General features: G+C 43.8%; 1 protein-coding gene across 1 annotated transcript; it reads left to right on the top strand.

Moving 5' to 3' along the window:
- The first annotated feature begins 24,273 nt into the window (after positions 1–24,273).
- CHRNA7 (cholinergic receptor nicotinic alpha 7 subunit) lies at positions 24,274–121,871 on the top strand. Its single transcript, XM_014599894.3, has 10 exons — positions 24,274–24,519; positions 25,376–25,515; positions 76,335–76,379; positions 90,715–90,824; positions 108,303–108,382; positions 110,007–110,174; positions 110,770–110,964; positions 112,731–112,817; positions 114,626–114,735; positions 118,428–121,871. Exons 1-10 carry the CDS (start codon positions 24,465–24,467, stop codon positions 118,944–118,946), a joined length of 1,509 nt encoding a protein of 502 aa, XP_014455380.1. The 5' UTR covers positions 24,274–24,464; the 3' UTR covers positions 118,947–121,871.
- The last annotated feature ends 22,308 nt before the right edge of the window (positions 121,872–144,179 follow it).

Below are 144,179 nucleotides of genomic sequence, written 5' to 3'. Positions count from 1 at the left end.
ATCCTTCACTGTGGGATCTTTCAGAGGACATTACGTTTGAAGCAGAATCTGAAAGAGGAGAGACTTTGGAAATACTATAAAATGCTCTTGATGAATCAAAATGGCCACTAGAGGTCATTGTTGCTCTAACCAAATTAAGGAAGACTGTGACTTTACATGGTCTGACATAGCTGATGCTATGACATGATTGCTGCATGGAGAGAATGCCATCCTCTTCCCCTATGCTGCTACATGTGTCAGGGTTTTTTAAGCCTTCCTAAAAGGGGTTGGGTATTGGCTGCAGCCAAGGCTAGGGATTTTGACTGGAGTGTGCCAGTGCTCCTGCTAGGACTTAAAACTAGGGGCTCCTGGCTAGAGAGAAGGTCTTGCCTCTCTGCTCAGGGTCACACTGCTCACCATATTTGGGGTCAGGAAGGAATTTTACCCCATAAACTTGATACAGGCTGTGGAGGTTTTTGGCTTCATTTAGAGCCAGGGACATATCTCTCTTCCTGGGATCTCTTCCCTGTGTATTAACAAGCTTTACAGCAGAAGGATGTTGACTGCCATGGTTCCCATGCTTTATCTGTGGTAACTATGGGTGTGTGACAGGCTCACTACCACTGCGTCAATCAGTGGACATGTCTCACTGCCTGAGCTGTGTCATGTTGGGGCTGTGTCACGTTGCAGTGTTATGGGGTCACTGCTGCCTGACTTACCAGCTGCAGCAATTCAACCGGAGTCAAACGCAGTATGCAGGTCCACCTGGGGGGACCTAGGATTCACTCCCTATTCTGGGATTTTGGACCCAGGAAGAGTTACTGGTCAAGGAATCCACCTCCAGGACTAGGGACAGAAGTTACTCATAAACCAGTTTAAGTGATCAGAAACTGGTTTAAACCTGTAACAGAACAGAAGTTTAGTGCACATAAACCAGTCCCAAAATGGTTGAGACTGGTTTAATATAAACCTGGTTGAATGTAGTATCAGACTTAACTGATTTAGGTCAAACTGGTTTATGAAACTTTTGTCCCAGACCCCTTCCTGCTTCAAGTTAAATCACAGTCCCCCAGCATACTTTTCAGCCCTGGATTGGGTTGGGCTGTGCTGTTTGCTCCAGAGAGCAGGGCTGACCCTGCCCCTCTGCTCCCTAGCTGAAGCAGTGAAGGCTGGCTCACTGTCTGGCTCACGGCCCCCCAGGAAAACCCATCTTGGGGTCTGGGCCAGGGAGGAGGGTTATACTCACTTTTCCATCCAATACAGAGCTGCCCTGCTAAAACTTAGTGCCAGCTGTGAATGGGGACTACAAATCCCAGAAGCACTTGGAAGCAGGAAGAAGAAGTGAGGGGCAACCCTGCAGAATCCTGCTCTTGTGGCTGTGGACTGCAAATCCCAGAGACCTTAGGGGCCACAGGAAGAGTAAGTGAACATACAGTCCAGGCTGCATTTTAGTTTATAGTTTTTTAGAGAGAGAAATATTTTTGTTCAAGCTTTTATTCATTCAATGCCACTGCCTTCCACCCCACCCAGGCAGAGCATTGGCTGGGGCCTCATCATGCCCACTTTTTTTGAGGAGGGAGGAGGGGAAAAGCCTTGGAGCTTCAGTTCCTTTCCTTTGGCAGCAGCTGGCAGGCTGGGAGGTGTGTTCTAGGGCCCCCTACCCTGCCCTGGCTTCTGGTCTGAGCCACTGCAGACATGTGGCTGCATTTCCTGAATCAAAAGTGAATGTGTGTTTATTTTCTTATCAGTTCAGTCCCTGCAGTTTAGACTAACCTGCAAAGACTGAATCAATTCAGCCATGGGCTTTTTGACTGTCTGTACTTAGCCCAGGTTCTCTCTTGGCACTCTGTCAGTGCCTTTAGCACGTACCATTCCTCTCGGCTTGCTGGACCAGGCCAGCCACACTGGGCCACTTCTGGCTATGGCTCCATCGCCGGTGTTTCTCCCTCTCTCTACACTTCTGCCCAGAGCCTTTTAGCATTGGACTAACCAGTGGTGCCTCTTCTGGCCACATGGTGCCAGCTGGTTCACCACCAGCCTGGCCACGAGGATGTCCGCACAGCAGTAGGTGAGTCAGGGGCCTGTCAGAGGTGTTATGTCTTGTGTTGTGTCAGGGTTGACTATGTAGTTTTGCTAAGAAGTTAGACTGGATTTGTATTGGATCATTTGGATAGGGATGATCCTGCCTCGGGTAGGGGATTGGACTAAATTATTGGTTCTCACCCTTTTTTGTACTGGGACCCATTTGCCAAGATCTATGGCTTGTCCCAACCTACACGCCCTGGTCTGGCCAGTGCCTGACCCACAGTCCCCTGTCCCCCTGGGCCCTGCTGGCACCCCTCACCCCCAAGCCACTGCCCCCTGGTCTTGCTGGTGCCCCTCACCCCAAGGCACTGCCCCCTGGTCTTGCTGGTGCCCCTCACCCCAAGGCACTGCCCCTGGTCTTGCTGGTGCCCCTCACCCCCAAGCCACTGCCCCCTGGTCTTGCTGGCACCTCTCACCCCCAACCCTCAGTCCCTGGCCCACCCCCAGCCCTGCTGGAAGAGGCCCCCAGCTGCCCCCATCCTGCTTGGAGCAGAGTGTGAGCAGTGAGTGCAGGCCCTCATGTTTATGGGCTCCAGCTCTGGCTCCATGCTGCCAACTCCTCTGTGAAGGACTGCCCCCGCCTCCTTCCCCTGCTGAAGGGCCAGGTGCCTTCTCCCCTCCTGCCCTGCTGTAGCCCTGCTCCCGGCATCCAGCAGCTGGGGCTGCTCCCAACACCCGACCTCAGTCTATGCTGTCCATGTGTGTCTGTGTGCACAGATGCACGTGCACCCACTGCCTCCAGTCATCCCAAGCAGCTGCTTGCAAGCTGGAACACTGACAGCCTGAAAGGGAAAACCTGTGCTTTCATGGGTTTTTCTGGGGACCTGCTGGCAACCCTTTCAAATATTCTTGCAACCCACTTTCGGGTTGTGACCCACCAGTTGAGAAACACTTGACGAGATGACCTGTGGAGGTCCCTTCCAGCCCTACTGCTCTGATTCTGTGACAATATTGATATGATTCTGGAAGAGATTTAGGCAGGAGCACTGACTTTGGCAAATTATACAAACCAACTCAAATAATTGTGTTCTAGAGACCCCCAGTTGTTACATAATCATAATCTTGATCAAACTTTGAGTTCCTTAGCTAGGTAGAATTCTCTCTGTAGCTTGAATAAGGACCAGTACTTTGGCCTGATCCTGCCTGACCTCTCTACATGGAACAGCTGTTGAAATTAACAGGAATGCCAAATATGGATACTTGCTGAACTGGGACCGGTGCTGCCTTTCCCTCCCCTCCAGGAGTAATGAGCCTAACTCAAACCAAAATAAAAAATAGGAAAAACAGGAAGAACCCCCCTCCCCTCCAAATTAAATAAAGCAGCCTCCTAGAAGGCAGGATATAAAAAGAAATGCTGGTAAAAGAGTAACACACAATTCACTGTTGTTTCTAACAGCATCCAGGAGCTGCTGCTAATGTACCAAATCTTCCCCACCCTTCCTCTGCTACCAATATAGGCTGCCATTTGAAAGTCATGGTATGATCCAGAATGGTTTCTTTCTGACATGATGCTATTTATGGTACTGCAAGAAAAAGCTGTTCTGAGTACATGTATGTGCAGATGAAGCAATACAGAGAAATGGCATAAAAGCACTAAAATGTGAAATGAAAGATTAAAGCCTCAATTAACTTCAAGGGAGCTCTGCTGATTTACAGCAGGTAAGTTGTAGTATTTTCTTTCTGAGATAAATGGAGAAGGTAGTTCTCTATAATTAAAACACAAGAGGAACATCCAGGGAAGAATTGCAAAGGCTGCAGTATACTTTTTTCATATATATTTGTGAATCCTGGATGACAAAGAAAAGGATATGAATTGCAAACTCTGATATCAAGAATGGTGCAGAAATATTGGATGTATTTTGGTCATACCAAAAAAATGCTGAAGATCCAAGGAAGGGTGTGATTAGGCTGTGTGAGCCAGGTTAGACAATGATCCACTGAGACTGACTGGACACACATGAAAATGGAAGCTCACTAGGAAAAAAATAAAGTGGTGCTAAAACACATACAGAGCTCTTTAATTCTTTGGCCTATGCCTAAGGATGGCCAAAGAATGAGGCTACACTGACCTTTGTTTTTATTAGCTTTGAAAATGAGATATAGAAAGAATAATTGGAATACTGAAAAAGCAACCCAACACACTGCCAAGCTTTAACTGCTTGACACAATCCAGAGAGAAAGTCCTCTCCTGGCTAAGCACACATGTGGGAATTCATGGCAGAATCTAAATCAAGAACTGGAGATTAGAGTCATCTATATTACATTAAGGTAATAAACATAAACATCTATACAAATCTGCCAGGAATGATGGAATATCAGGATGTTAAAGATGGAACTGCAGTATTTTCCTCAAAGAATGTATAAAGAGAAAGAAATACAAGTGCATTATAGTGCTCACTTGGCTGACTATTGGATATAATCAAATGATATCACTGTCTGGTGCTGTGGAGACCCCATGGAATTACTGCCAAGGGCTTGAGTTTCAGAAGTCTTCTGAAGCTGTGATCTTCAGTGATTGGGTTAAGGAGAACCAGGCCCTCTGGGACACCAAGGCTCTGGGCTAATTGCTTAGTTGGCTACACCTGCCTGAGATTATGGCTGGCTGGCAGCACTGCCCCAGCTAATGATTCAGTTGGCTATGATTTGGGCCTCCTGATTGGCTGACGGGGAGAGTACCCTCTCTATTTATTTCCATCTGTGCAAACTGCCTGCAGGCTAGCTAATAAGCTCCTCTGCAGGATTGTTCTGGTAAGCTTCTCTACTCCTGTGCTTTCTGGTTTCCTGACCCTGCTTGCTCTGTTCCTGAACTCTGGCTTCTGGATTTTTTCCCCTGGATCTGGTGACTTCATATCTGACTCCTGGTCTTTAACATAGCTAGTTGTTTTGGGCTCTGGCCCTCTGGTGGCCTAACTGCTAGGTCAGACCACGTGCAAGTTGTTCCTTGTACCCTACAATATTGGTTGGGTGGGTTCAGGAGCTGGGTATTGCTCTGCCTGGAGTGTGGAGGGGGTCAGGCCAGCCACACCCCTAAGCCAGAACCTAACTGCAAGAAGCTGTTGGGGACAAGAGCCATGAGCCTGCTGTTAGTAGGCCTGCACCCAAGAGCCTGAGTTACTGGGTGGGCTCTTTGTGGTACTTTTTATAGCCTGGGGAGGTGGGGAAAGTCAGGGGGAGGAAAGGGCAGGAATAATCCATAGTTTGCTTGTCTTGTCCTTCCCCTTGCCCAGACTGAGTCTGGAATCCAGGACTCTGCATTTGGAAGCTCAGCAAGGCCTGTACAGCACTGCTCCATAGGGCCTATCGCAGGGAGGAGTCTGTTCCATGGAACTCCATGAACAGTGATGCACAAAATAGACAGAGGAAAATCAATTTAACAAAACTGTAACATAGCCAAGGGCTCTTGTGATGCCTTTCCCACTAGCACACTTCATTGGGCTGGCAGTTCCCCCAAAAAGTAGGTTAGGGCCTGTCCCTGAGATGCCAGACCCCCTGTAGGCTTGCTTTCCTTTCTTGCGATACAAGGACTACAACCTCAGTAATTGAGGTGAGGGCTTAGATGTGGGGGCCTTGGTCCTGGCCCCTTTTATTCTCACCTCTTATTGGAGCATATTGTGATTGCTGTATAGCATGGTTCTACTCAAGCTAGCCTTTAACTAGCTAATTTGGATTCTGGTAGCAGTCTAGCTGTGGCAGTATGGAGCTCAGTGGAAGCTACTATACTTGTGGAAGTACTTAGTACCATGCTGTCATGACTGAACTGCTTCCAGTACCAAGCTAACATGTTTAAATCCTCCCTAATATGGCTCAGCAATATTGAAGTAACAGAAGTATGTATACCCATGGTGATGAAACACATGGGCTTTTATAGGCTACAGCCCACTTCATCAGCTGCTCTGGAGTCAGATGCGTCATAGCCTTTGAAATGGGCTATAATGAAAGCTCATGCCTCTCTGACTAAGTCTATAAGATGCTGCCGTGCTGTGCCGAAGTACAGATTAACATGGCTAACTACCTCTCTTTACCTGGGGTAATAGATAACCTTGAAACTTTTGTATGTTTTCTTATGCTTGGCTGTTCAGAAAGGGAAGGCTGTTCACAAGTTCCTCTGTAATGACCCAACTTGGGAAACTACAGCTCTTGCTACTGAGAGAGGAAAAAACAGAGGCAAATTGCACTTGGGCAGTCAAGAGGAGGGCTAGCTATAAAGAGATAAGCAGCCAGAGCTCTCTTAATGAGAAGTGCCTATTGCTGTGCTAGACAAAGTTCTTTGGGTAAATATGATATCTTTTATTAGACCAACTCAAATAGTTGGAAAAATTATTAGCAAGCTTTTAGACACAAACAGCCTTTGTCAGGCTGAGGAAGCGTCTGCACAGATGGTCTGTGCTCTTCATGGGTGGAGTAGTAAAGCAGCCAAGAGGCCAGTACATGTGCAAGAAAGCCAGACAGTTAAAATGTAAATTAAGGTGGTCAGTAGATGAGACAGGTGTGGATGGGTGGGGGGAATGAATGTAGCTGTAGTCAAAGGATGAGAGATGGAAGGTGGGGTGGGGAGAAGAGAATGAGAATAGCTGGTTAAAAGAGGAGGGTTTAGCTGGCGAGTTGATGTTAGGCAGGTCCCAATGCATCATAAATCCAATGTCTATATTTAGTCCATGACTTTTTTTTTTTTTTTTTTTGTATACAGTAGATTATATCATTGCTTCACTCTATCAATAGGAGAGTAACCTGGGTTAGTAGTAAGGGAATTTACTGCAGTGCCTAGTTCTGATGCTATAGACCATCCTGAAGGTTGGTAAGCAAAGCAGTTTAGAGGGCACCTGAAGACTGCCCAGGGAGTCACATGACTGGAAGGGGGCAGGACTCCGGGGCATATAAGCCTAGGCCAGAGCCGGAAAAAACAGTCTGGCCCTGGAAGCTGAAGAGGAAAGCTCTGTAGCAAGAGCCCTGCTGGTGAGAGACTGAGTGAGAACCTGCTATGACTATTAAGCTGCAAGTAGGGAGCTAGGGGCTGGTAGAAGATTTGAACCAGTATGGGTGATAATTGTATTAGAGTTTTAATAGGCTTAGAGAACTAAGTTACAGTCAGTGCACTTATGTTTGTGGTTTGAGTTTAACTAGTGGTAAAGGATGAGAGGAGGTCTCAGTGGTGCCCAAGGGGCATGCGACTATCTTGAACCCTGCCAGGAGGCAGGGGGTTGATTGTAGCAAGGGAGAGAAAAGCAAAACTATACAGAGCTAGTCAGCCCATAGCCCCAGAAGTGCAGAGAAAGGGCCAATGAGCCTTTGGCTCTAGAGGGGCAGAGTTGGGGCCAGGAGCCCATAACTCAAGAGAGGCAAGAACCAGGGCCAGGAACCCATAGTCCAAGAGGGGGGAAAAATAGCACTAGAGAGCCTACAGCCCAGAGAAGGTTAGAAGTTGGGGCCAGGGGGGGCAGAGATATAAGCCCAAGAGGTGAGATGAGGGCTGGAGCCTAAGGAGCCAGACCCAGTATAGTGGGTCTACATCAGAAGGACCAAGCAGAGCAGTGGGGTGGAAGCTGGGAAGGCTGAGGCCCCAAAAAGGAAATAGAGGCCTAAATGTGGCCTGGTGGCATTAAGCAAGGTGCCCACTGAAGTGGTCACCAGCAATGCCTGCAAGGTATGAACATGGCTGTAGGGGAGGTTCAGGGGCTGTGATTTACCTATAAGGTAATGGGTGGCCTTGGGGCATGTGGGCCAAGACGGCCCATCTAGTGGGAAAGAGTGATTGGAAACAGTGGGGTCTGAGGGGGATCTGTGGGTAAAGATGACAAGTTACAGCATGCTCTAAGACAGTTGGGCAGCCTCCCTTTCTAAATTTTGTTAATAAAATCAAGGTGTGGCAGGTGAGAGCAAAAGGAAGGTACCTTAGAGGAGTTGAGTTGCCACCAGGGACATGATGTCCACCTCTGGGGCACCAGTTCTATTACAAATGGGCTTTGCTTTTGTGGGAACAGAGAGACCCTGGGAAAATATACATGAAGGATTTTTAGGAATGGGTTCTCGATTACATTGTTAGCTAATGTCATATATTCTAGAATGCTTTGCAATCATGCTGTGTTCTACTATGGTTATCTACCAGTAGCTAAGCTATCATGGTTTCTGCACTGGACTTGTTGAGGTCCGTTCTGTCACAACCCAAAGTTGTGATTTGTTGTTTGTGTGCGCTTCGGCAACGCTAAATTATGTTCCCATTAAAATTGCAGTTTCCTTGCACGGTAGAGTTCTCTGCTGCGGGAGAGAACTCTGGTGCAACGGGGGATTTTCCGCCAATTTGCAGCTTCTTTGCATGGTGCATTTCTTTTGCATCTCAGAGATGCACGGTGCAAAGGAGTTCCCGCCATTTGTATTTAGATTTGCGCCACATTATTGGCTGGGTCTAAATGTAGGCATACGTGGCGGCTAGCTATTGGCTTGCTAGCCGTACAAAAGGCTTGGGTAGCTTCCGCCCAAGCTGGAGAGAGAGGAAAACTGGAGAGATACAGAACTCGCCAGGAGGAGGAGACTTCGCACTGTGTGAAGATCTCCAACCCTTGCGGACCCAACGCGCCTTTCTTAAGCAGGCAACAGAGGTCTAAACAGCCTCTAGCTTCTCCCCATCGCCGAACGCAATCCTAGACTTATCCCTATCCTATATGCCCAATTTTCGAACCCACGGAGTCTTAACAGCTCCGGGGGACCTGGGAACCGAACAAAACCTACGGAGATTCAGCCACTCCGTGAGGAAAGAATTGCCGAACCCGTGGAGCCTAAACCACTCCGGGGCCAAAGAACCGAGTTTGTCAGAGTCCTCCAACGAGGATTTAAGCAGAGCTGCACCTAGAAAACTGTCCAGCCTACACCGCGACCATCTTGGGTGTAAGTAAATAATCTTTTCAATCAACCACTACGCCTCCGTAACCAATTCTAGCTCGTGCGTACCTTACCGCCCCGCGGTTTTCTCCGGCCCCACGTGCCCGGGCTGCTGGCCGCAGTCCGCGTGCGCAAATATGGGCCCAGCTCGCCCCCAGCCCACACACATTCAAGATAGGAAAAGAGAAAAATAGATTGAATTGCATTTAATGCAATGGGATGTTCTATATGCTGTAAACAAACAGAGGCAGATATGAACTCACCATATGGAACAGATAGAGGATGTAATAGCTGTGAGACTATTTTCCAGGTTGGTACAGTATGGTGACAGTATTTTCTGTATTGTGCTGATTTTTCTTTAATAAACAGATTGAGCCTAAGATGGCTTATTCCAATCGCTTCAACAAACTCTGATATTTACAATGTTCAGGACCGTAAGTGCTTTCTGCATGGAGTGTTTTCCACACACAGTTGTTATTGTGACATGTAAATAAGTCAAAACTGAGAACTTCTGTATGTTTTAGCTATAGAAAATAAAATAGTAATTGGAATTCTACTACACTAACACTCTCAGCTTTCTTGTTAAATATATTATGTATCTATTTAAAATACAAAAAATAGGGCACAGAAACCTTGTGCGTCTTTCCAAGGTCATAAAATCAGCCTGTGAAAGAGCCAGCAGCAGAATGCTTCTCTTCATGACCAGCATGGCTTTTTAACTCTTAAGCTTCTTTGGGTATCTTGGATCTAAATTGCATCATGTCAGCCAAAAATCCTATTTAAAGAACTCATATGAAACACATTAGCAGAAATGACTGTGTGCAAATAGTTGTAGAAAAGTATATTGATAGTTAATATTTAAATAGTTGCTCTTTCAGGTTTCTTTGCTTCTATTAGCAAAGAATTTCAAAGCTCAAAATCCAGCGATTCACTTCAAGGTTTTCTATAAAAGTCATGCATTTTTCATTTTAAAAAATTTTGTTAAGGAAATCTTCTAGCTCCCAAAGGACAGGGTTGTCTTTGAAGAAAGTAATTTTTTCTACCAGCAGAAATCAATGAATTCTTTGGTCTCTCTGTTAATAAACAGAAACTGATTCGGGAAGGGAAATGTTACTGTCCCAGTTTCCTAAACCTTATGGAAGTCTCTCATAAATATCAGTGAAATGACCTAATGTGCATCAATCTGCAGATTGAAACAATGTAGAAATAGTATCAAATTTAAAGAAATGAACTTGTTCTCCCTTGCTTTTTAGAGAGAGGCCCAGCCTTACAGTTTTATTCTAGATAAGAATTTGAATCCTCCCAAAAGGTTGAAGCTTGGTTGATCCTGGCTTTTGTTCTGATTCAGCATAGAGCAGCAAGCCCAGATCTTTAGCTGATATAAACCAGTTCCTGAGAATCTGGCCCAAGAGCATGAAAATCAGATCAGTCCCTGGCTTGAATTTGGAATCCCTTGCAAAATTGTTCCAGAGTGCTTAAAAATCCATTTCTAGCTTGTGTATGGGAAGAAAGAGCAGGGCTTCCCTTACGGCAAGGAGAGGTGCTTGAAACTATATTCCAAAATATCATTTACAGATGTATTCATAAAGCCATTATGGTCCCAGTCCTACAAAATAGGTGGTAGGTGTGTGTCTTTAAGCAAAAGAATTATCCCAGTGACTTCCAGTGAAAGTCATTATTTAAGTACTTAAACTTAATCTTCTGTGTTGGGGTAGCTTGTTACATTTAGCTTTAGTTGCACCTGCTTGAGTGGTGAATTATAGTATTATTTTAACTTTTCTTTTGTACTCAGCTTTATTTAACCATCGCTCACATTTTTGTATAGCCTCATTATTATTTGAATTTTTCTCTTTCATTTTGTATCGGCACTATCAACTAATAGCCTTCAGCTCACTATTACAGGCAGCTTGTGTTCTAACATTATCAACATAGGTGTGTATAGTGTGAGCCTTGTTACTAGTTCAAATTAACTGGACTTGGGACTAACCGATTGAATGAGAGGGATGACATGATTGGATATGTTAATGGAGGGTGGTAAGAGGGGACCAACTGGACAGTACTTGACTGCAGAGGCCTTGGAACTTCTGGAGTTGATGGACAGACCAAATTGGGAGCCTGGGGCATGCCCATATTAAAACACTGGTAAAGACCAAATTAAGATGTGTGCATGTAATGGGTTTGTTGGAATAAAGGAATAGGCTGACAGGAAAAAAACATGAACAGAGTGATGATCATGGGGAAACCAATCAAGAGTACCCAGAAAAAAAAAGACTAATCAGAGGAGTAAAGTTAAAGAAAAAGCATAAAAGAGCAGCAACAAGGAAGTTGTATTTGTGTAGTCTTCCAACAATATCTGGACTGAAAAACAGCCATTACCCACAGATGACCACCCTCTACTTTCAGGAACTGATTAGCCACCTTTTCTATTAAGTGGAATAACATCTGGGATTGGGTGGAACCATTGAACTAAGTGTATTTTTTCTCTCCTTCTATGTAGAAACTATTAATACATTTAATATGTTAATAAAGGTAGATTTTTAGTTAAGTTGGATGGTGTGAGGTGTATTCTGGGTTTACTCTAGGTTCATTATGTTCTAGTGATCCTCTACTACCATGGGTACATAATGCATATGTTTTGTTTTCAGGATCAGGACTTAATTTAGCTCAACTCTCACTGACAAAAATGGGAGTCATCCATTGGAGTTCTACTCCATAAGCCTTCAGAATGTAGATTGACTCCTTGCTATTTTTATAAGAAATTGAAGATTTAGAGCTGATTCTTAAAAGGATGTAAGCAACTGATGAAAGACTAAGGTGGAATTTAGGGACCTAAATCCAGAATTGCAACTCTGAAAATGCCTGTTCAGCCTCTGCCAACCTGTGGTGGCAACTAAGTGCTGAAGTGATGTCAGCTTGATGTTATTGTTCCCCAGTTCCAAAATTCTACTTCTTTACATATCAGAAATGCCTTAGTTTATGACCAGAAAACATCTACCATGTACAGGGGTGGTGGGTGCCTTCTGAGTCTTGGGGGGCCACAATTTGTGGGTGGGTCTGGGGGTGGGCCAGAAGACCCATATTTACTCCTATACTTCTATGCTGAGGTTTAGTACTGCTGCTGGCCTACATGGCAAAAAACCTGCCCTGAGTGGTGCAGAGTTGTGGGCCAATCTCAAGGGGGGCACATGCCCTGCCTCGTGCCCCTTCTACCAGTCACCTGTGACCATGTACCTCTTATACTAGACTCCACGCAAAGTGCAGTGATACCTGCTGCTTTCTTTTGACTCGCACCAGGCAATGTTGCTGCCACATTCCTCACTTGTTACAGTATCCCAGGGACTGGAGTAGTTGCACGGAACACAAAAGATTAAAAATTCAGCTTTTTCATTTCCCATCTCTTAGTGAAGTATTCTAACTCCCATCCTATCTGCAAGCATGGCTGGGGCACCCTCTACTCTTGTTGGAGCTATGCCCTTCTTTAGAAAAGAATTCAAGATTCACTGAGTCAGAGGAAGATGGAACATGACACTATGAGCTGATTGTTAAAGCACACATGGGACAATAATGTTCTGCATTGTAATTCATGTCTCAAGGACTACTTTTTGTAAGTTATGTGATACTAGCTTAATGTAAAATGCATAAATGATCCTTAGAGGAGGAAATGGATTCTCCTCCCTGCTGCCTTTCTCACTCCTGACCCATTCATCTTCCCAAAGTACAGGACTTCCTTGAAAATTCTGTAGTGCAAGGTTACTTTTGGAAAGATGGAGGTAGTCTTGCAGTCTAGGAGACAGAAGATTCCAGGATAGTAACCTGGCTGGATCACTGGGTCCAGTGGGTAGTGATCAATGGCTTGATGTTTAGTTGGCAGCTGGTGTCAAGCGGAGTGCTCGAGAGGTTGATCCTGGGACCAGTCTTGTTCAATATCTTCATTAATGATCTGGAAGATGGGATGGAGTGCACCCTCAGCAAGTTTGTGGATGACACCAAGCTGAGAGGAGTAGTTGATGCACTGGAGGGTAGGACTAGGATTCAGACTGACCTAGACAAATTGAAGGACTGGGCCAAAATAATTCTCATGTGGTTCAACAAGGACAAGTGCAAAGTTCTGCACTTAAGATGAAAGAATCTCATGCACTGCTACAGGCTTGGGACCAACTGGCTAAACAGCAGGGCTTCAGAAAAGGACCTGAAGGTTACAGTGGACAATAAGCTGTATATGAGTCAAGAGCATACCCTTGTTACCAAGAAGGCGAACAGCATATTGGGCTGCATTAGTAGGAACATTGCCAGCAGATCAAGGGAAATAATTATTCCACTCTATTCTGCATTGGTGAGGCCTCACCTGGAATATTGTGCCCAGTTTTGGGCCCCCCACTCCAGAAAGGATATGGACAAGTTGGAGAAAGTCCAGTGGAGGACAACAAAATGGTTAGGGGACTGGGGTGCATGACTTTTAAGAAGTGGCTGAGGGAACTGGGCTTATTTAGTCTAGAGAAGCGAAGACTGAGGGGGGGGGGGGTGGAATTTAAATAGCAGCCTTCAACTACCTGAAGGGAGGTTCAATAGAGGATGGAGCTGGACTGTTCTCACTTGTGGCAGATGACAGAACAAAGAGCAATGGTCTTAAATTGCAGCAAGGTAAGTTTAGGTTGGATATTAGGAAAAACTTTCTTACTCGGATGATGGTGAAGTGCTGGAACGGGTTACCTAGAGAGATGGTGGAATCTCCACCCCTGGAGGTTTTTAAAGCCTGGCTTGAAAAAGCCCTGGCTGGAATGATCTAGTTGTGGATCATTCTGCTTTGAGAAGGGGCTTGGCCTAGGTGACCACCTGAGGTCCCTTCCAACCCTAATTTTCTATGATTGAGAACACACAAGAGAGTCAGAATGTTTCACTAGAGTGGCCCAACTTGAAACCAAGTTGACAGTGATTTAACTGTGTTACTGCCCAGCTGCTGTTCAGTGAACTATTTGAATTGTGATCATGTTGACAAGCTAGCTGTCGGTTCCATATCACAAAACACCCTACAGCAATTGGCACTAATTTAACACCCTTCTCAGCTGTCTTAATAGTGGACATATATTTGATAGATCTCCATATTAGTGTAGCCCAGGAACACCCAGGGGTCTGCCTTGTCCACAAGTGGACGGGATGAGGTGGTCAGGCAAGAGTGCTGTGAGAGATGCCTGCCACTGGGGAGCAATACCTTCTTTTCTCTATAGAGCCAGGCCAGGACAAAGCACTTAACTGTATACAAATTTATTGCTATACAAAATATAAATAAGAGACATTAAATATTTACAGTAGAATTGGTATGTGACACAATAACCTGCAATCAACACATTGTACCACTTCGAGGGACTGCAAAACATAGAACAGGTAACTGGGAACTCAGTACAGGTGATCCACAGCTCAAGCAATAATTAACCCCCCTGCACAGATGAACATTAACACCCTGGAACAGGTAAGTCAAGGCATCAACACAGTAAACACATATAAGCATCAACTTGGATAAATCCAGGTAAGTCGAGGTAGCAATGCAACAGACATACACAGGCAACAATACGGGTAAGTTTTGATAATAGGCAATAAACATATGTAGGTAATAAAAACAGGTAAACCAATATAGACCCCCTTAATGAGTACCCATAACTATATTAACATGAACAATGTAAAGCAAACATCAGTCACAAAATATGAGGTGCACTCAGCAACCTATGGAGTGTTCCCTGGAGCCCCTTCTTTTTAGGGCCCCAGGATGTGGACACCACCCCCCTGCTCAATGGAGGAGGCTGCAGACCCTCCTCTTCCAAGCCCACCTCTCCTGTGGGCCCACTTCCCCAGCATCTCACACTCCTAGTCTGAAGCAGATAAGGCTCATTCCCTGGTGGCCAGTCCTGCAAGGGCCTCTCTCCAGCAGTGCCTCTGGCTTCTCTCAATGGCCTGGTGCCCTGCTCTGGACCTGCTCAGCCTCCCACTGTGGGTCTTTCCTCTCCCCGGGCCCTGCTCTGGGGCTCTTTTAGTTTAATGCTGAGCCATACTGCAGGGATCCAGTTACTTGGCCTAGAGCCAGGGCTAACTTGAGCAGCCTCAAGCTGCTCTTGAGGTCAACTCTCCATGTGCTGACCTGAGCACTATGTGGGGCCTGAGCAACCTCAAACCACTCCCAGGGCTGGCTTTCCATGCACTGATCCACACACCGCCCCAACCAGTCATTTACTGGTTTTGCTGACTCAAGCTGCCTTGAGCAGCTCCCAGAGTCTGAGCACTGTGCACTGATTTGCACATTGTCGAGGCTCAGGCGGGGTCCCGATGACAGTCTTCTCCGGAGCTCCTCTCTCCTCACCATCCCTTGCCGCTTCTGCCCCCTGTGTGCCGAGCACATTTTCCTTTTATACGCTTCAGGGGCTCTGCCCCTGAAGTCCAGCGGACCTGCCATGCTTCAGTCTACAATCTGGTCAGGGAGTTCCTTTCACCCTCCCTTCAGGAAGGGGGTGGTGCCCACTTTCCCTAACTTGTTCCTGATTGGTGGATTGGCTCCACCAATCGGAATTGAGGATTCTCGAGCCCCTGGACGTGTTGGAGCTTGATCAGGTAAGTCTGTCACATTAGGAGGCACATCAGAAAAGTAATGTTGGGGAACTTGTGCTATTGTTGCTTCTGATGGATTTACTGTGTGGTTTGGGACTTCAGATTCCAGGGATAAATTGCACACTTTTTGCAGTACTAAGTTAATTTTAAACACAAGGTTTAGGGTAACATTTTCCATAGGACCAAATGACTTAGGAGGCTAAATGCTATTTTCAGAAGTAACTTGGACAGGGGAGATTTTGAAAGGCACCAACTGCACTTAATGCATGTCTTTGCATCTTTAGAGTAACCTAGGAGGGATGCTCCCACTCACATGAACCAAATCTACAAATATGGAACAGAGCTGGTCTGAGGGCACCCATCTATAGCCACTCTCAGAACTTTGGTGTCTGGTAGTCTTGACAGTCTGGCCTATGTGGTACCCCAGATGTTGCATTTCTGGGTTTGGTGCTTGCAAGTAGGAGAACGTGGGTGCTTTCTGCTTGTATGCGTCCCTCCCAAGACTCGATGAAAATGCAGAATAGCCATATCCTTAAAAGCTGAACATGTACTGGAAGTAAATGTGAATTAGCTGCCTTTCAGCTGTGTCTTTGAAAACTTGGCTTTAGGCACCTAAATCCATTAGTTTTCATTAAGACTTAGGCTCCTAGGGCATTTATACACATGCTCTGGGAGGTGGTGGTGGTGGTGGGGTGCGGTTCTTGAGTGGCTCTGAGAGCCGCTCTAATATGCCTGGAGTGTCACGTGTATCAGCATCCCTGTGCTGAAAAATGGCGGTTGGGGCATTTTAACTAAAGACCATCAAATGAGCTTCAGTTAAAGTGCTCCTGCTGCCATTTCTCAGTGTGGGGATGCTGATACATGTGATGCTTGAGTCGGCTGGGGCGCAGTAGTTACCACATTCCAATTAATTGGGTCTGCTCTGACACACTGTAATTACAGCACATTGGACCAGCCTCAGTGTACATGTATAGGCACCCCTAAGACACCTAAACACCTTTCCAAATTTGGCCCTAAGTCCTATTGCAATGGCAGTTTTGGGGCCTAAATAGGTTTTAGGGTGGTACACAAATGTCTTCTTGGATCTGTCCCAATGTCACTTCTGAAAATGTGATTTAGGCTCTTCAGTTCCTTGGGCATTTTGGAAATTTTTGACTGATCAGCAGCAGGTAAATCAATTAAAATCCTGTAGGTAATAGTTGCTAGTATTCAAGGAACACCCAGCAAAATTAATTGGCTAATTTATTGCTTAAAATATTGAAGCCTCCTGAACTATTTGCACAGTATCATTCCATTCTGACATTATGGATGCTGTTGTTACCATTGACCTGCCACATTATATTATCTTCTTAATTAAAGGAGAATTCAGAATAGCATTTCTGACCATGATAAAAGGATAGCTTAGCATTAAAAAGGATAGTGTCATTTTTTTATGCCACCCAAAGGATTCATTAGGAACAATAACTTCAATTACAAAGAAAGATTTCATATATGTGAATCAGTAAATGCAGAAACATTATTTTAATAGGGTGACAGATTCTATGTATACAAAAATGAGGATGTGATCAGAAACCTCAGTTACATTGCTATATCCAAACACTTGTTATAACAGGGACCCTACCCCTTTACTGAAAGGGAAGGTTAGAGAGGGGCGCAGTACCTTTAAAAGGACCCTGCTATGAATAAGGCAAGGCATCAGAAGATGGAGAGGCCACTGTTAGGCTCAGAGGCTGTCAGACCCTAGAGTGCTGTGAGAGGTGCTGCCCAAATCTTACTACCAAGGGTGACACCTGGCAGCAGAACTAAAAGAGCTGCCATTTCCAGAGCATAAATAGTGGGTTGCAGGAGCTAAGCCATAGACAATTAACGGAGGGAGGCAGGACTGCAGCAGAGTATAGTAGGAGGCCTGCTAACTGGACTAGAAGAAACTACTGCTCCTTGTCAAGGGAACCCAGGGCCAGGTGACTGGAAAGGGGAGAAGCAGGAGTAAATATAAAACATGCCCAGGGGCTAGCATAGGGGTAGGCAATTATATTGGCTGGAGGGCCACTTAAAGAGTTTTGGTAAGATCTTGAGGACTGGAGGGTGGGCAGATGGGCAGGGTGGAAAGATGGGCAGAGTGCACTGGGCCTGGCGGATGGGGTAGGCAGAGAGCAGTGTTTGGAAGGAGGATGGGCGAGCAGTGCCAGAATCATGGGGCAGTGGCAGCATGGAGCTGGGACCTGGGATAGAGCTGTGTCTTCTGTTTTTAGAGCTGTTCCCTGTTCTTCTGTTCTCTGTTTAGAGCTGTAAGCCTTCAGACCCCTTCTGTTCTCAGTGGTGGCAGATGGCAGAACAAGAAGCAATGGTTTCAAGTTGCAGCAAGGGAAGTTTAGGTTAGATATTAGGAAAAACTTTCTCACTGGGTGGGTAGTAAAACACTGGAATAGGTTACCCAGAAAGGCTGTGAAATTAGGGGTTCCAACTCTGAGTGAAGCTATTCTGGGAGATTTTTTTTTTCCAACATGACATTAATATTAGCTAAAAAGACTGTTGAAAGCTATCTCCTGGATTGCTTTCAATAGTTACCAGGATATCAATGCTGATTCTGGTAGACTCCTGGCTAATCCAGGAGGGTTGGCAACCCTATGTGGAATCTCTATCCTCGGAGGTTTTTAAAACCCAGCTAGACAAAGCCTTGGCTGGGATGATATAGTTAGGAATGGTCCTGCTTTGGGTAGGGGTTTGGATTAGAGACCTCCTGAGGTCCCTTCCAACCTCAATTTTCTATGATTCTATGTTTCTTGGATTCTATGAAGAGAAAAGCTTGTGTTTCAGTAACTGCCATTCTTAAATCAAAGCTATGTGTATTTATGAGCAACCTTTCACCAGCGTGTAGAGGTTTAGCTTCATTGTTACCCAACATTTTGCCCATAAAACTGCTTACTCAGCCTCTCATGTTGGAGTTGTCATTATTCTTAAGTGACATTTTGCTGTTTGTAGAGCCAAGGCATTTACACCCGGGTTCTTCAACTTCGGGGTCACCGAGCTGCAAATCATGGAGACCACTAACTGAGGAGGCCCTCTCAGTTCTGGTATGTGTTCTTTTAAGTTTGGACTGTGATTCCTGTTTGTGTTGATTAGCACTTTACTCCAATAGTAACTTCACTGATTGCTGTGGGGCTGTATGTAAGATCCTAACTCAGCACAACCCTTAGGCTTTAGTTAACTGTGGCTGTGTCTACATGAGCAGCGGACTGTGCAGTTGTTACTGTGCAGTCATTTGGTACTTGCATAAGCACATACTAAATGATTGTGCAGTAACTGGTGCTACTGTGCAGTATTGTTGCTGTGTGGCTTTTTTCAGATGGTACTGCACCGTAGCTTGTTACTGCTGCACAATATTATCACCCCACAGTTAGTGCCCGCCAATGCTACTGTGTGGTAGCAATGAGCTACTGTGCAGTAGCATCTCATGTACATGTGCCCTGTAAGTCCTATTAAATTTAATGAGATTTATCTAAAATTAAGCACCTATTTTTATGCTTTGCTGGAAAGGGACAGTTTGCTGAATTGTCACTTTGGGTACTAGTCATGGTGAGGAGGAGGGTCGAATTTTTCATTGTATGGAAAGTAGGTTGTGGATATAAACAGGGGTAACAATTGTATCAATATTGGAGGTTAATAATACAAGCTGTTTATGAGGCATCTGTTGTGCAGCATCTTTAATTATACTTCATCCCAGATCGAAGTTAGGGTGATTTAGCTCACTTCCATTGCAGCAAGATCACATGAACGTAATAGTTAAATCATAAAGTTGCTGCATATTCCCAAGCAGTGGCAGTCCTCCCCTGCCCTTCCCCTTTATAGCTGTTAAAAGGTATGTTTGCCCTTACCCAGTTTTCTGGGAAAGTGAGACTTGGTGGAATACTGAGAAGTTTACTATTAACTGTGCTATGAATATATCCTCTCTTTCTCTCCTGGATTTTAAATTGTGGGTAGGAGAGGTAAGTAGGAAACAAGGCCTAATTTGGGATATGTCTGAGGTTTCTGAAACAGTTCATCCAGTTTAACTTACGTAAGGTATGTTGTATTGAAATGTACAAACCTCTTGCTAGCTCAGAAAGCATTGCCTCTTGGTATTTATATCTAACTTATTCAGAATGCATATAGTGTTATATACAGTTATTTCGCAAGAATCAATACACCTCAGAGCTTATTCTGATTTAGTTTTTTCCCCATGAATTCTAATAAATAATAATATTATGACTCAGTGGCAATGAGTCAGAGCCTCAGCAGTACTAACTGTAAAAGTAATCACAGTTCTTTCCCTAAGGGAAAGAAATGACAAACTAAAACATGAATCATCATCCTGAGAGTGGAGGCACAGTGCTTTGTGTTAAGGGTTAAATGTTAATTTATAATAGTTAGAGTGTACACCAACTCTTCTGTTTTATGCAACCAACATATGCCACAGCCAGATCCAGATACTGGTTGCACAGTCAAGGTAAAAAATAGAAGTGTTTCTCTTCTTTTTTTTGCTTTGTACTGAGGAGGATGGAGAGAGAGAAACATTCCCTTCAATTCACTCAAACACCAATAGTAAACTCAGAGTCAGAGATCTAGATTTCCAACCACACTAAGAAAAGCTGATAATTTCTGAAAGGTGCTGAGAGAGTGGGATATTCCTATACTTACATCTTGACTTTGATGTTAAAAAAAACCAAAACAACAAAAAATTATGTAGAACAATCTATCCATGCCAAACGTAATAACTCAAGCAGCCAAAATTTACTCAAATCTGACTACCCAGCCCAGAATTTGCCATGGTATATAGAATAGTTGTTTTAATTTATTATAAAGTTAACTAATTCAATGTAAAAATAGTCAAAAAAGTTTGGAAAAATTTCAAATGGGGGTGGGGAGGAAAGAAGAAGACCGGGTGAAAAAAAACTGTATAAAGCAAGGGAGGCTTTAGTTTAACAAGGAGCATCTGCAAATGTAGACAGGTATGCTGCTGGCTATGAAAATATCCTCTTTGTTTAGGGGCTGGAATAAAACTGTTTAAAGCCTAATTGTGCAAAGACCCTTTGGATACATATCTAAAAATTTCAAGTACTGAACAAATTATAAATACCACAGGCCTGTGAAGCTTTGCATGAACACATTACATGTTAGTGCTATTGTAACTTAAAGCTAGCCATGTCCATTATCAGCAGTGAATTGGCTATAGTAGATTCATTCTCTGTGTTTAATCGTATTGCATGTTAATGACTACCAGATCTGTAGCATAGCTTGGGTTTAGTTTTGCAGGGCCAAAACTGGTTGTGCTTAACAACTATGTCACATTTTATCAGTATAGTGACTGTGTGTGTGTTTCAGCTCAATAGTTTAATTTTGGCCCATAGGTACTGCGCTAAATCTTAGATTTTTTTTTTTTTTTTTAATGGAATTTTGGAGGTTACTGGACCTGGTTCAGGTTTTATAGACGTGGATCAGTGTTAACATTTGCCTTCATTGGAAATAGAATGAGGCCCATTATTGTCCCATTTTGTAACGTGTATGTAAACAATACACAACGTGTACAAGCGCCCTATGCTGACACTTGGTAAAAACCAAGGATATGGCCTATCCCCCTAACGTCAGACAAAATTTGTTTTAAAATGTGATTCATTTTTTGGAGTACCTTGAATAGTCAATGAATTGGAAGTGCCTGGAAATTAGTTACTAAACACTGAACTATATTCAATGAATATGAATCTATCCTGGAAAACACTTTTAACAACGTTAACTTTAAGATGTCTTTTACATTTTATGTTTGGAAATTGCTCAGGTGAGAGGAGAAAACATCCTAGTAGTAATAAAATATTCCAGACAGCTAACTGACATGTTAAATTGTGTTTGTAGCATAAATGTTCCAAAAGAGACTAACTGAAATGCCTATTTTTGTAGCAAAAGCGTTTATAATGTTATAAGTATTAGAAATTTCAATTACTTTTGACGTGGAACAGGCTGGAATGTTCTCCTAGCTGCTTTCATAGCTGGAAGTTACAATTCTAGCTACTTTGAGAGATCCTTTGAAAAACAGCATGTCACATTAAAGATTTCCCATCTCTGAAAGACCCATGACCTATGAGCATTTTGTATTCCTGAAGTTACTCATTTTGGTACTTTGTTCTGTGACTACCGAAAGTTGGCAAAGCATTCCTTAAAGTTGTCTCCACATATGTGGAGATAGTAAGCAGGAAAGCAGCTTTTTCATTCAGACATGACTGGCAGCTGGTCTGAGAGGAACAGTGATGAATTCCTTTCCTGGCTATATTGAAACACCTGGCACTTGGTCCTGCTTGTAGGATCTTGGTGAGATCAGTGCGAGGTTCTGGTCTTAAGAAGATAATTATACACAGAGGGAAACATTTCATTTTAAAAGCAGCAAATGATACACTGTATTTGAGTTGGAGCCAAATGCTTCAGAAATCCATCACTGCTGTTAATAATTAAAAATATCACACACAAGACTTGCTTGACTTTTTCTTTCCTTGCTTGATGGATGGAATTTGGCAGCATTACTGATAATGTAAGAGATTGGAATAGAGAAGTTGTGCAGTATAACAAAAGTACTGAACATGCCTGCAAATGTATATATCTAGAGAACTTAATCCTGGCCATAAAAATTCCATGTGTACTATATGCTCCCTAAGAGGTGGAGAAGAGCAAATCCAGGGTGCTTTTTGCAAGATCTCATCAATCAAAGCTTGGCTCTGCAAAATTGGGATCTGGATCCTACTTCATCTGAAGCTCCAAAGTCTGAATGGATTGAAACAAAAGTTTCATCTTTATTACGGTTTGCTAGAAAACAAGTCAAGTTGTAAATAATTTAAGTTTCTTATTCACAGGTCTAAGAACTGGCTTGTATGCACAAAACCGATAACTTTTGGCAGAGTACAGATTAGCATTTTAAAATATAGCAGATGGTAACTATTTCACCAGGGGAAAACTAGCATCATTTTGCTGTAGGACAAAATAAAAATAAGTTTTTTCCCCCCATGCTTATAGACTGGGGACCTGGTAGAGCTGCAGGCCTAAAAGGCAGATTTCATGTCAAACTGAATTGTCTTCCAAGTTACGGAAATTCATGTGCATTTAGAATTAACTTTTTGTGAAAAAAAGTTGCGTGTGTGTTTTTTTTGTTTCCAACTTTCTGGTGTTTGTGTTGATGCAGTTGGGTGGCAAAATGATTATGGTGTTGTAACTGCAGTGTTGGTGAGAAGTGACCGCAGTGCCCTGTCACTACAAATTGACCCATTTGGACCTAACGGAGGCTGAAATGACAGCAACAAGAACCAGCAAGAATCCGAATGAAAATCTAGGACAGCACTTGATAGGGGAAACCTTTGTGGGGAGCTCACTGGGAAGTCTCAGACTTACTTTGCTGATGCTGAGCAACTGGGATGTAGCTTTCAGAAGTAAGGGCACCAACTTTTAGTTTCGTCTTCCATTATCAAGGGTAAAGAACTTCACCTCTAACACAGTTTTAGTAGTTCAGGCTCCAGTATTGCCTGGGGAATCTATATAGAGGTGTATAAATAAAGGCCAACAGCCCAAGCGTTGTAGGATACTGGGGTGGGAGAAGTGACTGCGTGGCACCATTGCTAATTTTACTTTTGGGGAAAAACTCTCCTTCCCAGTAGACAAATGCTGTTTGGAAATGCAGCAGTGGTGTTGATGTTGCAGTCTCCTGTAGGTAGCTAGACCTTGATGTCTGCCTAATTCCAGGGGTGGGCACTTATTTCGGGAGAAGGGCCGCTTACTGAATTTTGGCAAGCCATCGAGGGCCGCATGACAGGCAGCCAGGGGAAGATTAATATTAATTTTCTAAATGTTTTAGGGGCCCCGTGGGCTGGCAGGACACATCTGGCCTTTTGCCCAGCCCTGGCCTAATCCCTCTGGCTAGAGGTGGGGGGGAATTGCTTTTGGGAACTGGTTTTTGGCTTCGGAGCTGTGAATGAGGGAAGACTGGCATTGCCTTTGCTTCAGCACCTCTGGTCAAGGGCTGGCAGCACAGTGCAAATGTGAGCACATTCTTGTTCTGTTTTCCCACTTCGTGCTTCAACAGGAACTGCATTTGCTTCGCTCCCAACATTTGTATCACCTGGGCAAAGGAGCAGCAAAAGCCCTGCCCCAGCAGAGGGGGGAAAGAGTGGGGTTGCAAGTCCTGGTGCCAGCCTGCCGGCGGCGACACCACGAGCCGGGGAGCAGCACGCACAGGCCCCCGCGCGGCCCGGCCCGGCCCGGCCCGGCCCGGAGCACCACGTGCCGCCGGCAGAGGGCAGCGTCGCCGCGCGCATCTCCTGCGCGCCGCTTCGGCCTGGCGGGAGCCGGGGGGGGGGCGGCTCGCTGCCCTGGGGCCCAGCCCGGGCCCCTGCTCCCTGCTGGAGGTGGCGGCCGCGGTGGAGCGGGGCGTCCGGCCCGGCCCCGAGGCCGGTCCCGCCCGAGCGCGGGGGCCGAGGCGAGCCCCGAGGGCAGAGGCCGGGCACCGCGGGGGCTGCGGGCAGAGCGCGCGTGGGGCAGGGGCGGGGCGGCCGTGCCCGTGGGGGGCGTCCTGCCCGCGGGGCGGTGGCGCTGCGCTGCGCTGGCCCGTGGCGCCGGCCCACGCGTGCGGGCTCCGGCAGTGCCCGGCGGGCAAGGCGGCCGCTTGGCCAGGGACCCCCGAGCCGGGCGCTGAGCCGAGCCGTCCCCGCGGGCGCCCCGGCGGCTCCCGGTCCGGAGCGCGGCGGCGGGGCGGGGCGGAGCCGCGAGGGGCCGCCTCCGCCGGCGCTGGCGCCCTAGCCCTATAAAGCCGGCCGGCTCCGCCGCATGGGCTGCGCTTCCCCCCGCTGCGGCGAGCGGCCCGGCCCGGCCCCGGCACGTGGAGAGGACGTGGGGCCGAGCCGCGTGCCCTGCCCCGCCGCGGGATGGCAGCGCCGGAGCTGGCGGCCTGGCTGCTCGTGGCCGTGGGGCTCGTGCAGGGTGAGTGGACGCGCCGGGCGAGCCCCGCTCCCCGGGGTCCGCCGCGCCCCGGGGCAGGGCAGGGCAGGGCACGGCAGGGCAGGGCAGGGGCTGCCGCTTCCCGGCTCGGGCTGGCTGTGGGGGGCGAGGGGAGCGACTCCCGCTCCTGCCCCCGCTCCGCCTCGCGCTGGCCGCGCCCGCCCGCACAGGGGCTCCCCCCCCCCCCCGCACCCCCGGGGAGACGCTCGGTGCGGAGCTGCCTGTGGAAATGTGCAGAAGGATTAAACAGATCCTCCCTCGGTACAGCTCGCGGCGCTGGGGTGCCCTGGTCTTGTCGGTGGCAGTGTGAGCAGAGAGAGCAAAGGGAGCTTCTGCCCCAGGCGGCTACAGTCTAACGTGATACCTGAGCTTTCATTGCCCTCGTAGCCTTCGTTCCTTCTTCCGCTCGCATCCCGCCTGTCCGCACATTGCGCGATCCTGGCTATAGCTAATTTAGACCAAGTAGCAAGTTATGAACAGCGTGATCTTCTCCATTGCGCCGTACTCCTACTGGCCCCCGGGCCAAAGAGGGCAAATGCTGAGGCGAGCGTCCTTCTTCAGAAAAGCTTACCCCTGGCAGGAGAACTGATTAGAAAAGCAGTTTCTGCCTGGTGAGGTTCACCACTGAAGAAGGGAACACCGGTAGCTTTGGGATGAGGCTTTGGTATAGTAACAAATGGAATGAATGGGTATATGGTAGTATTTCTCGAGGAAGAGTGTAAAATAGTAGGTGATGCAGTGCCTGGTTTGGCTTGTAGGAGGAGAGCGATCGGTTTAGCTCTTGTGTGATGGAGGTCGGTGGTGACTCCTAAGAACTTACATTTACTTCTGTGTTCAGTGTCCCTGCAAGGAGAATTCCAGAGAAAGCTCTACAAGGAGCTCCTGAAGAATTACAACCCTCTGGAGAGACCCGTGGCCAACGATTCCCAGCCACTTACTGTCTACTTCACGCTCAGCCTTACGCAGATCATGGATGTGGTGAGTCTTTAACTTGAAGGAAACTACTGCTTCAGGGGGTAGTTTTTTCCACCTCAACTTCCAGTTGCCTAGCAATAGAAATGAGACCTTGCGATGTGACTACCACACACTGCTACCTCTCTGGGAAGCATATGTAGCTCAGGAGATAGTGAAAAGGAAAGTTATGACAGACTGGCTTTTACATTTTTTTTTCCTCTCTTTTTTTTTTTTTTTTTTTTACTACAAAAAAAAATTGAGTATAGTTTGCCTTTTTCTGAGAGATGCCCACTCTCCACGTCAGAGCCCTACCAAATCTTGGTAGTAGATTGCCATCAAAGTAAGAATCAAGAATCCCTTTTTGCTAAGATTTAATTTTATTTACAACAGTTAGAAGGATGGTCCCATTTATAAGATGAGAGAAAGCAAAGATCTTAATTTTTAGTGACCAATAAAGATCTCTTGACATTTTCTGCAAGAACTAGTATTTCCTGGCTAAATTATTTTGTTTGTTTAGCTCTTCTTCATACCCTATCTCACTTTTTTTAACCACTTACTAGCTCTTGGATTATATGCCAGAACTCATTGCCTATTGAATGTAAAGGAAGTAGTTCCTGTGTAGTTTGTAAAGGGCTTGGGGATCTTTTGAATTTAAAAAATAATAGAAACGTGAGTGACTTCAAGCCTGTGTAACATATATGCTTGAGGCAATCGGTACATGATATCGCAGTTGTTATACTTTACAGTTCATGACACTCTTCATTTTATTGTACTTATCTAGTCAGCGTTCTTACTAAAGAGGTCAGTTATTTAAAAATTAATAGTTAAGCTCTGAATGCCATAATGTTTCCAACAGATGTTCAAAGTAAGACAATGATGGCTTTATTTATGATGGGTGAATTACTCTTTGCTCCCTTAAAAGCTGCTAGTTGGCAAAACCTGGTCATTTTTCATTTCCTACCCAAAGGCCAGTACACAGAGCATTATGCATGTTGAAATATCCGTAGCTTCTGATGTCGCTTTTTAGGATGCAAGTCTTAGATTTTAGGATACCTGGAATGGAAAGCGTGCTAGATATTTTTAGTTAAGGCTTATCATTCACCAAAGTGAGCATAGCTTGCACAAGAAGCTGTTTAGTGTCTCAGCTATTATAGCCAATCGGCAAACCTATCAGTTATATCCTGTCAGTAGCTGATGGCATTGTAATCATTTCAGTACCCAAGATGTGGGATAGCAGAATAGAACTGGCAGGCACCTCTTGCGGATGCTAGGGAAGGAAAGCTGTGTGTGTTCGTTTAGAGCAGAACAGAAAATTTAAAGAACCAGCAGGTTAAATGTACTGCTGCATAATTTAAGATTGTGGCTGGGCCCTTGTGAGTACATAAGAGTGGAAGTGTGTACACAGCTGTGCAGAGGCCAGTTCTAGTGTGAGTCAAAAGTACAGGTGTAGCAGCAGGCTAGTGTTGTAGATAAGAGTTTCCTAGTTGGACTTGGCCTGGGGAAGTTGGCATTAATTCTGTTCGTGAAGGTGGTTTCATAAGGACTGAGCAAGAATTGGGCCCTCTTGTGCTAGAGACTCTGTAAATGGTCCCTGTCCTTGCAGAGCTTAAATAGACAAATCAGGGAAGGGGTGGGGAAAGGGGCATAATAGAATCAAAGGGGACTGTGGTGGCTGGAAATGACATGTTAAACTCAGCCAGTAAAAAAAGGGAATTAAGTAGGGAGGTGATGAAGCAACTGGAAAGGAAAATGAAGTGAAATGTAGGAGGTGACTTGAAGATGGTAGGAGTGGCAGGCCTGGAGTGAAGCTCAGAGGAAGGCTGTGAGGGAGGCTGGTCTCTGGTGCAGTCGGCCCCAAAGGAGAACTTGATACACTTTAGACTACACTTCTTGAATATCTGAGGTCTCTGTTTGGCTGCTAGAATAGTTGTTCCTATCAGTTCTGGCTGGCTCCTTTCTGCAGTTTTTCTCCCTGTACTGGAGTTTATTCAGCTGCACTAATTTTGCTTGTAGAGGCACCCATATGGTAATAGAGCTCCTGCTGCAGCGTGTGCTTTGGCAGAGCCCCTGGAGGAATTCTGGCTGTTGCCCCAGAGAGACATGGCCCTCTCCATGGTGTTTCACAGGGCTGTTCATTCTGTCCAAAACAGCCTTTTGTAAAGTCCAGACTGATCCATGTATTTCATTCTTTTATCACCAAAACCAGGTAATTTTGATTTAAAACCCCCCCCCCCCCCCCCCCCCCCCAAACCAGTGTTCTTTTGCAAGGAGCTACATATTGCAGCATCAAACTGTGGTCCAGATGAATGGCATGGGGCAGTCTGCAGGCTGGATTGGGCTTGCAGACCACCTCCAAGTGATGGGTTGAGTGTGCGGCCCAGCATGGGCTTTACACGTGAGGCTAATCCAGTGCACACCATGTGATATGTGGGTCGCTTCAGACCCACATGGAGCACCATGGGCTGGATTTGGCCCGTGGACTGTATCTTTGACACCTCTGTCTTAATACACTAGAACCTAAATGTGAAACTGGCGGGACAGATGATGAGGAAACCCATTATCTTGCACTCAGTTTTTTAACTCAAATAATGAAAGTAAACAAGCCATGTAAGAAGAGAGACTTAGCCTTATACTATTTCACTTTTAATAATTTAATGTACTACTTATAATGTAGTTGATAGTATTTCAAGATCTAGGGGCAGATATGGTGTAGCCCTACTGATCTCTGTAGGGAGAAGTAATTAGCCGTGTTAGGCAGAAGAAAGAGCAAGGTAGCAACTTTTATTAAGTAACCTGTTTAGAGAGGTATGAGCATTCATAAGCTACAGGCTTTGTCAGGGAAACCCTGCAAGATTAATGTGTTTGAACCAAGTTTATCTGTCCCTTTTGAAGGTCTTGTTTATACTAGAAGGGCTTGAGGTATAGCTACATAGGCAAAAGTAATTTAATTATAAATTAATTCGTGGTAGATGGGTCGGTCTCGACCTGGAAGGGTGTGGGCAGTGGGGTCCCGCAGGGTTCGGTCCTTGGACCGATACTCTTTAATGTCTTCATCAGCGACTTGGACGTGGGAGTGAAATGTACTCTGTCCAAGTTTGCAGATGACACAAAGCTATGGGGAGAAGTGGACACGCCGGAGGGCAGGGAACAGCTGCAGGCAGACCTGGATAGGCTGGACAAGTGGGCAGAAAACAACAGGATGCAGTTCAACAAGGAGAAATGCAAAGTGCTGCACCCAGGGAGGAAAAATGTCCAGCACACCTACAGCCTAGGGAATGACCTGCTGGGTGGCACAGAGGTGGAAAGGGATCTTGGAGTCCTAGTGGACTCCAAGTTGAACATGAGCCGGCAGCGTGACGAAGCCATCAGAAAAGCCAATGGCACTTTATCGTGCATCAGCAGATGCATGACAAATAGGTCCAGGGAGGTGATACTTCCCCTCTATAGGGCGTTGGTCAGACCGCAGTTGGAGTACTGCGTGCAATTCTGGGCACCACACTTCAAGAAGGATGCGGATAACCTGGAGAGGGTACAGCGAAGGGCAACTCGTATGGTCAAGGGCCTGCAGACCAAGCCCTACGAGGAGAGACTAGAGAAACTGGACCTTTTCAGCCTCTGCAAGAGAAGGTTGAGAGGCGACCTTGTGGCTGCCTATAAGTTCATCACGGGGGCACAGAAGGGAATTGGTGAGTATTTATTCACCAAGGCGCCCCCGGGGGTTACAAGAAACAATGGCCACAAGCTAGCAGAGAGCAGATTTAGACTGGACATTAGGAAGAACTTCTTCACAGTTCGAGTGGCCAAGGTCTGGAATGGGCTCCCAAGGGAGGTGGTGCTCTCCCCTACCCTGGGGGTCTTCAAGAGGAGGTTAGACGAGTATCTAGCTGGGGTCATTTAGACCCAGCACTCTTTCCTGCTTATGCAGGGGGTTGGACTTGATGATCTATTGAGGTCCCTTCCGACCCTAACATCTATGAATCTATATAACTTATATCAGTTGCCTGAATTAAATAGGATTCTAGCATATGCTATGTATTTACTAACAGGTTTTGCTGACTTTGGTATGCCTGTTGGGAGTGTGATTATTTTTCTTTGTCCTTTCCTACAGTCCGTGCTGGCAAAGCCTTTACATGTAGATCAGGCTCAAATGATCCGTGGTACTGTACAAACAGTTGGCTATTTGATACTCAAGTGACTAAAGGCCAAGAGCTAGTCAACTTTAGAGTTATATTCTTCTGGAGTTGTCAAGTGTAATAGAAAATGATAAAAGTGAAGGGCAAATATCCGTTGATCACTAGCCAATCTGGATATAATTCAGCTGGCAGACCTGGTTAATCTGAATTGAATGGAAAGCTCTCCTTTCTATATGAATTAAAAAAAATCTGATTAACAGTTACAAGCCAGTGGTACTTTAACTACTTACTGTGAAATTGATTATGTCTTTCTTGGAGGGGGTGGAATTGAGGTTGACAGGCACACAGAGACACCAAGCTTGACAAATTGGGCTTCATTGCCTAGAACAGATGTTTTCTACATTTTCAGCAAGAAGCAGGTATTGATCAGGATGATTAATTGCTGGAGCAAATACATGCTTAACAAGCTAGTAACCAAACACACAAACAGTTCATACTTCCCACTAAGTTCTGTTTCCTTTACTTAGTGGTGCCCTGAACTCAAAACACCAGCTTTGCCTGAGGTCCCTGAAGAATGGTTTGCACAAACCCATAGTACACCTGGGGCTGTCTTCATCATTTCCTGCCTCCTCTCCCCCCCACCTCCGCTGGGGCATGGGAAAGGGCCGTAATGTATTTCCAAATCCTCCCAGACCAGTCAGTACTCCTCCTTACTCCTGAAGTTTTACATACGTTCTGTGTTCTAGTCACTGTTCCCTTGCTCAGGTTACTGAGTGTACCCTTTTTAAACCACTGCTGTCTATTAGCAGTAGGAGGTGAGAGAACTATGCTCAGTAGAGCTCTTTGGTAGCAGGGTGCATTTGATTTAAATCAAATCTTTTTTAAATTGCTGGTTGGGAAGCCTTGATTTAATCACTGTTTTCTACAAAAAGTGAATTCCTGTTTGATATAACTTTAATACATATTATTCAAAACTGAGAGAGTTAGATTTCCTTTTTAGAAGGTACATACTATACATTTTAAAGCAGCGATTTAGTTTGATATTTTTTCAGACTAATTTTGCAACTACATCAGAAAATTAAATTATGATTTGGTTATTTTATTTACCAAAGCTTATTGAAGCAGATATGTGTGAAGTCATTGGGAGGTGAACTGTCTCCAATTCACTAGATTAATCATGGATATTTGGGGGATATTTTTTTGCATGCTGTATTAGGAGGACAACAGTAACAGTTACCAAAAACAGACTTTTTTTTGTAATTGCTTTATTTAACTAAAACAACAATGCTCATGTATTTTGGATATTTTTCTTCAATAAAAAAACATGTATAATTATTTTAACAAAACATATATTTTTGAATTTTTAACTATTTTAGTTATAAATGTGAAATGTGTTTTTTAACAAAAAATTTAAATAGATTATTTCAGCCAGATTAACACGAGAAACTTTAAAATACTGGTTATGCAGCAAATTTGGTCTTCAGCTTCCTCTTCCCAATTCATTGACTGGAAAAGAAAGACAAGCTTTCCTGCTTTTTCAGTTTCCAAGTAATTTCATGATTTAGAATGAATTAGTTCAAAGGAAGAAAATTTTCTTTCTACACCTGCAGAAGAAACTACTGCTGTTTAAAAGCTGGGTTATCACCAGGAATCCTGGTTTTCTCTGATTAAAAATTGCGAATTCTCACATTTTTTTTAAAAACCCAAAATCCGTGATAAAAATTAAAGGCCCCCACAGCACTGCTGGTGCCCCACACTCCCTCCCCCCACAGTCTCAACAGCCCTCCCGATGCCCCTTGCAACAGCCCCCCAGACCTGCAGGCACAGACACTGACACCCACCCCAGCAGGTAAGTGTGTGTGGGGGGGAAGGGGCAGGGCAGGGCAGGAGAAAGGGAAGGTCCTGGGGGAGTAGATCAAGAAGGGGAGGGGAGTGTGTCCCTGTGCCCACTCCCAGGAGCAGAGCCAGGGGTGCCGCTCCGTGGGCCACACACGTGCCGGCTGGCCTGACAGGAGGTTTGCACATGGAGGCTGCCACCACAACTCTGCCACTGCACCCTGCGCTACCATCCCACGGCCACCTGCACAGCTTTGTGAGCAAGTGGCACAGGACACGGCAGTAGCAGTGTGGTGGCAATCACTGTGTGCGGTGTCACACATTTGCCGCCCGGCCGGGGGGTGAAACGGGGCTTGCATGCAGTAGCATGCCCTGCAGCCAGCAGCATGGCTCTGCAGTGGTGCAGGGTGGTGGCAGCTGCATGCAGGCTGGGGGGGGGCTTTCTGGGCAAGCACTGCCACCATGGAGCCATGCCCTTTGCCCCTGGGGTAAGTGGGGCTTGGGGGCTGTGGAACAGGGCTGGGGAAGATGGTTGGGGGCTGAGGGAGTGGGGGGTGCTGCTGGCCCCAGGCAGCATACCACAGCTGGGAGCAGGGCCAGGGGGTGAGGGCAGGGGTGCCCCTCTGTGGGGGGGGCTTTGTGAGCAAGCAATGTGGGGCGCAGTGTGGCGGTGCCTGCCACGCGCAGGCTGCACACATGCTGCTCAGCCACCTGCACAGGTCCGTGGCCGGCTCTGCAGCCGTGGCGAGGGATTGGGGGAGGGGGGCTTGCATGCGGCGGCTGCTGCCGCTTACTTGTAGGGCCATGAGAGCGGTGACGGCTGCTGCCTACAAAACCTGCTGCTGCTGCTGCGGAGGTGGGCCCAGAGCTGTGCAGCCAGGTGGCGGCGGCAGCATGGCGGTGGCCGAGTGGCACACAGCCATTCCCATGCCACGCTGCTGCCACCGGCCGCACAGCTCCGAACACGGCTCCGCGGCGGCAGTGGGAGGTTTTATAGGCAGTGGCAGTCACTGCTGGCAAGGGCAGCTGCTGCCACTTTACCTGGAGGGCTGCCCATGCCAGCGGTGATGGCCACTGCCTACAAAGCCTCCCACTGCTGCTGTGAAGCTGTGCTTGGAGCTGTGTGGCTGGCGGCAGCGGCGCAGCATGGGGTGATGGTGGCCAGGTGGCACACAGCCATTGCCATCCCTACCTCCACCCCGTGTTGTGCCGCTCCCGCCGGTGCACAGCTCCCGGGCATGGCTCTGCTGCGGTAGTGGGAGGCTCTGTAAGCAGCAGCCATCACTACTGGCATGGGCCGTCCTCCAGGTAAGCGGCAGCAGCTGCCCATGTCAGTGGTGACGGCTGCTGCCTACAAAACCTGCTGCTGCCACGGAGCCGTCCTTGGAGCTGTGCAGCCGGTGGCAGCAGCGTGGGGTGGGGGTGGGGATGGCTGTGTGCCGTCTAGCCACCCCCATGCTGTTGCTGCTGCCCAGCGGCTGGCTGCACAGCTCCGGGCACAGCTCTGTAGTGGCAGCAGGAGGTTTTGTAGGCGGCGGCCGTGACTATTGTCACGGCCCTACAGGTAAGCAACAACAGCTGCCGCATGCGAGCCCCCATCCCTCACCGCAGCTGCAGAGCCAGCCGTGGAGCTGTGCTCCGGCCACATGCCAGCCACCCTCTTCCCCTCCCCTGGGCAGGCAGCTGGGCGGCATGCGTGCAGCCTGCACATGGCGGGCACTACCACACCGTGCCCCGCATTGCTTGCCTGCAAAGGCCCCCACAGAAGGGCACCCCTGCCCTCACCCTCTGGCCCTGCTCCCAGCTGCGGTGTGCCACCTGGGGCCGGCAGCACCCCCCATTCCCCCAGCCCTGCCCCACAGCCCCAGTTACCTCCATGCTCCAGGGGCAAAGGGCAAGTCTGATCCTGAGCCCAGCCTTCGCTGCTTCAGAGGCTCAGGACCCGCCCTTCCCTCTCTCCCTCCCCCTCTGGCCAGGGCTGGGGATTTCCCACCCTTTCTGCAATCTGCTCTTGCAGGCTGGAGCTGTGCCAGCCTGCAAGAGCTGTTTGCAAAAGCGGAGAATCTGCGGATTTCTCTGCTAAAAAGGGAAATCCGCGTTTTCTCCAATTTTTAAAAACAGGGAATCTGTGGTTTTCTCCTTTTTTCTATGGGAAACGGAAAACCCGCATCCCTGGTTATCACTTCAATAATCTCTAGTGGATCTGTGTGCGTAAGTGACTTCCACCAGTCCACTTTCTTTAAAACCTCATCAGCGAACATATATTTCTTGAATTCTTCACCCTTTGGCCCTGAAATGTTATTATAGTGGGTATTATAGAGGGATGATTGCTGGATGCCCATGTCATAGCCAACTCCTCTTCTTCAGCATTTAAGGATTGACCCTGGTACTGAATATAGAGAATATTGGCAAGAAAATGAGCTGGAGATAGTGCTTAATCCATTTTTTTTTTTTTTTTAAATGACTGTAATTTAATTCTGTCATTGCTTATTTCTCTTTCAAGGTCTCACTCAGTTCCTTCCAAATTTCAACAGCATCAGCAATAAAAAGCGACTTTGTTCAAGGCTACAGAAATAGGCTTCAGGATAGTCAGCATATGTTCTACATTTCTCTTTAACCCAGTGTTGAGAACTTTTGGCTATGACAGTTCTGTCTGTTTTGTCATGGTTTTGTTCACAAATTGTCACCAGATTAGGCCAGTTCTCAATATATTGCTCAAAGCAGTCCACAACTGAGTTCCAGTGCACATCTTTTGGGAGAGTTAGTTTGGTTCCTTCTGCTTTCTTCAGAGCAGCTGCTGCAAAGTGGTTGCTATAGAAGCTTTTTGCAATTTCAACGTTAGCCTTTATTTCTAGAGCGTGGAAGTCTTTGGCTAAGAGATGCAGCAAAGTGAACACTGCAGTCATATGTTATTAGCAGGGGTTCTGGTTTTCCCTGATTTAAAAAAAAAAAAAAAAAAAAATTATAAATTCTCTTATTAAAAATCCCCAAATCCATGATTAAAATGAAAGGCCCCTCACAGAATTCCCCCCCCTGCTGCTGGTGCTCCTCACTCCCTTTCCACAACACCCCCAGCCCTGCTGGTACCCCTTGCCTCCCACCCACAGCTCCTGCTCCCCCAGCCCTGGGCTCCCAGTTTCCAGGCTATGGGGCAAGGACTTAGGTCTGCAGCTCCCTGCCCCTGCAGGAGGCTGCAGCGGAGTGGAGCCTGGATCTCCCCCTTCCCCCTCCCCTGCTGCCTGCTCTCTGCAGACACAGGTGGAGTCGGGGTGGTGGGGGCTGTTCCCTGCTGCAGCGCGCGCTCCTAGGGGGCAGGGGGACCTATGACCCCACATCTGTGCAGAAGCTGGGGGCTATGCACTGCCTGCTGTGGGCTCCTACCCTGCTGCCCTGCCCCAGTGCCTCCGCAGCCCAGTGTGTGTGACCCTGTGCCATAAAGAGCAGGAAGCTACCTGCTACAATGAGTTGTGCTCTGCTCTGGTGAAGCATACCCTGCCTGTGTGGCTGCAGCGGGGCAGCAGTGTGGGGTTGCATGTGTGCAGGAGATGCAGGCAGCATGGAGCTTGCAGCAGCAGGCAGCTTTGTGTGCAGCTCTGTTGTTCCTTGCCACTCTGACTTGCACATGCTGGGCTGTGGAGGCCCTGGGGGAGGGCAGTGTGTGGGCCGGGAGCGGTCTGAGGCCCTCGGGGGCGCGTGGCAGGCTGTGGCCAGCAGCCCTGGCACGTGGGTCGGGGAATGCAGGCCGGCGGACTAGAATTAGGCATGGACGCATAGCGGTTGATTAAAGATTATTTTACTTACATTGTAGATGGTCACGGTTCAGGCAGGAAAAACTTGCTTGCGTTGCAGTTACAGACAGACATGTGGAATTTGCTAGACTCCACAACACAAACTCAAACAAGACCCGCAGAAAACTCGAGCCTCTTGAAATAACTCGGACAGAGCTCTGGATACACACACACACACACACACACACGAAGCTTGCTAGGCTCCGTGGAACAAGCGCGCAGGGAAAGGGTTCGTCGAGGGATTGCGCTCGGTGACGGGGAGAGGCCAGAGGTTGATCAGACCCCTATAGCCTTCTTAAGGCGCATGCTGGGTCTGTTAGGCTCCACAGCGCTTAGAGTTCTTCACGAGATGTGAAGTCCTCCTCCACGAGATGGTTGTGGAGTCCTCCAACTTGGGCGGACACCGCTCAAGCCTCTTATACGGCTAGCAAGCCAATCGCTAGCCGCCACGTGGGAATAATTTAGAACTGGCCAATAGTGGGACACAAATTTGCATGCGGGTGGTGGGAACTCCTTTGCACTGGGGTTTTCTCTTTGCAACTGAGAAATGCACCCTGCAAAGAAAGCTCCTCGTGGCGGGAAATAATTTAGCAGTGCCGAAGCGCGCGCACACAAAATCACACCCTTGGGTTGTGACAGGCAGCAGGGGAGGGAGCACAAGCCTGAAGCGGTCAGCACACGGTCCGCACCCTGCACACACATCTGAGGGGCACAGGTTCCCCCCCCCCCCCCCCCCCCCAGGAGTGTGTAGAGCGGTGGGGAGCAGCCTGCCCTGCGCACAGATCTGGGGGGGGTGGGTCTCTCCTGGGTGTGCATGTAGCTGTGGGGAGCTGGCCCTGCTTCCCTTGCCCCCGGAGGAGCTGCCTGTGGCCCTGTCCTGTTCCCAGGCCCCAAGCCCCAGGCACTGCCCGGCTGGGCAGCATCTCCCACCTTCCCTGTGGGAGCCTCAAATCCCTCCCCCAACTTACCTGGAGGAGCTGCTCTCCAGGCTGCCTGGGGCCCCCTGCCCTGACGGCCCCCTTCCCATCCCTTTGCAGGATGGAATGGTGCTAGCCTGCAGAGGGCTCGTTGCAAAACTGCAAACTCTGTGGGTTTCTCTGGTAAAATGAGAAATTGCAGCATCCTTATAGGCTTGGCAGTGCAATGTTGGCTAGCACTATGGAAGAAAGAGACTTGGGGGTCAGCATTGACCACAAGATGAACATGAGCCTGCAGTGTGATGCTGCGGCTAGTAAAGCGACCAAAACACTGGCTTGCATCCATAGATGCTTCTCAAGCAAATCCTGGGACATCATTCTCCCCTTGTACTTGACCTTAGTGAGGCTGCAGCTGGAGTACTACGTCCAGTTTTGGGCTCCACAATTCAAAAAGGATGTGGAGAAGCTTGAGAGAGTCCAGAGAAGAGCCATGCGCATGATCAGAGGTCAGGGAAGCAGACCTTACGATGACAGGCTGAGAGCCCTGGGGCTCTTTAGCCTGGAAAAGCGCAGGCTCAGGGGTGATCTGATGGCCACCTATAAGTTTATCAGGGGTGACCACCAGTATCTGGGGGAACGTTTGTTCACCAAAGCGCCCCAAGGGATGACGACTAGATCGAATGGTCATAAACTACTACAAGACCGTTTCAGGCTGAACATAAGGAAGAATTTCTTTACTGTCCAAGCCCCCAAGGTCTGGAACAGCCTGCCACCGGAGGTGGTTCAAGCGCCTACATTGAACACCTTCAAGAGCAAACTGGATGCTTATCTTGCTGGGATCCTATGACCCCAGCTGACTTCCTGCCCTTTGGGCAGGGGGCTGGACTTGATGATCTTCCGAGGTCCCTTCCAGCCCTAATGTCTATGAAATCTTTCTATAGGTTTATTTTTTTTTAAAAGCATCTTGACAAAAAAAAAATCAAATTATATGATTTAAATAAAAAACTGCTTTAAATTAAACTGATCTGATTTATTTTTTTATTTTTATTTTTTAATCCACCCTGTTTAGTAGTGGACTGAGAGCTGGAGTTAACACTTCCTTTGTAAGGTCCAGTGCTACCCAAGAAGTTGTATACAGCATATTTTAGGGAAGAAGATGGAAACCTGGTGAACCAGAAGCAAGGTCAAGAGATGGGGAAAGGCAGGGGCTGTAAGAAGAGGGGAAGCTAGGAGTGCCTGGGACTAAGGAAAGGGGACTAGGGGAGGTAGGGTGGGATTTGGAGCATGACTGGATTTGGGATGGAAAGATTGTGTTGGAGACTACACCAAAAAGAATTAGTCCACAGTCTGAGGGGAGTGGGTTTGGAACGTGTTTGTTTTTTTTGTTTTTTGTGACAACTTAAGGAGCACCTTCATGTGGAAGCATTGTAAATAGGTTTGGTCTGTATCCCTATGCATGCCAATAAAACATAATACATGCACATGCTTACAGTCTTGCCCTGTGCATCACAGCCTGAATTTTTAACATGAGGGGATGATGGGCAACTTAACAGAACTTTTCTTAAAGACACTGAGTGCATCCACATGAGATGTTTAGGGTGGAGCTGACTAATTAGCTCTGCGGTAAACCTCTCAGCATTGATATGTATGCCCCGATTGGGGCATAGGAAACTAAAACTTCGCAGCAGGGTAGTACTTGTAAATAAAAGTACTACCCTGCTGTGGAGTTCTTGCATGTGTAGATGCTGAGCCAGTTTGCTGAAGCACTTTTGTGCCCTAGCCATCCTCTCCGCAGCACATCGAGCTGGTTGGAGCAGCCCTGGGTTGGCAGGCTGATCCCTGGGGCCCCATGCCAGCCAGGGCTGCTCTGACCAGGCTCCACATGCTGTGCATGAATAAACTCCAGAGCTGATTACTCCAGAGTTAGTTGCTCCCAGACACATGTTCAAATGCAATAAACTCCAGTTTATTAATGTGCACTAATTGCACATACAGATGTACCCATTGTGTCCTATAATGCAACGTATTGATTAAAATTTAAATGAAGATTAACAGTTTGTTTTTCCTCAGTCTTTATTTCCCTCTCTCTTCCCCCTGCCTCCCCCTCTCGAAATGAGAGCTGCCAAGCCCTGTGATAAAGGGAGTGGACAATAGTCTGCTTGGACTGTGCCTTCATTTTCTGAAATCTTGTTTTCAGAACTCCTTGTAACAGCATTTTAGGATGGGCAAACAAGCTGATATTTGGATTCAGAGGGCTTGTTCATTAGGAAACACTTGGAAATATTTGGATAAGGAAAACAGATTGGAAATAAAAGAACATTATGTATGACTTAAGGGGAATATGAGCAGGAGAAACATCTCAAGATCAGAGAGGACAATTAACTCTCTCTTCAATAACTAAAGATATGTAGCTATGTAAGGGAATGTCTATAATAAGAATTTCTGGGTGGATAGGGCATAGATGCATTAGCAGCAAACATGCCTAAAAGGCACAGAGCATGGCTTTTTCTTTAGGAAAAAAAAACCAGTCCTCTATTCAGGTTAAATTTTCACATGTACCCTCTTCCCCCACTTCCTAGTTAAGATACACTGCTACCATAGTCCAAGCCCATTTGTGTCTCTACTGTCTAATACAGTAGAAGGCTGAAGCAGCTAGCTTTGAGCATCAAGGACAATAAAAAGTCCTTTTTCAGATATGTGGGGAGCCGGAGGAAAAGCAGGGGCAACGTTGGACCCCTGCTGAACCAGATGGGGCAACTGACAACTGACGCCCAGGAAAAAGCCAACCTATTAAATAGGTACTTTGCATCGGTCTTTCATCAGCCCCATGGGACGCCCGTGCCTGCTACAGGGCCGGGAAGTCCGGGTGAGGGTGATCCCCTGCCCTCCATTAATGCTGACTTCGTGAAGGAACATCTTGAGAAGCTGGATACCTTCAAGTCAGCTGGCCCTGACAATCTTCACCCCAGGGTACTCAAGGAGCTGGCGAGCATCATAGCCCAGCCTCTAGCGCGGATCTTTGAAAACTCTTGGCGCTCTGGTGTAGTGCCCGAAGACTGGAAGAAGGCCAACGTGGTGCCTATCTTCAAGAAAGGGAGGAAAGTGGATCCGGCTAACTATAGGCCCATCAGCCTGACTTCTATCCCGGGGAAGATCTTAGAAAAGTTTATTAAGGAGGCCATCCTTAATGGACTGGCCGATGCCAACATCTTAAGGGATAGCCAGCACGGGTTTGTTGCGGGTAGGTCTTGCTTGACCAATCTCATTTCCTTCTACGACCAGGTGACCTATCACCTGGACAAGGGAGATGAGATTGATGTCATATATCTTGACTTCAAAAAAGCCTTCGATCTGGTGTCCCATGATCGTCTCTTGGAGAAACTGGCCAATTGTCGCCTTGGGTCCCCCACGATCCACTGGCTGGAAAATTGGCTCCGGGGTCGGACCCAGAGGGTAGTAATTGATGGAAGTCACTCATCGTGGTGTCCTGTGACCAGTGGGGTCCCCCAGGGCTCTGTCCTTGGACCCATACTGTTCAACATCTTCATTAACGATGTGGACACTGGAGTCAGAAGCAGACTGGCCAAGTTCGCCGATGACACCAAACTTTGGGGCAAAGCATCCACGCCAGAAGACAGGCGGGTGATCCAGGCTGACCTGGACAGGCTCAGCAAGTGGGCGGATGAGAATCTGATGGTGTTCAACGCCGATAAATGCAAGGTTCTCCACCTTGGGAAGAAAAACCCGCAGCATCCTTATAGGCTCGGCAGTGCTATGTTGGTTAGCACTATGGAAGAAAGAGACTTGGGGGTCATCATTGACCACAAGATGAACATGAGCCTGCAATGCGATGCTGCGGCTAGTAAAGCGATCAAAACGCTGGCTTGCATCCATAGATGCTTCTCAAGCAAATCCCGGGACGTCATTCTCCCCCTGTACTCGGCCTTAGTGAGGCCGCAGCTGGAGTACTGCGTCCAGTTTTGGGCTCCACAATTCAAAAAGGATGTGGAGAAGCTTGAGAGAGTCCAGAGAAGAGCCACGCGCATGATCAGGGGTCAGGGAAGCAGACCCTACGATGACAGGCTGAGAGCCCTGGGGCTCTTTAGCCTGGAAAAGCGCAGGCTCAGGGGTGATCTGATGGCCACCTACAAGTTTATCAGGGGTGATCACCAGTATCTAGGGGAACGTTTGTTCACCAGAGCGCCCCAAGGGATGACGAGGACGAATGGTCACAAACTACTAGAAGATCGTTTCAGGCTGGACATAAGGAAGAATTTCTTTACTGTCCGAGCCCCCAAGGTCTGGAACAGCCTGCCGCCGGAGGTTGTTCAAGCGCCTTCATTGAACACCTTCAAGATGAAACTGGATGCTTATCTTGCTGGGATCCTATGACCCCAGCTGACGTCCTGCCCTTTGGGCGGGGGGCTGGACTCGATGATCTTCTGAGGTCCCTTCCAGCCCTAATGTCTATGAAATCTATGAACAATCCACATGTCCAATCAACAGTAAGTTGCTCTACCTCATTTCTGCAGTGGAGTTGCTTTCCTTCTCAACTCTTAACAGTTTTTGATCAGGAAATCTCTTGCTATGTATGAGAACTTGAAAAAAAACACATTGTTTCTAAATTCTTTTATGTTAATAAAGTACCCTTAAAAGGCAAATTGTGGCTATGGGGTGAAGTACCTTTTTAAATTGCTTCAGTTAGGGAGAACTGCCTCTCGGCAGGGTGCATCCAGTCTTATACAGCAACTGTTAGCACCATGCTATAATGATACGAATGAGTTTAAGTTGCTGTAAACTTAATACTGAATGAAACAAGGTAAAGGTTGTAATGGCCTTGCTAAGTTTGCACTGGTGTAAGCTTACAGATAAAATGGGGCACCTGTATATGTGCAGTAAGGCTGCTCCGATGAACTGTAATGACAGCACATTGGAGCAGACTTTATCAAGTCTGCTGGGGCATGGTATATACCATGGTCCAGCGGACTCCAGCATCTCGTGTGTCAGTGTCCCTGTGATGAAAAATAGCAATGGGGATGCTTTAGCATGTTTGAGCTTTAGTTAAAGTATCCCCACCACCATTTTTTTTTCAGTGCAGGGACTCTGATACATGAGATGCTTAGGTGTGGGGGACTTTAGAGCAGCTCCAAGAGCAAGTATATAACTGTCTATTCTGATCAACTACATCTTCATACAGGAGTCAGTCCCAAACAAGTGTGGCCATTTGGCATTCTTATGTACTGTAACTTCTGCTCTGAGTATGAGCCCAACTTATGCTATCTAATATGAAAAACTGCCAGCACCTGCAGTTTTATGCAGTGTATTTATGAAATCTACTGAAAATACTTGTTTCTTTTATCTACCCGATTAAAAAAAAAAAAAATCATCTTTAAAAAAAAAAAATCTTAATTTGTATCATTTCTGCCTTCCCTTTCTCTTACTCTTAACACTGTTATAACTCACAGCCTGGCATATGAAAACATAGGCATGTGATATGCAATTCCATCCTGGAGCAGTTGAAAAGAGTAGACAGCATGGCAGCATGGTTGCATTTGTCCAAATACCATTCTAAAAGGAAAAATACAGATTGAACAACATATGGCGGTAACAAAAAGAGTTAATTTTATTTCTGTTACATTTAACAATGGATTTGTTCATGTTTAGAGAGATATAGGGAACCTGTCAGTCTGATGCGTTAGTCTGTTAATCAAGATCATAGAAGCCAGGATAGATTTGCACCTTAGATTAACCAAGGGGTGTGTGCTAATGATTGCACGTGTGTACTTAATTATATATAATATAGCACAAGCTTTCATGGGCTGAAGCTCACTTCAGCTGTTGTGAAAGGAAGTACACAAAGTTCCAGGAGTCACATGACCAAAAGAAGTTTTTTGTGTTGTCCCAGTCCCGTTTCCGTTGCCGCCTCCCCCCCCCCCCCGAATAAGCTTTTGGTATTTCTGTTACAAAATATAAAAATGAAACCTTACACTGAGTGAAAAAAAATAATATAAGCCTCCATTAACAATTTTTGTCTTGGGAGATAAGGAATTGAAGTGTTTTGGGATCTTGTTCTGTTTAAAGTACTTTTTTTGGTGTGCTATTCAGAAGGATTGCAGAGGCTACATTTACAGGTCTCCTCAAAACTGTGTCCCTCTCTCTTATCCATCAGAATGGTATATTAAAGCGAAGAATGCTTTGAATGGTGTTGTGGTTGTGTTGGAGTAATGTTTGTAGTTGTGACTGTCCAGGAATTATGCATGAGACAAATATTGTTCTGGGTGATTATCTTTTTTTGGATGAATGGCATGGTTGGGATAGATTAAAATGAGCTTTGAAAAGCAGTACAAGGTGACCTGATGAATGCATTGCATTTGAAAGCTTGTCTAAGACTCTCCCAACCGTGCCGCTGGTTCAATAAAAGATATCGCCCACAAGAATCCTTGCCTTGCACTGAATGATGTTGAGCAGATTGACTATTTGCTTTAAAACATTTCTTTAAAACTTCTTCTGTACGAAGAGTAGTCACCAATAATTCACTGTGGAAGCAGGAGAAGAGGAGAGCCAGCGTCATTCCTCAGGGATATGTCTTTTAGTTCACCATTGTTTAATACCTTCATTTATGACTTGGAGGACAGAATTGAGTATATACTCAATATATTTGTACCAAGCTGGGAGGAATAGCTTTAGGGAGAATAGTTAGGATTCAGAATCGCACTGATGGAAGTCAAGGATGACAAGTGCTAAGTACTTGAATTTGGGCATTTGATTGCTCCTTTCTAAGATGAACTAGAGAGCAACCATCTACATGCTTCAAAAGAGATTCAGCAGTTTATAATGTGCAGGTATTTGTGATTATTTTTATTTTGAACTTTTGCATTTAAACCCTATAAATCTCTTTACTTCTGAAGAAACTGCATTCACACAGTTCGTACAGGTTCCAGATTTAATCAGTCATATACATGTAATTTCGAAGCAAAACCAAATTGGACCAGATAGTCTCAAAACAGAGTCAGGTTTGTGAGTCTTGGAAAGTGCCTGGACAAGGATGGTTGTTTATTTTCAAGGTCATGGCAAAGCTTGCAGCAGGGTGCAGCTAGACACTTGGTCTAGCTTTTTCCATGATGTTTTCGTACAACTTCAAACCTAGTTAACTTGAAAAAATGTTTCAAAATATTGATAAATCATATGTCATATTTAAATAAACCGTTTTCCCAAAAAAGTTTTAGATGAACTCTCCCTTTCCTCTGATAATTTCCCATCTTTTTACACTTTCTCCTTCTGTTCTGAGTTTCTGTTTGGGACTTAAAGTGCTGAAACATTTGTTCATGTGCAGTGGATGCCATCAGAACTTCAGGAGGAAATCTTTTCTTGTTTCAGTCCAGTTTTCCAGAATAGGAAAACCTTATTAAATGCCCTGAACTGCACGGCAGTCTGCTTATCCTTTTGCTTCTGGTGACTTGACTAATCAAGTCTAAGGTTCTGGTCATGCAAGATATCATGCACCTGTTTAGTTTAACATACTGTTGTAAAGATCACTTCCATATGAATATCTAGTTTTGGCTTAAGCCTGTGATTGCTGGATCAGGACCCAAGTGATGACTCACTGAAAAAATATTTGTAGGAAATATTTTGAAATTTTAAAAAGAAAATCTTATCCTTCAGAGAAGAACAGTTTCCGTAAAACTAGCAGAGCATTAAACACACGAGAAAAAGGAAAATAAATCTAAATCAGAATATATGAACAAAACGGACCCAAATCAACAGGCATATGGAAAACACGTGCAAAGAGTGCATGAGCTGCTTATCAAGCCTCAGCAGCCTCTTGCAAACAATAGCTGCAGGAGAAGCTCATCAAATTGTATTATTCATTTAATTGTTAGCATTCATTTGCAGACTTAAAAAAAAAAAAAAAAGTCTCCAAGTTTTTTCTTCTCTTCTACAGAGAAATGTGCCACCTTTTTGGGTGGTTGAATCCATTCCCCCTATCTCCCTTGCTTCCTCATTTTTGAAGTTTAGAAAATCTGAGCCATACTAGAATTTCTCTCTTAAGAAAGAAAGAAAGAAAAAAAAAAAAAAAAGGAAAAATAAATCAGCGCTCATGAGTATTAGCGGTTGAACAGAATTAGGAACCAAACTGTGCTGCCCCAGCGTGGCCCTGAACCAGCCTCTGTGTGGCAGGATCAGGTTCTGGCACCCTGTGTTGCTCCTGCCTGCCACGATCAAGCCTGGCACTGCCCCCTCCTGGCCCTGTGTGCCAGGAACAGGACTGTGCCATCTCTTGCCTGGCCCTGCAGTTGGGATGGGGTACCATATCTAGTGCCCAGGGCTTTCTACAGATCTGGAAACCTGGTAGCAGGAGAGTGACGCCACTGCATTCATGTTTCCAGATTTTTGGACTTATGGTATGTAAAACTGGCTCTTTGAAATCTTTCCAAGTGGCTGAATCCAAAACAGTACTTCTTGAAATAAAGTAGTATTTTGGAATGCTGCACTTTGTTACATTTTGATCGGGATGGCGGGAGAGTGGGAGGACAGCCTACCACGGGAGTCTGACACTTCACCTCCGTTCCTGGCAGGGGTTGGGGAACCCCTGCTCCTCCCCACAACACATTTCCCATCTCCCTTGGAGGGGGGAGAGAGGGGAAGCAAGCTGCAGGTCACTACAGCCTACCCTAGTGCTCTCTGGATGGTGCTAGAGGAGGCTACAGTGTTCTGTAACATTCCAGTTGGCAAAGGAACACGTGTCCCTGGCTGAATGTTTCCTTTATGAGAGGCTTCCAAGGGTGTTGAAAATGTTTCCATGGATACCTCTGTCTGCACCTAAAGCCAGTATAACTAGGTTCTCTTAAAAGAGCTCGGTCATGGAGGATGGGTCTGTTGAGAGCTGTTTAAATAAAACGGTTAGGAATGTATCCTCTGCTATTCATAAACCAGTAAAGGTTGAGGCAGGAAAAGTATAGTAAGAGATGGTTTACATTAAGCATGCCCTAGACGTGAACTCCCTTGCTAAAGCATCTACTACTTACCTATTTCAGATATTGGGCTAGGTGGACTTGGTCTGACACAATATGGCCTGCCTTCAATTTGACTCATTCAATGTAAGCCAACAGGAAATGCAGCTTCCCCCTCTTTCCCTCCCCCCCCAGTGGATAATGATGTGCCAAACAGTTTGGGAGATCCTCAGTTACTTGAGATGGCCTGTGTTGATGGTAGTTTTCCTTTGGTTTGGGGTTGTTTGGCTGGCTTTGGCTTTTTTTTTTTTTTTTTATATTAGCAAGAAAAGTCAGGTAAGTCCACAAAATGTTGGTTTTTTGTTTTTCTTTAAGCAAGGATGCTCAGTTCTCCCTATTGTAACCTTTGTATATATAAAATTGGTTCACATTTTTTGAATATAAAGATATTGAAGTTTCATTTTATGTAGCCCCCTGCATGATGTCCCACCCATTGTGTGGCTCTCCATTAACAAAACTTTGGAAACATCTTCATTGGTATTTGTAGTAAGAACAGGGTGCTGCTAACTTGTGCAAAGCCTTTGTCCTTTATTGAGAGGCCAGGAGCTAGCACTACAAAAGCTGCTTCTTGACAACTGAGGTATTTTTAGTGCCTGAACTTAAAATTTGTTAACTATATGAAAGAAGGTATACCCTGACATTAGGGCTGTGCGAGGCTTTGGACGCTACGGTGTCTGAAACAGCATGTCTGGATCAAAGTGGTGGCTTCATTAGGCTTTCCGAAGCAGTTCAGAAAAGCTTCGGAGCTGCTTTGGAGATCCAGCCATAGGGTATAATGTCACCCATGTCACGAGTTTTGCTTGTCTGCAGCTTGAGGTGCAGTTCCCCCCAAACCCCTGCACTTATCTCCTTGAAACTTGGCAGGCTTTGTGGTCTCAGCAGGGGCCACCAGTCCTGCAGTTTTAAGCCCGCTGCACCTTTAACACATGCAGGGTCATCCATGTCATGAGTTTTGTCTGTCAGCAGCTTGAGGTGCAGTTCCCCTCAAACCCCTGCACCGATCTCCTTGAAACTTGGCAGGCTTTGTGGCCTCACCAGGGGCTACCACCGCTGCAGTTTTCACCCCACTGTGGTGTAACACATAGACATGACATGAGTTTTGCTTTCAAGAATTTGGGGTGCAGTTCCCCCAAACCCCTGCATCTTCTTGCAACTTGGCAGGCGTCATGCTCTCTAAGCGGGAACCCAGTCTGGAGCTCCGGATCGGATCCCTGGCATCCAGTGCAGCCAGATCCGAAGCCAGATTGAATAGCTGCCTACTTGCACAAGCCTACCTGACATGAATACTGCCACAATGTGGTAGAAATGATATGTATTTCCCTGTGCCAGAAGCCATTGGTGAAATGTTTTCTTAATGTGGGCAAACAATCAGGTGCTTGTTTTTACTATAAATGGTGTAAGTTAAGTTCATAATATAAATAGAGACTGAACAACTGCAAACTCTGCAGTTTATTTTTCACTGTGATGTTGATGGCTCCTGATAGGGAGGGGGGATCAAATAAGGTTCCATGTATTATTAAAACCACATGAAATGTATCTAATGGTATAGAGACTTAACAGTAGTATCAATATCAAGAGATACCAATATAAGCTGTTATGATACAATAGATGTCTGAATGTTTCTGTCAGGATAGTGTAGCAAAACTGCTGTTATTTTAACCCTGCTTCATTCAGGTGCAAAGTTAGGACAATTTAGCTTGCTTATAACTACTGGAGCATGTAGATGTAACAGATTATGACAGGTGATGCATGCTTCCAACCAGCAGCAGCAGGGCTATTCCTCTTCTTAAAGCAGCTAAAACATAAGTTTGTCCATCCTGTAAGATAGGGCTGTCAAACTTCTAAGCTCCCAGGAGCTATCTGCCCCTGTGGACTTCACCACTAGGGTCTGGATGCCACATGAGTGGCATCAGGTGAGGCATGAGCCACTGGGCTAGGCAGGCACTTCCCCTCCTCGCCACTGTGTGCCCATGAGGGCTTTCCCTGCACTGGGCACCCTGCCCCCCTGGTGTAGGTGTGATTTCCATCCCCCCCCCCCCCCACATGGCCCTGGATTTCCCCTCTGATTCCTGCATTGGGTGTTGCACTGCCCCACCCTCTGGGCCAGAGGCAGGAATTGGCTGCTGGAGGAAGGAGCAAGGAACCTGGAGACTGGCTGCTATTGCAGCTGGAGCAATGCAGGGAGCAGCAGCAAGGCAGGAGCCTAGGGCCACAACTTTAACTCTTCCTGGGCTGCCAGTTGGACAGTCCTGCTCTAAGGTAAAAGGCCTAGCATAGGAGCTTCCTGTTTTTATTTAATTGCTCTCTTTGGATACATGTAATCAGGAGAAATAAAGGCTTTAGTGAAGATTACTGAGGAGGAAAAAATATTAAACTTCTTTGACACAAGTGAGCCCAGTGAGTGAAAACAAAACTGCAGACCAAGTTATCAAAAGTAAAAAATCAAAATTCAATAGTCCATTCCTTAACATATGTGGATTCATTTCCTTCTCTGAATTTCAGTACTTGGTGAGGGTAAGGTAAAGAATTCATATAGGGTTTTTAGTTGTGCCTCTGCAGTAGTTAAAATGTGATGTCTTGAGCTAAGCTTTTCACGGTTTAATAAGACCACTAATCTCCCAGAACTTCAGGGAGTGCAGTGTTTGCCCTGTGTAGTCAGTGTTGGTAGGGAAGTGACATGTTGCTTTTGGGACCCAATTTTCAGTACATATAAAGTCACTACTTTCTGAAAACTGGATCCCTTTTTTAGACGTTTGTAATTGGCCCTCAAAATTACTTGTTACTTCTGAAAATATAGGCCATGGTAAGTAGATACTGTAACACATTGATGTTACATTGCTGTCACACTGCATTTGCCCTGGCTTTCCTTTCCTTTGAGATTTCAGCTTCCCTGGCTAGGTAAGATTTATCCATAATCCATTTATTAGCTACATTCAGGGTGTAGCGGAGGGCAGAATCTGTTTCATTGCTTTCAGAGAAAGGGTCTTCTTTTGAGAATCAAAGGTAGGCAAGTCGAGAGGAAAAAAATCTCCTAAATCCCATACCTTCTGACAAGTTTTAAATTCGGGGTGTCATTTTGAGTTGTCATTAGATTTGACAAAGTTGTGCTTTTTATTCTTTGGGTTTTTTTGTTTTTTTTTTTTTAGTTTGACTCTGGAGTACAGGTTGAGATGATGAACAGATTTCAGTGATTTCTTTTCTTCTTGTTTCTTAGGTACCAATGCTCCATTACCTCCAAAAGTATAGCAGTTAACACATCTTTGTAAGTGGACACTTAATAATATGCCATTTGTGATTAAGGAGGTTTGGCATTTACTGCGAAAGTGATTAAGGTCCTGTAAAATAGATTCTGTTATGATGGATTGCTGTAGAGTACAGGGACCAGAACATAAAGCTTTCACATTTTACATAGGACTGCTCACTAAAACAACAGACTCAGCAAATTCACATGTCATATAGTAATGATTAATAGTTGCCATTAAGCAGCTAATAAAATAAAAGCAATAGACATGAATTTTTGTGCATTGAGATTGGCTGGTTAGCTCATGAACTCTATCTTTTTCCATTGCTTTCCATTCAAGAAAGTTTTTGAGGATGAAATAAAGACTGCAGTTTCCATAGTAGAAATACGTTCAGAGTTGTTCTACTGCTCTGTTTAAAAAATAAGTCTGACCTGCTATTTTCATATTCCTCTCATGATGCAGACACAGGTTAGTATCATTAGATAATACTCAGCATTCAGAAAAAGAAATTGTTCCTGTCTGTTCCTCTCCCCCTTCCCAATTCTACACAACTTTATCTGCATGAAAGCTAATGGCATATATATATATAATATCAAAGAGCTGAACTTGACTGTTTAAGAATTTTAAAACAATATTTCTATAATTAGGTGGCGCAATTCCATTTAAGGCATTTGAGCTAGGTTGATATCGGTTGCGTATCTGGTCCCATGCTCCAGAAAATTTAAATATTAGGTACCTTAGTAGTCTAATTTATAAGTTGACCCTGCCTATAGGTAGCAATCACATTTTTAGGTTAAATTTGGAGAAAGAAACTTGTTCCTGAATACAGGTTGATAGCTAAAGCTGTTCAGAAAGGACAGACTGGGAGGAGGAGTTTGTCTATATGTAGACAGATAATGTGGAAAATGCTGAAGTACTCAATGCCCTTTATACCTCAGTCTTCACAGGCAAGATCAGTTCCCAGACTGCTGCACCTGGCAGCACAGTCTCGGGAGAAGGTGAACAGTCAAGACTGGCGAAAGAACAGGTTAGAGACTATTTAGAAAAGCTGGACACGTACAAGTCCATGGGGCTGGATGCAGTACACCAGTGGGTGCTGAGGGGGTTGACAGATAAGATTGCATAGCTGCTAGCCCTTACCTTTGAAAAATCGTGGTGGTTGGAGAGGTTCTGGATGACTGGAAAATGGCAAATATAGTGCCCATCTTTTAAGAAAGGGAAGGAGGAGGATCAGGGGAACTACAAACTGCTTAGCCTCACTTCAGTTCCTGGAAAAATCCTGGAGCAGGTCTTCAAAGAATCCATCTCTAAACACTTGGAGGAGAAGGTGAGTAGAAACGGTCAGCATAGATTCACCAAGGGCAAGTCGTGCCTGACCAACCTGATTGCTTTTATGATGCGATGACTGGCTTTGTGGATGCGGGGAGAATGGTGGATGTGAGACCTTGACTTCAGCAAGGCTTTGTTTTGAAAACTAATTACGTGCTGAGTGAAAACACAAGTATGTGCCTTCCATCTGAAAAACCATGAGGCCAACTACCACCTCAAAGTTACATGGTCCAGGATCCCGCTATCTCATTGTCCAAATCCAGTTTACCTTTGAGTCCCTCTCAATCGAATCCTCTCATACAAAGGTACATCATGAAGACAAGAGCAAAGGTGAGCACTTGTAACAACATCCTGTATAAGCTCACCAACTCTAAATGGGGAGCTAGTCCCTCAACCCGCCAAACCACTGCTCTGGATCTCAGTTTCTCTGTTGCATCTGGATCACCTGTATGGGAGAGATCTATATATTTAAGTGCCTTGAACCCCTTCTGAGTGATAGCTGCTAATGCATCACAGGTTGTCTGAAGCCTACCTGCCTAAACAGTGTGTACCTGCTGGCTGGCATGGCTGTGCCTGACATCAGACACTTGTGTGCTGTGGGACAGTTGTACAGCAAGTGTCTTGTATTTTCAGTTTGTCTTGATCATTCTATCCTGCTGGCCACTGCTCTTAAGTCATGCAGGGTCTTCCTCAGCAGCACCCAACCTCTCTAGGATGCACTTGAGGAGACACGACTACAGATCTGGAAAAACAGGCTGAAGAAAATACCTGATGGCAAAAAATGGATCTTCCAGTGGCCAAGGCCTTGCCACCAGGGGCTGATGAACCATTGCAAAGGTGATGATGTCTCAACTACCTAGATATCAGAGTCGGATGCTCCAAGGAATTAACAAAGAAGCGTAGCTATACCATTGGTTCAACTACCTGTGACTGTGGCACAGAGCCTCAGACTCTGCATCCCTTGTTGCAGTGCCTGCTGCTTGAAGGCACATGTACAGTGAAAGATCTCGCAAAGTACAATATAAGCACAAGCATGTGTAACAAAATAGTCAAATGTGGTGTAGAGACATGAGGAGAAGCTTGTGGTCAGTTGTATCAAAAACTGCAGAAAGGTCCAGTAGTAAGTGTCCATAGCCTTTACTGAAATCCTTCATCCTGGGTATGTCATCTTTTAACACTACAACTGTCATATATCTTGTTTTTATTTACATACAGGGTTTTACACGGGCTTGTTTCATTTATTGCTTAGTTTTGTTGGGTCTGCTTCTCTCCTAGATACACAAGGAAGGCCACTGGGGTACTTGACAACTTGTTTATCCCATCTAGTGGTACAGTTGATTAAATAAAAGATACCACTTACACACAAAAATCCTAGTACTAAAGCCATTTCTGTGCTGTGTCCTAGTTTATTGTGAGGCATCCAAAATGTTGGCTGATGTTATGCCTTTGGAGTGGGCTGTTGCTTTTTCAGTTGTTTTGCTCATGAATGGGAGGCTGGCAACCAACATAATTGGAGACCTCCTGAGGGATTGAGCAAACTATTATACTTTTCAAGGAGCTTGGTAGGTGTGCTGCTCTCAAAGAGGGATTGCTATTTCCATTCACAGTATAACTGTTCTCGGTCTTCGATCAAGAAGGGCAAATGTTTCACAGGTTGCGAGTTTAGTATTTTTCAGGACTTCTGCAGTTTTGACATAGGTGATGAGGTCAAGCTCAGTCAGGTGTGGTAGAGTAGATGAAATGATCTGGGCTGGGTGGAATGTTCCTGTGTGCTCCATGTACAGTAGTTTTAGGTCTGCTGTTATTTCACTCAATTAGATTCTATAACTGTATAAACAAAGTGGATAAAAAAGTGGGTTTTTTTCTATATTTATTTCTACAATATTATTCTTAATTAACTGGGTTCTAGTCTGATAGTTTAATGAACCTTTTTCCTGCCTGTTTTCAAAAGGAGTGCGTGTTCAGATCTGAACACTGATGTACTGAAAAGAAATAGCTGTTATTACAATTATGCATCTGTGATAGCTGGAGTTAATGATCATTATCATAAACAAAGCTCTTCTACTGGTCTCAGTGGCCTGTGTTTTTTATATAATTTTTCATAAATTTACTAGAAGGTTGACATACAGCTGAGGCCTTTACTCGAGCAAACTTCCATTGAAGTCCTTGATGACAGACAGTGAAACTTTGCCTGAGTATTTCTGGAGTAAAAACTGAGGCCTAGATGTTGCTCTGGAGTAAGCAACGCACATCTATATGTAGCTATCCTGTCCTTTTCTAAAGTGAGAAGAGACCCTCTCCTACCACAATTGATTCAACCCTTCTTCCATCATAGGTTAGAACAGGGATTTACAACTGGGGTGTGTGGTACATGAGTCATGAAATTAAAGCCAGAGATTTAAAATAGGAATCCACAGTGTGTAAGCCAGTGGTGTTCAACCTTTTGACTCCATGGGGCAATAGCAAAAGCAAATAATAGCAAATAATAGGAAAAGGGTTTTCAAGGCTCTTCAGTTTAAACCAGAGAGCATTGCAGAGCTTTGTAACTTGCAGTGGTGCAGGTCCTTCTGCAGATGGCTCTTTGTCCAAGATTTCATGGACTTTAGAAGGTCTATGTAGTTTATGGGAGAAGGTGGGGAAGGGTAGATATTACCCCTGTAATAAAGATGCAGAGACTAGTTTGTATTGGGGAGCCTTTCGGAGATGCAGATCCACACCTGGGCTAGGTACAGAAGTTACATATAAACCAGTGTAAGTGATCAGACACTGGGTTAAACCTGTAATAGAACAGATGTTCAGTGCACATAAATTAGTTTAAAAATGTCTGAAACTGGTTTGAGATAAATCTGGTTGAATGTAGTATCAGACTTAAATGACCAAGGTCAAGCTGGCTTATGCAATGTCTGTCCCAGACCCTTTCCGGGTTTAAGTTTTAAATCTGAGTACTCCAGCATCCCAGATGCTTTGCAAGCCTGGGCGGGGCTCTGCTCTCTGCTCCACACTAGCAGGGCTGCCACTCCCTGGCTGGAGCGCTGGCAGAGATTGCAGGTATAGTGGTACAATGGCATCTGCCTGGCTTCCCCATGCCCCCCCACTCCCTGCTCAAGCATGGATTCCCCCCTCCCCTCTGCCTTACATAGACACCTCTCAGGATTATCTAGCAGACCACATGCTGGCTACTGTCCCTGCTGTGGGAGACCGAACAAAGGAAGACAGGACAGTGTTGGCTTAGGGCTTTTTGGAGCTAATCAACAGGCAACTGGTAATGTTCCCCTGTTCCTTCATTGGAAAAAGTTGTTTAAGAAGAGCTTGAGCTAATGAGAGAGGCTGTGTTTGGTATGATGGTCTGATAAATGCTGTCAACTCCGTGTAACTCCCTTCTGTGTAACTAAATGCTCTGTTTTCAACAGCGAAGGTGGAACCCCTCCCTAATGAGAGCATCCTGTGGGGCCTGGCCATGGCCCCTTCAGCTCAGCACTGTAGAGGGGAAGGGAGGGCTGCCCCCTGGGTTCTAGCCTGAGCCACTGCAGGCATGCGCAGGCATTTCCTCAGTCCAGAGGGTGTCTTTACAGTTACAAACTGATTTAGCCTAGCCAGGTTAGACTAACCTACAAAGATTGAATCAATTCAGGCTCAGGCTTTTTGAATGTCTGTCCCTAGCCAAAGTGGTGTTTAAATATCATCCATATGTTACCAGTTGATCTCAGAATGGTGTCCATAAAAATGAATGAGCAGAACAGTCTGAAACTTCGACCCTTTATTCTAAAGTTCAGGCTAGATAAGGTTTAAGCTTTTAAACCTACCAAAAATACCATTTTTTTTGCGGGGTGGGGGTTGGTAAGATTTTTAAAATTTTATAGTGCAAAGCAGGTAAAACAGATAAGCCTCCAACCCTTTCCCTTCCTCTTCTGCACCTTACCCCACACTGTGAAAAATGCACAAATGCTGAGTGGGGGAAAATAAGGTGATTCCATAGCAACATAAAATTATGGAGTGTCTTCTCCATCAGATGCATGTGTGTTGTAATCATAGGTGGATCCAGTATTTTTAAATGTGCAGGAGCAGCAGCCAGTGTTGCAGGAGTGGCTCCTTACTCCCTCTGGGATGGGCAGACCATGCTGCAGAAGCAGCAGCTGAGGAATTAAAGTCCCTAAATCCTATCCTGCCATCCCTCAGCACCCTCTCTTTTCCCTTCTGTGTTCTGCAGCACCTCCTCTCCTTTCCCTCCCCTTCCATTCTCCTTCATCCCCCATCTACAGCCACCACTGTCCCCAGCTGACCAGGGCTACCAGGAGCTCCAGAACTGCTCCTGTCCCACTCCAGCCAGGTTGCACAGGAAGCCAAGCTCAGCTGGGAATAGTGGCAATGGGAGGGTTCCTGCCAGCCCTGGAGTAGGCTCTGAGGGGAGACACCCAGGTGGGACTAATCAGGGAGGGAAAACCTGCCCACAGCTGCAATTGCTGTTTTTCTTTGGTTGAACCAGAGCCTGGCTCCCCATGCAGCCTAGCTGGAGTGGGGCAAGAGCAGATCTGGAGGTCTCTTACCCCTGGATGACCTGAGGACAGCAGCAGGCAGGGAGGTGGGGGAATGGGAAGGGAGGGGAGGTGGTGCTGAGCATGTAGGGGAAGTTTAGAGGAGAATTTTTACCTGGTTTAGGGGTTTAAAGTCCCCGGCTGCTACTCCAGCAGCATGGTCCAAAAGCAGGGTTTGACTGCGCCACCGCATCCCCTCTAGATCTGCCTCTGGTTGGAATTGGTGATAGAGGCATGCTAGTAGTAGAACAGCTAGGTTCCAGAGCTTCAGTCCATGGTAATTATGTAGCATGTACACCAAAGCTATTTTGGTGTCCCAAAGGTAATTGGCAAATTAATTCTACAAACACAAATGGGTGTGGATTATTACTGTGAGTGGTCTGTTAGTGAGACTGGCAGGACCCAGCTCTTGGACAGCTGACTATGAGAAATCAAAAACTGATATTAATGGATTTCACAGTAATCAAAGACTGAAGCTTGGAATATGACCCATCTCAGGGGTTGCTCCTTCTTTTCTTTTCTTTTAAATCTATGGCAGTTTCTATGCTTTTTTGTTTTGGGGCACCACTTTGCATTGTATATACTTTGTTTTCTGGCTTGGATCTTGTCTTTCTCTCCCAATTAAGGTATGCAAACATCTGGAACTAATGTGAGCAGATGTGGCTCTGCTGCTGCATGATGAGCAATAGCTGCAGTGCAGAAGATTACACTTGTGAAAATATTTACAGTTGTGCAGAGTACTGTAATTGGCTGCAATAGCAGTTTTATAAAGCTGTCTGTATGCTATTGTTTTTGTTTGTACATAAGATAGATCTTCTTCTCCTGTGCATTATTTTCTTAATTACATGCATTTCGGGTCAGGAGAAGAATTTACAATGCAAATGAAAGTTTCCACCAACTCTCTTCCTGTCCTCTTCTCCCTAATGTAAATCTGTATCAATACAATGACAGCTATAACAATTAGTTGGATATCTCATTATCCAGGGCAACAGCACATTTTCCCAATAGGAGAAACATGGTTTTATAAACCAGAGCAAAAATGGGAGGGTTTTTTTCTTCCTCCATCTTTTTCTCAAAATTCTTAATGCTACGCAGCAGTCAGGGTAGTAAAAATGCTATGAACATGTAAATGGTATCAGGTTCCACCTAATACTGGACAGCTTGGATCTGCAATAGCAAATGTACATGGTACTGTGTATCAATGGCATTTGTACATCCTAGAACCCAGTTAATAATACATTGTGACAATTTTTTATATTGCCCTTCATGGTTGTGTTCATCTGTAGGACAGTGATTCAAGCAGTTGCTGCTTTTGAGATTTAAGATTTAAGGTTGTTGCATGATGAATTGGATTATGAATCGTCAGCATCTGGAGGCTTTAAAAATTAGTCTTTGATCCTGTAAACCTCTGTGTAGGTGAGTCCCATTTGCAATGCAGGTAGTTGACTGCTACTCATGTAGGCCACGGTTAGGAAGATCAGGTTCTTTGTTTAAAATAAACTCTGAAACTGACCAGGAAAATGAGTTTGAAGCTGAATGTTGTTGTGTATACAACTTTTTTTTTCCTGATCAGCTTGTCCAGTCCTTAATTACAGGAAATAATCTACCACTTCAGGGCTAGATAGAGGGGTTAATGAGGTGGAGGTTATGCAGGCCAAAAAAAAAGACCAATACATAAAATGAAAATGCATAACAAGGCTCTAGGCTCTCCTGCTTCACTCAGAAAATCTAGAATTAACAATGACCCTGATTCTGAAAACATTCATGTAGGTGAGTGAGTAAAGCATTGGGGCCAATATGTGCATCTTATCTGCCTCTTTTGTGCCACTGGGATAGTGCAAGGGGGCAGGATTCTGCCTTCATATTACAAGCAAAAAATTCCCCTTGGCACAGAGGAATTCTGACTTGAGCCTGGTGCCCTTCCCTTCCTCTCTATTAGTTTAATCAGAGGATATGTTAGAGGTCTGCTGAACTGCAGCTGTTTTACCAGTTAGAGTACCCTGCACATCTAGTTTCCTAAGTAGGCTCAGTTCATCACAAACCAGATATACACTCAGAACTTCAGAGAGCTGTATTTAAGAGGATCAAAACTGTATTTGGAGCGGGAAGGACTCCTAGTGAATAAGCATGAACAGTTTGTCGCTATTGCAGAATACCCGAGGTACCATCAACAGTGGTTGCTTTACTACCTTGTTGCCTTTAATTTACAGCCTGGATGGAGTTTTCTAAATAACCAGAAACTCTTCTCTCTCACTGGATAATGTTTCCCCATGAAAGCTTGGGCTGCCTCCTGGGCAGAAAGTCAGTTTCCTTTGATTTCTTGCTCTGCCTACCTCATTTCTAGACATTTCTAGAAATACTGTAGTCTCTTCTGGCCTTATCCATTTTGGTTGGTGTGCATTAGAAGTCTCTCTAGCACAGAGGCGGGCAATTATTTCAGATGGAGGGCCGCATACTGAGTTTTGGCAAGCCATCGAGGACCGCTTGATAGGCAGCCAGGGGCAGATAAGTACTAATTTTCTAAATTTTTTTTAGGAGCCCCATGGGCCGGATAGAATGGGCTGGTGGGCCGCATCTGGCCCGCGGGCCGCATTTTGCCCATCCCTGCTCTAGCATGATTTTTGTCATGTATTTCTTTTCTTCCTAACCATTTACATCTGAGCCATATTCATGTTCATTGTAGTCTAAATAATGGTTCTATGTCTCGGTTGGCCTGGTTTTTACAAACATGCTTTAATCATAATCTTCATCCCTTCTAAAATCTATCCTGGCCATGTCATTTAAAGTGGGATAATCTGAGGTATAACTGAATGACTAATTCCTGCAACTAATCTTTGTCCTTGCCTTTGTCCCCGAGTCAATGGGAATGCTAGGCTTTATAATGGTCTCTGATTTATTCATAATTACTTTAAACAATTCTACTTATCATGTGGATGAATTCTCAGGTGTACACATGTAGGGTTGCATCAGCATTCAATAGTGGGCACTCTTCCCTTTTGCACTGCTGACTTTTATGTAAGTTTGTGGATCACAGTCCTAGTATCTCCCTCCATGAGTAATGACTCCATTAACTCCATTCTTGCTTGGTAAGATCCCACTTACTTCCATTTTATGTGCATCTCTTTCCCTCCCCCCTCCGCCTTTTTCTATGGTTTGAACTTTTGGAGAGAAGATGTTGGTTTGCATTTTCTGCCTAAGGGCCTTGTTGCATGTTGCACTTTGAGCTGATCAAATGTTGATTGGAATTAATGTTAGCTCAAATTTAGAGCAGTTGTGTTAAGGCTAAAAACATTCTCCAAGGTCTCCTGTACACATGTAGGGAGCAGACTCAATTAATCGAGGCTGCTGGAGCGTGGAAATTAATGTGCTCCAGTGTATCCATGCAGCCTCCAGCATCATGTGTATTGGCGTCCCCATGCTGAAAAATGACAGTGGGGCACTTTAAAGCTGGAACGAGCTTTAGTTTAAAATGCCCTGCTGCCATTTTTCATTGCAGGGACACTGATACATGTGATGTTCCAGGCACTCTTAATTAGCATGGCTTTCAGAGCTGTGCTAATTAAACTGCCCCCACAGCACGTAACTGTTGATGACCTGCACAGCTGTGAGTTGCCACTAGAGGACTGGGGAGTAAAGACAGACTTCTGTGCCTGTTCTAGGTGGGAGTGGGTTGGGGGCTCTTGGCCATGTGCACATCAGCACCTTTAATTTTACAGGTTGCTGTGCACATTCCCTGCCACTGATTGGTGGTGGGGCTGTGCTTGCGGCTTGCTCCTCATGGGTGGAGAAGCGAAAGACCCGGTTTTAAACTTGGCACAGTTATTGTCACCCCCACCCCCCAGCTGCTGACTGGCTGAGGGGCCCTGGTGGCCCCACTACTTGCTGCTGATCAGTGGAGAGACAAAACTGGCAGCATGTTTAAAATCAGTTTTCACTTTCACTTTTGATTCACTTTTATAGCTAGATACTGGTTATATCAACATTTCTGCTAAGCTGATAGATGGGCATAGAAGAATGAAAGGTGCTCAGCTCTTAAGTGTCACCTGGAACTAGGACTGGCCTTGAATAGGGTAGCTGGACCTAGTTAATTGCTGCTTCTTCCTATTCTCTTCTGCGTTAAGTGGAGCTGCGGCTCAGGGAATCTGCAACTATATGTTCCCATATCTCTGTACAACATCTTGGACATTTTCATTAGTACTGTAGCAATAAAAATGTTATGACAAAAGGTACTAATGCTTTGAACATTAGAGATCATTGATAACAAAGCACCTGAGAGAGAATTCTCCATAGGAAGAGTAAGGAAGAGTAAAAGATACCATGAAGTGATTACATGGTGAGCATTATGAAGAGTATTTTGTGGATTAAAGCACCCATGCGTATTGTGTGGTAAATTAAAAACTGTACTTTTTTAAAGAGAATTTTCCATGTGATTTTTATATGCATAGATTGACCATGTTACTTATTAGGAAAAAAATTAATGCTGTTAATATCATTTAATGAAGCAGTTGATGTTCACATATGCCAGTATCCTATTTCTGAAATATAAGTGTGAAGAGAATGATCACAGAGGCAGTATACATACCACAAGTAAATAATAATGCAATATGGCCCCAAATCATTCAGTTTACTGGGACTTTTTTTCCCAGACTTCAGTGTTTTTAAAACTTTCCTATCCTTTTTCATTTTAAATATTTCTTTTAATATCTCAGTAAAAATGCCAGAACAAATTAAATCACAAAACAAGAACCAGATAAAAAAAAAAAGAAAAGAAAGCACTTTTCAGGCTGGATAGAAGGAATTTAATCTGAGATTTACTTTAATGTTATGGAGACATTTAGCTAAATCCCTGAGCGAGCACAGCTTTAATATTTTATCCCTAAAGGACTACCAAAGCCAGAGAGACTGAGTTAAGAGTGTGTGAAAGTCACTGAGTTGGATACAACCCCAGCAGAGAAGTTGCCCCAGGAATTGAAGAGGAGAAAAAGGGTGATGTCTTCAGTGCCTTCAACTCCCATGCAAGTCATTAGCAGCTTAGAGTAGCCAAGGAAAACTGGCTTTTAAGTAGCATCTACTCCAGTATCCTACAGAATCAGATACAAAATAAGAAGCTTGGCAATCTGACAGACTTCAGCTCTGTCAAATGTACCAGGTCTGTCTAGCACTCTGATTTACGAGGAGCTCTATTTACATCATCCTAGAAGATGAGGATTGGCAAGCAACCTTGAAGAGGTGAACTGTACAGGCTGGGTTGCATAGTAGCTCACCTTTATTTCCATTTGTGAAAGGCTGTCTCAGTTGCTATAACTTTGTTTTAGAGTAGTCAGAGCTCTACATTTGCCATATGGGGCACTGATGCACACATCATGGTGAAGGGTGTGGTACAGCCTTCAGCATGGGGGATCAGTATCAAGCAGCTTGTCCTGGCACATCCCCTTCCCTGCCCTGAGCCATGCTGCTAATTCTCCTCCAAAGATCTCTTCCTCTCATTTTCTTCCCTTTGATACTAGCAGCCACCTCCCTCTGCCCCCCTCCCTTTCCTTCCCCTCCCTTCCCTAACTCCCCTGCTGGAGGGGAGTGGTGCCCCACAGTGCAGCCAGGTTGCAAATGCATGGCCTGCCACTTGTAAAAGGCTGAGCTCCACTGCCTAGGGGAAACATTCCTTGGGCTGGAAAAGAGGAGACCAGGAATTCAGATGTCACTTCTTGTAATAACTCCTATCTTCTGCCCTCCTTTCCACCCTCATATTGCCTGCAGGGCTATAGATTCATTGCAACGTTCTATAATGCTTTTCCTTCCAGATACCAACAATCTAGCATATCCTTACCTTCACCCAACTTATTCTAATACAAAACGATGACTTCTGCAGTGTGGAAATGAGATGCTTTCCCAAGTGCATGGAATGTGACAGTCCAAACATTTTGATTGACTTCAATACTTTGAAAGCACTAAAGGTTTTAGGTTATAGTGCCAGTTGATGAAGTTGGGAGACAGTTGCTTTTAGGTGATCATGGAGGTGAAGGGATGAGCCTCATCAAGTGTTGGGAGTGTGTTACAGTAGCACAGGCAGATAGGAATTCACAATGTCCTGACTTTACTTCTGTCTTCAGTTCATTTAAGGTTTGGGGTTTATTGTGTTGTTCTTTAAGACAGTGCTGCTCAAGTTGTAGGCAGGTGCTGCATGCTGCAGGGGTGACCCCTGCTCAGGATCCCCACTGCCCTCCCCAACCCCACCACCATGTGGGCTACACTGGCAGTGGATGAGGAAGCCACTGGGGTTTGTGGACTGCGCATTAGGGCTGTGCAAAGCTTCAGGTGCTGATTTGATTTGGAGGAGATTTAGCCCGATTCAGTGGCTGAATCACAGTTTCATAGTTGGTAGGGTCGGAAGGGACCTGATCAGATCATCAAGTCCAACCCCCTGCCATGGCAGGAAAGAGCACTGGGGTCAAATGACCCTGGCAAGGTATTCATCCAGCCTCCTTTTAAAGACCCCCAGAGTAGGAGCCAGCACCACTTCTCTTGGAAGTTGGTTCCAGATCCTAGCCGCCCTGACTGTGAAGTAGCGCCTCCTGATGTCTAGTCTGAATCTACCCTCTGCCAGCTTGTGACTGTTATTTCTAGTCACTCCTGGTAGTGTTCGGGGGAACAGGGACTCCCCCAATGCCTGCTGGTCCCCACTGACTAGTTTGTAAACGGCCACTAGATTCCACTCCCCCCCCCCCCCCCCCCCTTGTGGAGGCTGAACAGGTTCAGGTCCCTTAGCCTCTCCTCGTAGGGCCTGCCCTGCTGCCCCCGATCATGTGGGTGGCCCTCCTCTGGACCCTCTCTATGCTGTCCACATCCCTCCTGAAGTGCGGGGCCCACAACTGGACACAGTACTCCAACTGCAGCCTGTCCAGTGTCGCATAGAGGGGGAGGATCACCTCCTTGGACCTGCTTGTGATGCATCTGTGGATGCATGACAAGGGGCGGTTGGCCTTCCTGAATGCGTCCCCACACTGTCGGCCCATGTTCATTTTGGCATCAATAATGACTCCAAGATCCTTTTCTGCCTCTGCACTGACAAAAAGGGAGTTCCCCAGCATGTAGGTATGCTGCTGGTTCTTCCTCCTCAGGTGCATCACCTTGCGCTTGTCAGTGTTGAAACCCATCGTGTTCTCATCCGCCCACTCCTGTAACCTGTCTAGGTCCGATTGCAACTTATTCCTCCCTTCTAGCATGCCCACTTCCCCCCACAACTTAGTGTTATCTGCATATTTGAACAGGGTGCTTTTTACCCCCTCATCCAAGTCACTGATGAAGATGTTGAACAGTGCAGGCCCAAGGACTGAGCCCTGAGGGACCCCACTGCCCACATCCCTCCCGGTCGAATAAGACTCATCCACCACCACTCTCTGGGTGTGGCCCTCCAGCCAGTTAGTGACCCATCTGACTGTAGGTATCGACGCCACAGTCTCCTAGTTTTTTAATGAGAATGGGGTGAGAGACAGTGTTGAAGGCCTTCCTAAAGTCCAGAAAGACTATGTCCACCACGATGCCTGCGTTTAAGGATTTTGTGACCTGGTCCTAGAAGGCCACCAGGTTGGTCTGACAGGACCTGCCTCAAATGAACCCATGTTGATTGCCCCCAAGCATAATCTCCCCTGCTGGCCCCTTGTGGACATGTGCCCAGATAATTCTCTCAAAAATCTTACCCAGGATCAAGGTAAGACTAACTGGCCTATAGTTCCCTGGGTCCTCCTTCTTCCCTTTTTTGAAAATGGGAACCACATTGGCCCTTTTCCAGTCCTCCTGGCACCTCACCAGAGCACTACGGGTGCTTGTAAAGCCATGCCAGGGGTCCTGCAATGACCTCTGCTAATTCCCCCAGCACTCTGGGGTGGAGATCATTAGGACCTGCTGATTTAAACACATCCAGTCCCTCCAGAAGTTCCCTGGCTAGGTCCTCACTGACCCTAGGCCTGGGTGCGCCTCTCCTGGGGTCTACGGGGGTCCCGGTGGGGGGGATGACCGGTCCCTGCTCAGAAAAATGGAGGCAAAGAAATTGTTAAATAGGTTAGCTTTGCTGTCTGGTGCGATGACCAGATTTCCTAGCATGAATCTCTGAATCAAATCAGGAGACCAATCAAAAGGTCCAAATCGATTCGGACAACTTCAGAGATTCGGGCAATCCCCCCTCACTGCCATAGGGAGCTGGACCCAGACTCTGTACGAGTAAGTAGGGGGTGAGGCTGGGGGAGGGGACCATGGGGGGACCACCACCAGGCCCCATCCCCTCTGACCTCTGCCAGGCCCAGCTTCTGGCTCTTTTCAAAAGCTCCACATTCACCAGCTGCTGCAGTGGCCTCAGGGCTTCTGAGGGCTCATGGCAGAGCCCCCCATGCAGTGGGGGGCAGTGGGGATTGTCCCTCACCTGGCAGCATCTGGTGAGTGGGGGCTTTTTTTAAAGAGCTGGGGCTGGGCAGGGCAGCCATTGATGGGGCTGGGACAGCAGGCGGGGGATGAGGCTTGTTTGATTTGGAGATTCTGCCGATTTTGGCAGTGGCCAAACCTCTGAATCAGATTCAGCCGAATCAATTTGGGACAGTGATTCACCGAATTGAATTGCTGTCCCCTGAATCGGCTAAATCCGAAATGGGTACTAGCCGCTTCGCACAGGCCTACTGCATATTATCCACTTGCAGGCCATTTGTGGGACGTAGGCCTGCACTGTTCTAAGCTACTCTATGGCTGTCATCAGAGCAGGAATTGAGCTCCTCTTATGTTTTTGGGGTAGAACTAAAACAAAGGCTCTCAGCAGCTGCCAGCAGAAGTTTTCTTCTCTGCTTGAGTGTGTGGTGGTGGCTTTTTTTTTTTTTCTTCCTTAATGGCCTGAAAACTTCAGTGAACCGTAGACAATGGCTTGGTATGACAGTGTTACAAAACTGTCAAGATGAAGCCAAAAAATAATGTAGAGTGAGGACAGGATTGTCAGTACCTATTGCTAAATGGAGCTGAATTTTTGTGTGCATCTAAATTTAACCTCCAGCTGGATTCGGTCTCCAGACACTGAAGGGATCAGGTGTTTTTAAATTGTTCCCTTTCACATTGCCATTGCACAGGTTAGTGACTTCAGTGTGTGACCCTAAAAAGGGAAGAAAACTAGGGGTACACAGATTAAAGATTATTTTGACAAATACTTATGGCTGATGATTAACCAGCTATATTGGTCACTGATCCACTAGCTGATATGCAGCCCAGCAGCTTGGAGAGCAGTGTCCAGCCGGTAAGTCTGTTGGGCGGTGGTGGGGAGAAGGGGAAGGGGCAGGGGCAGATCAAGGTCCCCATGGTGGGGGAGGAAGTGGGGCTGCCCAACTGGGGAGAGGGTGCAGGATGGAGCCATGGGTGGCTTATCTGGGGGGCATGGTGTGGGGAGGTTTGGTGGCTCCCTGCCACTGCATGCACCCCTGGGGGAGGCATGGGGGGCATGTGCTCCCTGGATCTGTGAGGGGCAAGGGCAGGCTGCCCACTGCACGTTCGGGGCCAGGGGCTGCACTGGCCTCTTCCTTGTGGAGTGGCGGCGCTGGAAGGGGTGGCTAAAGGGGGGTTATTGTGAATATGAGGGTGGCTGTAACACCCCCCCCCATGACCTCCCTTCCCTTCCCAGTGCCATCATTGCCTGCCCTGAGTGCAGCTCTGGACCAGCACCCCCCACCTTCAGGAAGAAGTCAGTGCAGCCCCTGGCCTCAAGTCTGCAGCGAGCAGCCTGCCCTTGCCCCATGCATAAATATTCCCCTCTCCACTCTTCCCTGCTCCCCCTGAACGAGTTGCCTGTGGCTCCATCCTGCGCCCTGCCCTGCCCTGGCTGGGCAGCCCCGGTCCCAATCTAGCCCCACTCCCTCCCTCCATTGTAGGGGCCTGCATCTTCCCCCCCTGACTTACTGACCAGATGCTGCTCTCCAAGCTGCTGGGTTGCATTGCTGGCTGTGTGTGTGTTGTGGCTGCATGCATGCGTGTGACATTTATCAGTGATGTTATCAGCTACACTGGCCAAAAAAAGCCAATTGCCAGTAATGTCAATTTTCCTTTTATCTGTGCCGATCGAATATGCCAGTGTTTCTCAACCATCTAAGTAGTAGTTACCCCCTAACTTCTGAAAATCGTAGTAAGTACCCCAACACTTAATTTTCCAGGGAATTTTATATTTACAGACTAATGTGTGCCATATGTTGGAAGAAGGGCTGTGTATATAAGGCCATGATATGACAAATGTCTCATGTGGTGTGGGTTGGGTTGCCACCTTTTACACCAGGGGTGCAGAACTCAAGTATGTACTTGAGCTAGAGGTGATGTTGGCCAAAGCTAGGAGGGCTGAACCCAGTGCCACGCAAAGTGCTGCACACCAAATTTTTTGTCATAGTTTTGAGAGGAGGAAGGGGCAAGAGAGAGAGAGGAAAAGAGGGCAAGAGAGAGAGAGAGTGTGTTGGGGAACCCGCGTATCCCCTGCCTGTGTCTTGCGTATCACAGGTTGAGAAAATATGCAATATGCAATTGATATATCGGTGCACCTCTAAAGAAAACCAACCTGTATTAATTAACTAGGTAGTAAATTTACAACTTAAAACATTGTTAGAGCCTCAAATAGGCTGGAAACAAACTTCATTAGGCGATAGTAATTTAACTTTGTGGATCAAAAGATCTTTTGAGAGTGCTTAATGAGAAAGTGCTGACAGAATGAGATAAGAGATAATGAACTGATTAACCTAGCAGTTTTAAAGGAGGATATTCAAGTAAATAATGGTGATTGGGTATACAGGAAGAACATAAACCATTCTTAATGTGTGCTGCCATCCTGATCTTAATTCCTGATTGAAACCTGCTTAATCTGGTCTTGTGACAGGCTGCTTAGCTTTCTTGCTACAATGAAGTATGCCTTAGCATTTTTTAAGAACTTAAAAACAAATTCATAATAACAAGGATCCAGTACAAAAGTCTTCCTTGGAAATGGTTTAAAGGTGAGCTGTCATTAAAGAAAAGGCTTTTTAGGATAATCCTTGAGACTACTTCAGTTTAACACTTTAAAACTGTCCAGCTAGCACATGCTCAATAGAATAGTTTCCTGAAAACTTTTTAGGTAAAATCCTACAACCCTTGAAGTCAATGGAAATGTTGCTGCTGACTTCAGTGTGACCTAGATTGTACTTGTTCACTTGTAGTAAAATATTTTGAGGTCAGGTTAAAGCCCCCGTGCCAGGTAATTCACAGCTAAAGCTGAAATGTCAACCTTAATCACTGTCCTTTGAATATATCTTCTAGTGTGCAGTGCTTAGTCTTTTTAGACTCCAGGCACCCTTCAGAAAATGCAAACATTTAGTTTTTCCCTTTTTTCTATAGTTAAAAGAAAAAAACAGAGCAATTCTCTTTTGTTGCGAAGAACTCAAAGGCCACAACAGGGCAGATGGTTTTGACAATATGGATGCCTGTTTGAAATTTCTGGGGTTATTTTGTGAGCAAGTATGATATACCTAACAGTGCTACTATTGTGTGATACCCTCTGTCACCCTTGAAAGTATCTCAAGGCAACTCTGGGTTCAGTGGGACCCTGGCTGAGAATTGTTGCCCTAGCTTGTGCCTATCCACGTGTCCAGATGCCAAGATTTTCCTAAGTTACCAGTGAACTTGGATGCTTCTCTTTTAGGGTGTTCAGCTTGATACAGCTGAAAAATGCTTCTCAAAATTGGCCCCTTTTAAGGATCTTCAACTTGAAACCTCTTAAATGAGGCCATACACAAATCTTGATCTGGGAATTCAGGCAGGAGTTCAGTGACTCTTGCAAACTGGCTTCCCAGCAGAGCACTTCAAGCCAGCTGTATGCAGGTTCTTAACAAAATGCTTAGAGAGACTGAAATAGTTTAAAAGTTTGTGCAGATTATGTAGAAAGCTTGTGCTAAGAATTAAAAGATAGTTGGATATATTGAACGGGAAGTAGGGGAGCAGCTGGAAAGGCACCAAAGAAGTGTGGCCATGTTCAGTCCTTGAGGATGGAATATCTTGTAGCTTCTAGCCTCCAAGAACAAAAGACCTCACAAGTACTTCAAAAGCCAAGTTTTCTGGCATTTACAACATTACAAATGCCACATGGTTCCAAATTCTGAAAATGTTAGTAAACTTATTGCTAATATAAAATTAAAACATCCATCGTGTATGGAAAGGTATTTTCTTTAAATCTCCTAGCCACTAAATAACACAACCTTTGTGCACCTTTGTAGAGAGCAACTAGTGTACAAAAATAGGTGAACATTTCAGTAAAAGGTCATCCAGGGGTGTGATGGCCTCTTCAACCCATTGCAGCTCTACTAGGAAAACAGTTCGTGTTCTTTCTAAGGAGTACATACGTGAGGGATTAGGAAGCGATCAGTTGTTTTTTCCCTTCCCACCATGGACGGACTAGGAGAGCTGGTTGGGTGAGGGGTGGAATAAATTGTACCCTCAAAAAGGATGAAGTAAGGGTGTTTTTTGGGGGTTTTTTTTTGTTTTTTTGTTTTTTTTCCTAGTAGAGCAATTGGAGTGTCTGGGAAGAACTGGACATCTGAGGGAAATGTCCCCTAGAGCTCCTCCAGCAGGTGCAGCTACCTGCTGCTCCTTGTGCATGATGAGCACAGTTTAGGCTTCAGTGGTGTTCTGGAACATGGAGGGTGAAGACCAGACTTCAGTTCTTGTATCTGCATGAGTGGATGTGAATCCACACTCCCAACTCTTAGAACCATCTTCAATTCTGGTTGAGGTGGTGAGTGCTGAAATATGCCTATGGCTACTCCACTTAGGAGAAATAACTTTTAAATTAATTGAAACGGGGACTAGTAGTTGCAGGTCTCACCTTCTCAGTTAGTGTCCTAATAACTGAGTCAGTCTCTCTCTCTCTTTTCTGCTTGATGAATACTGAAATGCTTCCAGGGGAGGTGGGCAGACAGTTGGCATATATGGTCTGTCTTCAGAAGGTGGTTTTTAACAGGAGTGATTATTTTGGGCAGATGTCCTTGTAGGTCCCCACAGGTGAGCCAGCTGTCTTTTCTCCTCAAGGAAACTGAGGCACAGCTGGGTATTGCTGTGTCTAATCCCCTGGCTGAAATTGGGCATCCTGGCTTTCTTTCCCCAGACCATTCCCCTCCTACACAGTCAGGGCTGTCGGTTCCAGCAGTGAGCTGAGGACCAGCTTTGCAGGAGGGTGATGACATCCCTCTGCCTGGTGGAAGTGAGTAAGGAAGGTGTCATGATTTGCTTTCTATGAGTTCTTGCTTGTAGTTCCCAGATAAGTTAAAAAAGTTGTCTAATTAAAGCACATCTTAATTTGCCTTCCCATGTGTGGAGGACAATGGCAGGCTCAGTCCCAGGGATGATGGCTTTCCTTTCATAATTTCATCACTGAATTCCATTTAATTGCTTTCTCTCACCACTCTCCACTGCAGATGTTTAGGCCTATTCTGTGCCTCAGCATGATCCTATTTGACTCTGCTCGTGCTCCCCACAAAAAATGCCAACAAACTGACCTTGAGCAATACATTACGACTAAGACTTAACCAGAGAAAGTAAGAAGAGATTCCATCCACTTATTGTGTTAAATGTTTTTCAGTGATTTTAGGGTGCAGTAGAATCACACTTAAGTGACAAGCTTGATCTGGGTACCTAAGTGGAATAAGATCTCTTTCTTGGTGTCTGCAGTATAGATAGTGGGGTCCCTTTGAAAGCTGCCCAGATTTGTGCCCCTTGCAGAGCTAGCCTTACACTTTTTTCATATTTTTCCACTGGTTTGTTGAAGAGGGAGAGGTGGGGAGAAATATTGGGTTTCTCAAAAATGATCAGTTGGAGATTAAGGTTATGAAGACCAATAATAAGGGGAAGGAGATGGGAATAAATGCAATGGAATCCTACAAAGAGAAATGTCTAGTGCTGCACTCTATCGAAAACAATGGGGAATGTATAGACTACTCTGACCTTCATTAATTGCATAACAGTGATCATCGTCTACTCTCATAACCAGGAGATTGAACAATCTTACTCTCCAGACTATTGGATCATTACTACATGGGTTTGGTATTGGAGGCCCGTACCTGCAATAGGTGCTCAATAAATTAGCATGATATAACCCCCTTAGTGAGCTGAGCTGTTTGAGCAGTAGCTTCACGTTATTTGCCATATAACAGTTACCCTAAAATGACTGGAACTTAGGAAAAATTGCCTAGCAAATATGTCTCCTAGTTATGGACCTTCTGTTTTTTTTGGTTCTTTTTCCCCTCCCTCTGTGAGGTTCGACCTAGAAACTACTATGCAAAGCCTAAGCAAAAGTGAATGTTATGTGACGAATGCCCATCTGCAATGATAAGGAGCAGACAGTCTTAGATAGAGGAGGCTTGAAAACAAAAACAGAATCAGAGTACTGGGACAAAGAGCTCATTAAAATATTAAAAATCACACCCCTAGGTGGGGAAGAAATATGCTAATGAAACATATATGTATGTTAATAAGATACATAGCTAAAACACAGATATAGAGATATGCTCAGTAAAGAACTCCTTGCGTCACTCCTTTATAGCCAATTAGCAAACAAGGATGCTTATGAAGGTTCAAACCCTTGTATATAAGGGGCTTAGTATTGAATATCTGGTGTGCTTGTTTTGTGAAATTATTCCGCTTGCACCTTTTATTGCTAGCAATAAATCTTTTTTATACTTTCACCCCTGGTATCTTTATTGGCCTTTGCATACCGGGCACGAACCCAGACTTGAGCTGGGGCCCAACACCCCAACTACCTGTTATGATTTCTGCCCCCCCAGTGATTTGTGGTTTCTTTACTGGGTACAAGTTTTTTTTTTCAAGTATTTGTTGTGAATACATTACAATGTGATGAAAAATGTGAAATGTTTAATGGAATTTGGGCAAAATTTCACAGCCCGTCTGTCTTTTATAAACATTTTAAGTAGTGCACAGCTATGATGGAAGGCAATGTGTTTTGCTGAGAAGCTGGTTTTCATATCTCATTCATCATATTGGGAACCAGTGTTAATAATAATAATCTGCCTCTCACCCCAAAGAGGAGTGTTTATGAGACAGCAGAGTCCAATAAAGCTTCTGAAACCAGAAAACTGTCATTCTCATCCTATTCGTGGAAACATAGCCAAACCAGTTTTAACTGAAATGTGTGAAACAATTTGCTCCAGGGCAGGAGCATTATACCAAGCCTCAGCCTACAATGAAGATTTTTCTGACTGCCTCAGAATGCTTGGAAGATGGATTGTTTTATTAAAACACTGATGGAGCCAAATGGGAGCTGTTCTGATCAAATATATTATTTTGGTTTTGAATCTTTAAAGTACATAACAGGAAAACAGAATCCTACATATTCACTTGGGGCTTGTCTTTACTGCGAGATTTAACTCTAGTTAATGCATTTGAACTACTCTTAATCAATCTAGGCTAGCTCCATTGAAAGTGACCCGGTACAAACATCACTTCTTTGATGCAGAGTACTTGGGTTAGCAACTGGTTTTTTTTTTTTTGTTTTTTGTTTTGCATCTTTGTTATTTTACTACCTTAAGATTCAAATTGCTTGTCCCACTGTCAAAGGGCCAGCTAGTTTTGGTTTAAAATATCATTTAGCTAGAGTTGGAGAGCTTTGTGTTTGGATTAAAGTCAGGTTAGGGGCATAATTTGTTCCACCTAGAGGTAACAACGTAGTGAAGACGAGCCCTTTGGTTAGCAGTTCAGCAAAGTTTCAGCCAAGCACTTGGTTTGTGCTTGTCTCGCTCTCTCTTTTTTGCAGGCATTTGCCCCTCATGAGGTAAAATGCTCCCAGAATGAATTCACACAAATGGTGCAATCCTACTATGGTGCGCTTTGCATGCATGTCATGCACTTGACAAGATGCACTTGACATTTTGCTTGCTTATGTGGGTTAGCCCTCAGAACCTTGACACAAGTGTCACGACTAACGAGCAGTCTGCCCGAGCCTTGCTTTTTACATCTAGCCCCAAAGAAATGAAAACAGTGAACCAAACTTGAATTAACTCCATTTGGTTATAAACTTTTGGATCATGATAACATGAATGATCCATTGCGTGTATCATATTTGGTGATGTAGAAAATGATCCTGATTATAAGATGACCCCCTAATAATGAGATTCTATATATGGGAAAATTGATAATTTTTTGTTATAATTTTCCAGGTATAGAATCTAATTATTGGAGCCTTGCCTTGAATTTGTCCCTTCCCACTGCTGCAGCAGGAAAAATAAATCTGGTGGGCTGAGTAGCCCCTTTACTCTCTGCTTCCCCCTAACTCTCTGTCCCATGGCAGCCCCTTCTCCACCTTCTTGCTGGCAGCCCCTGCTTGAGCATATGGAACTGAGGAGAACATTTGAAAGCAGTAACCTTGAAATCGAATAAGGCTGTAGCAATTTGCATGTGGTACCCATACACTTAGTTCATTGGGGGGCAACAGCGGGACACAACCGGGGGGGCAGTAGCCAAGTGCCACCAGTGGAGCCAATTTTAGGGGGAGGGGCACTAGCACTGTCTGTGCCACACTACCAGCTGGAGCACTCGGTGTTGGGGGGACGTCCCCCCCTCTATGTCCCTCCTTATGCGCTGCTTATATCGCCCAGAATTGAGGTATGTTGCCTTTTTTGAAACAGTTGCAAGTCTTAGCAGTGTCCATAAACACACTTTTGAGCAGCATTTTGGTGTCCACTTATATGGACAAACTTTGCATGATAGTAGTCCAAAGTCAAAGGCTTGTGATTTACCACATAGTTCACTGGGCTGAGCCCTACCAGATTCAACAGCATTTCTAGCCATGGTGACCCCATGGCTCAGGACTGCTCGGTATGTATGTGGTACCCTCCACAAAGGATCTATGAGCTACTTAGCACCTGGTATGACTGGGACTGGGAGTTCATATGCACCAGACTTGGAGAGGGAGCAACAGAGGGCTTCTGGGTGATCTGTTTGGGGCCCTGTCGGCTGATGTGGGCACTACCACATATCTTATTCGGATAGGCCACACCAGGGATAGGCAATGTTTTTGGCCAGAGTGCCAAAAAAAACAGAGTACTGGCATGCCAGAAAAACAAAACTGGGGTTGGGGGACATGCTGCTTATTAATATTGTTAATAATCATAAACATTTTTTTTATTTACAGTAAATACCAGGTTTTCTAAAAATTCGAAACCTGGTGACAATAACAGAAACTTCATATACTACCTTTGTTTTTGTGTATTTTATTTTTGTTATGCATGTTGTGATGAGAGAGAGTTAAAAAATGACAGGGAAGAGAAAGAGGAAAAAAGGGTGAGAAGACACACATGCACACACCCGCCCAGTAGCCAGCCCTCCCAGCACTGCTCCCACCCACTCACCCCACACAGCTGAGACTGCAAAGGCATTCCTGGTGCTCCTGGTAGTGGCAGCACCAGCCTCTTTCTAGTGGGGGGGCTGGGCTGGGGCTGGGCTCAGAGTGGGCGGGAGTCGGGTGGGCTCAGCTGCGTGGGGTGGGTGGGTGGTGGTGGGGATGGAGCCTCCCAGCCCAGCCGAGCCAGCTTCACCACCAGGAAGAGGCTGGTGCTGCCCCTGCTCCAGAGCCCCGGCATCAGCTCCATACAGTGGGCGGCTATAGGCATACCTTGGAGCGGGTGGTAGGAGAGGGGCCTGAGACAGTGCAACCCTGGCTCTGGGTAGCTGCTGCCAGCCATGGAGCCTGGGCTGCTTGCAGTAGGGCTTGCAGCCTCTCAGACACCTGCTGGGAGCAGCCTGGGCTTCATGGCTGGTGGCAGCTGCCCGGAGCCCAGGCCGGCAGTGGTATGCCAAGCAAAGTGGCCTCACATACCATGCTCTGGCACGCATGCCGAGAATTGCCAATCCCTGGGCTACACTAACCTCTCCTTGCGGTAGCTTCTTATCTGCATGTTTGCCCAGTAAGGGCCATGTATTTTATAGTTGTGCTCTGCGTTGGCTGCACTTAGTTGAATAGTTGATTTCCCTTACTGAGCCCTGGCTGTTTTTGGAAGCAGTTTTTTGATGGATAGTGTATTTAGTGAGATTTCCTTGTACACGATTATAAGATGAGGAGCTTTTTTCCCTATGCTGGTTGGGGGAAAGAACCTCATCTTGTATTCAAGTAAATGCAGTCATTTTTCTTTACTTTGTGCATTAATTCCAATTGAAAACTAGCGTATATATTCTTTTGATAACATTGATATCCTGTGACTATTGACACTATCTCCCACAACATTCTCATTTAATAAACTAAAGAAATACAGATCAGATGAAAATAGTGTAAGGTGGATACATAGGTGGTTGGATCATCATGCTCAGCAAGGAGTCATCAATGGCTCAATGTCTAGTTTGGAGGAAGCATCAAGTGGGGTTTTCCAGGAGCCTGTCCCAGATCCAGTATTGTTCAGCATCTTTAATGATTTGGATGATGGGATTGAGTCCGTGCTTAGCAAATTTTTGGATGACATCAAGTTGGGTAAAGTAACTGACACCCTGGAAGGCAGGGGTAGGATTTAGAATGACCTGAATAAACTGGGAAAATGGTCTGCAGTCAATCGGTTGAGATTCAGCAAGTCCAAGTCCTGCATTTTGGATGGAATAATTGCATGCACAAAATACAGACTGCAAGACTTCACCCTTGAAGGGTTACAGTAGACCATAAGCTGAATATGAGTTAACAGTGTGCTTTTGTTGCCAAAATAGACAACAGCATACTGGATTGTATTAGAGGGGTGTCGCTTGCAAATTAAGGTAAGTGACTCACTCTGTTCAGCACTTGTGAGGCCTCATTTGGAGTACTGTGCCCAGTTTGGGGCTTCACACTTCATGAAGACCGGACAGATTGGAAGGAGTCCAGTACAGTGACCAAAATGATTTGGGGCCTGGGAAACAAGACTTATGAGGACATGCTCAAAAAAGTAAGGTTGTGTAGTTTGGAGAAGAGAAGACTGAAGGGGTTTTTGGTAACAGTCTTCATATACCTGGAAGGTGATTATACAGAGGATGGGGAATCAACTGTTATGTTCACATAGCAGGTTGGTGTAGGAGCAATAGCCTCAGACTGCAGTACAGAGGAAATTTGGGTTGAAATCAGGAAGAGTTTCCTCATTATGAGGGTGGTCAATCACTGTAACAGGCTACTTATAGATATTGTGGAATCTCCATCCTTGAAAATTTTCAAGAGCAGTTTCTTCTTTCATATGGCTGACTTGGACCAACAATTATAAGTGCAGTTTAAGATTAGTTAAACAGTCTAATGCTCTTGAGGAAAGGGAATGTATCTCTGCAATGTCACCATCAAATTTGTATAGAGGGCATAGTGTTGTTATGTGGTTCATAGTTTGATCTGGATTGCCACAGTCGCATCTTGCAGAACTCCTAATAGACCGTTTGTGCATCAAGTTACTGCAGTGGCCATGCCTGGTTCAGATCCAGTTTAGAGCCTTCCATGTTTTCCATGGAAGGTCAAAACCAGGAGTCTTTATTGTTGGGTTGGAAATTAGATGTTTACTCCGAATGGTGGTTTCATGCCATGCTTTCCTCTAAGGTGCTGCACTGTTTTGTTCTACAAGGGGTTCTACATGTGTCAACAAAGGTTTCTGGAAATCAAGCAGTGAGCTGGGAGGTTCTTTAAATCTCTTGGTTGTCATTCATGTGGACAACTTCTCTGTATGTTGCTTTGTTGTGGCAAATGTCTGGAGCAGTAATATCGGCCAGCACTGGTTACCATTGAATCGGTGTAGATTTCAAGGTTCTGGTGATGGTATGCAGGAAACTTGAACAGGTTGGAGAGATGCTTGGCTGGGATGGCGTAGTTGTGGGGAGATCCTGACTTGAGCAGGGAACTGGAGTAGATGACATTGAGGTCACTTCAGCCCTAATTTCCCGTGATCCAGTTGGAACCAGTAATCTCATAAACATTTACAGATATGTGAGTGGTGCATTACCCGAATGTTTGTCTCGATATAGAATAATAGCCACTAATATTGATTAGTTTCTGCTATGAATATTTACAAAAAAAGCAACATATTTTGCAAACCATCAGCAATGTGTTTGAGCAACTGCAATAGCTATAATGATTCATGTTTTTCTCTCATATGCCATATGTTTAGCCTACAGCATGTGTAGTAACACATACCGAGATGTACCCCTAGGACTGGGGGCTGATTAGACACATACTCCCCATTTCATGAAAGCTTTTAAATGACATTTTACCCAGTGAGGGGTGTTGGGTAAAAGACAAGTTCACTGAATGCAGGAGACAGAAAATAAAGAGAAGAGTTTTGAATTCCACCAGTTTGCTTTCCTTGATTTTTTTTTTTTTTTAAATAAAAAAAAAAAAAATTAATGAGTGCTAAGCACATGCATCTAACAACAGAATTTATTCATGTAGAATACACATCAAGGAGGATTTTTGCGTCTTTAATTTGTATGTACATTTCTTGGGATCCCCTGTGGTCCAGGATACCTTGCATACTTTTACTGAAGCTCCTCTTTAAATGTGTCCATTTGGTTTCAAAATGTCACTTTCTCAGGCAGCTGTAGCTGTTTTGTCATGCTGTATAATTTTTATCATTACATTACCCGATACGGCTACAGTCTCCCAGACCTTCCAATTGTTCATATCTGCCAAAAAGTGAATACACATTAAATGAGACCTTTATACTTTCAGCATAAGAAAACTTTTGTGCACTGTGTATAATATGAATGAAATTGGTTTTTATCAAATTTGTTTTAGTTTGGTTAAGAAGAAAACATCTATTCCTGCTACTTTAAATACAAGTATGAGCAGTTTTGTTGGTCCTTCCAAACTTCACATGCGACTCTGGGATTTGCTGTATCATTTCCTTGGGGTGTATAGTGGAACGGTGGATTTCTAAAATGGAAAGCTGAATTGTAGGAAAAACCCTTCCTGGACGGGGGATGTAGATCTCTAGTTTGACTGAAGCCAAAAAAATATTGCCTGTTTTGCATTTGGCTTGGAAAGTGAATTCTAATGAAGGGGAAATGGATGGCAGCGTGTCCCATTAGAGTCTCACTGGGGACTGATGTGGTTTGAGAGCCAAGAATTGTTGATAAGTTCAGAGAAATAGGTCTCAAACATTTATCTGCCCGATAACTGAAGGGTTTATTTTCTTAGTTAATCTCAATGTTAACATGCTGGTTTTGCTACCACTACTTGCACTGAGTAGTAACTTACTTTGGCTTGTTCTGTGTGCCCATGCAGATGAGTTTAAGAGACTTTGCAGACATGCTTTTGGTGGGTTTAGAGATGGGCAGGTAGCGAATTAATGTAATGTTGACTCTAGCCTTATAATATACCAGGCAGCCCTGCTGTGCAAAAGTACTGGGGGCTTGCACTGCTTCAGGGGTAGGGCTGGTGCAAGGTTCCAGCAGAGAGGTGTGATCAACCTGGAGCTAGGGCCAGGGGGGAAACTTGGAGACAAATTGTGCCTTTGCAAATCACAATAACTTACTGACCATTTCTTGGGGGCAGTGCAGCTATGTACATCCCAGATTGTGTGGATTTTGGTAAAGTTGTGAAATAGTGTAGTTCCACTCAAATCAAAGGGCCTACTTGTAGGGTAAAAATCAGGCCATAAAGTCGCATAGTTACTACACCTGGATTTATCCATAGTTTGCATTGTGTCTGTTACCTGTACATACTGGTGTAGCTCCATTTCTGGCATGTTAGATTAACCAGGGAGAGAGCTTTTCAGAAGCAAGATGAAACAGTCAACCCTTAATATAATTTGTTCTGCCTTTGAGACATGCTGTATTAAAGAGGGAGGAGCTACAGGGAAGAGTCATCTGCTCCTACCTTCAAGAGATGATGAGAGTAGAGGACTGTGGTAGTATAAAATAACAATTTAAAAGTAACTCTTCAAAAATTGTTTTACAGTGGGGTAGAGTTAGCCATAACAAAGTACATTATCCATGATTTCTTTTGGTTGAAAGATATTCTAGCATAATTGCCAGAGTCCTACCCTTGTGCCAGTATTGAATTGTTCTTTTTTTTTTCTTTCCAGGATGAAAAGAACCAAGTCTTAACAACAAACATTTGGTTACAAATGGTAAGTTTTGAAATAATCTTTTTTATGGCCTTCAAATATATGTGTACAAATACTTTCAAATTTAAGGGGTGCACCCTCACATTGCTTCACTCATAGGGAGTTCTAAGAGATGTGTTATCACATTGGAAGGATTTATAAAGTCATTGGAAGTGTTTCACTCATCTGAAACTCAAGATTACATTGGTCTTCTGAAAGTGTCAATATTTGGGATTCCTGTACAGTAGCTACAGCTGCATGTCACTACACATTACAACAAATCCTTTGTTAAATACACCTTTTCTTAAATACTTTTGGAAGTGAAGGAATGCAAAATATAATTTCATATATTTATTTCCATATTTTACTAACCTTGTTCTGAAACCCTCCAGATGGTACTTTTATAGAGGGTGGGCTTATCCTAAAGTAGTTAATTATTCCTGTGATCCGCTGCCATCGCTCTGACTGAGGACATCAGCCTGTCCGTGTTTTGTTCTGTTTTCAACCTGTATCCATAAAGAACTGTGGGGGGGTTTTAATCTGATGGCCATGGCTACAAGTGCTATTACTTGCTGTGTTCTTTGTTTTAAAACATAGTGCAGCTTCAAAGGCAACTATAAAAAGAAAAAGCATTCTTTAAGGTTAAATTTCAAAATTCTCTACCTGTACTGCCCCAAGTAGGCTGTTGAGCATGTTTGTCTACCTGATTGTTTTCTAGTTGAAAGGTAGAGTATATATGAAAAAAATTGTAGCCATATTTTTAACATGGATTCATTTTTTAACAGAATGGTCGAGCTCGGCATTTGTCACTGAATTCTAGATTTTGTGCTTGTGTCATTTAATGACTGAAATGAGAAATTCTAAATGACACCGGTGCTGAATCTGGCTTCGTATAATCTTATTCTTGACACTGTCATGGGAACAAAAGTGCTAATAGGTTTCACTCCCATTTTTACAGTGCAGTCATATAATAGGATTTTCAAAGAGCCATGCGAGGGTTGTCCATTCCAGTTTATTTTGATCTGACTTGTAGTGCTTTCTGTTAGCTAGGCATTAATGACTGTCATTCTAAGTTAGCCAGCTGAAGCAGGATAATGGGACACGGTCTTAGCTGAAAGAGCAGACAGGATGAAGGTTGACTGAAAGCAAGGAGAATTTTCCACATACTTTGGCACTTTTACTTCCAGCTTACATCATGTCTTTTAAAATTTTTATTTTGAAACAGTAATACATAATCCTTATTTGTTTCAGCCACACAACTTGTAGGAACCATCTTTGCATATAGCATGCTATAACTGGTACTGTAACTAGCCCTCCTTTGTGCTCTATAGATTAAAGGCAGGCTAGATAAGAGAGGAAGATTGCAGCTTGGCTTTTAGTATGGAAGATTGTGTTATTGGGGGAGACCTAGCATTCCAAGCAGAGCTCCCTGTCAGAGGGAGCCACATGACTGTTCCGTCTTATTCTCCTGCCTAGTCATATGGGTTCCTAATGGTGCTATATCCATAGGTCAGTGCTTCCTTTGAATGGAGTGAAGGTCAGTAGCTTTCCCTCCACCTTGTAGCAGAGGGGAGAGGGACTTGACTTTCTCTTCATCCCATCTGTAATAGGGAAACATTTGGTTGGACTAAGTCACATTTATGGAATGGTCTTACTGCTGACCATAGTTTTACTGTTACAGTTGGGCTGCTTTAGTAGAAATTTTACTCCTCTCTTTTTTTAATCAAAATGATAAACTCTTTCAGTTTAAACATTTTCTGTCTTTGTCATTTTGCTGTAGCTTTTATGAAATGCCTCTCCCCCTCACAGACCTTAGGGAGCAAATGAAAGATTATTTTGGTGACCTACAGAGGATAGCATGGCTGTTCCATCTATTCACATAGAAATGCTGACAGGGAGGAAGCAGTCAGTGCACACTGTTTACAGACAAGTTTTACAATAAGATTAAAACTGTCAAACATAATATGTTTTCAGTGCTGAGTTTCAATGACAGCAGTCACTCTGATTTCTAAGCACAGATTAAAAGACAACAATTCATTCTCCGGCAGCTATCATTTTTCTGTTCCCTCCCCTGTTCCTTATCTTTGAGTTCTCTTCTACAGGAAGTCCTGATTTTATTGCATTTTCAGATTTGTATCTTTTGATTTATTTGTCTTTGTATTCTCTTCATCTGGAATAGGGAAGATACCAGTAGTGAGATCAGTTGATTTAATCATATCTCTGTCTGCTGCTCAAGGCCAATGTACAGATTTTAAAGACTATGGAATATGGGTAAAAGCAGTTAAAATGTAAGCCTTTGTTTGTGGGTATTCTGTTTATATTGGTCAGATTCAAAGACCATTGTAATCAGTGGTTGTCTTATTATAATACTATCTTGTTTTCAGTAAAAGTCATCCTTTTTTACTTCACTTTATTGTCCAGTTGCACTGAAATCTTCTTACATTTCTGCTTACAAATACAGATATATATCAAATATCTTATATGTTTTATCCATCATCCAAATATCTATTTGCTAAATTAGTTTTGCAGGTAGAGAGTGGGAATATAAACCAGGAATTTACATGAACAACTTTTGTTCATGGGCAGTCTTCCTGAAGATCCCCACCCTCCTCCTGACCATGGAGACAGTCCAGCAATAGTCCTGTATATACTATGGGTTCCAGCAGGGACCTAAACTGGCCACATGGCTGCAGTCTCACAGAAGTGATCTTAAACCTCTCCTTTGTTGTTCCCTGACCTCATCTGCCTTAAATCTTTCTTGGCTGCAGTAGAAAAGTAACTGCAGAGTTAAAAAAAAAAAAAATAAAAAAAAAAATGTATATCTAACTTCTGTGTGTACTTTGTGATAAACATGCCTTGGCTGGCTGTGCACAAAACTGCATGTGTTAGCTTGAAGATGTGACCCAGTTAAAGTAAGAAATTCTGAGGGTTTTTTCCCCCCTAGTTTGGACTTCATTTTAATGTGTAGATTATTTAATGGATTGTTTTTTGTTCCATTTACCATCATATCCTGTTTATTAGGCCCGTGCGAAGTGGCTGGTATTCGCTTTGGATTCAGATTTGGCTGATTTGGGGGACAGTGATTCGAATCACTGTCCTGAATCGATTCGGCCGAATCAGCCAAGCCTGGCCCATCCCCCGCCCCTCTGCCAGCCTGGCAATGGCTGCCCCACCTGCCCTAGCTCCCGGCACTTGTTAAAAAATAGCTCCGATGCTCACTGGATGGTGCCAGGCGGGGGGTGATCCCTGCTGCCCCCCCCCACAGGTGCCCCACCCAGGCCAGCTCCAGCTCTTTAAGAACCCCCCCAGACTCGCCACTGCTGCCAGCAGGGGGTGATCTCCACTGCCCCACGCCATGTGGGGGCTCTGCACAAGCCCCTGAAGACCCGAGGCCGCTGCTGGAGTGGAGAGTCCTAGGGCTTTTCTTGGGTTTTTTTTCCTTAAAGGGCCAGAGCTGGCCTGGGTGGGGCACCCATTGGAGGGCTGGAGGAGTGAGGGAGGGTCGGGGGGCTTGTGGCAGAGTTCCCCATGCAGCATGGGGGAGTGGGGGGCAGCAGGGATCACCCCCCACCTGGTAGCACCTGGTGAGCACCAGGGTTTTGTTTTGTTTTGTTTTTTTTAAAGTACTGAGCTGGAGCGGGCAGGGCAGCCATGGAGAGGCTGGGGGGCAGGGGGGTCAGGGGGGCTAGCAGGGATCCCCCCATGGTCCCCTGCCCCTAGTATTTACCAGCTCAGAGTTGGCTGCAGCTCCCTGCTACAGCCACTGGGGACTGCCTGAATCATCGAAGCTCTCCGAATCTTTTACAAAGATTAGGAGAGCTTTGAATCGATTTGGTCCTTTAAATTGGTCCCCTGCTTCAATTTGGATTTGGAGATTTGGCCACCGAATTGGGCCGAATCTCTTCTGAATCGAATTGCCACCCAAAGCTTCTCACAGCCCTAATGTTTATATGGCCACTGTTCCAACCTCTGGAAAAGTAATAAGAAAGTATTTATTACATCTTTTCATACAATATAGTAGCTTACTTCTTTTAATATAATATAGCAGCAGGAAAGCACATGGCAAGCCATATTACCAGGTAGCTGTCTGGAGTAGTACCAGCTGCTCTGTAAACTACTGGTGATCAAAGAATGTCAGTCTGAGAACTAGTCTAAATGGCAGTCATTTCTATCACTTCTGGTTATCTGAAACCTTAAATTAATTTTGTGAAGCCACCAAACACACACAGATTGAAAGATGGGAAGCTGAAAACATGCAAAGTACAGTATTGAGCAATGCTAAGGGATTCAGTCAAAAGGCCAGATATAGAGAATCTCTTTACATTTCTAATTTCTGCAAGAAGAGGAAGCAGTAAAAATGTATAGTTACTTTCCAAGGGATCAAGAAGTTGACAAAGTAAAAAAGGCAAAATAATTAAACGGTTTCATCAATAATGCAGTGACAGTAAAACGGACTTAATATTTTTTTTAGGAGAAATTAGAAAATGGGGAAGCAGCTTGCAGAAGTTAAGGAGTGAAAACTTGAACAACACAGCTAGTTAATTTTAAAGACAGAATTGTTAGTGGAATAAGCAGGAACAAAAAAGAACAAAGAACTAAGAACAAAACTAATCAGATAGCCTGATTTAAGCCTACCCCAAATAATTGACATCTGTAAAACTAAAGCAGCAGGCATTGCACATCTCAGATCATTTGTCAGGCTGACAGTGTTAGAGATGGTGCAGTGCAGAGCAGTAATCAAACACAGATTAGACAAATGTTGAACGTAGTTGTCAGTGATCTGTATAGCAATCTCTGTATGAAGGCGAAAGTGTCCAGTTTATGATGTTATATGTATAGCATCCAGCTGTCGAAAGTGGTTGCTAGAAACATTGTTTTGTTTTTCTTTTTTCTGCTGACATAACTCTTGTAAGGCAAAAAATATAAGAGAATGTTTAAATTAATTGAGGTTGATTGGAACTTTTATTTCATGGACCCAAAATAAAATATGAATACAATATGAGTCTACCATAAATACCATTTAGGATTATGCAGAACATTTTGTGTTAATGGTGCCCTAGAAGAGTGATAGGGCATTTTGGAAACAATGTTATCTGTGTTAAATTTTTGGGTTTTGTTTTGAATGCCTGTTATAGATTTTTGGCAAGTGTCACCAGATTGTTAAAGTGCCAGACTTTGTCCATATTTGTTAGGTTTATTCTTTAAAAACTGATGTTTGGCATTGAAGCCTCACTGCAAATCAATGGCAGTATTGTATGCTAGAGTTCTGTCTGTTTATAACTTTAATAATATGGGGAGCAAGTGATGCAGGGCATCGTGAAAGACTTGGAAAATGCCACAGAAAACATGAGAAAAAACAAAGCAAGTTAAAGCAAAACAAAGCAAAATGCTATTCTGCACCCATTGCCCATGTGTACCTTGCTGCTTCCTGACCAAAGTGCCAGCCAATTCAGGGTGAAGTGCAACATCTGTTTCAGGGAAATAAAATAGGTCATGCAAGGGAGTGTCAAAGAGTTTTTATGTAAACAGCCTGGTAAATCTTCCAGGATATGCAATTTCATGCTGTTTAGGAACAGGGCTATTGAAGTGTGACTGTCTTGTAGCATATGCTTCAAAGATAGTATGTGGGTCATGTCAGCACTAAACACATATCAAAACACTGTTCTCCTGATTGTGATTTAGTCCACATCTAAATTTGCAGCCAAGGAATGGTTGAATGGAGATGAGCTGAAAGACATTGAAAGCCTTTCAGTGATGCCATTTGGATATTAAATGTTAGCCAGGAAAAGAGCTCTGTAACCAGCTCCAAGCCTCTAAGCATGTGCTTACTTGTTTCACTGTTAATCCTTTAATAAGTCTTCTGTACTGGATAGTATTGATGAAGACTATGAGATTATGGTAGTGCACATCATAATTATGGCTACACAAATATCTGACGGGCTAAAGACTGCTTCTATAGCTCTGCAGCACTGATAGACACAGTAGTACAAGAGCAGGCAAAAGAAAAGTTCATTATTTCCAGTTGGTGCAGGACTTATATTTACTATGATGAGGTACTGGTGTGTGAGAAATGAAGCGCTCCAAATAATGCCTTTTGTTTTGCAAATAAAGCAAAGAACTGTAAATGCTGACTCGATCCTTAGCTGCAGCTGAGGAACACAGAGCAATGCTTGACTAGGATCCGTGGATCACAAAGGTGATCTTTGTTTTGGGCCAGTTCATTAGAGGGCTACTTTAATGTCATGTCTACACAGTTAACTTAGCATGCCCACCAGCAGCACTCTGAGCATGCCATGCTGCTCCATGCAGAGGGCTTCCAAAATTGGAAGCAGTACAGCTGCATTTGCTTTGTGCTTTGTGTGGACTGATTAGGATTGTGGCTCCACTGCTTCCACCTTAGGCGTAGTACAGACTTTGCTTAAAATACATGGGCTGCAGAGGGCTTTTCCCAAAGGGGAACAGCTGAAGAATGCCAGATGACAGGGAAGCTTAGGGACATGCGCACAGTCTCTTCAGCTACACGTGTGAAAGGGGTGTGGTGTAAGAGCTGTCATGCCTCTGAAAGATCCCTTAGAATCATACAAATTAGTGTTGGAAGGGACCTCAGGAGGTCATCTCTTCCAGCCCCCTGCTCAAAGCAGGGTCATCCCCAACTAGATCATCCTAGCCAAATATTTGTCTAGCTGGGTCTTAAAAACCTCCAAGGGTGGAGCTTCCACCATCTCTCTGGGTAACCTGTTCCAGTGTTTTACTACCCTCCTGGTGAGAGAATTCTTTCTAATATCTAACCTAAACTTCCCTTGCTGCAACTTGAGACAGTTGTTCCTTGTTCTGTCATCTGCCACCACTGAGAACAGTCCAGCTCCATCCTCTTTTAAACCCCCCTGCAGGTAGTTGAAGGCTGCTATTAAATCCCCTCTGCCGCCTCTTCTCTAGACTAAATAAGCCCAGTTTCCTCAGCCTCTCCTCAGAAGTCATGTGCCCCAGCCCCCTCACCATTTTTGTCACCCTCCACTGGACTCTCTCCAATTTGTCCACATCCTTTCTGTAGTTGGGGCCCCAAAACTGAACACAGTAGTCCAGAGGTAGCCTCACCAGTACTGAATAGAGGGGAATAATCACTTCCCTTGACCTGCTGTCAACACACTTACCAATTCAGCCCAGTATGCCATTAGCCTTCTTTGTAACAAGGGCACACTGCTGGCTCATATTCAGCTGGTTGTCCACTGTAACCCCCAGGTCCTCTTCTGCAGAGTTGCTGCCCAGCCAGTCAGCCCCCAGCCTGTACTGGTGCATGGGATTGTTCCCTCCTAAGTGCAGGACTTTGTACTTGTCCTTGTTGAACTTCATGAGATGCCTTTTGGATCAATCCTCCAATTTGTCTAGGTCACTCTGAATCCTAGCCCTACCCACCAGCGTATCTACTACTTCTGCCCACCAGCTTGCTGTCATCTGCAAACTTGCTGAGGGTGCACTCTGAGCCATTTTCCAGGTCATTGATGAAGATATTGAACAAAACCAGCCCCAGGACTGACCCCTGGGGCACTCCTTGATACTGGCTGCCAATTAGATATTGAGCCATTGATTACTGCCCTCTCAGCCTGACAACCTAGCTCATTTTCTATCCACCTTACAGTCCATTCATCCAGCCCATGCTTTGTTAGCTTGCCTGTGAGAATATTGTGGGAGACTGTATCAAAGCCTTGCTAAAATCAAGGTATATAATATCCACTGGTCTCCCTGCATCCACAGAGCCAGTCACCTCACCATAGAAGGCAATCAGGTTGGTCAGGCATGACTTGCCCTTGGTGAATTCATTCTGACTGTTCCTGATCACTTTCTTCTCCTTCAAGTGTTTAGAAATGGATTCCTTGAGGATCTACTCCATGATTTTTCCAGGGACTGAGGTGAGACTGACTGGTCTGCAGTTCCCTGGATCCTCCTTTTTCCCCTTCTTAAATATGGGCACTACATTTGTCCTTTTCCAATCACCCTAGACCTTTCTGATTGCTGTGAGTTTTCAAAGATGATGGACAGTGGCTCTGCAATCTCAGCAGCCAACTCCCTCAGCACCCTCAGGTGCATCCCATCTGGCCCCATGGACTTGTACGTGTCCAGCTTTTCTAAATAGTCCCTAACCTGTTCTTTCACCACTGTTGGCTGCTTGCCTCCATCCCAAACTGTGCTGCCTGGTGCAGTAGTCTGGGAGCTGACCTTGCTTGTGAAGACTGAGGTGAAAAAGGCATGGAGCGCTTCGGCCTTTTCTGCATCTTCTGTCACAAGGTTGCCTCCCCCGTTCAGTAAGGGACCCACGCTTTCCCTGGTGCTCCTTTTGCTACCGACATACTTGTAGAAATCCTTCTTGTTACCCTTCACATCCCTTGCTAGCTGCAACTGCAGTTGTGCTTTGGCCTTCCTGACTTCATCCCTGCATGCCTGAGCAATACTCCTATACTTCTCCCTAGTTGGTTGCCTAAGTTTCCACTTTGTTTTTGTGATTTAGTTGACTGAAGAGTTCCCTGCCAGTCCAAGCTGGTCTTCTGCCATGCTTGCTAGTCTTCCTGCACATCAGGTGGGTTTGTTCCTGCACGTTCATTGAGGCTTCTTTTAAAATATAGACAGCTCTTCTGGACTCCTCTCCCCCTCAGACTGGCTTCCCAGGGGGTCCTTCACATGAGTTCCCAGAGCAAGTCGAAGTTTGCTTTTCTGAAGTCCAGGGTCCTTACTCTGCTGCTCTCCATCCTTCCTTTCCTCAGAATCCTGAACTCAATCATCTCAGGGTTGCTGCTGCCCAAGTTGCCATTCACTACTACATTCCCTACCAATTCATCTCTGTTTGTAAGCAGCAGGTCCAGAAGAGCATGGCCCCTGGTTGGCTGCTCCAGCACTTTCACCAGAAAGTTGCCTGCAACACTTGCCAAATCTTTCTGGATTGCTTGTGCACTACTGTATAGCCCTCCTGGCAGATGTCAGGGTGATTGAAGTCCCACAGGAAAACCAGGGCTTGTAATTGGGAAAACTTATGCTAGCTGTTTGGAGAAAGTATCATCCACCACTACCTCCTTGTCTGGTGCTCTATAGCAGACTCCCACTACGACATCACCCTTGTTGTACTCTCTTCTAACCTTAACTTTTGACAGGCCTATCTCCAGTTTCATACTGGAGCTCTGAGCAATCATATGGCTCTTTTACATAAAGTGCAACTCCTCCTCCTCTCCCCTGCCTGTCCTTCCTGAACAGTTTGTACCCATCCGTGACACTGCAGTCATGCGAGCTCCCACCAAGTCTCTGTTATTCCAATTGTGTCATAGCTCCATGATTGTGCAAGGACTTCCAATTCTTCTTGCTTGTTTCCCAGGCTCTGTGCATTCACGTACAGGCACCCGAGGTAACTTGTTGATTGCCCGGATTTCTCAGGAAGAATGAAAACGCTCCCCTGATGCCCCTCCTCCTTGATCTTCCTCCAGGTCTCCTATTTCCCCACTTACCTGCAGTATGTTCAGCCACTTATGGGTATTCTGTACTGTCAGTATCCTTCCAGCAGTTGGTCTGATGTTAAGGGTAGGTAAAATAGGTGACTGACTGTCTATTCTAGGAAGAAAAACAAATCAAATTCGTAAATGTGAAAAAAATATTATTTATGCTGGTAAAAATTGTTTTTTGGTTAAAATTGGTAAATTTGTGGTGTTGCAGAATTTGCTGCTCGATTATCAACAGGAAAAGGTGGGGTTTTCCTTTTGGATGAATCAGTTCCTACTTTGTTTAGGAATGTTTAGATTATCTTGTATTTGCACATATATGTATTTCATGGGTGGTCATTAGTGATAGTAAATCACCATGGCTGAAACTGAAAACAATAGTGGCAGTCATTTCCAAAAATAGAGAAATATTTCTGGACTAGTTTATTGCAAACAGGAAGTGTAAGACAACCCAAATAGTCCAACCATTTCTGAAATGAGCTGTTTAGCTTCCAATTGCTGCATTGGGATCTTCTAGAGGTGAATGTTCATCTAAGCAAAATGTCAATATTCCAACTTTTGAAAGTAGCCTTGTTACTGAAGAGGGACCTATCAGGAAAAAAAGAAAGCCAGCAGGTTCAAAAGAAAAGAACAAGAAAAAATGGAGGTATCTCCATCAATGGATGTGGCTGTGCATTTTTTTAGCAATACTAGATGTATTTGTACAATTATTCAAGGAATACAGAGGAATCTATAGATGAAGAAACTGAAAATTAATGCTTTGAAAGACCCTGCCTGATGGCCTTTTGTTTATGAATCAAGGCCAGTGCAAGCATTGCAATAAAATCCTTTGTATACTAATGAAAGAAAATTAAGGCTTTCCATTTTTACCCCAGCTTTCAAATGGAGAACACAAACATGTAAAGTGAGAGTAGTTGTTCTGTTACACTCTCAGATTGTGTGCGTTGCTTCGCAGACTGTTTGTTTATAGAGACTTTTTCCTTTAGCCAAGAATAATGGACAGGATTGGAAAAAAATTCCATGTAAAATATTCTTGTGAAACTTGAAACATTGGCAGATCATATGAAGAGGTATCAGCTGTGCAGAGATGTTGAAATTAGACTGAAGCAAGATCAAATGATTGATAAAGAATACAAGTGCCAAAATAATTATTTGCTAGAATACTGGCAAGCTGTTTTGGAAAGGCTTTTTTGCTCTGATCAGACTATATAACATAGAAACATTTCCCTTGAGGTTCAGTAGATGAGCTCTATTTATTCCATAATGGAAAATTTTGGGAATTTCTTGGGAATTGGGACCTTGTGATGAAACAAAATCTCCAGAAAATTACCTTGCTGGAATGAGCATTATCTGAGCAAAAATATTCAAAGTAAAATTATTTCAAGTTGTTGGGAACATGATCAAAAAAGGAAATTATTTCTGCTGTGAGAGCTGCCAAGTATTATTGTTATCCTTGATGCACACACATATTTGCACAGACATTAATAAGCAAGAGTAGATGATGATTGTTAATTTGTTTGTGCAGAGGCAGCAGAAGAAATAAGAGAAGGCAGTGTAACAATTCAAGAACATTTCTTTGGGTTTGGAACGTGACAGTGTTTAGGCATTGGAATGACAAAATCTCTTTAACAGTTAAAAGAATGGGCAGCTCACTTAGTGATCTGAATGGCTGAGGCTAAATCAGTGGAGTAAATGTAAGAGGCAAATGTAAGAGAATTCAGAAGAGATTTTTGGAACTCAATGACAGCTATTATTATTATTATTATTATTATTATTATTAATCTATTTTATTTTTTACTTGTGCAACATGTCCTGTGAGTGTGCACTTTGGGGCACTGTAAGTTGTTATGTTGAAATTGTGATACCTTTTAAGTATTTCAAAGTGTTTACATTATTCTTGTGACCTTGTTGCAGCACTGAGGCATGGTACAGACATGTGTCTTTAGAATCCTTATGTGAAATAAGATGGGAAAGCTTAATTGACATGATCTGTATATTTTGTTACCAAGGTTTAGAAATCTATGGTGCTTTAGTTTCCATTGCCAGTGAAATCTACAGGGACCCACAGGAACCAAAATTCAAATTGCTGGCTGAAAATATCTGAAGCTATAAATTCTTGTTGAGTATTTTCATGTGGCATGGTATACTTCAAGAAATTAATGTTGCAAATAAAATGCTTCAAGACATTCACCTGGATATCAAACAGACTGTGCATCAACTACAAGTCTCAAAGAATTTCTTTTTGAACTGCCGCTCTTATATGGGATTCACAATTGTCCTGGGTAAGGCTAAGGAACTGGCTGATAAGCTGGATATCATAGCTAGTTTCCACAAGGAAAACAACAGTAGAAAGCAAAAAAGAGACTGGTTATGAGACCAGAAGTGAATAGTTACCTAATCCGAAAAAGAATAACAGAGTCTTATTCCCTTGTTCTGTTTTGAATATTGCCTCGCAGTCACCAGAAGAAAGATTTTTACAAATTAAGGAGCACTGTAAGCTGCTCGGTCTTTTGCATGCATCTCCAAACATCTACAATATCTAGCAAAGAATCACAACAGCAGTGCATATTTTTAAGCAAAAATATTAGAAGATCCACATCCCGGTGAAGAAGGACCCTCTGACCATAAATTTATTTTTTGTAATGAACAATCTACTGGCAATAGTTGAAGTCTGGAACATACCCGAAAGTTGTATCGGAGTATCTGTGCAAAATTAAGCATTGCGCTTGTTTTGAAATGTGTATCAGCCACTCAGGATTTTATTGCCCGTATCTGTCACAAGCAGAAAATGCAGTTTTTCAATCTGTAAGCTTATAAAACCATTTTTATTCTATGATGGCTCATTTTTGTTTGTTGGATTTTGTTTTAATTTTGAATGAGACCCAAACCAAGGAGAATATTGATCTGCAAGCTGCTGTCCCCATGTTCACAGAAAGCAAAACAAGAAAAGTGAAATTCAGTAAAGATGCTACCCACCAAATCTATGGGAAGAGAGGTTTAAAAAAATTGTTCTTATGTTTCATTTTTCAAGTTCCTTCCTTTAACAATGATAATGCAAACATGAAATAAACAAGCGTTATACATCTAATTATCTTCATATTTTATTGGAGAAACAAAAAGTACAGACGCAGATTCCTACGAGGGCTACTCTTTTTTGTAGTACCAGAGAGCCCAAGATGCATTTGTGCCATGTGTCAGAAGAAAAAAATACAATGGCTGTCTACACACGTGCTCAGGGTGTGGGGAGGGGACTTTTTTAATAGAGCAGTTCCTAGACAGCCACTCTAATTAGAACAACTCACTGTCATGTTTATTAGGCCCCCGCGTGTTTAAAAATGGTCGTGGGATGCTTTTACCTAAACCTCATTTGGCGAGGTTTAGGTAAAGCGCCCCTGTGGCCATTTGAAAATGCGCAGGGGCTTAGTGCACAGGATGGTGGAGTGTTCTAGTTAGAACACAGAGCAGACTTGATTAATAGATGAATCTAATTAGAACACAAATGAGCACGCGTATAGGCAGCCAATGTAGATATGATGTACATGGGAGAAGGGCAGTGTTCATGGCCCAGACTGGTTGAAGATGACCTCAAGGTCAACCCTAAATACCATTTTACACCTACCCTCAGAGCCAAGAGTCATATGCAGGTTTGCTGCTTGCGCAGCATTTGTGCTTTGGTTAATCAGCATGATGTAACAGGAGCCTGTACATGACAGAACAACCAGTGATAGCTCCACAATGACCACTGTTTCTTTTCTTTTCTCCTCCTCTTCTCCCCACCCTCCCCCCAAGTTATAAGCTAGCTATTCAGTATTATACATAATATTGTATAGCATATAGGTTGGACTGTTTATGAATAACAGTAGCAGGTCTTGAGGACCATGTTTAGAACTTTACAGAATTTCTCTGAAAGTTTTGTTCTAGAAAATTTTGAGAGATGCATGCCAGGTTTATTTTGGTTTTATTTGAGCCAGACATACAGAGAGAAACCTTCCAGGAAACACAAAACCAGGAAATTCAAAGTTTCCATAGTTTTTAAAATAAGATTAATGAATTGAATTTTTTCAAACTTGAAGAAGGGTTTGTCCAATCTTCTAGGCAGTTTTTATCTTATTAAAACTTAAGTCCATTCCTAATAAGGTCAGTAACATTGATTGTAGCCCACGGGTGGTATGGTTGATGCTGGGAGATGGGATTCCCTGATGTTAAACATGAAGGTAAAAGTGATCTGTTAGCAATACAGGTTTAACTAATACTGAACTACAAGCTGGGTTTTAACCACTGCCACTTGTAGTGGTATGTGGGATATAGGAGTTCAGTCTCTCTGAATAGGGCATATTGCTTTAAGAATGACAGTGATTAAAATTCTGTTTTGACGGGGGAAAAACAAGAATTGAAATATTTTCATTACAGGCATTCATTCCCTCCTGTAGTGGATTTGCTTTGTTCCCTTAAGAGGCTGGACTATCCCCAGTGTTCCTTATTAGTAGGGACTTCTGGCTGCTCTTTCTAATATGACTCTAATCGCTTACCACATTCTAATCATTTTCCACAAAGGGGGCCATTTGTGTTATGTTTCTAAAGAGAAATGTAATTGGAGTTAATGTATAGATAAAATAATCTGTTCAATCCTAATTTTGTGCTTGAGACAGCATGAACAATGCACGCAATCACAGTGTGAACTGAAAATGGGATTTTTATGCTTTGCAGTGCTGTTTTTCAAGGTGGCTAAATTCACCCTTTTAAAACATTTTAATTTGAACCTCAGTTTGTCTCTTTAAAGAACAAGAAAAACCTTTGTTGTTTGGGAATATACAGTCCCCTAGAGAGCTATGACAAGGCAGTGATGGAGAAAAGTGATACTAACATATTTTTTGTGCCAGTATTGGACAGATTACTATTTACAATGGAATGTATCCGAGTACCCTGGAGTGAAGAATGTTCGTTTTCCTGATGGTCTGATTTGGAAACCAGATATTCTTCTGTATAACAGGTAGGCATATATATATTTTAAAAGAAAATACCATTATTTCATCAGGATGTCTTAAGCACTGAGAGCTGTTATTCAGTGAACTGCAAGGACCAGTCTGGTATTTACAACTGAGAAGCCCATACAGCAAGTTTAAGACTCCCCCACTCTCTTATTTGAGTTACATTAACAGGAAGTAAATACCTTTGCTAACTCCCCCCGTGAATCCATTCCCTTTTATTGGTCATATTCCCTTCCCATTACTCTTTGCTGTTGGGTTGAGGTCCTCTGGCTGTGCTTACTCATTTACACCTTGGGTTCCATTAGGGCCAGGTTGCCAGGAGGCCAGTTTCTGTTTCTTCTGTCTAGTGACTCTCTCTCTGGTCCTACAACCTACAAGAATTGCTAGAATCCAGTCTAAGGAACCACCCTTGTCTTCTGTAAATAACCAGGTGTCTCTTTAGCAAGTAAGTAGGTAGTGGAATACATTGCTGACGGTGCACTTCAGGGATTCAGGCTGGCACTGATGGATCCTTTATTTGCCTCTTTGTCAGTTCCCAGGATGGGACCCATTTAATTAGTTAGTAAATGGTTAGTAAATTACCATATTTACTTGAAACCAAGATGATTCTCCAATCCCCCCCCTCTCCCTTTCTCCCCCACCATCAGCACGGGGGGAAAAAATCCTCATGTTGGATTAGAATACCATTCAGGGCATGTGGCAGCTCACCTCTGATTTTGACCTCAGGCTCAGGGCTGAAGCTGGAACTGAGTTGCTGCCTACCTGGGGCCAAGATGGCTCATTTGGTGGGGGAAGGGGCATGTGGTTTGGGGAACCTGCAGCCTGCACTCCCCTTTCTGCCCTGTGCTTGTACCTGCCCCCTCTCCCACTCTTCCTCCTGGCCCCTTTTACCTTCTGCTCTGGCTCTGGTCCTTCCAGCCTTGACCTGTAAGTAGGCTTATTTGGGAGTTGCTGCTGCTTCTCCGTGGCTGGGGAGGTTTGGGAAGGGCTGGGGCCATGCTGCTGCTGACTGCCTTGGAAGAGCAGAGCTGTAGCAGGGAGTGGGGTGGGGCAGGCTGCAGGGAGTGGGGGTGCAGGCACAGGCATGGATGGGGCAGGAAGCGGGGGGTAGAGGTACAAGCATGAGAGGGAGCAAGGGGCAGGATAATAGCGGGCAGGTGTCTGGCCCCTCACTCCTTGACACTCCATTTCCTGCCACAGCCGTGGGGAGGAAGGGCAGAGGCTGAATTTAAGATGACCTTCCGCTAATTAGATCTGTACACAACAAACTTATAATTTCCCATATATAGAATCCAATTATTGGGGGGTTGCCTTAAATTTGAAGTCATTTTGTATTTGGGTAAATACAGTAATGCTCTCAACAAAAATAAAGGGAAGGGGTAAAGTTTCTACGTACAAGTGTTAACCAAACTTTATAACATGCTGGTTTTCATGTTTGAAAACTGTATTCTGTGCTGAGTATATGGGGGGTGAAAAACAACTGAGGTGCTACAGCAAAGTTAGTTCAAGTGGAAGTTTTGTTAACTTGTTTGAGAGAACATTGTACCCTAAAATTATGACACTTTCTGAAAAACTAGACCTTTCTGCTGAGCTATTTACAGATTGTTGTTGGATGGATTCACCATAAACCTTAGGCAACTTTTAACTAAAAGGCTACATTACCTTATGGAGTTACGGTGGTAAGTCCAAGTCAGATTTGCATGTTATTACATTTAAGATTTAATGCCAAGAATATCTTTTATTTGCAAATTGACTACAAATCCAACAGCTATCCAAAACATGAGAAACACGCTTCACATGGTAAAAAATGGTATCATACTCTCATTCATCGTGTAGAAGTTTCATTAGAATTTTTATTTAAAGACTGAGTATAGAGTAAGTTACTTAATCTAAAGTATTTTGTTAATGTAGGATCAGGTGCATAGTCCTTTGGCAAACATCTGATGCTTTTACTTTGATTATTAAAAAAATACTTCATAGAATAGGAGATTAAACCTGGATTTATGACTAAAATGTAATTTGCTGAGCAGGCATCATCACAGTATAACAAAACCCAAAGAATCCTTTCAGCATTTGTCTTCCTGGTGAGTGTATTTGGCCTTTGGCTATGTATGGTTATAAATAATAATATTCAGTTGATTTTTTTTCAGGTTTGAGAATTAGAACAAATAGTCCATTCAGGCATGCCATTTGAGGAAGATTTTCTTCCATCACAAGGGATCAGTCTGAGATATTCTTCTGTTTATGTTCATCTTAACTATATGGATTTCTGGTGTATATCTAAGAGAACAAATAAGAAATGCGAATTCTTGTTAATATTGCATATTAATAAACATATTAAGACGTGTTCAGCCTCTATCAAATTCATAGAATTGCACAGGGCAGAATTTGGTCTAGCAATATCCGACCCAACTTTTTAAAATTACGCTTCAATTTAGTGTTGTCAAAATAATTTGTTTCTCTTCACTAATATGGACAGCTTCTTGAGAGAGATTTTAACTAGGTTATACATAATATACTTCAAACCAGTGATATTGTCAAAATGAGATCACTTATGCATACCCATACTTGAAAACACAGCCCCAGAAATTCAGTTTGATACTACTTAGAATAACAAACTGTTTAGCAAAATCTCAATTTTATATATAACATCAATAGGATGTGTTACTGGCTAGTTCTGTACCACAGCAGTCTGTAAAAGCATAGCTATGGATAAATGAGCAGTTCATCTCTGAATACAGTAGAACCCAGATTCTTCATGCATGGCTTGTTCATAACGTGCTTAATTTGTAAAAGGTTGTCAAAATGAGAAGGAACTGCTCAGCTATTTGCTGTGACATTTACTTCAAAGGGCACAACTTCTCTGAGCAGCTGGAGCTCATCAGTGGTTTGGTGCAGTTGATCACAGAAGCATCTCCCTTTGACATAAGAGCTATAGTAGTCAGGTGGTGCTTCTCTGCATTTACTTGTTGAGGCTCTCATACCTGCAGCTGGTTTGCAAACCCCCATCTCTGCAGAGACTTTTTTAGGTACCTAACCCTACAAAGAATCTGGGTGCTACTGATGTATCTACTTTCTTTGAGTACTATAGAACTTTAGCACTACATCGCAAAATAGTCACCAGGACAAAGTACCAATCAATACTGTATTCTGCGTTAAACAATTATTTCCTGGATGATTTTGCCTCACTGTTGGAGAATGAATAAACTAATGGCTGAATTCTGTTTATACTTTTGGGCACAAAGTTGCCCTTTTCAGGTTACCTGAAGAATTCACTTTTGTAAGAAAGTTTTGTATGAAAGTTTGTTCAAGATCTTGCTCAAGTAGACAGTTGCTTCTTGCATATTTCCTGTACCACCACAGCCCCAACTGCACTCCAGCCCTTCTAAAAACATACTTGGTAGCATCCACCTCTGAGCTACACTAAGATGCTGTCCCTGGTGGCTGTCCAATGCCTTTTAGCTTCAAGATTTCTTCATCCTGCCTGGTGTTTGGGATGCTGTGCTGTGGGAAGTTAAGGGTTTCCCATCAGGGGGAAGTGAGAGCCTAGGGCATGTATACACGAGCAGCGAGGCTGCTCCGTCATGCTGTAATTACTGTGTGTTGGAGCAGACTCGATTAATTGAGTCTGCTGGAGCATGGTGATTACCGTGCTTCAGCAGACTCCAGTGTCTCACGTATTAGTGCCCCCATGCTTAAAAATGGTGATGGGGGGACTTTAACTAAAGCTTGGTTGATGAACTTTAGTTAAATTGTCCCCACCACCATTTTTAAGCATGGGGATGCTGATACACAAGATGCTTCGGGCAGTTTAATTAGTGCGGCTCTTGAAGCCTCTCTAATTAAAGCCCCCCCCCCCCCCCGACTCCTTGAGCATGTGTATAAACGCCCCTAGAACCTGGGTCTTTCTTGTTTTTAGGCAGGTAACTTAAAACACTCTGCTACTTAGCAAGAGGTGAGTATTGTCACCATCCTTGTTTAGTCTTAAACACTTGCCAACTGTATATTTTGGTGGTCCACAGTTAGCGGGGTGAAACATTTCTGTGTGGTTATGACAAAGCTGAATCACAATAGAGTATAAATGGACTTAGATGCCTGAAGGACAGGACTGAATTACTTAACAGCATGAATGGTAAGGACAGACTTGGTTGCCTAGGATAAAACTGTAGGTGTATAAAAATCCTTTTAGGTGGATAATCACAATTCAAGCCTCTACGTGAGACAAAGCAGAATGTAGCTGGGTGACTAAGAACCATATAGTCTGCATAAGGGACATTTCTGTGTCTTAGTGCCATATAATTCTGCCCTAAGTCTTTATTAAATAATATTTACCATAAAGAATGAACTGTAATCTTCAGTTGTTTAAAAGTTGGCATCTGTGGACTATGAATATTTTTAATTTAATGTTTTAAGAGGAATATTTTAATTGGAGTTAAAAAATCTGCTGAGTGTAAATAAAAGCTACCAGTGTAAAGCTACCAGTGTAAATAAAAGCTCCCCTCCCAGAGTGCCAGGGAGGGGAAGAGAGGCACCAGCCTCCAGCCCATTCCCAAATAAGTTTAAAAAAAAAAAAAGAGAGAGAAAATGAGGGCTGGACTCGATGATCTTCCAAGGTCCCTTCCAGCCCTAATGTCTATGAATCTATGAATATATTGTCACTATTTGTTTCCCATAGGTCAAAATAATAAAAAATCTATCAAGTAAAACCTTCCCTGAAGCGCTCTTTCCCTCTGTTTTGGTGGCAGGTCACTATTGTGTGTTCACTGTATCTATTCACTCACATGTGCTGATGTTAATTCTACAAGAAATGTGGAAATGCACACCCATATATGCAATTTATCTAGTAGGCCTGCATTTTTATGATTAGTAACTGATACAGGTTACCCAGCACTGCCTGGATGTATATGGCATCTGAGCTTTTCTCATTTGTATGAACATTGCTTCTGTTTCAATCTCTGTGGCTGCCTTTGCTCATATTGTGAATATATTTAGCAATATTTAATGGATGCCCTGAATGAAGGATGTGATTCATGTGCTTATTTTAGTACAGACTTTTTTCATATTACATCAGAGAAAAAGGCTCCTATTGGTTGTCTTTAACACAAAAATTGGAAAATGATAACAGATCTGAGTGAGAAAAGCACAAACACATATGCTTAAAACACACGTGCTGTTTTCAGTAGGAATGGGCTTGACTTTAAGCACTTCCTTAAGTGTTCAAGAAAATTGGAGATGTCTTCCTGAGCCAAGGCTCAGGAGTTTGAGAGTTCCTGAGTTTCAGGGCTCATTGATTTTGAAAGAGTTAACAGCTGAAACAAATATATGCTATGGATAGTGGCCAGCCCCATACAGGTGCTCAAATAATGTCCCTCCTTTGATGCACTTGGTAAGAAGAACTGATCCATGGAGCTGGGTAGCACAGGCATTATTCCATTAGAGCAATGAGCTGGATTCCTGGCTGTTTGCAGGTGATTGGGAGGGCCAGACTAAAGACAAGGCCTTAACCCTACTGCTTTATATCAGCTTGTCAAACAGTATTATTTTGCTGTGGCTCTTCACTGGTGGTGGTGTTTTCTCTCTGGGAACTCCCTAGAAGGATGCTTTCTGGGGACTCTGGCTGGTCTGGCTTTTCCAGCACATCAGTGGGCTCATAAGGTGTCTTCATTAGATTAGCATGTGTCAGCAAAGAGGAAATAACTTGGAAGTGGAACAAGAAGGAACCAAATAAAGCTGAAAGCCAGCACTGGGTGGTGTCCCTAGCAGATTTTCAAATTAATTACTGACATCCACATCCTCATAAATTAAAGTGTGTGTTATTGCCCACAAAGTTGGCATGGCCTTTCCATCTGCTAGTGGTCCTCATCGCCAACTTCTGCAGTGGAAAAATATAGGGGTGAATAGAAGGTGATAATTTCTTTTCTACTACTTTTACCCATATTGTTTTCAACTCTTCTATCATTGTATGCAAAAGAACACAGTGCTCAGAAAGACATATCCTGTGAGTTTCTTAGCTGCCAGCCTCAAGTGTAACAGAAAAACTGGTCTCTCTATATACTGTATGACAGCCAGGCAACCTTGCCTTGATGAAATCTTGAAATTGTCTTGTCTCTATCTGTTCATTGTCAATATTAGGGACTCTGTTTCAGCACAAGCAATATCCACAGCAGCAATGTTAATCTATTTCATCTAGAGCCTACTTTGCATTTATAAAGATTCCTCAGTATTTTAGTGGCACAAGATCTAATGTTGCCCTCAATCTGCCTGTCACTACTGGCATCAATGAGAGTTCCCCATGTGGCTAGAGACTGGGTATAGTCCTTTTCATTTTGTGTGGTTTTTGAACAATAAAAGATTGCTGACTTTAATTTAGACTTATGAGCAAAGGCTCTCAGTGTAGGCTTTCTCTTATAGCATGCCTGTGGGATTTGAGGAGACATCCTACTCTCAGATTTCCTCACTTCGAGAAAGCAAACTGCTGAGTGCTTTTGCTGTAGCAAGTAGTATTCAGAATCTTTGTTGTCAGATTGAAAGTCATGCTCAATTTCAGGTGGCTTTATCTGAGGAAGGGAGGACTTCTTATGGATTTCTGGCTTGTGGCGAATTATTTTGATAGCCTATTCTCAGTTCTTATTGTTACTTACTCTCAGAGATTGATTTCCTGTCCTTAGGCCCCACTGTTTGAGACAGATTTTTATCACCTAATATACCACATGTATATATCTTGTAATCATCACCTAAAGTACCACACAGCCCAATAATATAGTTAAAATAAGAATATCTCAACACTGCTGAGGTTTTTTCCTGTATTGTCTTCAGATAAACAATTCAGTGTCAGACAGTAGAGTATGCAGTTATGTTGGCAGTGAAGGATACCCTATAACCCTTGAGGCCAAAGGTCAGAGAGGTGTTGAACTGACTTATGTAAGGTGGTGAGCTGTGGTGCCATTTTGCGTATTCATTTTGGGATGCAGCAACCTGGAAGTATATGCAATACAAATCAGAGCTGACCTTTGGGGGTGGTCAACATGGGTGACTGTCCAGGACACCAAGGTCAGGGGGGATGCCTCACACTCTTCTGTGTCCAAAGGTGGCTGATGAGGCTTATCCAAGATCAACAATCTCTACTGTAGTTTGGACATGTGTTTCCGTGTGGGGTGGTTGGCACTGGAGTGATTGGGTCTGCAACACGCTGTTCCTGCTTCTCCTGCTTTTCCATCTCCTGTTGTTGTCGTGGGGTTTCAGAGTACTGAGATCCCTGCAACAGACACTTGCTTCATTTGGGGGGGTCCTGGGTGATGGTCTCCTATGAATTGCATCAGTATTGCATTTTTTTAAGTTGGCCTTGAGGACATCCCTGAAGCGCTTTCTCTGTTCTCCTCTTGAGCATACGCCTTGGCTGAGCTGGGAGAATAAAACTTGCTTTGGGAGTCTGGAGTCGGACATCCGGATACATGGCCACCCAAATGAAGTTGATGTTGGATGATCATTGCCTCAATAATTGTGGTATTTGCTTGCAGGAGGACACTAACAGTGGTGCATCCCATCTTCCCACTGGATATGGAGGAACTTCTGCAGGCAGTGTTGATGGTACTTCTCCAACAACTTTAGATGTCTCCTGTATGTTGCCCATTGGTGGAAGGGAGACAAAATGGTGCCAAGTTTAAAACTACAGTTTTTGCTTACCTGCCAATCAGAAATGAGCTGCAAGTGCAGCCCCTCACCAATCAGTGGCATGGGGGGAGAGGGGAAGAGATGGGGGGAGGGGGAGGCATGTGGGAGAACCTGCAAGATTAAAGGTGCTGCTGTGAACCCTATTTCTGCCTGAGGCCAAATCAATTCAGTCATGGGTGACTGGTGCCTCCTGACTCTGGGGGGGCACTAGCGGCTGAATGCTGACTAGAGGGGAGGGGGTCCTCCAGTGGCCAATTGCCAACTGTGGGGGAGGTCCCCCAGTAGTCGATTGCCAACCCTGGAGGTGCCAGTCCCAAAACCAGAAGTGCTGCTGGCGCTCCCCACTCCCCGGCTGGTGGGGGTTAATCTCCCTTGCATCATCTATGGGTTCAGTCTTTGCAAGTTACTCTAAACTGCAGAAATTAAACTGAGAAACAACTGGACACACGTTCACTTCTGATTCAGGAAATGCAGCCACGTGCCTGCAGTAGCTCAGGCCAGAAGTCAGGGGGATGTGGGGAAGAAGGGCACTAGAGCATGGTTCGCTGGCACATAGCCAGCATGGGCTGTGTGTTTGCTGCTTCTTCCTGCTGCCCCTGGGGTCTCTAGGATTTGGAAGTCCAGAATTACAGCAGCAGGATGCTGCAGGGTTGCTCATCACTTCCTATTCCTGTTTCCAGGTGCCTCTGGGATTAGTAGTCCACAGTTACAGCCTGCAGTAAGTTTTTTGGCAGGGCAGGGCAGCTCCATAGTTGGGGGAAGGGAAGTTTAACACCTTTCCCTGGCCTCAGACCCCAGCTGGGATTTGCCTGGGGGTGGGGCAGTCCCTGTCTCCCCCTACTCCCCCTAACCCATCTCTGCTGGAATAGACAGCACAGCCCAGCCCAGGGCTAGAAAGCATGCTGGGATGCCAGGGGACTGTGATTTAACTGGAACCAGGAAGGGGTCTGGAACAAAAGTTTCATAACTGTTTTGACTCAAATCAGTTAAGTCTGATTCAACCAGGTTTATCTTAAGCCAGTTTCAGCCATTTTGAAACTGGTTTATGTGCACTGAACTTCTGTTCTGTTACAGGTTTAAACCAGTTTCTGATCACTTAAACCAGTTTATGTGTAACTTCTGTCCCTAGCTAGTAAGACTAGATTTTGATCGTGGACATACCATTGTTAAAAAAGCAAACAAACCAAAAAAACACCAACAAAACCCTGGAAGAAATTGATAAATTCACTAGAGTTTCATTGTATTTACACTGGTGTAATTAAGAACCAGGCCACAGACCACTGTTTCTCTACATGGAGTGCTAAACCCTTAAATGGTATTCTGTGCTTTTAGCATCTCTGCAATCTCAAATTGGCAGAACTTCAGCAATATAGTAAAGAGCAGAATATAAGCTATTGTCTCTTTTGTTATGTTCACTACTTCTTACAGATGAGATCTGGTTAAATTGTTTATGGTGCCAAACAGTGGCTCTAGAGCATTTGTTCTCAATCATGTCGACTTGAGGCACCCCTTGGAAAAATGCCAGCTCTTAGCTTTCGCTTATTTCTTGACTGTGGGAAAATAATAGAGCAATTCTTCTGTTGCAAAGAACTCAAAGACAGAATGGTTTTGACACAATGGATTCTTTTTTGAAATTGCTGGGTTTATCTTGTGAATCATGTGTAGGTGTTTGCGCCTCAAGTTACATTGCTCAGAACTCCACAGCACTCTTAAAAGGATCTCATGGCACCCCATGGTGCTGTGGCACCCTGGTTGAGCATCACTGCTCTAGAGGGATAGAAGGAGTATAGGGTCTTGGTGAACACAGTTTGGTGATTTTGGAGGAAAAATACCTGGGTGCAGTATAACAAGATACAGTACCTGTTTTCTGCAACACTATCTGGCTTTGACTTCAGTGGGTATTGCAGAACAGCCTGGCTACTGCCCAGGATACAAAGGCCATAGCTAGTGCCCTTCTTCAGACAGTCTCCTAATGCCATTTCTGAGGTACCTAGCTGCTAGCTCTCTCTCATGTACTTGTGTCAAACTGATTTGCCAGATTTGGAGTCAGGATGGAGGTTTTACCAAGTCAGATTGACAAGGTCTTTTGGAGGACTTTCACCCCTTCCGTAGTGCCAGGTATACATCTCTTCTAGAATCATCTGAGCATGTATTAACCTAGTGATATTCATATCCTTTGTTTCCCCTTCTCTTTATCTGTGGTATAAGGTAAAACTTGTTTAATAGAGTGCTTTGTGCCTGTAGTGTGAGAGAGACCAGATATGATATTCTCAGTGTTGCCAACTCTTATGATTTTTGGCCTTGTTCTTAAAGTCTGCACTTTGGGAATGTGAAAAACTTAACTCTTTCCTTTATCTTTCTCTCTCTTGCTTTCTCTAGATATATATATATATCTATATAGAGATACAGATATCTCTATATAGATAAAGATATATAGATATAGATAAAAGAAAGAGGTAAGTTTTTCACATTCCTGAAGAGCAGACTTTAAGAACAGCACCAAAAATCGTAAGAGTTGGCAACACTATATTCTTGTGGACCTTTTTAGCCCTCTTCCAATCTTGTATTCTTATGCAGTGCCTTTGGAAGTGCTAACTAGGCATCCACCCTTCCCACCATAGCAGCACTATTAAAACACTGAAGACTGGTACCTCTTTATCTTCTGGTCCTTTTCTGCAGTAGCTGTTGGTGGAGTTTCCGAGCTAAGGGAAAGACAATGCATCTGCTTTGTACATCTGTTTCTGTGGTCCTTATGTGCTAGATAGGACACTCGTCTCTAATTCTGTGTCCGTGGAGATGACACAAAGCTTTTGTTTTGCTGACAGCTTCTACTGAGATTTTTCTGTTTCCCTTCCCTGCCATATGTCTGCTGATTAAACACCCTGCTGTGTATAACAAGCACATTTTCTCTTATCCCTTTCAGGAGCTTCTTTTGTTTCAGTAAGCCCCATAGAGTAGTTGCATCCAATGTGTCAGCTGCAGTTACGCTGCCCCCCCATCCACTTGATCACTTTGATGATTAATGTCACTGTCACAGGTGTTTTTGAATCATAATATTGTTACAGCAGCACCAAGTGACAGGGTTTCTGTCAGCCACCTGAGCAGTTTTCTCTAGGGCTCACATTACTGCTCTGCTTACAGTATGCTTGAGTGCTTCTCTCAATGGTGCATTTAATGTTAAATGACTTGGGATGAACTCTGCTACAGAGTTCACAATTCCTAATGTAACTGCCAGATAAAATTAGCTGTTACTTTTGACTTATGCATTACAATTAGTGCTTGAGTTTCCCACACATCAGCCTAGAAAGTCTTTGAGATGCTCCACTCTGTGTACACAACATCATGTGACCTGAACAGGTTTTTTCACAACATTAATTTTGCTTAATCTATTTTTAGATTAATTGAAAAAATTGTTTTCTCTTGAGCATCTTTCCTTGGCTACATTTATTTAATAAAAGACAAACTTAACCGTGAGAATCTCACAATGTACTCATTCTTTTCCAAACTCCCACCAGTGCATGCCAGATAAATTTAAATTTTCCAAAGAAGTTTTAGTGATGTATAAAACAATAAGCCACAGCACTTCGATTGAACATACTACTGTACATCTGTGTATAATATCAGCAATTCCCATTTAATCGATAGGTAAATGCCCAAATACTTTTGAAGATCTATTATTGGGTTCCCAAAATTGAGCACACAGAATTAGAGGAGATACCCGTTTTTGGAAAACTTGGAATACACTTCCTACTACAGGTACAGGGTTTTTTTTCTCTTTTGATACCTGTGGAGGTACCACTGATTCATAAAACTGGAAGTTTAACTTACCACCTGATTTATTTATAAACAGCACTTTAATAGCTGCAGTTTTTAGAATCCTGGCATGTGACAGGTATGCAGCAGTTATTTTTAAAGCGATGGTTTTTGATGCATGTAGTTATTGTGAAATTTTACAATTGGAAGTGTAAGTAAATGGCCACATTAGCTATATATTAAAACAAAGCCTTATTACTGTGAACTTTTTGCAACGTGAATGCAGTAGTTTGGTTATCACTGCTGTCTCATAATTACATGAGATTTTCGAACATTTTCATTTACTGTGTATTATCTATAACTGCACACTTAAAGAAGACATAAGTAGACATCAGAGTTCGTTCTCATTTTGTTTTATGGTTATGTTAAATAGTTCCCAGATTCTTACTCATGTTGAGTGGCAACTGGGCTTGTCTACATGTGCAATTAATGCGCGGTGCAATAAACTCCAGTGCATATTGTGCTGGAATTTATTGCTCCTGGGTGCCACATTTAAACATGCACCTGGGACCACAGCACAGCATAGCATAAATTGTGCTGGGTTGGAACAGCCCGAGCTGGCAGGGGCAAGGGTGGTCAGCCTGCCAGCTTGGGGCTGCTCTGACCCAGCTCAACATGCTGTGGAGGGGCTGGCTGGGGCACAAGGCTGCTCTAGTGCAGCACTAGCTGGCAGGCAGCCCCTGCACTGAAGCACCCTCGTGCCCCGCCAGCTGAGTCAGTGTCACACGTGCCTTGCTGTGCACTAAAGAACTCTGCCTTAGGATACTACTTGTACAATACTATCCTATAGTGGAGTTTATTAGTTTACTGCAGCCTAATAGGGCTGCATGCGTAGATGCTGAGACATTTACTGTGCAGCTAATTAGTCAGCTCTGTAGTAAATATCCCGTGTAGATGTATCCATAGTAGCCTGGTGAAGAGCAACTTTAAGCTACTGTAGTAAACTTCACTATCAGCTCACTCTGCTACTGTATAATTTCTGCCAGGTTTTTATTAATAAGTCAAAATCCTCCATTTCTTTTTGAGTCTTCAAAAAGATTCATATCTTGTGGAGAGATTCATATCTTGTATCCCAAATAATTCAGCTGTTACATGAAGTACATTTCATTTCAGCTTTTGCACTGTTTCTTAGCTAATAGTGTGTTCTCTACGTTGAACATTGATCAGGACTCACTTCAGTAGTCCTCTCAAGCAAAACGCTCATTACCTTAATTGAGAACGTTTGCCTTTGTACAGGATCTGGGACTAGGCTTGCTAACATTACCTGGGGGTGGTAATGGCTTTTTATTGCTGTATAAAATAACTTTAGAAGGTTTACTAGTGACCCTATCATTTTCAAGCCAGCTGCTGCATGTTTTAATTCAGGATTTTCATCACACCATGTTAGTTAGGTCACATTTTCTTGCAAGAGCATTTTTTTACTTCAAATAGTTTTCCTTTAGTGTTTTTATTATTGAATAGGAACTCACTCACTCACTCACTCACTCACTCACTCATGTACATCAGTTCACCATGTATGCAACTATTTGAAGCGTTTGCTAGCTGTTACATAGGCCACTTTTCTAGGCCTTAAATCATGCCCCTGCACATCTCTTTTATGGGCTTGCTTCTACACTTGTCCTCCCCAGGTTACTACCTACTTCCTCTTTTTCCATAATCTCTTAGGCAGAGCTGACACTGGGTGGAACTAACTTGTATGTGAGGGGGGAATAGTCTGCTTTCTATAGCTCACAGCCTCACTCTATGACTATATATTGCTTCTCAATATGGTAAAGCTACTACGGGTATGGTTCGTTAATACATTTCATAGCCTCTGCCCCTGATGTGCGACTTTCACCCATCCAGTATTAACCACAATTACAGACATTTTGTAGTGCTAAATTGCCTGTTTATTCTTGTCTGCTACACAAATGGGATAACTGCATTTGAGCAATTGTGATTTTGGCCACTGGTTGTTCTCCTTTAGCTGTACATTCTCAAATTAAAAGAGGTTTGGAACACTCCTTTCATCCCTTTTGCTGGCTGCTGGTGTATCTAACTGATAACTTGTACACCACTTTCAAATGCATTGGAACATACACAATATTTTGGGTGCAGCTATGTATTCTTCATGGAGTACCTGGAAAAACAACTCCAGTAAACCAACAGCTGTGACTGGTGCTTGCGACTGGGGAGACGTATTAATTTCTTTTACTGTGATTGAAGCTTATTGGGTTTTTTTGAGTATGTACCTCCACCGCAGGATCTCCAGTGTATTTACCCCAGCTTTGTTTAACTTCTAACAAGAATTATTTCCTCATTGGAAAGGCTGTCTTTACAAGCTGATATGTGAACACCTCTCTTATACCCAGTCCCTGTAATGAAGCTTGAAGCTCCATTAGGAGAGGGTGCATTTTTTAAGTACTTAAATACACCTCATTTGAAGCCCTGCATTTCAAAAGGCAATTGGGAACATAGTAGGAAAGAAGGAGCCTAAATACTCCTGGCTTCTGATCTCCTAAATCAAGATGGAAAATGGAACTTGGGTTCTTAATTACTTGTGAAAATTTTACTCTATGAAAAATTCCCAGAGATGAGGCGCAGAGCCCATGGGAATAACCGTCTTGTGCCTGGCTCAGCCTTCAGGTAGAGAAGGATTTAGAATCTGCACCAGCAAGTTAATATTCTTTTCTGCATTCTCCGTGCCAGTTTCCACTCTGTTAAGTATGTTCTTATGCTTCACGACAGTTTTTTGTCTTACTGGCTAAACTGTTTTTCATCCCGTAGCCCTTGCTCACATTGAAGCCAATGCAACTAGTTTTGTGAGTAAATAAGTAATAGAAGTTTTAAGTGTTGCAGAACTAGGTCTTTTTCCTCTAAAGCAGGTGAGCTACATCTTTTGCTTTCAGGACTCTGAAAACCCATTCTCTAACCAGGTTGCAGACTATTGCACATGAGTTGGTCCTCACGTTGTACAGTCTAGCCTTGTATTAGAGCTTTAGTATTTGGAAGAAGAGCAGCCAAATTTATTGCATCTGAGCACTCAGTTAACTGGTGAGGTTTTGAAAAATGAGTAAATATAGCTACTGTTTACTTGGATTTGATCCTACTCTAAGAAGGAGCATACTGGAAAGAGATCTATTCTAGTCTGAGACATGCTTCAGTGAGAGGTCTCCGTGGTGAAAAGGGGATAAACAAATTGCTGTGGGGACAGCATACAATGATATAAAATTATTATAGTGGGGAAAGAAAAAAACATTTCAAGATGCTGTTTCTTTTTTTTCTCACAACATTTTGTATTTAGCAATAAAAAGGCCTGTATTAGTAAAGTTCACTTTCTTTCCCTCTACTTTTTACTCTACTTCATCTACTTGTCTTTTAATTTACTTTTACTAATTGGTGTCAGTTTCCTCTCTCCTTTCTGAATTTATCCTTCAGTGTATTTATGTTTTCTGTCAGGGTCATGAATATTGTACCTTCTCTCTCTTTTAGATCCAAAGACGGCTTTTCTGATGCTGTTTTTGAAGTTAACTTGAAAATGACAGGATTCTAAACTGCTAATAGGCAGGAAGATCAGAGACTTCTCCATTTCAAATCACTCCACAAAAAAAGATTTTGGATCATCCAAAGTACAGACTGGAGCTGATGATGATGCTTTAACTTACTTTCGCTGTCACGGGACAGCATGTGCATCCTTATCCAGGGATTCTGCTTTTCTCTGACAAAAAATTGCAAATTTTCTGACAAAACCACTAAAATCCGTTGTTAAAATTTTAAAGCCCTCTGCCCCCCCACCCACAGCCCTTGTCCCCCAGCCCTGCTGGAGGGGCCCCCAGCTGCCAGGGCTATGGGGCCAGGCAGCTGCAGCAGAAGCAGCATGGAGCCAGCTCCTTCACTGCTGCCGCCTGCTTGGGTGGTGGTGGGGCCAGCTCCTGCCCTCCCCCTGCAGCCAGGACCTGCAACCCCCCAGCCCTGCCAGAGGGGTCCGCAGCCCCATGCGAGCCCCATTTACCTCAGGCTTCAGGAGAAGTGACGCTGAGCTGAGCCGAACAGAGCCATGGCTGACCGAGAGTCTCAGGCCCTGCCTTTCCCCCTCCCCCTTCCCCTCCGGATAGTTTCCTGTCCTGTTTGCAAACAGCTTTTGCAGGCTGGAGCTCAGCCAGCCTGCAGAGGTGTTTGCAAAAGCAGGGAATCTGCGGGTTTCTCTGCTAAAAGGAGAAATCTGTGTTTTCTCTGATAAAAAGGGGAAAGCCATGGTTTTATCTGTTTTTCCATGGGAAATGGAACACCCGGATCCCTGTGTTATTTCCCAGACCAGTTTCACCTGCGTGTTCCAGGATATCTGGGATTTCCTTGCATTGTGGTCCACAGCAATGAGATCCAGAGTTTACTTGAGTACCAAAGCTGTCTAACGATTTCAGTTAGTTTTTGGTAACAGAAATGAGATTACTTGGGTAAGCAGGTGATGAATGTTACCTACCGGCAGAGCACAATGGTACCGTGATAACGCAGTTATACAACACAACTTCCCTTTGTGGGGAAATGTGCTGTAAGAGAATTACATCAAACCCCCCCAAAATGTTATGGTCCCTGTGGGGCTGGTATTTGTACATAAATCTGAATTTTCCTGAAGGTTTAAAGCTGCCTTAGATTGTATTGCAGCTGTTTTGGTATGATTCTAAACTGCTTCCCTCCCCCCACCCATTTTTTAAAATATACCAGTTACACACTCATGTACATTATATACCTTAATTTCCCACCCCATACTCAGGTGAAAACCTAAGATAGGAGTGCAGTTTGGAAACTGCACTAGCTGTTGCCAAACTTGAGTTCTCTGGGACCAAGCTGGGTCTAGATCCAAGGGTAATCCATTAATAATGCCTTCCTGTGGGATTCCAGACAATTAATCTGGGCACAACTGTTAGCAGGAGAGCATCAACACTCAGTAACCATGCTGAAAAATTCTCAAATACCCAGATCCTGAACTATTAAGGATTTATAGAACAAAAATAAAAACCTACTGTATGCTCTTGTACTGATCTATTGTAATAAAGGTGGCAACAGGAAATATTTCATGTAGTGTAGACAATGCAATACATGAGTATGCAGCTATAATGTTTACTGTTTTAGCTAAGTTAAAATCTCTGGGAGATAGCAGCTTATGGCAATGTGCTCACTAAATTATTTTTGTAGGAGAGAATACTTTTATTTTGTCCATTTGCTGTTCTTGTACAGAAGTTTCTAGCATCCAGTTGCCTAAGAAATTCCTGGGTCACGCTATGTCAAGTGTTTTTGAAATCGTTCTTGATCAGTCATCCACATAACAGAGTGTAATTTAAAACATGCGTCTTAATCTTTATCTTCTTTAATCTCTTCTGACAGTCAAAGTCTGGTGTTACAAATAGCATTAGTAATATTGTTTTATTATATTATTAGACAACGGTAATAAGGATGGATGTGGCTTCTGAGTTAGATATGCAAGGAGTAGCACCCACTCAAGTGAATGAAAGACTCCCCCTGGTGTTGATGGTGGTTGAATAGACCCTGTGCTATACTAGACTGTTTTTTCACTGACAGCAAAGTAAAGACTATTCAGCAGATAGCAAGAGGTGGGACATGACCCTTTCATTGTTCATTTGACCCTGTTAATGCAGGCAACAAGAGGAGATGACTTTTTTGTGCAGTTTAGTGAAGATTCTTGAAGAGTTTATTTCTCAAACTGAAGTCAATTGAATCAAGCCATTGTAAGGAAATCTCTTTTAAGATTATAGGGTAGCTGAGCAGAGAGAATTAACCTTTTATTAACAGTGGTGTAAAATGGGAACAACATTGTTCAAGTCCAGTCAGTTACACTTGATAGAAAGGTGGTGCTGGAAGAGGATCTGATGGAGGGTTTTTTTGTTTGTTTGTTTTTGGTTTGGAGCAATATTCCTTATTTAGTAAGAAAAATTAGATATATTTTTAAGCGCTCATTGATGTTGGTGTTTTCAATTCAACATAATTTTTCTCTGTTCTAGTGCTGATGAACGGTTTGATGCTACATTTCACACCAATGTTTTAGTCAATTCTTCAGGACACTGTCAATACCTACCTCCAGGTAAGAAGTACTTTGTGTATATGTGATAGGCTTTGGCTACTTGTACTGCTACTCATGCTACTCATATTAAGCAGTCGTATATTTTAGAAGCTGATCTGCGACCATGTTTAGGAGATCTCTGTTTTATGTTCTTACTCCAGGCACAACTTTCTAAACCTGACTTTTGCTGATCAAACTTGAGCTAGACTTCCCCAAATACCTAATTGAAACTATGTAATATTGTAACTGTTTTATTGGTCTCTCTTGTATGGCTATTACTACTGGTATCATCATAAGTTCACATACCTGGCAATAAATAGCTTTTATGGTCAAGCTGGTTGCTATACTCTCTGTCTGAACCTCACTTACTCTTCCTTCCCCTTGGCCTCACCATTTGCTCTGCAGCAACACTTCTTTTACCTAACCCAAATATCCCTATAATACCCAAAACTACCGTGGGGTCTGCTCATCAACTAGGACCATTGTGACAAGAGATTGGGACGTGCTGAGTTTTGAGGTGCATGAGGGTATCAGCTGAAGGTGCTGATAAGACCCAGCCTGCTCAGACGTACTCTGTTAGCATGTGTGTATGTGTGTCTAACTGCATTTATTATTGTCCTACTGAAATAAAGGATGAACTGAGTTCAAGGCATGTGAGGGTGTCAGCTGAATGTCACGCTGAATAACCTGGTCTGGCTCAGATGCGCTCTATTAACCCGTATGCTTGTGTCTGACTGCATTTTATTGTTGCCCTGATGAACTGATTTCAAGGCATATGAGGGTGTTAGCCTGTCAATGCTGAATAACCCGGCCTGGCTCAGGTGTGCCCTGTTAATCTGTGTGTGTATGTGCATCTATGTGTTTGACTAATTCAGTGGTTGGAGAAACCCAGCCCCATTGAAACTGAGTCCTGCAAGATAGCTCCATTGGGGGTGAGGACTTGCAGAAGGGAGAGATACAGGTCCACATAAAAACACAAGTAACACAAGCTGCACATTGATAGAATTACAGAGACCCCAGAAACAGACCCCTAATAAATGAGCACACCCCAAAGTGACGGAGAAATCTGGTAACACTACCTAGATCACATGTTTATATACATTTTATATAGGCAGCTTCCAAGAAAATACTTTTTTGCATGAACAGCACCAGGCAAAAAACAACTCTTTGTTGCAGTTATGTGCATTTATCTGTCCTAGTATGGAGTCATAGTATGATTCTTTTCTTGTTGCTGTCATTTTTAAAAATATATTTTAGAGACCTGGAATGGTGAAAAGAAATAAATTAAAAATATATAGGCATATAGGAGGAATAAAGGAATATTGTTTGCCACTGAATGCACTGGGGGCACCTCCCCAGCTCAGCGATCGGCTGAGGGGGGACCTCAGGAGTCCCCCCAGACCCAGGAGGCACCAGTTGTTGAGCCAGGGAGGGGTATGTGGGGACTCCCCAGTGGACCCGGAAGTACTTCTGGTCCACTTCTGGGTCCGCTGCCCAGTGTGCTGGGGACAAACCTGTCAAGGCTTATATGTTAAAATATGTACCAGCAAGCTGCAATGTGTAACAGGGTCCAGCTATATAAGGCAATGTAAAGAAGCATGGAACAAGAATTTCACTTTTTTTTCTTTTTTAAATGCTACTCTAGGCATATTCAAGAGCTCTTGCTACATAGATGTGCGCTGGTTTCCATTTGATGTTCAGAAGTGCAATTTGAAGTTTGGATCATGGACCTATGGTGGTTGGTCTTTGGACTTACAGATGCAAGAAGCAGATATATCAGGCTATATTTCAAATGGAGAGTGGGATCTTGTAGGTAAGCTCCGTGGGCCTGATTGTCATTGACACAGTGTACTTTGGTAGCTTAATAGCCATTAAAGTGGAGGGAAATATTGGAGCAGTGTAGAATGATGTTAGTGCAAATGATGAGCAGCCCCCCCTTGCCTGTTTGTGGGTAATAAAAAAAATACATAGATCAATGTATTCACCTAACACATTTGGGTGACATGCAAATAACAGTCTTTGTAGATGCCTCCCCTTCCATTTTCCTTTCCCACAAAGCAGTGGGTTACTGTACATGTTATACCTTTTATCTATGAAAGTCAAGTCAATACCATTTGAAACAATGAGAATGATAAAAGGTCAGAATCAACATATGAAGAAGGCAGAGGCACTGAGAAAACTATTCTTATATAAATTAAGTGAACACCATTCTGTCTTGCATTCTTTTTTATTACATGCTTTTTGTTATGTGATAGAAAGGAGAATTGGAATTAAAGATGAATGTCTTACCTAAAGTGGAATTTTGAGGGGGATTTTTGTAGGCTTTTAGCAAGATGTAACTTATACAAGAGCCTAGCTTTTGTGCACGTTGCTTTTCATTTTCCTCACTTTTTTTTTTACTTACACAGGAGTCCCTGGGAAGAGGACTGAGAGTTTTTATGACTGTTGTAAAGAACCATACCCAGATGTGACATTCACAGTGACTATGAGACGTAGGACTCTTTATTATGGACTCAATCTTCTCATTCCTTGTGTACTGATATCTGCACTTGCTCTTTTAGTTTTTCTACTTCCAGCAGACTCAGGAGAAAAGATCTCGCTAGGTAAATATCTTATAAGGGATTGTAAAATTTGGACTTAAAAAAGGATTTTTTTCAGAACTGCCTTAGCATGTCAGGACGAAGTCCCCTCTAACCATCATACCACAGTGCAGTTGGTCCTTCTGAAACTGCATGGCAGTCCCTGACATTTAATAGTAATTGGATAACATTGATGAAGAGCAGTAGGGAAGTTTTCTGCCAAACTGGGAGCAGGGGCCTGGCTTAGAATCCAAGGCCAATCCAGTACTACAGTAACATCCATCCCCCTGAGCCACGCATTGTCTGCCATGTTTGTGGCTTCCTGGCTTCATACATTTCCCTTTTTTGGCTCACTAAAGATAAAGCAGAGGTAATAACTTCTCACGTGACAGAGCATTGGGCTAGGAAGTCAGAAAGATGCAGGTCCTGCCCCCTGGTGATGGAAGTCTAGATCCCAGGCCTCCAGGTTCCTGGGCAGCCAACTACTCCACCACTGGTATAAAACATGGGAAGGCTCTCTCTGGATAGTAGCAGCTACTAGCTATGAGTTCCTGGCCTGGCACATTTTTGTGACTTATGGTGGCATACATCCAGAATGGTGTATCCTGCTGCATGTGCTTAGTGCACTTAGGCATGCACACTGCAGGGGAATTAGAAATGTTATCTGTGCCTGCGTTCCAGTAATGCCACTTGTACAGCTAGAAAATTGAAATTTAGATGCCCAGAGGCAAAAGGCATTCCATCCTGTGGAAATGTAAGATGAAGGCACCTTATAAAAGGAGACACGTTAGCAGTTTTTCAAAGAACTGAGCAGGGTGGAATAATTTGTACTTATTTATGAGTCTAAATGCTACTTAGACCACATACCTGGGCACTGAATGCAAATGGTGGTATAACAGAGTTCACACTAGCTACTCTGTTCTTTAACATTGGTCTTGCCATTTTAGGCTGGACTGTCTGTCTTTTAGTCTCACTTCCTGCTAGCTGCTCCCTTTTGTTCAAGTCTAGTCCTGAGATTTTGCTATGATAACAACTGAACCACATTCATCAAAGAGAGCGGCTCACCTAGCAACAACAACCAAACTCTAAAAATTAGCACCACAGCTGCTTGGAACCCAAGCAACAGAGGTCACTTACTGCTCCAGTAAAAGATACCACAAAGCATCTTTGCCTCAGAGATCAACAGCTAATTTCAGAGAGAACAGCTCAGTCTCTCTTCAAGGGCAGTGTCTGGTTGTAGGATTCCTAACTACTTCTAACTTCCAGACCTGCTGATCATTGTCATGTACTATATCAAGTATTCATATGCTTAAAACAAGAATCTAGATCATGACATTTTCTAAAGGAGTGGTAGAGCAGAAAGCAAGAAGCACTTCGATTTATCACATTTTATTCACAGCCTTTGGAGAGTACTACAGACTGAATAGTGCTGTGTCCATTGGTATAACAAGGACAAAAAGAAATTATTATTTGTAGAAGTGCAGAAAATTTAAACCTATTCAGGAAATGTAAAGGTTTTTGTATTGGTAGTATCCATAGTTACAAAAGAGAAGATTGAGAAAAAAATAAACTAGTTTGGCAAGATTTCCACTCTCTACAGCTGGATTTTTGAGAAAAAAAAATTAGCTTGAAAAGAGAATTGAAGTGAGTAAAATTAGTAAATCAGTGCAAGGCAGCGAATGAGAGAATACATTTCATATAGAGCATGTCTTCAGGTTTGCTTTTTGCTCCTTAGAGCAATTACCTGAGAAGCTGCTGGCCTAATTCCATATTACATGTTTATCTTTCAGGGATAACAGTTTTATTGTCTCTCACTGTCTTTATGTTACTTGTGGCAGAAATTATGCCAGCAACATCGGATTCTGTACCATTAATAGGTAAGGACAATTATTGTCATCTTTTATTTCATTTTTAAAAAGCCAAATGAATTGGAATGCACTCACATCAAGGCCAGCAATAAAGCAAATTAGAAAGCAAACAATCTGAGTGCTCATCTGTCACTGAACAAGAAAGAGATGCTTAGGTCTAATCCCTCAGACTATGAAGCAGTGACTTCAGTAGGATGTGAGGATGCTCAGTACCACTTTCCTGGCAAACATGGTAGTGAAAGGCAAAGAATAAAGACTGGGGATCATGCTGCAGAACAGAAGAGGATGAAGGGCACACATAATTTGGGCTACCCACATGCTTAGGGAAGAGAGACACCGAGCAGACATAATATTCATGAGAGCTGTGAGAAGCTTCGGGTGGTGATTCAATTCGGAGGAGATTCAGCCCAATTCATGGCTGAATCTCCAAATCTGAATTGAATCGGGACCAATTTAAAGGTCCAAATCGATTCGAAGTTCTCTGAATCTTCGGAAAAGATTTGGAGAGCTTTGATGATTCGGGCAGTCTCCAATGGCTGCAGCAGGCAGCTACAGTCAACTCCGAGCTGGTAAATACTAGGGGCAGTGGAGCGGGGGCTGGGGAGGGGACCGGGGGGGACCCCGCCAGCCCCCTGCTCCCCCAGCCGCCCCCATGGCTGCTCCTGTCCACCCCAGCTCCCAGTACTTTAAAAAAAAAAAAAAAAAAAAAAAAAAGCCCCGCTGCTCACTGGGCACTGCCAGGCAGGGGGGTGATCCCTGCTGCCCCCCACTGCCCCATGCTTCATGGGGGGCTCTTCCACAAGCCCTTCCCTCCTCCCCCAGCCACCCCACGGGTGCCCCACCCGGGCCAGCAGAAGCAGTGAGTCCTGGGGTTTTTTTTCCATTTTTTTTCCTTAAAGGGCCTGAGCTGGCCCATGCGGGGCACCTGTGGGGGGCTGGGGGAGCGAGGGGGGAGTCAGGGGACTTGTACAGAGTCCCCCATGCAGTGTGGGGCAAGTGTCGGGAGCTGGGGCAGCCATTGCCAGTCATGGAGAGGGGTGGGGGATGGGCCTGGCCTGGCTGATTTGGACTAATCGAATCGGGACAGTGATTCGAATCACTGAATTGAATCACTGTACCCCGAATTGGCCAAATCTGAATCCGAAGCAAATACTAACCGCTTTGCACAAACCTAATATTCACGGGATAGTTTAAGCCTTCTTCTCACTCAAGCCAATTCTGTTGCTTCATTGACATGCAGTGAATTTTGCTGTTAACAGGATTCTTCTGCAAGCGTTGGCTGTCACTTCCTATGTAGACTTGGGTCCGCCAGTCTGGTAGAAAATCCAAGGCTAACTAATATAACTAAAACAGATTGCAAATCACACAGGGATAATTCAGAAGAGTTTCCCTAGATGCGGTTATAGTGTCTTGGAACATAGTGAGAGCAGACCCAATAAAATATAGATAACAATATAACAATCCTTAGGAGCAAACTGAAACTTCAAGGGGAAAACAAGCAAGTGGACTAAATAAAAAGTTACTCTATCCAGTATTAACAAATTGAAAATGTTTCCCTTCATATTTTTTAAGGCACTAAGAATAGGAAGGAAGCCATCTCCTCTGGAAAATCAATGACACTTGGGTACCTGATTGCTCTGTCTGCCTTTGAAAATTGCTTCCAAATGCTTTAAAAAGTGGCTGGCGTAAAATAAAGCTTATATATGTAAATGTGTGCAAGCATAATAATAAAAGTGTAAAACAATATTGCTTAATGTTATTGATGTATATTACTATAATCTTGATTATACAATGTGATGATTTGTTTGCTTTTGCAGCTCAGTATTTTGCCAGCACTATGATTATTGTTGGTCTGTCAGTTGTTGTCACTGTTATTGTTCTACAATATCATCATCACGATCCAGATGGAGGGAAAATGCCCAAATGGGTAAGATTTGATTCTGGTTCATCAATATTGATTCACTCACTCTATAAACTTCTAGATTAGAGATGTGCTATAGTGGTAGAATATTTATAATTAACTCCTGCTGCTTAAAAATATCCTTCTTTAAATTCTTTAAATTTAACTGGCAAGTGCAATGTGTGTTCATCTGTACTACAGCTAGAAAGCACTTTAGCCTCTTTTTAATAATGAAAATTAAAAAGCCAGGTTTATGTCAAACAAGCCATGATATCATTGGCAAGGGAGAAAAAGAGCGAGATGCTCATGACTGGCAAGTGTGAAGAATACAAAGTACTGTGTAAGAATACAAAGTACTGGCAAGTGTGAAGTATACGACGCATTAGTAGCGGGAGACGGTGGATTTTTACCTTAAAATGTTAATTTTTTAGTTATATGTATTTAAGTGCAAGTCCACCCTGCCTTCTGCCTGACTTCAGACTAATGTGGCTAATTACCTCTCTGCTTGCGAACAACATTACTGGGTACAATATTTAAATATTGTTCTTAGGAGAGAACATCCTCAATTACCATTTTTAGAGAGGAATGTGAATAGAAAGGGAGCTTGCTTGCTCTGAGAATTTCGGAGCTTTCCATATGTTACATTTGGTCACCATGTAGCCAAGCTCACACCCTGAGCTTTTTGGTCCAGACTTTCTTACCTTAGCAGTATCCACATAGGATGCTCCAGGTCTTTCCCTTGGGCTGCCACCCAGTACCAGGTAGATCAAGAACAGAGTGACATCCTGCTCTTCACTTCCTTTCAACAGCATGGCTGAGTCAGAGCAACTTCTCAGCTAGCATTCACAGCTGAGCCCTGCCTACTACTCAACAGCAACTAGGATTTTGGGTTTTTTTAACCCTTTCTTTGTTAAAGGGGCTTCAGGTCACTGCTCCCTCCTCATTTTCTTTGGCAGCTGTACTATGCAGTCCTGCCACATTTGAGCCTGGTGCTTGAGGAAGATTTTCCCCTGGTTTTCTTCTCTAGTTTTCTTTCCTTTTCTAAAATTTCGTTCCAGCTCTTTAGACTGCTTCTGTCTTGTCCTGTGATGGCTTCCCTTAAGTCAGAGAGTTTCTACCTCTGTGAGGTACTAATATCTACCTCTGCTTCCCTTGTGAAGGAGTTTGTCTTACCTTGTGCATACACCCACAAAATGTGACGTTTTGTCAGTTATTCAAACTGAGGACAAGGGAGAAATTTGAGATAAAACTATGCATACCCCTGCTAGGTTAATTCTTTGCCTCACCCCTAGACCCTGGCACCAATCCTCCTGGAGTTGCACCATCCTCCTCCTGCTGCAATAGTGGTTGTCACACCTTCACCACTTCACGTCATGGTCCAGGAGCCATTCCAGCAGTAGACCTGAAGGGAGCTCCTGCCTGCCTTCCTTACACAAAAATGCTCCCTCACCCAGTGGGGTCAGCTGCACTGACTTGGGAAACATATGCTTTAGAATAGTTGAGGCACTGGTTGAATAAGTTCTTAGTTGTGTAAGGTTGCAGGAGAAGCTTGTGGAGCCTGAGAAGGTCCATATTGAGATCAACATGAGACACTCAGGGCATTTTTACATGTGAAAGTGCCGCAGTGTCAGGCGCTTTGAAAAGTGCCAGGCACTGTGACGCTTGCAGAAAATGGCAGTGGTGCACTTTTGAACTAAAACACCTTGGAGGTGCTTTAGTTCAAAAGTGCACCAGTGCCATTTTCTCCGCGCTGACATGCATTTCACCACTTCTACAACTGCATGCGGTACAGCGTGGTGCGTGTCAGCTCCTGTGCAGACAGACTCAATTAATCGAGTCTGCTGTGAAGTGGTGAATCTCTGGCACATCCAAGAACTGAAAGATGCGTGTAAAAATGCTATCATAGTACAGACCATGTGAGACCTCTGGATCCATTACCACCCACTGATGTTTTTGGCACTGACTGACACTGCAGTATCAAACCTGGTAGCTAGTGGGAATTTACTTCTGCACCCTGCAGTGCTCAGCACTATCTCCAAGCACAGACTCTGCTTTTTCTACCATTGTTGGCATCTTACCCCAAGTCTGTTAAGCACCTTCCTTTGACATGCATCCTCTGCATCTTCTTCTGCCACTGGTGCACCACCCACTTCCCAGTTCATGAGAGACCCTGTTATTCCACAAGAGGTGAGAGAGTTATCTAATATCTGCCTCTTTTAATATGCCTCTGCCTGACCTATTGGTGGAGCCCAGAAGTCTCCTGGAATTTCTGAGGCACAGGGCAGAATTTCAGCCCTTCTCATGCTGAGCAAATCTTAATGAGATTACACTGAACCTTGTCAGCCTGATTTTGTACAATGCTACTAGACCTCATTTTCCATCCTTCAGTGTCAAACTATTAGTGAAATGTAGTATTTTGATGGGAATTGGTTATCATTATTGTCTTTGCTCCCGGGAACTTTTATGCACAGTGGTCCCACAGCTATAGTACTTTACAGACATTAGACAGATGCATTCCTTTCCTCAGCTTAGGTTTTGAGATTCAAAAAAAAAGAAAGTGATTGAGTTTTGTATATAGCACTGAAGTGTGACCCAAAGTTCAAGTGTCAAGAAGTGTGATGACATGTATTCCCCATGAATCATTTGAAATAATCCTATAACAGTAACGAAACTTGGTATTAAAGAGCCATTGAAAGTTAATAGTGGTTTTACCCCGATGTCACTGTGCTTTGGATCAGTCTCTGAGTTAATAAAGCCAGTGGTTTTTCAGGTGAATCATGCTAATAGAAAAATAAAACTAATACAAGGTATCTCAGTTTTGATAAGCTCTCAAAATAATGCCAGAACTATATCTCCTTTAAGTGACATTTTAAAATGGTAACAAATGAACTAAGTACAGCATAAGTTACATTGCAAGACTTGGATATGATTTGAAATAATAAATGACAGAACTCTGAAGGAGAAACACTTGAGACATTATGTGAAATCTGAGTGAGCTGAATCTGGAAGCACTTTCTGGCTTGCTTGCCCTTTCTGTAAGGCTGCAGAAAACTAATAAAAATGTAACCCACTGGTTTTATTTGTAATCACTGAAATGAAAGCAATCTCTTACCAAGGCCATTTGTCCCATCTTTGCTTTGTGTTGTATCCAGATCTGTTTTCCACAGTCCTCAATCAGGTGTCATAAAATGTGTTGGAGTGAGAGCATTGCAAAACCACAGTAAAATTCAGTGATACAATACAATCAGTGTAGCATCTGTTTAAGCAACAGCTTCTACAAACCAGTGCAATGCTTAACAGAAACAAGGGTGAAAGAAATGCAGTGTGTTGCCTGTAGTGTAAAGCAAAACTACTTAGGGGCCTGTTGAAAATAACTGATTTCTAGTAAAGAAATAAGTAATCACTAATAGTTTCCACTAAAGTTAAAAAGCATTGTGTTACTATTCTGACATGAATATAATGAAAGTTCAACATTACTGAGACTCCTGGTAGTAATAGTTTAATAGCAACTGTTAACAGCATTGCTGGGAGTGAAACAATGGACTTAATGGCTGGTGAGTGATTCTGCTGGGTGGTTAGGTGCAGTATAACTAGACTGATGTGTAACATAAGTAAGTAGAGACCCAGGCCAGCATGGCCACCTGGCCTCCAGTATATAAATAATTACTGATGACTGTTTTTGTGCACAGAGATGTTGACTTAGCTTAACCTTGTTTCAGACCAGAATCATACTTCTGAACTGGTGTGCCTGGTTCCTGAGGATGAAGAGACCAGGGGAGGATAAAGTGCGCCCTGCCTGTCAGCATAAGCAACGTAGGTGTAGCTTGTCCAGTGTGGAGATGAATACTGTGAGTGGCCAGCAGTCCAGTAATGGAAACATGCTCTATATTGGGTTCAGGGGGCTAGAAGGGGTCCATTGTACTCCCACCACTGATTCTGGGGTAATCTGTGGGAGGATGACTTGTTCACCAACCGAGGAAGAAAATCTCCTGCACAGTGGGCATCCCTCTGAAGGTGACCCAGATTTAGCTAAGATCTTGGAAGAGGTCCGCTACATTGCAAACCGGTTCAGAGACCAGGATGAGGAGGAAGCTATTTGCAACGAATGGAAGTTTGCTGCCTCCGTGGTAGATCGTCTCTGCTTGATGGCCTTTTCTGTCTTCACCATCATTTGTACGATTGGTATTTTAATGTCAGCACCGAACTTTGTGGAGGCTGTGTCTAAAGATTTTGCTTAATTACCTAGCTGTAAATCTGCAAAATGTCAGTAGTCCTCTGAGGTTTGTCATGTAGCAAATATATGGAGTACATGATCTTTATTTTCCACCCTTATAGTTCAGCACTACTGAAAATCAGGCCCATTTCACCCCAGACAAGTTGGGCGTATAAAAACAGAGGCAGCCCAAGTCATTGATTACTTCTGAAAATTGAAGCTACCAACTTCAGTGGGAGCCAGCTGTGAGATCACAGAACCTTATGTTCGTTTATGTAATTCTTTCATTCAGGGGTAAATTATTGCAGGTTAGCTTCTACTTAGCACAGGATAGAGCAGAAAGATGAAACAGATTGGCTTAATCCGTGGTAAATTCTTCTCCTCTCACCTGTTTTGAATCTGTATACTTACGTTGTCTGTCCATACCCTGAGACTTGTTTCTTGAATGTCAGGCTCCTAGAGAGAAAATCATGTTGGTTATTTACTGGCATTACCTGGATTTGAACTGCAGAATCAGAAGGAAAGGCCTTTAGTGAGTTCCTCAGCCCTGTTCAGGGCCCTTCATGTCAGCAAAAAAGGACCAGAGACATGAAAAGGTGAAGTGAAAGTCCTGCGTTTGACCAGGGAACAGTTCTTCTGGCAGAGTCCCAGCAGAAGAGGGCTAGAAGTCTGCCTCCCATCAGTCTCTTTGAGAGCAGTGAAATGGGGGCCTGTTGGTAGTGGGAAGAGTATAGGGATTACAAGGACTCTTCATGCATCTGTTATGCAAGGTGTTTCTCTAGTGTTTGGTGGGGCAGACCAGAATCAGATGGGTGCAAGGAGCCCTTAATCCATTTAGCTCCTGGCCCCCAAATGCTGTGAAGTCTGTCCAGTGCAAAATCTTAACCGTGATATCAACAGTTGAGCAAATAATTTGTATTTATTAATGTATTCACTGATATATTTGTTAGGTGTCCTTGTGGGAATAAATAAGCTATTTTTCATATGTATTTGTGCAGAAATATTTACCAAATAATTCCTGAAAATAATCTTTGCGGATTGCTCATAAGCAATTCACTGCGAAGAGTCGGTATTTGAAATCTGAGCTGTTTGTTCATTTGAGTAGAATATGCGTGTCCACCCCAACTGGATGAGCTTAGAACTGGCTTTCTGGTGTGAAAAAGTAGGTTTGCGTTGGCACATTTTCTTCTGCAAATGTTGTTTAAAATCTCATATACAAATGTGCTGGTTCAGCAAACATTCCTGTTCAGAATATTCACCAAATGCGAGTGCAAAAGGGGGCACCCACTGAACCAGAACAAACTGTTGATTAGACCGATTAACCCTGGTGTGTGTTTCCAGCTGCCTCAAGTTTTTACTAGCTGAGAGCAATTCCCTGCCTCCAAATGGGGATTTTTAAGACAGCCATTTAATCAGAAGAACTGACATACTTGGTCAAACAACAGGCCCATCTACCTAGTGTGATATCTCATCTCTCATAGTGGCCAAGAGTGGATGCTGCAGGGAGAGAGTATTAATGCCAAGCGTACCCAGACTGACCTGTCTGCTGACCCTCTCTCCCTACAGCTTCCAGCTTTCTAAAATTCCTTTTAGAAGGGAATTTTAAGGTGATTTTGCTGAATGGGGACATGATTTTGGCACCATGTACTGGGGTGGCAGAATGTTTTTGTCGGACTTGTATTTATATTCTAAATTCCTTCTGATGGAAAGCAGTATAAACATTTTATTTAACACAGATGGGTTTTTCTTGCTGTTGAAGGACCTTTGTAGCAGGATGGAGAGAATGGTTCATGATTTATGATATTGAGGTCCTACGTGAATAGACTACATGAGGAAAATTGGGACCAACTATCCTGCCCTGAAGCAGCTCGACCAGTGGTAGCTATGTTGAATGCCACACTAAAGAAATCATGCATGTTAGGCAACATAGTGGTCAGCAGTCACTCTGCTACAGGCATCTTGGAAATGCACCATGGAAATGTACTGATGAGCTGAGTCCCAATTTTCCTGGTGCGACAGAGCATGCCAAACAGGTTGTCACTTTATAGCCATTGGCAGCAAGTACAACACAGTTTTTTTTTTATTATTATTTTTTAAGGTACGTTATCATGCTGCTTAAGTTGTACATTTTCAGATTAATGAGCTGAGCAAAACTGGTAGTTTTCTTACCAAATCTGTGTGTGTTCTATGTATATGTGTATGTGCTAAGAAATATTCTGGTCTAAATGCTGGGAAAATGCTCATTTAGACCCCTGTACATCAAGATGGGATTTAACTACTATATAGTACATGTCTATAACATATGGAACATATTTCATGGTAATGATCTGTTATGATCTTAAAATGCAGAGCTATGGCATTTTGGATAGTAGAGCCATGATTGAATTCTGAAACATCCGAGTGACAGATAAAAAGCTCACTCGAAGCTCAGCTACCATGTACAGTATTGTGTGTGAAATGTATATTACTTTCTCTGGTTTTATATAGAATTGTATTGAATATGAAGAAGCTTTTTAATATTTAAAATTTAAAATTTATTTAGATGTCATGCCAAATATCAATTCCGCTGATAAAATTTTAAAAGTTAGTTTTAAATAAATATAAATGAAATATTTAAACTATTTAAAATAATGAATTATTTTATATAGGATATAAAAAATATTGTTTAAGAGGTTTTTTTTTAAAGGTTTCTTGAATTTCCCTTTGTGTTGACAGCTGTGGGGTTTAATCTTAGTTCAGCTCTTGATTGCTCCACTTTTTACTTTGTATTGGGAAGGAAGAGGAAAAGCCAAAGCCCTTGTTTAATTTATTTTTGTTGCATTGTTTTTAAAAAAAGAAACAGTGTATAGCAACCATTAAAAAAGATGAGTCCCTTAAATATTGTTTTATTATATAAGTAGTACTACACCTTTTGGGTCCAGTACAAATAAATATTTTAGATCAAAAAGCCTTTGATCTGTTTCTTTGATTTCTTATTTTGCTGATGTTTGAAACCATTATAAAGTCAAATGGACAAAACTTCAACAGCAAAAGAAATGGCATTTTCTCAAGAAAAAAAGTGTTTTAGAGATGAATACAGAAGGTCAGTGGCAATTTCCATATTGCACTATGTATAATCATATGCTGCTTACCAGATCATTCCCACATGGAAAGAGAGCACAAAGTTAGCACAGAAGCTCTCAAAATGTAGCTTCAGTGGGGTGTAAATGATACATATGCTTCATGCTGACCCTCTGCACTAGAGGGTATTTAACCCTTGAAGTGTATCATGAAAAAGGTTGACAGACAAAGTGGATCTACAGCAGTTATACAAACACCTGTGTTTGGGCCAAGGTAAGGTTTGTGCCTGGGCTGTACAGGAAGATATTTTACTGAGCAGATCAAAATCATGTAATTTATTTAGGAAATTAAATCAGCGGCAGGTCTCTGGGGAAAATGCTTCTGCGAGCTGCAGCTGTGCTAATAGAGCCTGTTTACATCCTCTCTCTCCTCCCCACATTTTACTAGCAAGCACTAAACTTAGGCTCTCAATATCATCACAGTCATGAATAGACTCATTTTATCTTCTCTTTATGTGGCAAGGAATAGCAAGTTATGAAAAATTGATGCTAGCATAGTAGGATTAAGGCATACAGCTTGTGTAGGCTGCAAGCACCAGAAGGTGACATAGTTGCCTGTGTTTTAATTTTGGAACCTGGGTAACAAGCAAGTATTCAGGTATTTGCACAGACATGGCATTCTGCCCTGTGACAAATCCTAGCATACCATTGTTTCCAGGGCGCAAAATGCTTTCCCCCCCTTGAAGGAAGCCTAAAATGAAGGTGTTTTGATGTATTTTAGATTTGTAATGAAAGTTAACCAAAATTAAAACATTTCAGTTAAAAACCTTTATTCTATCCTTCTTGGAGACAATGCCTCAAACATTGGAAAATGTAGTATTAAAATAATGGATAGTGGAGATTTAAGGGTAAAGAAAGTACCAGGCTTTCTAGGCATACTGATTTTTATAAAGTCGAAAGTATAGGGGAGGCACAAAAGCCTTGTAGCCCATACTGATTTTGTGAACTAATCTTAGAATATAAATATATTGATTTATTGTAATAAGTCATCACCTGATACTACAGAAAATCTAATAGGGTAATCTTATGGGCTGCATTCACAAGAGAATACTTTCTATTGTCATTTCAGCTTATTTTTACAAGCTGAATGTCTAAAACTTCCCTATAGAACTAAATTGGTTTATTAAAATACACATTGAAAGCATCCCTCATTTGCATAACATGCAATGTATTGTATCTCATGTGAGCTGATGCTGTCTCTTTTCTGACCTAGAAAAGTATGTGCTTCCTTTTTTCTGCCCTTTTAATGACAACCATTTTGTAGCGCTGATGAGTGTATATTAATGCCATAAATGCAATTAAATTGAATTCTGTGACCACTTCAGTTTAGACAATGCTAGGATACAAACACAAGTATTTTCAATCAATTTCTAGTCATGTTTCTCTGTTCTTTTCTTGTCCCTTACAAATTATTGCATTGATTCACATCAGTAATACGCTCAAGCAGGGGTGTGTACAATTCTTTTACAAAGCAAGCTGAATTAGGCATACTCACTAATCTTTTAAAAAACTACATATTAGCACAGCACCATGTCACTTTCAGGCCATGTCTGTGTTAGTAAGAAAGTATCTAGAGGTTTTCATTTAGCTGAGACAAAAAAAAGTAGCAATGAAAGCTACCTGCTTGCAACCCCTTATGCTCATTCCCTAACCCATACTAGTTGCAGTAGTCCAGTGCCTATTAAAATCAGTGAACTTTTTGATGTCAGTGGCCCTTGAGTCAGGACCACAGTTAGTACAACAGTTTGACATACCTATGATTCTGGCCCCTGATAAGCAAGCAAAACATTGGAGAAAATGCAGAACACTGAAATGTACCAGTTTGCATGCTTTTAGGTAAAGCAGTGTGAAATCTGGGACCCGAGTCCAAAGCAGGGTACAGAAGTGACAACACTGTTCCACTGTTATTTGGGTTGTGCTGACAATTATATACAGTTATTATATACCACTATATATGAGATGCTGTGTTGTTTGGCCAAGTGTTGGGGTGGTTTGTTTTTTTTGTTTTTGTTTTTGTTTTTTGGGGGGGTGGGGTGGGGAGGAATGAATAAGAAAAAAACTGATCCCACTGCAGGCATAACTACCAGGCAAAATACCGCAGAACTTGTCCTACTTTCCTAACCCCTTAAATCAGGAAAGACAGCAGTCGGGAACAGGAGCATCGAATTGCAACTATAGAGCAGTTCTCTCTCAGCTTCCTGACAGAATGCAGTTCTGTCGTCTCCAGCTAAATGGAGGTGTCTCAGTGGTATGTGATTACTGACGCTTGTAGGTAGAGCAGATAAGGTGCTGATTTCACTGTGTAGTTGAGAGGCAAGTGTTGCTCTTGACTTTTTTGACCAAATTAAAATATAATGTATCAACTGCACCAAAAATTCACTGACTTCAGTGGGAGCAGAGCCAGACTTTAGGGCTAAGTGGCTTTTAGTTTTGCTTTGTAGCAGTTCAGTCATTAAACTACGGGGCATATGAAGACTATGTCTGAGGGGTCTGTAAAAGATGACTATGATCAATCAAAACCCACACTTACTGTTCAAAGGGGTCTGCATTGCCATTCGAAATTTTTTAGGGGTCCACAAATAAAAAAAAAAGGTTGAAAACTACTGATCTAAATGCAAAAGCTTGTGTTACATGCACTCTGGGCGCGTCCACATGAGACACTACGGTGTAGTGGTTACTGCGCGTTTATTTAGTACTTGTATAATCAAGTAGTAAATAAATGCACAATAACCCTGGCAAACGCCTTTTTAGTGAGGCTGCTGTCCAGTAGCCTAATAATGCTGCACAGTAGTGGATTAACACTGTTGGTGCTGTGAGGCATTACTGCACAGTATTATTCAGCTATGCAGTTAGCATCTCATGTAGATGCACCCTCTGAAAACCAAAATGCAGGAGGTAAGGACTGCCTTATGCTCCTGCCTCCCATCTTTTTTTCTCCTGACACTTCTACTGGGTGGATTAATATCAAGCAGATCTTCAGAGCTGGGTGAGATGAGGGACAACTGGTTCCTCCCACTCCTTTTCTGGGGAAAGATTTAATATAGATTATACCATTAGTCCCAAAGCAGTGCCAGCCACTGGGTATAACCTCCACATAGTGTGTTTGCGAGACACATTAAGAGTGTTGGATAGCTGGCATGCCTACCACGGCTGATAGAGAAGCATTGGTTTCATATTTTAGAATTGAAATACACATGGCAGGGAGGGGGCCCAGCTCACTGGAAGCAGAAAGTTTTCCTGAAGGGGGAATGGGGGGGTGCACATGCATACACATCTCTTCTGCATGCAGCCTGTCCCCACAACATCCAAGGAAACTGCTGGAGAATGCACTGGATCAGCACATACTCCCTCCTCCACTCCCTGCCCCAGCTCCTCTCCCTCCTCTCCCCTCTGTCAGCAAAGCCCTGCAGAAGACCCCAGACTGTGGGTGGTCCAGCCACAGGGATCGTTGCTCCATTCCTGGGCCTGGCACCAACCTCCTGTGTAACGTTGCAAATGTGCACTTCACTGCTCTGTACCCAGACTGGCCCACCTCCGCTGTTGTCTGCCTTGCTGATTTAGAGTTTGCAGGGACTCCTGCTCTCTCCAGTGCTGGTACGGCACCCAGGGCAGCAGGGCCTTGCACTCGGTCGAGACCTTCAGGTAAAACTGCAATTACCAATAATGATGGTTCTCCAATGGAGGACTGAGGTACAAACCATGCATGTCCTTGCCTCTGCTCTCAGCCTCAAGGAGGGGTGTGAAGATGGAAGAGGGCCAGGCCTGCAGGTGCTCTCAGGCCTCACCCTGTGGCTCCCCATCAAGCTAAAGTTCCTCTACAGGACTTGCTTATTTACCACACCATCGCTGTACAGAAAGATGGTTGTTAGTGTTTTCACCCATGGACACTGGGTCTCCTCTCAAGCACCTCCTTCCACACCAGAGATACTATCGCACCTGCAGAGCCCAGAAGTTTGCTTCTTGTGTATTAACTGCTTCCACAGAGCTTTCTCCTGAGTTTGTCCCAGGTAGTGCTGCTCAGCCCAGAATGCTTCACTCTAATGCAGTGGTGCCCAACTGTTGGTGGGCCTGATCTAGCAAATTAACACTGCTGCTGCTTCCCCACTGCCAAATTTCTGGATCTGTGGGGCTCCCCATGAGCTGGAAGACGTGGCTCCATGGGCTGACTAAGGGGCTGAGGTTGAGTGCCACTGCTCTAATGTATCAGCTGGACCTGTATGCATTGCTGGGTAAGCCTCATGCTCCTGAATATTTCAAACTGCACTTACAAATAGAAAAGAAAACCCTCATGTAAATCTTCCTTTCAATTACATTTTTTCTTGTAGCAATAAATTGTTTTTATCCTGTGATGGTATGAATTCCTGCTGAACCTCCCTTTCCAATTGCATTGTTAATCCCACGTCTCAGTTACAAAGGCATTGGATTTTAGGAGATATTTGTACAAGGAAGTCATACTGATTTAATGTAAGGCTGGGCTTTCTTATAACAGGTTAAAATAAGCATAAGGCAGTTACCATCAATTATTTTAGAATTGGCTTAAGCTAAACTGAAATAAGCTATTCAAATGAACATAAAGTGTCTAGATAATATTAACTAAATCAATTTTAAAATCCTGTTTCAGTTAAACTACTGCAAGTTTGCCAGCTAGTCAAAGTGCAAATTAATTTAAGTTCTTGTATGGAAATAACATTCATGCTGTAACAGTGCTTAACATGTATTTTACAATCCCCCCAAAGGGGTTCGTTATGACTGAAAAATATTTACAGCTATGTGAGCAGCAGCTACACTGAAGGTGTTACCAAGATGTTATGTTTTTTAATTTATTTTAAAATAAGCTGTTATGGCTTCAAAAATAGTGGGATAGAAAGGAAGCTGAGAAACAGCATCAAAGGTCCGTGCAGGAGCAACTTACATTGACCTTGTCTTTGAAGTCATAATTTATGCTACTTTAGCTCCTTGAACTTGTTCAGAGACTTGACCTAGGAGAGACTTGCCATTGAGTTTAGTGAGATTTGAATCTGATAACAAGAGCAAGCCCTACCCTCAAGAGAGGGTACACTTACTTCTAGGCCTCCTGCACCTAAATTCAGAGAGAGAGAGAGAGTGCCAGCAACACAGCACAACGATATAGGACCGACCTAACCTTCAAGGAGGATGGAGGTAAATGTAAAACTTCCGGGATGTAAGAAGCAAAGGTTTAAACAGATGCTTAGATTTAGCCTTGCAAAATAGAAACGTGATTTTTATATTTGCTTGGTATATGCATTACGAATGGGCTCCCAATGTACAATGTACTAATAGCTTCCAATGTACAAATGAAAACTCTCATTATTATATTAATGTCATCTTTAGTAAATGTCGAAGCAATTTAAAGTCTTCACGATTGATAGGCTTTCAGTTACAGTAATCTTGGTTGGGCTATTAGCATGCCATTCTATGAATGAGATAAAAATCCACCTTTGCTTTAAGAGTTAACACCAATTTGCCAGTGCAGGTCAAAGGGGTTATGATGTGCAAACTTCCCAAGGGCAGCACAATTACTTTCAGCTCCTGGTATGTGATCGTCTGTCTCTCAAGAGTGCTCATTGTTCATTTGCAATCACCTAATGGATTGCACTGGGCACCCAGTGGAGCCCATCATGTAATGAATTTCACTGCAGAGGACTACACCATCTAACTCCCATTCTCAGAGGCTGGATCCAGGCCCATCAAGTACAGTAAGAAAAGCACATTTATTTTTCTCATGCTTTTCCCATTATAATGCAGTAGAAAATGTCCTGTGAAGTGCTTGCAGCAATGTAGAAACTAAGCAATGCAAGATACCCTTTACCATACAGTCACTCCACAGAATGCGGGAGAGGTACAGTAGTGTAAACAGCAGTGGAAGGAGGAGGCAGTCTGGCTCCTATTTACAACCTGTGCATCTCTTCCTCAGCCTCTCCTTGTGTGGCCTCTTTCCAACTCCCAAAGGCCTTGAAACACTGTGAATGGTACTATTGCCTTGCAGGAGAATTGTGGTAGCTCCAGATTATCATTTTACCAGCATTCAGCTGGGGCAGAATTTTAGGCTTTTGAATATAATAGATGTCAAGATCAGTTCCTGAACCCTAATTTGAGCCCAAACATTCATATTGGCTGTGTAAGTCTCAAGATAACAGGAATAATTCCTGTCTCATTGCCCCTATACCAGGGGTTACTGGGTTCCTGCACAGTGTTTCAGTTTCCTTTACTCCACCATTGTGCAGCATGTCTGGCCGAAAAAAGCTTTATTTTGTCTTTGGTTTGCCTCTTGTCAGCACCTTACAAAATTGCTCTTTAAGTATTTCTTTTAGTTGTGATGAGTTGGTGTTGAAAACCTTCCGTCTGCTTTCTGCCGTACCACAAACTGCACAATTGATTTGGAAAATGATCTATGCAAGAGAACATCATGAGTTTACAGGTAATTCATTGCCTCAGCCTGTGCCTACAGACTATAGCAACATTGATTTCCCATTCTCTTAGGAGGTAGGGGAGGAGTTTGGCATCCCATAAAGAATGTTTTAAAAAAGATTCTCTTCATGTTAAAGAAAATTTATGTCCGGGCCTCAAATGCAATTTTCTTCTGAAACTCAAGCAGTGGAAGTAAAAGCAGATTATTTTTTGCAAATTATCTAATGTCAAACTATTTTTGCAGGATTCTTATGTTTTCTGCTTTTCTCTAGTCTTGGGATAAAATGGCATGGTAGCAAGAGCCAAGTGCCTGTGATAGCTGACCAATGCCAGAAACAAAGGAATAAATTCCTTTAAAGAAGATGGAGAACCCAGATATATTTTTCATCACAAGCAGACATCAAAGGAAACTGAGAAGCAATACGTTTTCAGCTCCCACATTGCAGAGGATTAATTCAGTCTGTTATTTGGTGGTAGCATGGAGTGAGCCAGCCCCTGCTGAGTCAGAGCGCTGCTGAAGAGGAGCAGGTATGGAAACACTAGTCTGTGGGATTCATGTTGCCATTTGACATAGGCCAAGAATCTGCAAAAAAGTCAGTCAGTCCTAAGCAGAACATCAGTGAGGTCAAAGCTCATAAAAACTTGATTGGATTAAGAACCTACACCCCTTTTTCAAAAGTGATTTAGGTGCTTTTCAGTCACAGACTCTCAGTAAGAGGTAGGGGCATTTATAGACATGCTCAGGGCGGGAGGGTGGGCAAGTGGGGGGGGGAGGGGCACTTTAATTAGCACAGCTCCGAAAGCTGCTAATTAAAGCACCCGGAGCATCATGTGTATCAGTGTCCCTGCACTGAAGAATGGTGGTGGGGGCACTTTAACCAAAGTTTGTTGAACCAGCTTTAATTAAACCGTCCCCACCACCATTTTTCAGCATAGGAGTGCTGATGCATGTAACACGGGAGTCTGCTAGAGTGTGGTAATTACCACACATTACACAATTAATCAATGAATTTATTGATCCTTCTCCAATGAGCTGTAATTACAGCATGTTGGAGCAGCCTCCCTGCATGCGTATAGGAGCCCTAGGCTCTCAAGGACCAGATTCAAACTGTTTATTTAGGTACCTAAATATCTTTGCCGAACTGGATCTAGGCCACATTTGAAAATGGGGCATGGATGCTTTAGCGGTTCTGTACCAAAGGAAAACTATTGGTTTGAATCTGCCAGCATAGACAAGGCTTACATGAAGCTCAGAAAGATGAAGCTTCAAGTTCTCTTAGGACCCTGCTTTGTTTGGGGAAATGAAGTGAACATGTGTGAACTATCAATGCTTTGAACTGTTTTGCATGCAGGAGATTGGGAATTTACATGAGGTTCCATTATTTTCTCTTTCCCTAGAGATTTTTTCCTGTTTTAAGGAACTGAAGTATAATAGATTAGGGAGATGCAGTAGAAGGAAAACATTATTAATCCAGTGCAACCGTTTGTTAGGTCTGCAGACATCCAGAGAGACTAGGGGCCTTGCATATATGACATTCGGACTTGCAGAGAAAATTATTACACCTGTTACAGATTATCAGAAACAACAGCCCTCTCCATGTACAGCCACCATACACAGCCTCTTGGGTTCCAGGAGATAAGCTATATGTAGGAACGTGCATAAATCATGGCAAGATGAAGCGATTTTCATTGGCTGCTCACGATGTATGAAGCCAATTTCTTGGCCTTTTTGTGGTGAACCCCCCCCTTGCTGCTGATTGGCCAAGGGGTCCTGGTGGCCCCACCCCTTTGCTGCTAAGTAGCTGAGGTGCCAAAACCCTTTCACTTTCCTACCTGGTGCCTTCACCAAATTTATATCATAGACTCAGCCTCTTAGTAACTCCCTCAAACCATGCGCTCTATGGCTGCAGGGATTGCTGTGATTTCTTTGTATTCTAGTAAGTTTTTTTTTTTTTTCCTGGTGAATCTGTGCAAAATTTTGGGAAACAGCATTTTTTGTGGTGATCCCAGAAACTGCTGTTTTTTGTAGGTTTCAGGAAAAACACAAAGCCAGGATTTAAGTAGGTCCCTAGCTTTATGTTGAGGCAGGTCTCCAGCACAGCAGCTTCCCGTTTCACTCAAAAGACCTTTGAGATGGATCCACAGGCAGGTTCCAGGCTTCTCCTGAGGCTTCTGTGGTTTTGGTGGTCAACATCTGACTTCTTGCCTCAGCCCAGCTCCTCCCATCTCAACTTCATTTCTTTTTTGCAAACATGTCATAGCAGAAGCAACAACAGACTGACCACAGGTTTGTGGCCACTTCCCTCCATGCCAAGCAGGAAAAGAGCCTTGATTTAAGTGCACATCCTTGCGTGAAATAATTACAGAAGGCTTGCAGACAGTGGCAGTAGCTTTCTGTTTAAAGGATTTTTTTTCTCCTCGAGTCCCCAGACCTATGAGATGTTTTGGAAAGGCAAATCATAGATTTCATAGGTTTTTAGGGCCAGAAGGGACCTCAGTAGATCATCAAGTCTGACCCCCTGCCGTGGGCAGGCAAGAGGGCTGGAGTCAGATGACCCCAGCCAGGTGCTTGTCTAGTCTCTTTTTAGAGACCTCCAAGGTAGGGGAGAGCATCACCTCCCTTGGAAGCCCATTCCAGATTTTGGCAACCCTCACCATAAAGAAATTTTTCCTAATGTCTAATCTAAATCTGCTCTCTGTCAGTTTATGGCTGTTGTTCTTAGTAACCCCAGTGGGTGCCCGGGTAAACAGAGTATCCCGTATTCCTTGCTGCACCCCACCTGATGAATTTGTAGACTGCTTAGACAAAGTCCCTAAGTCTAAGCAGACTCCTCTCAGACCAGGTCTGGGTGCAAGTGGTCTGCCTCGGTATGCAAATTCACTCTATTAAGAAAGTCTGTCTTCACAACTCAGTTACTCTTCAGTAACTGTGAATATTGTAAACCATCCTGATGAGGTGAGTCAGGCCTATCAAAAGTCCACAATTTGTACCTGGCGATACTTATTACCTCCATACGTCTCCAGTGAATTACAGGCATCTATATTAAAAATGGACAACTGTTAGACTATCACACTTCCTCCTGCTTTCTATCTGGAAAACATTTGAAACTATTGATGAGAGTAGTCTAAACATGTACTGCACGTACTGATGACAATAGGAGATTAGCAACATTACAAAGTAGAAAAATATTAAGCTCACTTTTATGCAATACTCCCTTAACTTACATTTCATAGTGAAAAGAATGGGTCTTTAAAATGTAAAGGACCAGAGATGGCACTGTTTCCTGGGAAGAAAAATAACAGTTTAAATTGCAGGAGGGGGGAAGGGGGAGCAAATGTCTTTTTGTTTTGTGTTTGTGTGGTGCCAAGTACTTACTATAGGGTGCTGGGCTGTGACTGGAGCTCTGAGTCATTATCACAAGACAAATACAGTCAGTATGTAGCAAGGGAGGGGTGAGTGGGGTGACTGCCCTGGGCGCTGAAGCAAAGGGACACCAAAAGACACGCTAGGAAATCTGGTCGTCACACCAGACGACAAAGCTAACCTATTTAACAATTTCTTTGTCTCCATTTTCCTGAACAGGGATCGGGTCACCTCCCCCACCGAGACCCCCAGAGGCCCCAGGGGAGGCGCACTCAGGCCTAGGGTCAGTGAGGACCTAGTCAGGGAACTTCTGGAGGGACTAGATGTGTTCAAATCAGCAGGTCCTGATGACCTCCACCCCATAGTGCTGGGGGAATTAGCAGAGGTCATTGCGGGACCCCTGGCATGGTTTTACAAGCACTCTTGGTGCTCTGGTGTGGTGCCAGAGGACTGGAAAAGGGCCAATGTGGTTCCCATTTTCTAAAAAGGGAGGAAGGAGGACCCAGGAAACTATAGGCCAGTTAGTCTTACCTCGATCCTGGATAAGATTTTTGAGAGAATTACCTGGGCGCATGTCCGTGAGGGGCTAGCAGGGGAGATTATGCTTAGGGGCAACCAACATGAGTTTATTCGAGGCAGGTCCTGTCAGACCAACCTGGTGGCCTTCTACGACCAGGTCACAAAATCCTTAGACACAGGTATAGCAGTGGACGTAGTCTTTCTCGTCTTCAGGAAGGCCTTTGACACTGTCTCTCACCCCATTCTCATTAAGAAACTAGGAGACTGTGGTGTTGACACCTACACAGTCAAATGGGTCACTAACTGACTGGAGGGCCGCACCCAGAGAGTGGTGGTGGACGGGTCTTATTCGACCTGGAGGGATGTGGGCAGTGGGGTCCCCCAGGGCTTGGTCCTCTGGCCCGCACTGTTGAACATCTTCATCAACGACTTGGACGAGGGGGTAAAAAGCACCCTGTTCAAATTCGCAGACGACACTAAGATGTGGGGGGAAGTGGGCATGCTAGAAGGGAGGAGTAGACTGCAATCGGACACTGACAAGTGCAAGGTGCTGCACCTGGGGAGGAAGAACCAGCAGCAGCCCTACAGGCTGGGGAGCTCCCTTCTTGTCAGTGCAGAGGCAGAAAAGGATCTTGGAGTCATTATTGATGCCGAAATGAACATGGGCCGACAGTGTGGGGACGCGGTCAGGAAGGCCAACCGCACCTTGTCATGCATGCACAGATGCATCTCGAGCAGGTCCAAGGAGGTGATCCTCCCCCTCTATGCGACACTGGTCAGGCCACAGTTGGAGTACTGTGTCCAGTTCTGGGCGCCGCACTTCAGGAGGGATGTGGACAGCACGGAGAGGGTCCAGAGGAGGGCCACTCGCATGATCAGGGGGCAGCAGAGCAAGTCCTACGAGGAGAGGCTAAGGGACCTGAACCTGTTCAGCCTACACAAGAGAAGGCTGAGGGGGGACCTAGTGGCCATTTAGAAACTAGTCAGAGGGGACCAGCAGGCATTGGGGGAGTCCCTGTTCCCCCGAACACTATCAGGAGTGACTAGAAATAACGGTCACAAGCTGGCAGAGGGTAGATTCAGGCTAGACATCAGGAGGCGCTACTTCACAGTCAGGGCGGCTAGGATCTGGAACCAACTTCCAAGAGAAGTGGTGCTGGTTCCTACCCTGGGGGTCTTTAAGAGGAGGCTGGATGAACACCTTGCTGGGGTCGTTTGACCCCAGTACTCTTTCCTGCCATGGCAGAGGGTCGGACTTGATGATCTGCTCAGGTCCCTTCCGACCCTACTAACTATGAAACTATGAAACATGTGCTGCCCAGCCAGGACAGGATGTGGGATGGAGTTGCGAGTGGCTCGTTTGGGGGACGGGGACAGGGGACGGGGGATGGGTGGGGGGTGGTGGGAGGGGAAGCTTCTGCTGCTGTATGCACCCCTGGGCAAGCATGGTGTGGTGTGCCCCCCAGATCTGTACGTGGGGTGAGAGCGGGCTGCCCCTGCGGGCTCACCCCGGGTGCCAAACTTCCTCGCTACGGCACTGAATACAGTAATCATGATCATAACACAGTACACAACAGACATTTGTGCATGTCTGTTCATTTTCTGGATCAGAAGATCAGTGGAGGAAACCACTAAATTAATTTGGGCAGGAAAGATTTCAGGGTGAAAAAGCCCCCATTCAATATCACTGGAAAACAATCAAATACCTTGAAGTATTGACACAGACCTGTGTGTTGAAACTGCTACAACTGTGGTATGGCAGCGTGTAACATATTGCACACATCACACAATTGCTAGAAAAGTAAGGAGCAAGTACAGCGTTATTAGTTTGAGAATGCCTTTGTGCTATATATGTGAAACATTAGCACCAGAAAGATAGGTTAACTATAAGGAATAGGTTTGTGTCAATACCTGAATTATTTATAGCTTAATAGAACTTTTGTTATTATGCACTGTGAAGTAAATGGGCTTTAACTATTATTTTACTACTCTGTTTAAAATTCTGCCGATACCTACACTTGCATTATCCATCTTGTTTATGATTCACAGCCACCAACACTCCTTATTTGAGCAATACATCAGTGCAGCACACCCAAGGCAGAAGCAACTAAACCAATAGGTTTAGCACCCCTGTGCTTATCACTCAGAATGGGGAATTTCACAACTAAATACAGTGTCTGCTAAGAAAATAGATGGCGTCAGTAGTCTGATGTTACATAGGAAATCAAAGAAGGTCTGGGAAGGAAATCGTGTGCTTGGTAATTAAACTTTTGAATCAACACTATGTTCATATGAAGAACCAATAAGCAATAGTAGCTGTTAGTATAAGAACTTCCTTTTTTTGTTATCAGGGTTGGAATTTTCTGTTGGTTTCAATTGAGTCCTGGATTAAATCCAGCCTTGTGCTTTCTAATAGAGCTTTTGGGGCCCAATCATGCAACCACAAAAGTTAATGGCAAAATTCCTATTGATTTCACCAGATGCAGGACTGGGCTCTTGCCAGATGCCTTTAATAAAACCCTGCTTTTAACAGCTCTGAATTAGGACCATAAATGAAAGCACCAGCCAAAGGTTAGGAAACTAGCATGTTAAAACCCCTAGGTCATCTCCAGCCATTCGTATTGTGTGAAAAGGAATCTGGCAAATCATTTAGGCTATACATTTGATACACTGTAGACACATCTACACATTCATTAACACACAGTAGTTACTGCACATTTAATTTAGTGTATGGTTAATGAAGAACTAACTAACTGCACAGTAACTAGAGTTATTGAGTAGTAGTGCCAGCAAATGCCTTTTTAGTGATGCTACTGTGCAGTAGCCTAATAATACTGCACAGTAACGTATTAGCAGTGCCCATGCTTGCTGTGATGCACTACTGTGCTGGGTTCATTAGAGGCAGGTCCTGTCAGACCAACCTGGTGGCCTTCTAGGACCAGGTCACAAAATCCTTAGACGAAGGTGTAGCAGTGGATGTAGTCTTTCTGGACTTCAGGAAGGCCTTCGACACTGTCTCTCACCCCATTCGCATTAAAAACCTAGGAGACTGTGGCACAGTCAAATGGGTCACTAACTGTCTGGAGGGCCACACCCAGAGAGTGGTGGTGGATGGGTCTTATTTGACCTGGAGGGATGTGGGCAGTGGGGTCCCTCAGGGCTCAGTGCTCGGGCCTGCACTGTTCAGCATCTTCATCAGTGACTTGGACAAGGGGGTAAAAAGCACCCTCTTCAAATTCACAGATGACACTAAGATGTGGGGGGAAGTGGGTACGCTAGAAGGGAAGAATAGGCTGCAATTGGACCTGGACAGGTTACAGGGGTGGGTGGATGAGAACAGGGTGGGTTTCAATACTGACAAGTGCAAGGTGCTGCACCTGGGGAGGAAGAACCAGCAGCATACCTACATGCTGGGGAACTCCCTTCTTGTCAGTGCGGAGGCAGAAAAGGATCTTGGCATCATTATTGATGCCAAAATGAACATGGGCCGACAATGTGGGGACGCGGTCAGGAAGGCCAACCACACCTTGTCATGCATCCACAGATGCATCTCAAGCAGGTCCAAGGAGGTGATCCTCCCCCTCTATGCGGCACTGGTCAGGCTGCAGTTGGAGTACTGCGTCCGGTTCTGGGCGCCGCACTTCAAAAGGGATGTGGACAGCACGGAGAGGGTCCAGAGGAAGGCCACCTGCATGATTGGGGGCAGCGGGGCAGGCCCTACGAGGAGAGGCTAAGGGACCTGAACCTGTTCAGCCTCCACAAGAGGGGAGATCTACTAGTGGCTGTTTACAAACTAGTCAGAGGGGACCAGCAGGCACTGGGGGAGTCCTTGTTCCCCTGAGCACTATCAGGAGTGACTAGAAATAATGGTCACAAGCTGGCAGAGGGTAGATTCAGACTAGACATCAGGAGGCGCTACTTCACAGTCAGGGCGCATAGGATCTGGAACCAACTTCCAAGAGAAGTGGTGCTGGCTCCTACCCTGGGGGTCTTTGAGAGGAGGCTGGATGAACACCTTGCCGTGGTCATTTGACCCCCGTACTCTTTCCTGCCATGGCAGAGGGTCGGACTTGATGATCTGCTCAGGTCCCTTTGACCCTACCAACTATGAAACTATGAAACTATTAGGCTACTGTGCATTAAGTGTCTCATGTAGACATGTCTCGTGGCTCAGAAATCCAGAAATTCTTTTGGATTTCAAATAGGCACTACTGCAATGTTTACTATGTCTCTTTCATTGTCAGAGCTAGTTCATATTGTTGTACTAAAAGACAATCCTTCACAGGAGGCAAGTTCAGGAATGGTTCCTATGTGATCTGTCTGTAAGAGACGCAGAACACTCACCTTTGCTTCCTTCCCTTGTTAATCCTACACTAAACAGAGAGACCTAGTGCGGAGCCTCTGGCCCACACTGTGCCTGTACTAACAGAGTACCTGATTGTTCCCAGCCCTCCATAGCCCTGATTTTATGTTAAAACTGAAGGTGAAATGTGGCTTCACTGAAGTCAGTGACAAAACTCCCACTGATTTCAACAGGACCAGGATTTTACCCTCAGTAATCTGTGAGTGTGATTCAAATGTAGCTAAATGTGTTTGTTTTCAAAATGTGAACCTACTTTTATAGGGCAGCAGAGTGCTGGTGTTTTCATTATCCTGCACAAGCTTTATATTATAAACTTCTAAATACATTCCTGTTCCATTTAAGTTTTGTTTTTACCGCAGGTTGTAATCTTAGAGCAAGTTCTAATATTTAGGGTTTGATAATGTAAGTCTGAAGTGTGGAAGATACATTGTGTTCATTATACAACTGCTCTAGTGGACCCAAAGGTGCTTACTTCTGAAAAGAGCTATCTGAAACCCTGTCATACCTGTTCAGTTCAACTGCTTTGAATGTGGTTAAGGTATAGAGGATTACATGCTTGACTTAAAACAGGGAATGTTCAATGCACGCATGGGTGAGAGTGCATGAACAGTTGTTCCGATAATGCTTTTCATCCTGATTTTTGAACTGGGAAATGTCTCCAACTGCATTTAAAAAACACATATGCACAGTCACCTGCAGTAAAAATAACTACTTGTGTCTGCACAAATTGGGTGCTCCCACAGCCAGAGATGAAGTCCCAAATCTGTCATTTATATACGCAAAACCCCAATTTGTGGTACCAAATCTGTGATAAGTGTGCACACATAATGTGATTACATTCACATTATTTATGTAGCAACCTGCTTTCTCTATGTTTCAAATCAGGTAATTTACACTAACTGTTATCAACACAATAAAACTAGTTTTTATTCTTGCTTTTGCAACTTTATTTGTATTCAAGAGCCTGCACACATTCAACAGCAAGTGCACTGCAGGGCTCGTCTTGTGCCTTAGGTTGCTGGAGTTTTTTGTGCTCTCTAGGGACACTATTATGGAGGAAGACTGCAGCCTTCCCTTTGTCCAGAGCATCATTGTTACCCTTCCTCCAGAACTTTCTGTTTCATTCTCTTTAAGAGAATCAGTAATATAATGACTCAGGTGTACAAGCCAATAGACTTCAGTTGAGTCGAGGTTTGTAAAAAGGGGAATATATACCACAACCTAGTGAACACATTTAGAAACGAGGATTAGAAAAGTAGGCGCTCTTGTAAAAAAAGTTCCATCTTGCAGCCCCTAGAGAAAATTGGTGTGTTCTGTATCTCCTTGGTTGCCTTTCCCCCGCTCCGTCCCTTCCAGTAATGTCATGTCAAATGGTAAAATGGCTCTCTGAAACACTCTCTTCCTCCCTGGTCAAACATGAGGTTCCATGGAAACCACACTTCTCTCTCCCAATACTTGTCAGTCCTGCCAAACCCATTTACCCTCATGCCTTTCAGTTCACTAAGCTTTGACAACCCCCATGCCTCAAAAAGAAATTTGGGACCTGATCCTAAATCCATTTAAAACAACTTGAGCTCTTTCAGCAATTTCAGAGGACTTGAGGTTCTTTATGAACAAAGTCAGCTGTGTACAGCAAGGCCCTGTAGCTGAGGGTTTCCAAATGATCGTAAAAAGAACAGAGGCACCATTCTGTGCTTAGCAAGCAGTTTAGTTTAACATAACCCATCAAAGGTGAGAATGTCCTGTAGCCCAGAAAGTTCTGCATGCATTTAAAAACAGGAACAAAAAATACATTAATGATTGAACATTTTATTTTATTTTTCTTTCCTTTTGTTTTTCTTTTTTGCCCATGGGAACAGACCAGAAAGCAACTTGGTATAAGCTCTTTTCTACTGAAGGAGCCATTACAAAGTGTCTTGCGAATCTGTAAATACAGGTTTGAAATGCATGGTTCGCTTGGTAGCCTATATAATGATGCTTGCTATATACATGCCTGTTTTTCAAATGACAAATGCAATAGAGCACTAAAACCGAGCAAAATTTAATCACAGGGTTCTTATGAAATGACAATATCACCATCCTTACACAATAATTACCTTTCTTAAAGCATGATAGTTTCCATTAGGAACATATTGAGGGCCATTATCTGATGAGTCTGTTCTCCCTCTTGACAGTTTGTGCATTGAGTAGAATCTGTTCTTTAAACTAATATTGCAGAAGCTTTTATCACTAACCTCATTCTGTCTTCCAAAAAGGTATTTCTGTGGAAAAACTGTATAATCTTAAATACCACCAAAAAAAAAGTAAGAAGCATAAAAGTCATTGGAGAAAGTCCGTTTCCACAATGTCACAATTAAAGATTTTGCAAGCTGCTTATACAAAAATTTTAATAAATTTTAGATGACAGGTACTTTTTGGACAAGAAAGGAAAATTCCAAGTTTAGTAATTAAACTTCTCAAAGGACTGGAAGGCAGTGCATGAAACTAGAACTGCAGTAGGCCCTGCATTTAGCTCACGAAAATCAAAGGGAAGAATCCTGTTGAATCCAGAGCACTTTGGATTCAGCCCCGTGTACATGTGGTACCTTCTTCTCCGGTATGCTGTTTGCAGTGGATGACATTTCTAGTGTGCAGAGGGTATATCTTAACCTCTGTGATCAAATAGATTACTTGCCACCCGTAGACACCTTTAAAATGGATCTAAATTGGTGACTTACATGTTGCCCAGAATTCTGTATGGCGTGAAGCCCATTAGCCATTAATTCAGAGACAGCTTCTCAGCTTTCCTTTTTAGCATGACAGCAAGGTGGATATGAAACAGTGAGCTCAGCTGGATTCTTGCTCATGTGTACAGACTTGTTAATGAAGCTCTGACTGGAAGGCTGAACTCTGCTGAGAGTTACACCAGGCTCTCTTATCTAAAATAAGGTGGGGCATTTAAAAGGAGGCAACATTTGTCCTCAGGATTCTTGTTTACATAGTCATTGCAGCAATTGATACCCAAGACAGAATCGACCCAACTTGAATTTCAGATCCAAGGCTGAATTTAAAGGGGTGACAAGTAGAAAAAAAACACATTTTTTTTTTAAAAGAAATTTTTCATGTTCCAAGCCAAATCAGCCAAATCAAGTCCAAATCCGTGAGTCAGTCCAGAACCATAAGTGGCTCTACAACCGGCAAACATCCTCCACCCACACCAGGGGCTTCAGATATTTCCAGTCTTTTGGCAAAACACCTTAAGAGCATATTTGCTCTGGAGTCCCTGTGAGGGAATAGCCACAGAATCCCTTAAGGCCAGTTTGACTAACTCACCTTTTAGATAAACTACACAGCAATCCATCTTCCCATCTGGGAGACAAGTTCAACCAGCTTGGGATGCAAGTGACATACAGACAGGAAAGGCAGCACCAAGGGAACAATATGCTCACAGCCAGCTGAGTTTGCAGGAGGCACATGTAGGATGGTGCACAAGGAAAAGGTTGTTTCTTTGCTTATTGTCATGATCTTCCCCACAGTCTCTGACATGGTCGTTACCTTAGGAAAATGCCTGTCAGGAGGTGCTCGGTCCTCCAAGGGCCTGGCACCCAGCAGCAGGCAGTCAGCAGACACAGTGGGCCTGGCTGGGAGATTGCGGTGGAAGCTGTAAGCAATAACTCACTAACTAGGGTGGATCTACCGGGAAGCTGAAGAATTCCAGGAGGGAGGGCAGGCTATGGTCTTGAGGAGAAATCCAGTGTTAGCATTGCCCCCCTCCTGGTGTCTGAAGACAGAACATTTTCTTTGGTTCTTTATCTGCTTGTTCCATTTATTGTGGATATAAGACTACTCTGTGAAGAATAAACTGATGTGAGAATCTGATTCCAGAGCTGACTTGCCTAGCTAAGGCATCAGGGTAAGTGGCTTGCTTACCATGCCATTTTTCAGGGGGAGGGATATTTTATTAAATCACTTTTGTTGTGTCTTGCAGTTAGGCCTGAAATGTTAGATTCACTTCAGTTTCTGCAACTAGACAGTGAGAGACACTCTCTACCAGCCTTGACAAGAGAGATTTCTACAACAGCCTCTACTAGCAGGAATCAGACTGCGTACACATATTCAAAATGTGCCCATTGAAGTAAATTGAGGGAAAAGTCCTACATGGCCAGATCCAACTATCTAGGCACTCTAGGGGGAATTCTGCACATGTAGTTCTTCTTGTGGGTTCTTGTTGGTTTTGTTTTAAATTGACATTTTAAATGAAGAACAACATCTGACATTAAAATGAACCATGGAAAATGACAAGCTCTGCAAGCCTTGGGAACCAAGACTTCAGCTGATTCATGGCTGGGACCAATTACAAATATTTCCCTTGAATAAATATTGATACATCTGATATTGGTAGCTATCAAACAGAGTCATCCATAGCTCCTTTAATCCATGTCTCAAGCTTAGGTCCTTGGCATCTTCATATCCATCCACCATGGCCTCTTGTAACAACATTGCTGTGGAGGATGTGCTTTTTGGGTTGAAGTTAACTGGGGAAAGAGGGCAAAGCTTAAAAAATGCCTTGTCTTTTTTTTTTTCTTAAAAAATGCCTGCATGCATACCCCAGGGCTCACAATGCCTGCAGGCTTTTAAGGGCCTGGCACTGGGGCTGCCATGGAGAGGGTCCCAGCCCCAGGGTCCTGGGGCTACTTTGAGACTGGCAGGGCTGACTGGGAGCAAATTTACTCCTGGTTGGCATCTACATATGGACTACTACATAGTAACTACTTGCCAGTAAATTTGTTACTTGCATTTTCAGGTAACAAATTTACTTGTGAGGTAGAGTAGTTTACTGTGCAATAAGCATGTGCACGTGTAAATGCACACACTTACTGTGCATTAAACTGCTCTACTGTGCAGTAAAATGTCTCATGTAGATGCACACCCTGACTTTCCAGAACCTGTGGAAGAAGTGGTAATATAATATCATCTGAGTAAGAAGAGCAACAAAAATTGCAATGCTGAAGGAAGGCCCTTTGGAATGTGCATGAAACTGAGGCTGGAGAAGTTTCTAGTTTTGAGTGGAGTAAAATGGGGGTTAGGAGGAATGAGAAGAAGGAAATAAGAGACTAGAGGTGTATCAGAAGAAAGGTTTGAGTTTTTCTTCTCTCCCTTTTTCTAGGAACTGGCAGTATTTCTGGGAATACAGATAGAGTAATTTCATTCTTAAAATGTAATAGATCTATCTATATTTCTTCTCTGTAGCCCATTGCTCATGCTGCTGTGTAAGCTTTTTCATTTGCTTAATGCTTATGAAATATAGACCGTGTCAGCAACTATATTGAAATACACATTTTACCACTTTGCAGGACAGAATTTCTGTGCAGAAGTAGAGGAGACAACACTTTTTTCCCATGTATTAAGTTGTAGATGCTGAATATTAATACTCCACCACAGAATGCAATCAGCAGTTTGTTGACAGCCATCTGTTTGGACCTAACCTTGCCTTCTCTTAAGCCTGAAAGTCGATCTGTTGACAGAAACCATTCTTGACAGATAAAATGAAAAACAGTAAGGTTTGTAGCTGCTTAGGCTTTAAATGCCCATTCATGCCTATAATTTACTTTTTCTAGTTAAAATGCTTGGAAATCAAACATGTTTTATATCTCATTTTAGATGTATATAACATCATATGTAAACAGTTTTACATCTTAGTTTACTCATAAGTATATAATAAAAGGTGTTTGCTATTTATTCACTAAGAGATCAAACCAAAATCCATTTAAGGGAATTAAAAACAAATACATAAATACAGAGTGGAACATACTTGCATAGGCATTAACAGTGGGTAGGATCTGGGGTTTTAGTGGCTCAGATTCAACTTTAGGCAGGATTAAAAATGCTGCAGGTTTAAAAAAAAAAGCCAACAATGTGGAGCTGCATTAAAAGGGCTATAGCATGTAATACAGGGGAGGTGACAGCACCACTCTACTTAGTACTGTCTATTTTTGGGATCCCCATTTTAGGAAGGATGTAGATAAAATTGAAGAGGATCCAGAAGCAAGCAGTAAAGATGATAAAGGGTTGGAATGCCAGTCATACAAGGAAAGGTTGTGAGAACCAGGTATGCTTAATTTGCAGAAAAGGAGACTGAAGAGAGTTATGATAACTATTTTGTATAATTGAAAGGCTACAAAGAAAAAAGAGAACAAATGTTCATAGGATCATAGGAAAGTAGGGATGAAAAGGACCTTACAAGGTCATCTAGTCCAGTCCCCTGCTCAAGGCAGGGTCATCCCTGACTAAATCATCCCAGCCAAGTGTCTGTCTAACCTGCTCCAGGGTACGTCTACACATTCATTAATGCACCTCAGTTACTGCACGTTTTAGTTTAGTACTAGTTCTAATGAAGTATTAACTAAATGCACAGTAACTAGAATTATTGCGTAGTAGCACTGGTGCACAGTTATTTTGTGATGCTTACTGCACATTAGCCTAATGACACTGTACAGTTGGCTATTAGCATGGTTTTTAACTGCCATGCTACTGCTCCGTGTTATTAGGCTAATGTGCATGAAGTGCCTCATGTAGATGCACCCCCTGAAAACTTTCATGGATTGAGATTTCATAGTTGCTTTATGTAATTTGACCACCCTTACAATGTTTGCTGTTGTTGCAGAAAGAGGGATACCAAGTAATGGGCTTAAATTGCAGCAAAGCAGGTTTGATTTTAAAATCTCTGAAGAAAATTGCTAACCCTAAGAACAGGAAAATGGGAACAGGCTAAGATAATGGGGAATTTCCTTCACTGAAGTTTTCAAGAAGAGGCTGGATGGCATTTTGCATACAAGCGTTTAGAATGTTAACCACTGAGGTTCCTTCCAATTCTAAGTCAATGAGAGTCTTTCAGATGACTGCAGTGGGCTTTGGATTAGGGCCTCTAATTCAAATATGGTGTGCATCTACATCTACACCAGATAATTTTATTATGCTGGTGTAGGAAAATGTGTCAGTGTCAAGAGAAATGACTTCTATTCAGCCTCATTAGAATAGGCCTTTAAATCTTATCTTGAAATAATGCATAAGGGTTATGACATCATGGATATTTAATGTAATATCTCAGAAGTGGAAAGACATCACAATTTCTGACAGAGTTCAAAGAAACTGGGTTTTTGTTCATGTTGGCTGAAAGTATATCCCACTTTTACAGGGGACAGGACATCCAAATTTTGAGCCATGAATGATTCAATTCCAGTTTCTATTTTATATGCATCACTGAGGTTTTAGATAACAGCTCTTTGATTTTGGTCCATCTCTCTCTCTCGTGTTTCATCTAAAGGAGACCACTGAAGCCATAAGAACTGTATCAGAATGAACTAAAAAGAAAATCCCAAAGTATTACTTTCTGCAGATCTGGCGGCATGTGCAAGTTTAAATCATCACTGGGTTTTAAAAGAGTGTGAGGCTGCTCAAGAGGATTATTGTAAATTAAGGCGAATT

The sequence above is a fragment of the Alligator mississippiensis genome, chromosome 11 (assembly GCF_030867095.1).
Source record: "Alligator mississippiensis isolate rAllMis1 chromosome 11, rAllMis1, whole genome shotgun sequence".
Lineage (NCBI taxonomy): Eukaryota > Metazoa > Chordata > Crocodylia > Alligatoridae > Alligator > Alligator mississippiensis.
This window is presented reverse-complemented; position numbering and strand designations above follow the sequence as displayed.

Excerpts from the sequence above, each read along its gene's own strand:
- CHRNA7 (XM_014599894.3), top strand. The coding sequence starts at position 24,465 with ATGGCAGCGCCGGAGCTGGCGGCCTGGCTGCTCGTGGCCGTGGGGCTC. Across the intron at positions 76,380-90,714 it reads CAAACATTTGGTTACAAATG|TATTGGACAGATTACTATTT; the intron begins GTAAGTTTTGAA and ends TTTTTGTGCCAG. Across the intron at positions 114,736-118,427 it reads GAGGGAAAATGCCCAAATGG|ACCAGAATCATACTTCTGAA; the intron begins GTAAGATTTGAT and ends ACCTTGTTTCAG.